Source organism: Dendropsophus ebraccatus, chromosome 6 (genome assembly GCF_027789765.1).
Source record: "Dendropsophus ebraccatus isolate aDenEbr1 chromosome 6, aDenEbr1.pat, whole genome shotgun sequence".
Taxonomy (NCBI): Eukaryota; Metazoa; Chordata; class Amphibia; order Anura; family Hylidae; genus Dendropsophus; species Dendropsophus ebraccatus.
In genome coordinates, this window is record NC_091459.1 from 27,165,049 (window position 1) to 27,309,227 (window position 144,179).

Sequence of the window (144,179 nt, forward strand, 5' to 3'; positions counted from 1 at the left end):
GCTTTGTGCCCTGTTCTCAGGATCATGATACTAATCCGTTATCCAGTGCTCCACACCCCGAAACAGCTGTTTGTGTATGGATACCTGGCCTTGGTTTATCCCTTGTCATTACATTGACTTATAGGGCCACTTAATATGGTGGTTTTGGTGGTTTCCTAACAGGAGCCACCCCTTGGCTGGGTCCTTCCCGGAGGGAAATCTGGCCAGTCCTGTGTTTTGAGACTCTTCAATAAAGCTCCATGAGCTCGTCTTTTGCATATTCATGTTTCCTAGGGGGCAATGCACCTAGGACTTGGGCGCTTTCACTAGCAGTGTTGTCGTTTGGCTGGTCTCCCTGAGTTCAGCAATCTGTTTCTCTTATCCTGTGGATAGAAGATAAGTGTTTTGAGCTAGAATACCCCTATAATGTCTTCAACTTTTCGCAATGTTCCTATTTCCAATATATGTTGTGTGGGCATGCTTTCTAACAACACTAACAGAAAAAAGTTTCTGTAGATATTAGCGGCTCAGTTACAAAGTGCAATGCTGTGAATGCAAATGTGTTTGGCAGAAAAGGATTGGTTGGCTACAATTGTGTTACATTGGTGTGATGCTATTTTTAGAATAATGTAGAATAATGACACAGTGATTAAGATTTCATCTCCAAGACTGACTTTCAGTAATCTTAAGTGGACCTAAATGCTATCACAATAAAACTCGAGTCAGTATCCCTACTGAATGTGGTTTACGCCAGACTCCTTCTCCTCTTGCTTCTTCTCCCCACATGCAGATTTAGTGTAGGTGTTTTTGACTTGTTAATGCCAGTTCTCAATCACAAACTCAAGTTTGTAGCGCAGTGTTTCAGGCAGACTGAATTGCAGATGGTGCTGGAGAAAGAAGTTTTGCAAGATTACTCAAGCAAGATGTGACAAAATCAGCAAGTAGCTGATGGCAGAGAACATAGAGAGTGACCAATAAAATAATAATAATGTATAATAAATAATAAAATAAAAATAATAACAACAACACTAATGACAATAATATTAAGATGATAATATAATAATAATAATGTATTAATAATAATAATAATAATAATAATAATAAACAATAATATAATAATAATAATAATGTACTGTATAATAAATAAAGTAATAATGTATAAAACATAATAATAATTAATAATAATAATATAATAATAATAACCATGTATAATAATAATTATTATTATTATTATTATTATTATTATTATTATTATTAGTAATAATAATAATAATAATAATAATAATAATAATATAATGATATATATGGGAAATAGCTTGTTCCCTGTCCCAATAAACCACTTATATGTTGCTTGAGGTTTATACCTTCTGCTTTATTGTTCACCGCTAGGAAAATTTTAATCATTTTCAATGAGATGTAATGCCATTGGTTTAGATGCTGTTGAAGATGGCTTATAGTGGGAGACCAATGAAGCAAGGACTACAGGACTGGAACCAACAACATGATTCTTCATGGGTAACTTACATACAGCACATGCTGTATTATAAGTTTTTTTGTTTTAAAGTAAATATGCCACCAGGTACATCGCTATGGGCTTTTAACATTAACCGACTGGCGCGGGGATGCCGGTGACACAGCTCATCTGAATTGCGCATGGTTCTGGGGTTTTTTCCAAGCACTGGCCGGGCATGAAGCACTGGGGACAGGCTCGCCGGCCCCCAGTGTGACATAAACCCCTCCCCTCTGTGACTTGGCTCCATCACAGAAGGAAGATCATCACACCGGGTGCTGGCGAGCCCTCCCCCAGTGTTTCATGCCTGGCTGGTGCTCGAGAGCAGACTGGCACCGTGCATGGGAACTGGACAGCAGTTCAAGAAAAGGGCTGCGCCACCCGCGTCCCTGAGCCAGCGCCGGTCTGTTAATATAAAAAGACCATAGCAATGTACCTGGTGGTACATTCGCTTTAAATTCAAAACAGCTATTTTTTTGACAGGGACAGCTTAGCAAGCTATTGTCTAGCAGTACACTAACATAACGCATGGTATTTCAGAGGCCAAACATCTAGTGCCAAATTCCCTTGAAATGATGTACCCAAAGGGAACCTTAGCAGATGACAATGCTTTCTGAACTAGATAAAGTATATGCTCATAGGGAATAAGGCTAGGGAGCAAGGTAATAGGCTTTCTACATTTCACATGTATAACCAAATATAACATATATCAAGCATAAATAATAGGAAGAAAGAAGAATCAACACTAGAGACCCTTCCTAATCATTAAAAAGTATAGCGGCAGATATTTGATACTTTTTGTAATTTTTTTTTATGTAGCTTTTGTCATTGATTGTCAGTGACAATTTTTCACATTTTAGGGGCTCACTGTGTGAGTCAAAAATATTTACACTGCCGACTGTATGATATAATATACCTGCATTGTACTCCATTGTGGAATAATGTTAATATTCCAAGTTCGTGAAGATATAAAATAGACAATTTTGGATAAACAAGTAAGCGGTGAGGGTTTCACAAGTATTTTTAGAGGGAAGATTCATAAATTTCAGGAACTTAATAGGGATTATGGATTAGAGAGAAAACATATTCTGCTCTATTAGTACATGCAGCATTTTAAGAGGTATTATTTTGGGTGAAACACATAAGGAGGCAGAAAGAAGCTGATCTAGATGGAAGAGAGACCTAGGGTTTTTGAACAAAGGAGGTATCCAGTTTCTTGAGTAGTCTTAGAGATGAGCGAGTATGGTCGTCCAAGCTTGGTTTTCGTTCCAGTATTAGGGTACTCGATGGTGCTCGTTACTCGGATGAGCATCTCGCGATACTTGAGACAATGGCACCTTCCTGCATGTTTGGCACCTTTTTTCAGCCAATCATAATGCAGGAGAGTCTTTAGGGGCTCGTAGCATCACGTGGGAACCCTACATGTCGATAGCAGCGATTGGCTGGCCAGACCAGATGACCTGGGCATATAAGTATCTGGGCCGGCGGAGCTTGCGCCAGACGCAGGCTGGAAGAGATTAGGGAGAGAGTTGCTGTCTGTCAGGGAGAGTGTTAGGCAGGGAATTAGTGTGCGGTTAGGCAGGAATCCTGATCTCTGTTTATAGTCTGTTCCTGGGTTTGGCTTCAAATCTTTGGCAGATAATCTGTCGTCAGATCTGTTGGTGGAATAGGGCCTTAAGGGCTTAACAATTTTTAAACATTTTTTTTTTTTTTTTTTGCTACTCTTGGCTGCTGGCTTGGACTTGTAGGGAAGTAGTCAATTTGTCCTGTTGCTGACATTCTCTTTATATAAAAAAAAATACAGTAACAGGTACATTACATCTCCAACTCGTAATTCATCCTGATTCTTGAATAAACCTGTAGTCTGTTTGGCATTCCTGCGTATATCTTGAGAACAGCTCCAGGTTGTTTTTATGCATGGGTTGTTTTTGCGCCATCCACTATGGTAAAAACTGACAAGTTATCTAAATTCTTTACGTGATCTTTTTAACAATAAAAACAAATGTGCCTAAAATTGCCCAATTCTGACCCCTTTAACTATGGGTTTAATTGAGGGCTTACTTTATACACTGGGATCTGTAATTTTTATTAGTATTATTTTTTCCTGTGACTTTTTGATGAATTTTGGGCGCTTGACTCCTAAGACCTTTCTATAACTCCCTAACTGCACCATGACATAACTGTACATGATAGGGTGGATAGGGGTTAATATATACTGTGCCACCCTTCAACTGTGATACACTAGGCCCCCTTTATGAGTTATAATGTACTCTGGCCCCTTAATCATATAATGCACTGATGTCCCCTTAAAGTTAAAATACATTGTTTCCTCTTAATGATATAATGCACAGATGCCCCCTAAATGTTATAATTCATAGTGCCCTCATTGTAAGATATAGTGCACTGTGACCCCTTAATGATATAATGCAGTGTGCCCCCTCTAATATGATAGAATGCACTGTGCCCCCTAAGTGAGTGCTATAAGGAGCGCTGAGTGGTGCTGAAGAGAGCCTGAGACTGCTTACACAGTAGACTCCCAGCACAAAACACAATGTCAGCAGTAAGTGACAGAGGAGCTCTGTTTGAGGGGCATGAGTGGCAGCCGCTCCATATGCAGAGCACTTCTGTCAGTTGACTAAAGCTGCTAACAGAGGTGCTGTGTAACAAGGCCTCCCTCCAGCCTTGGAACCAAGCCAGGTGCCCCTATGTCCCTACACAGTGGGAGACATGAACAGCAGCAGCAAATAAGCTACATTCGGCAAAGGGCAGGTGGAGAACTGTCCACTATTTGCTTCTCTCAGTGTAAGGGCCAGTTCACACAGAGGAATCAGCACTGAATACTCACTGAAAATTCTGCCTGAAAATATAATGCAGATCCAAATTCCATTGAGTTCAATTGAATTTGGGCCCTGTAGTTCACACAGTGGAATTTCCGCATGGCGGATCCGCTTTCCACCAGAAGAATTGACATGTCAATTCTTCTATCGGGTTCAGCTGGCAGAATCCCATTGAAATGAATCGAGCAGTGAGTTTCTGTTTTAAAATTTTTCGGCACTAAATTAGTGTGGATTCAGCGCAGATTCAGTGTGGAATGCTTGCGGAAATTCAGCACTGAATCCACGCAGAATTGGAAAAAAAGAAGGAATTTGATCAAATTTGCGCGGAATTCCACCAGAGGTTATTCCGGGAAGAACACTTTCCTTGCCGATTCCACTAGGAATTCTGTGGGAATTCTCCACTGAATTCGTGAGAACACTTTTTGCCCGGAACACTTTTCAGCGCTGTGAACTAGTCCTTACAGTAAGAATCTTCTTTATTGCCCATGGAAACCAATGAGAGCTCAGCTTTCATTTTACTAGGGTACATTCTTACTGTAAGGCTATGTTCATACAACAGCAAAAAAAGAGAAAGCACGACCATCTCGACCAATGAATGACCGTATATAGTAGAATTAAAAAAAAATAATAATTTGGTTTTATTCCAATAAATTATCTAATATAGTTACCATGGAAGGAATGTATACAAAAGGGTTAACTGTGTTCTTACTTTGCATGCTGTCTTAGTTTATAGACATCTTTCAAGAGTATTTTGTTGTCTCTCTCCTTAGTTACTTGTCTGCTGGATATTTCACTTCTTGGGAACTCATTGGGAAGTATCTATTGGATGGTTTATAACTTTAGACATACACTTGTAGGAGGTTGAGGATCCACATTCTTTACATACGACCACGTTAAGCTGTTCTGTGCCTGCTCGAATCTGAAAAGGGGAGGTGATGGTTCTTGGAAGGTTCAAGAAGGGGTGGAGAGAAAGTGTCTATAAACCTGGTACATGTAGCACAAGGGGAGTCCTAGGAAGACAAATGATTCATGGCTGCTCAGGTACATGTATAGAAGAAACTATTCTTCAACAGGATATGCATTGAAGATCCATCCAACAGAGGGTCTAGCCCCGGACAGGTATTATCTGTATTCATAGCTAAGTATATCTTGTTCTTGTTTATATTTTATCTTTTTCTTTGTATTTGTTTTATTTTTAATTAGTTATTATGTCTTGACATATTTATTAACACATCTTAGACTCCTGTAAAATAGGATGAGGTAGCAGGTCCTGCTACCAATTGCTCATCTCGGAAGCAGTAAGAAGAGAGAAGATTGGGGGAGGAGACACCTTACAACCCCTTCACCCCAGGCCAGTTGGTATATAACTTTTTAGCAAGTTTACAGTATTACCATAGTGAATCGCTTCATCAGCTTGGCAGTCGGCTTATCACCTGGCTGCCTTTGAACTCCGCGCCGGGTGCCTGGAAAAGATAGATCCAGTCCTGGAAACTGGGAGAAATTTCCCAGGACTAGACGCAGCTCTTCCAGGCAGAGGAGAGGAGTAGCATCGATTTTAAAGGCAGATGGTCGATAAGCCAACTGCTGGGCTAACGAAACGCTTCATTTTGATAATACTGTAAATTTGCTCATCTCTATTAAGTTTTACACAATGGTTCGAATACTCTCTAAATATTTCATCCTTCATCGTCACAGCAGACCTAGCGTCTCCCTTCAATTAGACCTTCCACTCATGCGGTAGACTAGACGCGGTCAATCCAAACATAAACTCTGACACACCAATCATGTTTCTTGAAATAAGTTTAATTACAGTAGAGTATAAATAAAAGATGGTATGGCAGTTTTACATTGGAATCAGTACAGAAATACACTTTCCTACAGAGTGAAAATACTTTAAAAGACATTTATACTAGTACTCATGTACATTGGTTGAAACAGGTTACCGAACAAAAGATATCGTAGCAGTTACACAGGGTGTTACCAGCTGAACAAACATCAAATTACACAATATTCTTCTCCAAAGAAGTTTTCATGTTTGAACCACAGACAATATTGAATAATCTCCATAAATATGAAGAGTGAAGAAAGCCGTTGCGGCACAGCCTTGCCTTTGTGACTGTGAATAAGACTGAGAACTGATATCGTTTCTTCACCCTCAGTCAACCCCACTCAATGTACTTACTGTAGCGGTGAAAAATAGAAGTTGGGCTATTTGATCTATTTCTATTGACTGTATAACAGGCTTTGTATTATGAGCATTTTAGCAGGCCTACAGGATACAACAATTCAGAAGACTGCAACAATGCTTATCTAGTCCAACCCCAAAACTGGAGATTTTTTTTTTTATATTGATTTTTTTTTTTCTCGGTCATATGTTTATCCTATTTACATACATTCAGTCTTGTTAGAGCAGATGACTTGTCCGTCCGCCTTAAATCATCCCAACAAGTTTATCAAAAGGCCAGTGTAAGAAAACATTTACAGCAATTGCAACAAGATAATCTCTGTATGATACAAATATACAATTCTTTTTTATTTTTCAAATATATATTTATACATTATATGATCATTTTGTATGGACACTCGACAGTCGAGAAGACGGGACAATAACTATTACACTTCACGGATAGATAAGAAGAGATGATAGCGAAGATGACAATGAAGATGATGTATGGATATAGTGAGATGTACTATATGAGGTGTACTCATTCTTACTCAGTTATATTCTTCTGCTACATTACCTTATCTTAGATGTAGCGAGTCACATGCTTATAACCATTGATATTGAGCAGATTTATAACTGATCGTGCCTATTTGAAGTTAACTCTTAGCCTATACCTCAGAACTGTTGTAGTATAGATTTGTTTGACAGAAAAAGTATTTTCATGTTAGTATTTGCACGTTATTTAGACTGTACAACTGATCGCGTTCCTATTGTTATATGACTGCAAAATCAGCTGACAAGCATCCAGTTAGTCTCTCTGCCATACTTGCGACAATTGTAAAACTGTTACTTTGTCACCAAAAGTTTTAATGGCAAGCCCAGAGTTGATACAGAGTACCATTGGGTGACACTCATCCTACCCGATCGTGCATCCCGACGTTCCCCTAGAAGAGTCGGTCTCCTTCTGTTCTTTAATATTTCAATCGTCTGCCACAATCCGCTGGTGTTTTATAGTGGAGGAGTGAGTTACAGCCAGTAACGCTCCCCTCTCCCGGTATAGCGCTTGACATACCCCTCGAAACATGTCAAAGGTAGTTTGACCTTTCCAGGTTTCCGTAGCAAACATTATGTCACCTTGGACTCTGAAAGTATTATACCGGGAGAGAGGAGCGTTACTGGCCGGAATGCACTCCTCCACTATAGAATACCAGCGGATTGTGGCAGACGATTGCAATACTAAAGAACAGAAGGAGACCACTCTACAAGAGATCTTCGGGATACATGATCATATATTATAAAATCCTGCAGCCGGGAAGGGGGGGATTGATTACAAGTACTAACTTACCTCTTCCTGTGCCCGTGGTGAGCAGCGGACTGGCCTCGGTACCCCTGCCAGATGTAATTTTCCCCAGCTGATGGGCTGGCCACTTGACCAATCAGTGACTGGAGCGGCGTCCTGCCCCAGTCACTGACTGGCTGAGCGGCCAGTCCATCGTGACGTGTCAGCTTCGGAGGTCCTGGAACTCGTCAGGGGTCGTACAGCCGGTCCTGCCACTCACCGTGGAAGAGGTAAGTTAGTACTTGTAATCAATCCCCCCCCCCCCCCCGGCTGCAGGATTTTATAATCCACTGGACTTCTCCTTTAATGCTAACAAATATCAACATTTGTCTTTTACTTTGGCAACCTTTAGCCTAGAAAAAAATGTAATACTCAATGTATAGTCCCTAGAAATGGGATTTATCCACAATGGCAATAATCTGCGTTTGCTTTTATTTCTATTTAAATGATGTCCTTTACCTATACTGCCGTACACTCAATAGGTTTTCCAAATGCTACTGTCTACTATGGGTTTGCTCCATGAATAGATTCTAGCCAAGTGTTCTAGCCCATCTGGTATTCCAAAGATATTTCCATGCTCTTCTAGAATCAGCTTTAGGATTGTCCGACATCAAACAATGAAAGAACTACACGGTGATACATACATGTAGGTTTAAATAACACCCACTTTTTGCAATATATCCTGCATAAATGAATTGTTTGTAATAATATATTTTATAATCTATCATCTATAAATGGGATAAATGATTTAAATGGAAAAGCTACATTTGGAATGTAAATCTTTTTTTTTTCTTTTTTTTTAAACAACCAAGATGGAATCTGGCACTTGCAACACCAAACACTATAGCCTAGCAAAAAGAAGGCATCAATATGTGAACGTTTGTGCCTAAACTATATGCTTATCATCCCTTATTATTATTTTTTTTTTTAAAAAAAAGCTTATACAAAAATCCTAGACCATCGGACTTACATGTTACGTGTCCATAACTTTAAAATTTGGCTAACTTGATTTTTTTAAGTGAAAATGAGCACACCTTCAGAAAATGTCACATCAAACATATCAATTTAACACTGAAATAGTTCAAACAGTCATAACTAAGGTGATAATATGTTGCATAAGGCCCAGTATATAAAACTAAAACCAACATTGGAAAAAAAATCTTAAAAAACACCATACAGAGTCCACACAGAACACCACAACTTTGAGTTAGGTACTTTAGCTGGCTTCTTAGTATAACACTAGCTTAGTCCCAAAACGATTTGGCATGGAAATGAATTATGAACAGATGTCAATATATTTCACACACTACAATTTGTCACATGATCAAGCACTAGGTAAAGTGCCAGACAGCCCCATTGTCCCATGAATTATTTAAATCTTATTTATATAAAACAACCTGTAAAAGTTTTTGTTGCATGTACAAGAAGACAGTTTCAAAAACAGCTCTATATGATGTACAACTAGCAGACACCTAAATATACTGTTTCAATGGACTTATGGGTAAAATTTTATTTTAGTTTTTAACTTGTGTGGGGTTTGTTTTATATCTTAACTAGTCTCGCATTTCTGATATGTATATCTCTAATTCAACCCAAAATCTCAACCTGGAGGGGATAAAATTCATAATGCGATTTTTAGATTATTATTTACTTGATGGGGAAAATGCTCAGAACGCATACTAAGCATCTAGAATTTATTTGTACAATCATGCCTGCAGTATTGTAGAAACTAAAGGTCAAAGAGCCTTGGTTTAGGGTACATGTGGCTTAATGAGTAGAAATGTTCAATACTTTCCAGTTTTAGTAAGCTTGATAAGTGTAATGCTTAAAGAGACTCTGTCAGTATTTTAAGGGTAGGATAAACTAGTGACAGAGAAGCTGAACTGAATGATGTATCACTTACATTGTTCTGTGCAGTTGATCCAGAGATATCCTCCTGAATAACATGGACAATAAGTAGTCCTCTCTATTATGTGCATGAGCCTAGTATTCCTGGATATTCATGAGAATCAGAAAACTCCGCCCACCAGCTGCTGATTGGCAGTACACAACTGTCAATCAGCTGCTGGAGGGCGGAGAGAGTGGTGTAGCAAGAATCCTATTCTCCCGCATATTAGGAGAAAGGCTGAACAGAATGATGTAAGTAATACACCGATCTCTTAAGCATTTCTGTCACTAGTTTATGCGGCCCTCATTTAAGGCAGTATATACCTAGTGACAGATTCCCTTTAATGTTGAGAATGTTGTGCGCATTAGCATTTCCATTTTACAGAAACAGGGAAGGTCAAATGTTTAAATAAAATGGCAAATAATTATAAGGAAATAATAACTGTGAAGGTAATTGAAAAAAAAAACACATACTGGGAAAATTAAGTCTAAAAAAAGTCTTCTCATTATCAGAGGATTTCTACTTATTGTTACGCTACAGATAGGGTTTTTTTTTCACTGTAAGTATTCTTTAGGGAGTCCCTCAAAGGGCAATGAATTGTTTAAAGAACAAAGCAGCACATGAATGTGTTCAGGCTAAAGACAACATTGGAGCTTGTTATATCTATGGGGGGCTGGTAAGTCCCACATTTAGGGCAGCTCAGCATTAATGTATAAAAGTCTTATCAGCAGGAATTAGTGCTGTTGAATGTGGAAACATGAAACATTTTTTTTAAGCTTTCAATTGTTTTTTTGTGTTTATTAACATAGTTGTGAGACATTTGTGTATCATGAATTCCTGTAATTGACATGGCTGTATGAAGGGTTGGGATGGAGTAGTAATATTATAATAAACATTTTATATTGTGTTAGGTTCATACACTGCATTTAATGAATCCCTAGGGAATACTCCTAGTGAGCCGAAAATAATAACTGACAGGTACAGAATAAGGCTATGCACACTTTTTATGAAACCTCCAGAAACAATAGCTGTTAACACAATGTATGGCCGAACTTTGCATTGTAGTGTAGTTATCCTTTTACAATTGACTTGTGGGCACCGTTGGGTGTGCAAGCAAGTCAATTGTAAAAGGATGTTACTGCAGCCAATACAGTGGTATGCCATCTGTCGGCCGGCAATATAGCATTGTCAGTTGCTATGCAATGGACATTGTTATACATTGTCTTAACATAGCCTAAGGCAGTCTGTTTAGTGTGATATGCCTAGGTAACCAGTATCTTATTATTATTATTATTATTATTATTATTATTATTATTAGTGGTTTAATACTGGACATTGTAACATTTTGAAAATACTGCAACAACTCTAAGGCTGAGCTCACACTACATATAACACCGGCTATTCTGTGACCCAGCTGGGTCACAGAATGGCCGTTGTTACTGAAGATCATTCCAGCCGGTACTGCAGTGCGGACGGATGGAATCCCTGCCGGAGACTATACTATGTATATACGCTCCGTCCGGGATTCCATTAATTTACATACAACATATGTTTTGCATAAATCACGGCCATTTTTGCAATTAGTGATGTACCTTATCGTTATTAAGGTCCAACTGTATGTTTTTAAGAGACATAAGAGAAAAGTCAATAAATCCAGGTCTGAGATCACTACGTAAATATATTACCTAAAAAAATACTCGGATCAGGGATTGAGGGTCATGTGACCAGGTTGTTTTTGGTTTTTAGTATTATTGTAGGTGAAATAAATGTAATAATTGGTCAAAACAATGAAACTCCGGTTCAATGTTTCCAAATGTAAAAAAATGTGCTTGGTGGGAAGAAATCCTATGCCCAAATATTATATTTCCAGATTGTGTGTTAGTGAAGACTTCAGAACAGATGGATTTAGGGGTAATGATTTCTGACAGCCTTAAAATGAGTCACCAGTGCAACCAGGCAGTAGGGAACGATAATTGTATGCTGGGCTGGAGCTAGAGGTATAACTAGTAGGAAGAGGGAGACCACATCTGGAATACTGTGCTCAGTTCTGGAGACCTCCCTTACAAAAAGATATAGATATAATACAAATAGTGGTGAAGTAGATAAACAACGGAAACTCACCAACGTAGAGTTCTACGTTAGTGAGTTGCCGTTGTTTATCTAGTTCACCACTATTTGCATTGGACTTTCACCTTCAGCAGCGAGCACCACCAGAGCGGTCAGGTGGCTTATGGGAAGCTGTGCTGTCGGAGTGCTGGGGATCGTAGTGCCTGCTCTTTCCTCTTTTGTCTATCAATAGATATAATACAATTGGCACAAAGATGGGCTACACAAATTGGGAAAATTTTAAGTTTAAGACTTAAACTAAAAGATCTTAATTTGTAAAGCCTGGAGGAAAGAAGGAAAGGAGAGAAACATGATCAAAATTTATAAATCTGGTTGAATAAGGTGAAGAGCTTTTAATAAGAAACTAAGCACAAGCACAAGGCGCCATAATCTGAGGTTAGGTAGAGGGGTGAAGATCAGAAGCAATGTTAGAAAATATTATTTAACTGAGAGTAACACATGCCAGGTGCTTGGCAGTGAAGGTAAAAGTGCCTGGGATAAACACATATAAGGAAATATACAGTATATGAGCAAATAATTCAAGGGAGGACTAAACAAATCATGTGGCTTTTTTTCTGTCATGAATTTTTTATTCTCCTACTTTACTACTTTTTTTCAGGAATTAAGACTGGGTTCACACTGCGTTTTTGCAATCAGTTTAAAGTATCCGTTTTATGGGGAAAAATGGATGCAAAAACAGATGCATTTGTGGGTCTCATTTTGGATCCATTTTCCACTCACTTCCATTATTTTTTAAGCCTACACATAAACAAGGTTTTTTCTTATTATTGGATCCACTAAATGGACTGCAAAAACACAGTGTGAACCAAGCCTTACTCAACTTCACCTTCAGTATAAATCCCAGACAGGTAAAGTGGTATTCCTGTTGATTACTCCCCCAGTTCATAGGGTGACAGGAGCTTATTCTTACTCTCCTACCATCATAAAGACATAAATCAAGTTTGTGAGGGGTTTATGTTTTGCTGTAAGTTTATACTGTTTTGGGAATATATATACCCTGGGGTGGGTGTTGTCACTATATAAAAAAAATGGGGAAAAAAACCATAATGGAATTTATATACACTGGGGTGGGTGTTGTCACTATAAAAAAGAAATGGGGAGAAAAAAAACATAATATTCGAGGACTTTCATTTTTTCCCTGTCATAGATAGTGTCAAGTTTATTAATGTTATATTTTTTATCAGATAACTAAATAAATTTGTTCATAATAAATATTTATTAATAAAAATAATTATTTTAGCATGTCCTACCATAGTGAAAAGTCACATGTGACCTAAGGAATAAGGAGAAGTTCAGTGGGGAACTAAAAAAATCATTAAGGGCAGGTAGTGGGAGGAGATATAAAAAAACAGTTATAGTCTCCTGTCTCGCGACATCCCGTTCCTGGACCCAGCCGGCAGTCTTCTGAGCTCCCAGCCAGCTACTTCAGGACTTGGCTGACAGATAACCCACTAAGTCAGTCAGTGATTGGGGCGGGACACCGCTGCAGTGACTAATTGGCTGAGCGGGCTAAATCCCACCCTATGGTGGCATGGAACCCGGGTCATGATGTACCCAGAATCGGGGAGAAAGTGACAGCCGGCGGGGTCCGGGAGCTCCGGTGCAGCACGGGCTCCAGGAGCAGTTATCATTGTGTGTTTATTTTCCCCCCACCCCCTGCCGGTAATGATTTTTTAGTTCCCCGATGGATTTCCTGCACTAGGGATACTGTGCAACTGCTATTACCTTTTTACAAAGATATAAAAATAGGTATTTTAACGTAGTGCTTGTGTAATTGAAACAACATACTGGATATTGTTATATTAAAGTACAACTAAAGAGTTCTATATTACTTACGAAAAATATATTTTGTTAGGATCCTCTAATCTTAACCATAGTTGAGGTTTATAATAAATGAACTGTATCTGGGTTATCCAATAAAATATTTTATCTTAGCTTTTTATTTTGGGAAATATTAATGTGCCATTTATTTTCCAAAAACAAAGCAAGAATAGTTGTTCAGGTGTTTCAATAACTAATACAGGAGAATTACAATGTCATTGTTAGCCATTTTAATACCATTAGAACTCAATTTTAGAAACTGAATTTATGTGCAAATAGTGCAACAAGAGCTATAAGTTATACTTAGTCATAGTAACGGTCATTTTTTTTAATACGATGACCTAGATCATTATTTACAAACAGACATGCACATTACACCGACTTATACGCACAAAAGTTGTGACAGTAGAATAAACCTACTAAAAAGTTGTTGATTTTTTTAATAGATTACATGGGATATCCTGTATATGTAGAACATATGGGATATCAGTAGTGTATATTACTGATGCTCACCTACTTCTACAAAAAGTATGTTAAATTCACAACAATACCATTGTACAATATGTTGCTTTACACAAACGGATTAGCCTTCATCGCCTTTGCCTGCAGGAGCCATCAATTTCCTCCCATAGAAACACAAGCCTCGATTCTTTTTGTTGTCAATGGGAAGTTACACAACCGTAAATAAGTTTTAAGCCCACTTATCTTTAGTTAAAGAGCATTTTCCTAATGCTCAAGGTCATATGGTATTCCATATTCCATAAAGAGCCCAAGTGCATACCAAGGTTACCATGTAAGTAAAGTAAACCCTATCCAGTTTTGCAATTATCAAACTAGAAGATTACCTCTAAATTCTTCAAATACTTCGGGTAAATTTTGCACAACCGTTTTGAGGTATTAAAAAAAAAAAAAAAAAAAAGTCTTCCAGTTTTCTTTTCTTTTCCTTTTGACAAGTACAATACATAAGTAAAGGTCTAGAAGGACAACACAGATATTTAAAGACTACAAAAAATGCTTTAAAAAAATGTAGATCTATATTTGAATTGTTCAGCTCACTTTTTTTTTTTTCAAAATAAATGAAACTATATAATTAAAAAATATTTTGTATAATAAAATTAGTGCTCTTTTTTTCTTCTTCTATAATATGGTAAGTAATTGGAAATGGCATTAGTGTTGTATTATACGATTCCCATTGTGTATACTTCCATTTTTGTGGATTGAAGACATACCACTTATTCTTCACTGTAATTTACCAGTGTTAAAGGGGCAAACTTTTCCCTATTTTTTTATTTTTTTTCCTATTATTTTGACTGACCTATACTGCTTCTGCAGTCGTATCTGTAGACACGGACATTGTCACTTTGGCAATCTTAACGGTGCTTTTAATGCAGCTTTCGGCTGCTCGGTGGACGTTAGTGTTGTTGGCATGTCTATTCTGACAGTCTGACTCCATGCTGTTATCAAGGGGTTGTGCAGTCCCTTCGCATGAAGGAAACATGCTACAGAATGCATTTCTCAAGTCTTTGCTTCGAAGGGCATAGATAATGGGATTCACAGTTGAATTAAGCAAGCAAAGCATGCTGCAGAAGGCAAACACCGTCTTTACCGTCTTGTTCATCTTCCCAAAAACATCATAAACCATAATAGCCAGAAGAGGACCCCAACAAATTATTAACACCACCAATATCAGGACCAGTGTCTTGGCTAACCTAATATCCATACGAGTCTGGTCCGGTCTAGTGATGTGCACCTTGCCATCTTCTGATGTGTGAACTATGATGCTTTTCTGAGTGCCCCGCTGCAGCATTCTCACAGCATGGTTGTGAGCTTTCCATAATATATACATATATGCATACACTATAAACAACAAGAGAACACTGGTTATACCGATCCAACACATTAAATAGGATTCGTCTATAAGGGGGAAAATATCTGAGCATACAGATTTTAGCAACTTGCAATTCCATCCAAACAGAGGAAGAACAGCTATGACTATAGCTATGGTCCACATCATACAGAACGCAATGACGGCCTTTGTCCTCGTAACTATTCGTTTATAAGACAGAGGCCTATGTATTGAGATGTACCTGTCTATAGCAGTAAGGAACAGACTGCCAACCGAAGCTGTAAAGGAAGCTGTGACGCCCCCTAGTTTGAACAGAAAAACGTTAGGACTGTCTATCCGATGAAAAACATGAAAATCAACAAAACTGTAGACAAAAATGACACTGCCTAGAAGATCAGCCACTGCCAAGCTGCCAATAAAATGATAGGAAGGTCTGCACCTTAGACTACGTGAGTGCAAGATGACACAAAGAACAAGCATATTCTCCAGAACAGTAAATGTACCCAAAGTTATAGAAAGAGCAGCAATGACTAGCTGTTGACTTGGGGTAAGAATCATGAAGCATTCCATGTCCATGAAGTTGTTCCCACACTGCATACTGTCTTCACCGTCTTTAAGAGAAGTAATTGTCTTGTTGAAAAAATCACTTCCGTTAAATGGATCCAGATGCGGAGTACTTTGACCATCAATTATTTTTTCCTGAAAGGAGGATAAAGCCATTTTCTGTGGGAAATAACCCAGTTTTGAAATATCACTCTTTGTGTCTTCATACTGAACTTCATTTGGTCCCATGTATAGAAGGTCAGTTGTAATTGTTCTGAATGTAGTGTCCGCCAGGCCATCCAACATAGACTTCATTACCTCAGACTTAAGTTAAAATTCTTCCAGAGGAAAGAGCGGAGTGGATGATCACCACCTGTAGGAAAACAACACGAAATGCTTTAGCAGGAATAGTATCTGTGGATAGTTAAGACGTTATTTCAGCAATAAATAAAATGATATTTGTGCTTAAGCTTAACTGTCATTGAAATGTAACGTTGCAGAAATCAATAAGTATCAATAGTACAAGCAATTTTAGGAAATTCTGTAATAGGTTTTATTAAGTAAAAGAGTTTCCTTCTGTTTTCTTAACCCCCCCCACCCCCTCATTTCAGAAGAAGCAGGATTCCTGTTTCCATTACGGTTTATGGAGGGAGAAGGGGGATGAGTGATCACGGAGACAGGAAAAGGCAGCCCCGCACAACACAACATCCTGCAATCTTATCTCACCAAGTTCCCAGACTAGCACTGAGATTTCTAACCTGTAAATCCAGCGTTTTATGTGCCCAAACAGTTTCCAAACTGCAGCGCTGCTTGTCTGCTCTTACTGCTCACTCATCTCCCTCAGCCCCTTCCCCCTTTATAATGAACTCAGCAATCCATCTTCACTTTGCTTCTCTGTAATGTAGAAGACTGTGCCTGATAATGAGCAGATAAAAATTGAGGGGGGGGGGGGGGGGAGGCTGCAAAACAGCTTTTTGAGTACAGAAAGCAGATTTTTTGCCCAATAAGGGTATGTTCACACTGAACAAATGTGGCGTAATTCCGCAGCAGCACAGCTCTCAACTGTGGAATCCCGCCTGCCTCAGAGTGACACTGCTTCTCTGTGAGAGGGCTTGCGCATCTCCGCTCTCAGCTTAAATTGACACGTCAATTCTTTGAGCGGAAGAAAGGACACTGGTTGACCTCAGGGAGATCAACCAAAACACTTCAGAGACCATCACATGTCTCAACATCAGTGTAATCTAGAACATTGCCCTCTGGGAAATCAAATATGCAAAAGAACACTGCAGAGACACCATCACGTGTCTCGACGTCAGTGAACTAGCCAGACCTTCTTCCGGGAAGGAACAACCAAGCCAAGAAGTGTCTCTAATTAAGGAAACCACCTAAGCAAGGTATCCATCCACAGACAGCTGTTTCGCCTGAGGGGGCAATACACTGACATTGAGACATGTGATGGTGTCTCTGCTGTGTTTTGGTTGATCTCCCTGAGGTCAACCAGAGTCCTTTTCATGAACTTACTAGTCATTGCTCCCACTAGCCAGAAAACCTACTCCACACTGATGAGGGGCAAAAACCCCGAAACAGCTGTCTGTGGATGGATACCTTACTTAGGTGGTTTCGTTAATTGGAGACACTTCTTGGCTTGGTTGTTCCTTCCCGGAGGAAGGTCTGGCTAGTTCACTGATGTCGAGACACGTGATGGTGTCTCGACAGTGTGGCAGTACACTGAGGCAGGCGGGATTCCACAGAATTCCGCCACATTTGCTCAGTGTGAACATACTCTAAAAGAGTTTCTTAAAATTGCTTATACAGTACTTTTGATTCCTTCAAAAATATTTTAAAAGAAAGTTACACTTTTAAGCAAATCTCTCTCTATACTACCCCATTAATGTGCAGCAGTGCTGAATAGAGAGAGTAACTGAGCAGACGGATTGCAGTTTTCTATGATTTGAGAGGGGCAGATTTAGGAATAGTGTTTTAAAGATTTCCGCTGTTTTTAAAACTCTGGTTTTCTGGAGAACATTATTGATGGCATATCCACATCAGCCTTCCTATAGCTGATCAGCAGGTGCCAATGCCTGGCACCCCTAGCAATCAACTGATTGGCACAGCTGTGGCTCCTGGATGTAAACCATGTAGAAGCAGGAAGCCAAAGCTCTGTACACGGTGTAGTAGTGGGACTGGGTTACTGCAGCACAGCTCATATTGAACTCAGTGGGAGCTGCACTGCCGTAACCCAGTTGCCTGCTGTACAATATACAGGGCAGACATTTCCACATTGCCTACAGTAATTTTCCACCAGTAAACCCCTATAAAATTAATAGAAGTTAAACAAAGTGTGTAGAGAAGCCAGTTTAATGGATTTAGGCTTCCTAACTACATCCAGCTGCTGCAAGCAGGCCTGAAGAGGAGTGGGCCCAGGGGTGGGACCTACATCTATATGACATTTATGCCATATTCTGTGGATATGCCATAACTAACCCAGATTACAATACTCCTTTAATTGGGAGCAAGTAGACATACTGAAGAGTGAAGAATTAATAGAAAAATAATACTGTAAGATTGTATAATATTTTAAGATACAAATATAAATTTGCTGAAACAAGATTTTCCTTTACCATCAAGACTTAAAGGAGACCTGTCACCCCTCGTGCCGGGAAAGAGCCCAGCCGACACCCCGGTGCAGACCCATATACTCACCGCATCCGAGAAGTCCCACTCCTGGACCCGCTCCTGCAGCCGAGATATCTCCGCCCAAAGCCGTACGCGCGCTCTCAGAGATGAGTCCAACACCCATAAAGAATGACGGCTCCAGTCATTCTCTATAGGCATCGGACTCATCTCTGGGAGCGCGCGCACGGCTTCAGATGGAGATATCTCGGCAGTGGGAGTGGGTCCAGGAGTGGAACTTCTCAGATGAGGTGAGTATATGGGTCTGCACCGGGGCGTCGGCTGGGCTCTGTCCCGGCACGGGGGGTGACAAGTTCCCTTTAATTGTAGTGAGAACCACGTATTTCTACTCTGTCCTGGTGCTAAACTACCTTATTGGGGGTTTCACATAGATACATAGATAGTCATCCATATCTAAAATTACAATAAGTAAAAAGCTACTCACTTATACATGCTCTGTTATAACTTAAGTGCCATGATCATATTACTGTTCATTGATTTTACTGACAGCGGTAAGATTATGTATTCTTGTCTAGTGTGTGAGAATAATGGTAGCTGTCATCAATACTGTAATAGAAATAGCAGACCAAATAAAGTAAATATCATAAATGTTTGATTGGAATGTTATATCCAGTACTGTGCAGGGGTCAGGTTACTGTTTTCCTGGAGTAATTTACTGCAAAATATCCAGTAAGTACAAGTCATTCCATTTTTTTGAATCATAGATTTATCATACATTTAGATAATAAAAAAGCACACTCTGCAATTCAAAATATTAAGGATTAATGTAAAATACATTTACTTTTTATTTTCCTGCACTCCAGCATTTTTTTAAAAATCAATCAATCCAACCCTCTGGAGTCTCTCTCTGTTTGAATTTCCTGCTGTTTGCAGGTCCCTAAAGCTCCAATTGGTAACTTCATTTTTTCTTTACTTCCTGGTTTGTGCTTTCCCATGATGCAGTTTGTCTCCCGTGATGTCCAACTGACTCTGTAAAACTGCTAGATGGCTTACATCTTGTTTAGCCAATCAAAGCTGAGCAACCTGTGTCATCTGACAAGGGGAGGCTAGATTAACAGGGCTTAGACCCGCCTCCCTCTTGATGATGTCATTGTCACAACATGGCTGCCACAGAGCAGCCTGGGGTCAACAGTCATTAGGTAAGAATGAGTTAACTTCACTTCCTGGTGGGGGATTGAGGGGGGGGGGAGATAAGTAAGGGGGGCAGATAGGTGATTAAAGGTGTTATATAACTTTGTAATGTGTTTCAGTCACTGGGAAAAAGCTTTTCGCTGAAGTACCCCTTTAATGCTACTAACCATTTACACCTTACAATTTTAAGCTTGTGAGCTACTGCTGTGTCTACCATCAAATAAGGTCAAACCTTAGCTGTCTCAGGAATTTCTAGGGGAGAGTTTTCAAAAATTTGTGAATAAATGATAAACCGGCAACATAAAAAGGTTTAAGTCGAAGGTAAAAAATAAATAAATAAATCAATAAAAATAATTGAAAAAATAAAAATAAAAATTGGGAGGACTATGATTTAAAAATCAGCCAACATTTTGTAAACTTGACTATATGAAAAGCATGAAAAGTCAAGCTCCATTCTTGCTTTGGATAGTGGAAAATTAACAGATATTTTTGTCAATCCTAGCACTAACAAATCAAAGATTTGGGTTAGACAGGCTGTGCAGCTGAATATAATCTAAGCTTGAACTGTGTGTGCTGTTTTTGAGCTGTTCTTGGAGCAATTTCCTAAATTTAATTTGGTCAGTATTTTTTTTTTAACTAAAATCTAGAGTGGATCCAAAAACACAAATGCAATTCTTTCCATTATGGTAGCTTCACACATAACAGAACAGCAGCGGATTTCACACTGTGAGTTTGCAGCAAAAAAACGCTGCGGATCCATGTAGTGTGAAGGTCTATGGGGTTACATATCTGCAGCAGAATTTTCATTCCCCTGCAGATATGTAAGCTGGTCCCTTTAACCTCCGCCGCCGTCGGCCCGGAGCATACATTACCTGCTCGGCGCTGGTGCTGTGTTTAAGGCTCCCTGCGCTCCCCATCAGCCAATCAGTGCTGCAGTGCACTGATTGGCTGACGGGGAATGAGGGGATCCGGGAGCTTCACACACAGCCGCGACGATGTATGGTAATGTATGCTCCGGGCCGGGGGTGGCGGGGGGTTAAAGGGGCCGGGTCACATACTGGCAGCAAAATGAAAATTCCACTGCGGGTATGTGACCCATTCAACTTCACACTACCAGGATCCGCAGCGGATTTCTCTATGACAGTTCCACCTCTAGTTTTGGTAAAAATTTTGACCAAAATCAAGGCTTAAATAAGGCTCAGAAAACTAAGTGTTAACATAGCCTAAAATTACACATCTGGGATGAGAAATAACGTTTTCTAAATTTTCTAAAATTCTGGGTTCAAATCTCAACAAGGATACTCTGGTTTCTCCCACACCCAAAACATACAGATTGGTGAATTAAGATTGTGAGCCCTAACGGGGACAGGGACCAACATTAAAAAAAAACTATGTAAAGTGCAGAATCAGTTCCTCCTCTATCCTGCTAAAAGTTAATTTCTAGAGATGAGCGAACCTCGAGCATGCTTGAGTTCATCCAAACCCGAGCGTTCGGCATTTGATAAGCGGGGGTTGCTGATTTGGATAAAGCTCTAAAGTTGTCCGGAAAGCATGGATACAGCCAATGACTATATCCATTTTTTCCACATAGCCTTAGGGCTTTATCCTACTTCAGCAGCCACCGCTAATCAAATGCCGAACACTCGGGTTCGGATGAACTTGAGCATGCTTGAGGTTTACTCATCTCTATTCATTTCCCTTTAACCCTTTCACAACCATGGGTCATTGATTCCTCAATGCCCAGGTCGTTTTTGGACACCAGCTTATGGGATCATAATGATCCCATAAGCTGATGTCTCTATGTCTGCCCCCTCTCCTCTGTCCCAGGGGCAGGGGAGAGATGGGAGGGGGCAGAGCGCATGGTCGCGCATCCTGCCTCCCCTCCCTTCTCTGCCGGCCTACGTAGCCAGGAAATTTCTAAGCCTGAGGCTTCCGGTTTCCATAGCTACCATCGGGGCTCTGCAATCACTTCACAGAGCCCCGATGGACACAACGGACAGAGAATTTTCCCTCTGTAGAGGGAGAATTCTCTGTCAGGAGCCCTATAGATGCTGCGGTCGTGCTGACCACAGTATCTATAGGGTTAACTCTCAGCAGCGGAGCGCTGCTCCGGTGCTGAGAGTTGCGGCGGGATCACTGATAGCCGGGACCCGCTGGGGATGACACAGGCATAGCTTCTATGCCTGTGTCATCCTACAGCATAAATTAACGTCGCTGCAGCATCAGGCATAGGCAGCAACGACGTTAATTTACGGTGCAGGGGTGGGAAGGGGTTAAAAAATAAAGCAGACCATAGCAACCATTTTTTTTTAGCCACTCCAGGAAAGGCATAGTTTTACATGCTAGTTTTTTAAATGGATTGCCTTTAATGTAATACATGAACAGACTGTGACTTCATAGAGCACAGGCTATTTTTTCTCGACAATCTGCATGCTATGCCAGCTTGTAATAAAAGTGTATGCCGCTTGAAAGGTTCAGCATCCTGTGTCCTATGAGATGCATAAAATATGTCTTGTTATCTGATATTCAGTAAGATTTGTACAAAGGCTATAAAATCCGATCTGCTTTGGAGGACTGTAGAGATTATATGTATGCATGACTAGAGTTTGCATACACACGGATTTGTAGGTTTATTCTTCAATATTCTCCATTGTATTTTGACCAAAGACTGACTATGCTTGTTCTTCAATACTCTCTACAGTGATCCTATCAAGATGCATAATGCTTGTCCCTTAGGATTTTTTCTAGTGTTCCAGAGTGTATACATAATAACATGTACTGTATATACTGTCTATACCTGTATCCAGATGCTGCATCCTTAAGCAGAAAATAAATATTGTACTTATTGTACGTTACTAATACACAACCATAGGTACCACGCAGTAGGACTCAGCAATTATTTAAGAGATTCAAAGTCTCTACCACTAAAATATTCATAAACTTTTATGCCGTCTTTGTCTATCCCATTAGCCCACAAACCATTCAAATATTGTTTTGCAGCAAAACCGCATTTTCATTACTATTTCAAGACAGAGGAAGATATGGTCATAGTAATAAAGATTCACTGCTAATGTGCGCACTGTAAATCCAGACGTTTTTATAACATGAGTTACATTTTCACCCTTGGTTTTTTATATTATAGATATACCGATGATACTGTTGTTATATAATATAGTCTTTAACCAGTCAGCCAAACTCTAAGAAGTGGCTGTATATCAGCGACTATATTGACAGCAGAACTGTAGGTGACAACTGGTACTCTGTAACCTTACTTCTTGCTGTCTTATTATAAAGCTTCATAAATACAGGTCTCTGCAGAGACTGCTCTTAATTTGTATCTGGAAGCTAGCCGGGTAAGATCCAATCCAGTTTTGATTTCCTTCTAAATTTAATGCAATGGCGTAAATGCTTGCATTCTTCTATCATTCTTACCGGCAACATGGCACAAAAGGTGACCCAATGTAATAGCATCATTGGCATTTAGCTAAAAGACAGCACTGCACAAGCGACGCTAAACACTGGCACTTGGCAGAGGATTGATAGCATCATTACTGATTGCATAAAATGGTGAACAGGATTTGGAGGGCCCAAAGAAACCGCCAGTAGAGGGAATCATTTGCTCCACTGACAAGCACAAGCAGCTTCCACAGTTTACTTGTCCACTGGGATTCATGGGGCCCCATTGCAAAACATAGTATGGGCCCCCAGTAGTGTCTAGGGAGCAGTGCATGCCTCCCACCCAGAGCCGCTTCTGCCATGAGGCAGAATGAGCATTTCTGTTAGGGCCACGGCGGCGTCCCGTGCTCCGGACCGCCGCCGCACCCTCTCTCCCACTTCTGCAGCAGCCGGTGTCCATATGCAGGGACCCGGCGCTGCTGTTGCTTCGGCCCCGGGAGGCGCCTCACCTCACCGCGCTCCTGCCCATCGCTGTGCCGGCCGGCGTGGACGTCCCCGCCTCCTAGGGCGCGCGCGCGCCGGCTGTCTCAGATTTAAAGGGGCAGTGCGCTCCTAATTGGCTTGAATGTTAATCACTCCCCTATAAGCTCCAGCCCTGTCCCCTTCCAGGTGTTGGAGCCTCTACATGCTTCCCATAGCGTTTGGCCCAGCTCCCTGTTGTTCCTGATTCCTGTCCGCTACCTGGTCCCTAGTCCTTGTTCCTGATTCCTGTCCGCTACCTGGTCCCTAGTCCTTGTTCCTGGTTCCTGCTCCTCTGTTACACTATTGCTCCTGTGTTCAGCCGGTCACCTGCGGTTACGCCTACAGACCTCTGCCTGCACCATCTCCTGCCTACTGCTCCTGCCACGCCTCGCCTGCCGTCACTAGCAACCAAGCCAGGGGTAGCGACCTGGGAGTCGCCTGCCGCAGCAAGTCCATCCGGCCTTGCGGCGGGCTCTGGTGAAAGCCAGCGGCCCCTTAGATCTGCTCCCTGGTGAGGTTAGTGCCAGGTTAGTGCTAGTGACGGTCCAGTGGATCCACTTCTCCAGGCGTTACAATTTCTCCTCAGGCGGCAGATTCTACGGTCCTGCAGGGGGCGGCAAAATGTTCCCCCTGCTGTCGTTTAAGTTAAGTTTCACTTTAAAAAAATGACAGCAGCCCTGCAGCCACTCACCTGTCCCGCTGCAGCCGTCCAGCCGCCCACACTCACCGCTGTCCCCCATGTCCCGCCGGGCTTCCGCGACGTCACCCAGCAGGTCTCATCCCCCTCCAGGCTGTGGTGAGTGCCCATGGTCGGCTGGGTCGCGCTGTGGAGATCACATTGCTGTAGTGGTTGGGGGTTGGTGGCATTCCGGGTGCGGGGGGGGGGGGGGCGGCTAGTGAGGGGACGAAAAACCCAGAATCGGCCGTGCTCCCACCTTCCCCTTAGCACCCGGGGGTGGGCAACGCAGGTTTTCAGAGCAGCTCTTACAGTATCCCACCACCTTCGGGATGGGAACAGTGCAGGTCTTCAGAGGGGCACCCTACCCCACTGCTGCGCTGTGAAAGCCGCTCTGAGCATCTGGGAAGGGTTTTCTGTGATCACTGTCCCCTTGCTTTGAGAGCCGCTCTGAAGACTTGCGTCTAGGCACTGTGGGCCTAGGGAATATTATGTGCACTATGTGGCAGTATTTAACGCTGCATAGTGTTATGTGTTTGTTGGTGACGCCCAAGCATCCATATGAACTGCCTAGTAAGGAGTAAGTATAAAAGTCTCTATGAGCCTGGTATAGTCTCTATGCACAAGGCTTTACCATGTGCATTAGTGACTTGTTACACATTACAACATACATTTCTTCCAAAAAGTAGTGATGGGCACCACCATGGGGTGCCACAGAAATAGCACATTTATAAGGCATTTGAGCTTATGCTTAAATACTGTAAAATATTTTTTCACTACTGTAAATGTATCCATATTCACCTACTATAGATGTTACCACTTAATATTTCCTGCATGAGGAGTACCTCTCTCCACCATCTATTTCATCCATTTTATGAAAAACATATATGATTGGGAAGGTCAAAAACACAATAAAATGATTATATTCTATTTCTATGTTTGCAGTGAATGAAATATCCTGAAGTATAAGCAATAAATGAGGGGGAGAGGGGTGTTCCTTACCACCAAATATTCTGGTTTATTTATTTATTTTGTATATCCTATACATCTTGTCTTAGAAATTTTAGGGATAGGTAATGTGATTGTTGGTGAAAATATTTGGATGGGAACTTACTGTAAAGATGACAAGCTGGTGACATGTACCTTATGTCAATGTGGTACTGATATAGACTACCTAGCAATATTTGACAGATGTGTCTTGTAAAGGGAAGTTACATGTTTTCACAAAAAGTAAACATGTATCAGCCATAAAATTAAAACCACGGTCCGGTTAAATGATTAACATTAATTATCTTCAGACAACCTTTCAATGGGGAAGGATATTTGAGGCTGCAGGTGAACAGAGATTGATGTATTGCAAGCAGAAAAAAATCCAAGTGCAAAGATCGGTCTAAGTGACTATGATAAAGGGGTAAAGTAGGTAGGGAAAGAGCAACTTCAAAACAGACAACCTTGTGGAGTGTTTCCGGTATGTACCTAGTCTAGAGATGAGCGAACCGGGTTCAGGTTCGAGTCGATCCGAACCCGAAAGTTATTTGATTAGCGGGGGCTGCAGAACTTGGATAAAGCTCTAAGGTTGTCTGGAAAACATGGATACAGCCAATGACTATATTCATGTTTTCCACATAGCCTTAGGGCTTTATCCAACTTCAGCAGCCACCGCTAATCAAATGCCAAAAGTTCGGGTTCGGATCGACTTGAGCATGCTCGAGGTTCGCTCATCTCTAATACCTACATAATGTGGTTCACTGTTTGTGTCCCAGTCCTGCCTACTGCTCCACCACACTCCCCATTCTATCCATGGCAGCAGGTGTCCACCACAGCCTCCCAGTTTGTGCTCCATACTTCAGACATGGTTGCAGTTCCCTCACTGGCATCTAGGATGCATGTGCACCTGACTTTATAGATTTAAAGGGCCAGTGTACTCTTCATTATTCTTCCTCCACTTACCCACTTTTTGCATGAGTGTTGTTGATTAGAGATGATCGAACAATGGGAATTTTCAAGTTGACTCCCGCTGCCTCCCCGTTCCGTGGGGAAGGTGGAGACAGCCCGAGTACCGCCTGGAAAACAGGGATACAGCCTAGGTAATAGGCTGTATCCCTGTTTTCCAGGCGGTACTCATGCCGAAGTTTCGAGTTTGTAAGAACCAGAAAATTCTCACTCTTCGATCATCTCTGTTGTTGATATGTTGCGTTCCTGTGTTGTTCCTGTATCTGCTATTCCATGTATCCTGACCCATGCCTGCTCCTCATATCACATTTGTTTGCCTGTAACATTTGCTTCTCCTATTGCTGGCACAAACTGTCTGGCCTGCATCCGAGCTGCCTGCCCTGATCCTCCACCTGGTTGACCATGCTGCTGCCTTATCCCTGGTACCATTCGGACTCTCCCGTTAATGACCTGGCTTGCTGACCACAAACAAACCTCCAGTATCTCCTGTGCTTTACATCGGCACTATCTGATTCAGAGGACCAGCAGCTAGCCATACCAGGACCCCGCTTGTGGAGCGACCTTCCTTTCTGTGAAAGGGATGCGTTCCTATATAGTCTCACAGTGCCCAACTATTCCTGACTTTATAAGCCACTCTCACACATACGCCAATATGGACCTGTGTTTGTGTTTTGATGCTTTCAGTTCAGGTCTCTAGATTTGTGATCCAAGTCAAGATTTACGTCTGTAAAACAGGTGAAAACACACATGAAAGTATAGGAACACATCATATTAACAAAGAGACTGGTAACATACTTGTCAGTTAGCCTGAGGTACCACTACTGATGCATTGTAACTATTGAGTTTACTGCAGTCCCCAGGATTACATTTAACTTAAAGGAGTATTCCACTCAAACATGTTGAGACTAACAATTCTTTCCATACTTGTTATTATCTATATAGTCCCCCCCCAGTTCTGAGCTGCTGCTTTCTGTTGAAGACACAAAAAAACTGTGTGTGAGCTTTTCTCTCCGTCTCCCCCTCCATTCTGAGACAGCTGGTGTAAATAAGTCCCTGGCAGGCTTTATCTGCAACTTTGTAGCTTATTTGTGATGCTGGGAGGGTAATCTGAGGTCAAGTTGCTGATGAACTCACTGTGACTAATCCCCCCGCCATTACAAAGTTGCAGATAGGGACTTGTTTATATCAGCTATCTTGGAAGGGAGGAGGGGGAGACAGAGAGAAAAGCTCATACACAGTTTTTTTGTGTCTTCAGTAGAAAGAAGCAGCTGAGAACTGGGGAAAGGAGACTTAATAGATAAGTATAAAAGGAATTGTTAGTCTAACCATGGGCATGTTTGAGTGGAATACCCCTTTAATGTATTGCTATGTAATGTAGTTCCAGCTCCATTGTTATAATGAGTTAGTCGCAAAAAGTCTCATTCATACACGTCTACAAGCAATAACAAAGGAATGCCGCAACACAGTCTACTGTAAGTAAAGAAGCTCCAGAAAGGTTATCTCATGGGTAATACAAAAAAGTAATTACATCCAGGTAATCTAAGTATAAGTAATTACATCTACAGTAAGGGCCCTATTTCACGGGACGATTATCATTCGCATAATCGTTAACGATAAACGATCCAAACGACCGCTATTGTGAAAGACCTGAAATTGTTCCCCCATTTACATGGAACGATAATCGTTACTTATGATCGTTCTTGTGGTCGTCTTGTCGTCGCTATTGCGTTTGTCACTACTGCGACTGACCGAATGACATCTTATTCAATGCAAACGATTTGCGTACGAGCAACAATAAAAATAGGTCAAGGTCTTATTAAACAATCAACGATTTCTCATTCGGTCGTTAATCGTTAACTGCTATTCAAACGAACTATTATCGTTTAGATTCGAACGATTTAACGATAATCTGAAAGATAATCGTCCCGTGGAATAGGGCCCTAACACATCAAAGATGTGGTTGAGCCTGATGAATCATATGTTATAGTTGACACTTTGAACTCCTTAACCACTGGCTTATTTTAGGTTTTAGAACTTTTCAAAATTTTCTAAATTGTTGCCATAACTTGTTTTTTGCAGGACAAAGTTTGCTTTTTAATGGTGACATTTTGAGATTCAATGTGACCAATTGATTAACTTTTATTAACTATTTTGAAATAACTAAAAAAAAAAAAGATTTTCTTTTTTTTTTTTTTAATTTGCTTATTACTATTCAGTAATGTAATAAAAAGAAAATAATAAAAATATAAAAACATAATGATAAATAAAAATGACTATGATTAAAGTGATACCAAATTAATATAGTTGTAATACTTTGGCAGATTAGAAACTATTTAAAAAAAAAAAAAAAAAAAACTGTTGCCACACTCCAAATCCATAGAATGTTCTTGTAGCCGGGATCAATTAGGGTGCCCCCCCCCCCCCCCCAATAATCAGCTCCGGTCAGAATGCAAGCAACTAGACAGCCATTGTGCAGGCATTACAGTATGTAGTCACTTATGTCACACAGTCTGCCCCGAGCCAAGAACAAGCTTTCTTCGGTGTGAGATGTCTCCTCTGGGTCCTTTGCATCTAGCCCGGCTGCAATAACTCATTGGTGGGAAAGTGATGACCACACTGTGACCCATGCGTTCTGCAGATAAAACTACATCCACTATGCTGCTCGCACACTCTCTGCAGCATATGTAATGTGGCCCTGTGGTTACGTCACATATGAGTGGTGGGTGGGAAGGCCATAGTTCTGCTGCAGTGAAGACAGGCCAGCAGCAGCACACACCGCAGGCACTTTACGCAGCAACCGTGTCATGTGAGGGTAATATCCTAAGAAGCTCTGCAACACCAGGTTTACCATATGTGCCATTCAGACAGCCCTGAAATCCTGGGTAGTGGTAGGACATGCAACCAAAGCGCTTCCTGTCTCAGGCCCAGCTGCCACTACATTAACCCAGAAGTAGTGGCGGCTGGGAATGACATAAAATTCTAAAGTGCTTTGGAATATGTGCACGCTATATAATTACAAAATATTAATATTACTGCTAAGGGACAGTCGTTGTCACCAATTTTTGGGGAATGGGAGCAGTTCAAAGGCCAGCAATTGTCAAATGCTTCCATTCAAAACCAGGGCTGTTGGTTGTGAAGGAGGATACGTCTACTTTATCTCCAGGGTTTGGGGATGAAAGCTGAACACTTCCCTCGTATGGTGTGGAGATGGTTGTTGATGATGTTGATGATGATGGTGTTGCTGGTTCTGTCATATTCTCCCCTTGTAGGTAACAGGTAGACCTGTCACTTGGGTGTGGGAGGGAGAGGCAGAGAAAGCTGAAGCGGAAGAGAAGGCAGAGAGAATCTTAGATGTTTCCTGGTTACTCAGGTGTCTGAACTCAAATTTGTGCTTTGCATTCATATGCCTGGTCATGCCGGTGGTCCTCAGATTAGATACGACCCTAGGGCTGTCAGGAAAACATGGATACAGCCTATGGCAGTATCCATGTTGTCCAGGACTTCCTGGGGTTGCATCCAACTTCTTCAGGCAGCGGGAGCCAAATGCTGACCGTATGTTCGCTCATCACTATTAGTTACAGTACTCACTGCTTACCGCCCACAACACTTGGATTATTCGACGGCACTAAATTCCTAACTCTGCCAACACTCGGATTAATTGGCCACAGCACCGCATGCATAACTCTGGCAACATTCTGGGAAGTATTGTGAACAGCAGAGAGCTAAACACTATTTTCAAGCTGCTAGTAACATCAAAAGGGCAATTAGTGACCTTCCCCCGCCAACAGGACTTTGTCCATCCCAATACACAGTACTTTCCCTGCCCTATTTTTTGCAGGGCAATTGTCATGTTGTTACCCCCATTACCCCACATGGATAATACAAAAAAGTAATTTCACCTGGGTTATGTAAAATAATGACATCTTTTCCCAAGAAACCAGATTATTGCCATCCTGTTGTTTCAATATGAATTGTGTAAAAAAGTCACACACCTCTTTTGTTTTTTTGCTATATGTATTTTAAAAATTGAAAATAAAGATTTAAAATAATAATAACAATAATAATAATAATAATAATAATCCTAAAGGAAAAGTACAGTGAAATAAAATTATTTTAAAATTGTCAGAAAGTTATACAAAAGAAAAATTAAATTAAATTAAAAAAAAATAATGACATCTGCGGTAACATATCAAAGATATTGTTGGACCTGATGAACCATATGTTATAGTTGACACTTTTAACTCTTTAGCCACTGGCTTATTTTAGGTTTTAGTACTTTTTGTTGTTTTTTTAATTATTGTCTTCTAAGCGCCATAACTTTTTTTATGGCTTTTGTTTTTTGCAGGACAAACTTTGCTTTTTAATGACGACATTTTGAGATGCAATGTAACTAGTTGATTAACTTTTATTTACCATTTTGGAATGATAACGGAAAAAAATATATTTTTTTTAATTTGCTTTTTACTATTCAGTGTGCAGTAAAAAAAATTATATAATAAAAATAAAATAAAAAAATTGTCTTCGAATTTTTAACTTTTTGAAGTTTGGTCCTTTGGTCCGCTCATCACTACTCATAAATCAATGTCAATGGAAAACTAAAAGTTATGGTTCTTGAGGACGACAATGAGAAAAATTAAGAAATTTGCTTGGCCTAAATTGGGCTGGTCCCTACGAGGTTAAAACATAAAAAAGTGCCTTTTAGTGCTACAATGGGGAACATTTACTAAGGAGTCTAATGTGTGCAACTATTCTAATGGGGATTGGTGTATATTTTGTTCCAATATCTTGTGATAAAATGTAGCACTACCATAGTGAACGAATCTAAGTAAAAAGTCGCAAAAAATGCACAAGCATATTCACCTGGTACTGGCCAGATGTAGGCCTGCACCTGTTTTCTGCAACTTTTTACAATAAACTTTTTAAAATAATAAATTAGGTGCTAATCCCGGATTATGTGATCTTTTAGGTGAATACTGAAAACAGGCAGAATAAAAAAAAAGTTGCATCTAAAAAATATTCACCCATCGATTACTGGTTTGTAAATAGAACTTGGCCAAAAATGGGTGAAAAATCCAATTAGTTACCTAAAAATAGGCGCAAAGCCCTTGATAAATGTCCCCCATTGTCTCTTTAACTCTGCCACCTCAAGCACCCGCTCTCTGAGACCAAGTAACAAATACGGTCCTGGCCACTTGACACCTCCACCCTTGCAAAAACAACATTAATATGTAAAACTAAACACTCTGGAATAATAACCATTCAAAAGCATCTGTTTACACACTTGTCCGATTTTAACATTAAAATGGCCATAATTTGATACGATGCATGTTATTCAAAAGCTAAAACACTTATTTGTGCATCAAAAAGCTTAAATACCTCCAAGGTGGATCTAATCATAAAAATCACCATTGCAAGACTCATGAATCTTAAAAAAGGGCAAGTATCCCCGGGAGGGCTGTAAGGATTTTACAGCTTTCATAGCAGATTTGAAAAATCCTTTGAGGGAGGTTCTTGTATTTCCAGTGTAAGCATAAGCCTACCAGACGGCCTCAATAATCTAATAAGCCTATGTTTTTCTTCTTCTGATGTATTCCGTATATCATGCACTCTACATATTAGGCTGGGGAGGAATACTGGTTTGTTAGCAATGTACTTGAAGTCGATGCATGTCGTAGCTGGGCGTTTGTACAAACCTTGAACCCAGCTTATGTAAAACTCTTCTAATTAACTGTCAATGTGCCTAGTGTGATTATTAGGATTTTTTTAATTAATGCGGTATGCTTAGAATCCCTTTAAGGTTTTAGTTGCATGAATTGGGTGGAAATATAAAACCGATGTTTCTAAACTGTATACGGCCATAAAGTTTCAAGCCATTAAAATTAACTGAAAAAAAATTATTTGTAAAAAAAAAAATGACATTGACAATATTCATGGCCTAATTATTTGACCGTTCTCGTTGTAATATCTCATGGCAGTCATTTGGTCCTCTAGTTCTAATCGCTGCTGCTCCTTCTGATTATAAGCTTCCTGTCATCAGAGGTTTAGAGAACACAGGCACGCAACCATTTCACATGTAAGGGAGGGGGCACCACCCTTGCAACCACTCATATTCAATTTCTGCTAAATTTTAATGTTATGTTGAGTGAAACTCTACAATTGAAAATATGTTACGGTGCCTTACGGCCAGTTCAGATGGAGAAAAAGCGGTGGAATTCCACGGTGGAACTCTCCGCCATAGAATCCCACCTGTCTCAGTGTGACACTGTCTTTCTATGGGAGGGCTTGCGTGCCTCGGCTCTCTGCGACTCTCCTCTTAAAGAATTGACATGTCAATTCTTTGAGCTGAGAGAGACGGAAGCAGAGGCACGCAAGCCCTCCCATAGAGAAACAGTGTCACACTGAGGCAGGTGGGATTCTATGGCGGAGAGTTCCGCTTCTTTTGCTCTGTGTGAACTGGCCCTTGGAGGTATGTTGCAATGTTTTGAAACTGTATTGTGTTCTTGCTGTTAAACTTACGGAGTTCAAGCACCCCCTAGAACATAGAGTAAGATCTGATGAACGATTGTTTCAATAGTATTGTCATTCCTGTGTTTGTTGATGACACCAGGAATAGTGTTCTTAGATTTCATGTTTAAAGGGAATCTGTCAGCACAATTTCATGCTCCGAGTTCAAGTGCAGCATGCATGTCTCCTCCCCCCCCCCACCCACCCCTTCTCTGCCTTGACTAATTGACATACATCTTGCTAAAAGATGAGTCTTGTATATCAAACATGTAAGGCAGAAAGGGGTGGGGGGAAGTGGAGGCATGCATGCTGCAGCTCAGCAACACCTCCTTGACACTTGATCTCTGAGCATGAAATAGAGATGACAGATTTTCTTTAAAGAGAAGGTATCAGAGAAAAACATTATAAGAAGTTCAAATAATTCCTTTATTTCAGGTGAGTCCCTGAAATAAAATGAGATCTGCTGTTAAACTATGCAAATGCCAAGACCTAGGAAATCACTAAGGATCATGCAGGTGGAACTAAGAGCATGCGGGTGGACCATCGTAAAGACTTGGGATTGACTAGATCTAAAAGAAGAGTAGAGACACCACTGTTATGAAAGGCATATGGAAGGTGGAGCCCCTGTAACATTTTTTTTTTTTACTTTAAAGGGGTTATCTGGCTAGCAAAAACAATACAGTAGCAAGTATAAAAAAAACAATAAAAAAGTTATGCTCATATCGGGGATGACAGCTGGCTTAGCCAATCACTGGCCGCTGCACTGTCCCCTCTAAGTCAGTGATTGGTTGAGCGGGCTGTCAACCCCCCTCCCCCTCAGACAAGTCCAAGCGGAGGCAGGATAGGAGGGACACCAGGGAAGTGTGGAGAGGTAAGCATAGCTTTGTTATTGTTTTATTGTTTTAAATACTTGCAACTATATATATATATATATATATATATATATATATATATACACTACTGTTCAAAAGTTTGGGGTCACCCAAACAATTTTGTGTTTTCCATGAAAAGTCACACTTATTCCCCACCATACGTTGTGAAATGAATAGAAAATAGAGTCAAGACATTGACAAGGTTAGAAATAATGATTTGTATTTGAAATAACATTGTTTTTACATCAAACTTTGCTTTCGTCAAAGAATCCTCCTTTTGCAGCAATTACAGCATTGCACACCTTTGGCATTCTAGCTATTAATCTGTTGAGGTAAGCTGGAGAAATTACACCCCACGCTTCTAGAAGCAGCTCTCACAAGTTGGATTGGTTGGATGGGCACTTCTGGCGTACCATACGGTCAAGCTGCTCCCACAATAGCTCAATGGGGTTCAGATCTGGTGAATGTGCTGGCCACTCCATTACTAATAGAATACCAGTTGCCTGCTTCTGCTGTAAATAGTTCATGCACAATTTGGAGGTGTGTTTAGGGTCATTGTCCTGTTGTAGGATGAAATTGGCTCCAATCAAGCGCTGTCCACTGGGTATGGCATGGCGTTGCAAAACTGAGTGATAGCCTTCCTTATTCAGAATATCTTTTACCCTGTACAAATCTCCCACCTTACCAGCACCAAAGCAACCCCAGACCATCATATTAGCTCCACCATGCTTAATAGATGGCGTCAGGCATTCTTCCAGCATCTTTTCATTTGTTCTGATCCAAACACCTCAAACTTGGATTCATCCGTCCACAACACTTTTTTCCAGTCTTCCTCTGTCCAATGTCTGTGTTCTTTTGCCCATCTTAATCTTTTTCTTTTATTGGCTAGTCTCAGATATGGCTTTTTCTTTGCCACTCTGCCCTGAAGCCCAAAATCCCGCAGCCGCCTCTTCACTGTAGATGTTGACACTGGTGTTTTGCGGGTACTATTTAATGAAGATGCCAGTTGGGGACCTGTGAGGTGTCTGTTTCTCAAACTAGAGACTCTAATGTGCTTATCTTCTTGCTTAATTGTGCAACGCGGCCTCCCACTTCTTTTTCTACTCTGGTTAGAGCCTGTTTGTGCTGTCCTCTGAAGGGAGTAGTACACACCGTTGTAGGAAATCTTCAATTTCTTAGCAATTTCTCGCATGGAATAGCCTTCATTTCTAAGAACAAGAATAGACTGTCGAGTTTCAGATGAAAGTTCTCTTTTTCTGGCCATTTTGAGAGTTTAATTGACCCCACAAATGTGATGCTCCAGAAACACAATCTGCTCAAAGGAAGGTCAGTTTTGTAGCTTCTGTAACGAGCTATACTGTTTTCAGATGTGTGAACATGATTGCACAAGGGTTTTCTAATCATCAATTAGCCTTCTGAGCCAATGAGCAAACACATTATACCATTAGAACACTGGAGTGATAGTTGCTGGAAATGGGCCTCTATACACCTATGTAGATATTGCACCAAAAACCAGACATTTGCAGCTAGAATAGTCATTTACCACATTAGCAATGTATAGAGTGTATTTGTTTAAAGTTAGGACTAGTTGAAAGTTATCTTCATTGAAAAGTACAGTGCTTTTCCTTCAAAAATAAGGTCATTTCAATGTGACCCCAAACTTTTGAACGGTAGTGTGTATGTGTGTATATATATATATATATATATATATATATATATATATATATATGTGTGTGTGTGTGTTTCCCTTGCCGGATAAACCCTTTAAGTGACACCTATCTTTCAACCATATATGCCCAGTGTTAGAGCAACCTGTTAGAAGGAACACCTAATGTATTATAGCTCCACCCTATATAATCCTATACTGCACTGCTGTGAGACACAATATACTTCCAAATAAGCCCTTGAATTTATCCATAATACAGCATGCCAAGACTTTTGACATATTCCAGGGGGACGTGTAAAATCAGATACACGCAGTTACAGTGTGGATCCACAGAATTTCATTGGCCACTCCTGCCTCCTCGCAACCTATTTTTTCCAAGCATAAAGTCATTTCAATTTTGCTTCTTTACAGGAACATGCATCACATATTAATAAAACATTATCACTTACATTTCCCACCCAAGAGAAAAGAGAATCACACTGAAACTGTCCAAACTGAAATACTGTACAGGTTCCCTACCATGGCTGCCCATTAGATTACTGCTACTAAAACACTGAGAAGAACCGTGCCAGTAGAATTGACAGCAGAGAAATATTATGCATATTCCATTAGATTTTTTTTTTTAAGCATAGGATTCTGAAACAAGAGAGGTAACAAAACACAATAACAGGAAGATGCCAGCTTTAGGCTATGAATAGTCTGCATAATCCTATCCTTCCCTTGTGGTTCAGCTGGTTGCTATGTTTTGCACAGGAGAAATATAAGATGCGCTATTAAGGCCTGGAATTTTGAATGACATAGAGAAGGATGACTAGAAAAAATATGCATAGATATAATCGTAGAAATACGGCATCAAAAAGCCTAAAGACCCTAGATAAAAGAGAGTGAATTTCATAGAGATGCTATTTATACGGTCATCAGGTTTGTAGCTGACTAGATGACTCTAATAATTAGACGCACAGATGCAGGGGTGGATTTGGCAGCTTTGTGTATAGTAGGCATAGATTATAAGGTGTCACTGTTATAACTTTCAAAACCTAAATCAACCGTAGATGTGAGATAAAACATGTTTGCTATTTACATTCATTATTAATATTTTTTTTAAGTTATCATGGAAAAGACGGCACTTCCTATGTTTAGACTATTGTTTTTTCAAAGAGTAAACATAGGAAGTCCTGTGTTTCCCAAGTCATCTGCACTTTCACAGAAAAGGCAGTCATGTGATTCACAGACACATTGGGGGGGGATTTATCAACTCATACTTACTCGTACGCTGGTCTTAAATTAGGCCCCGCCCCCTTCCCCCCGCCTGAATCCTTTTAAAGGAGCACGCCTCTTAGTGAATCCGGCCGGGCGCAGAAACCTTTACCCAGCGTACAAAATCTACACCTGCTTCCAGCAGGTGTACATTTGCATCATGACTTATGCCTTAAAGGACAACTCCGGCGAAAAATTTTTTTGGCTTATTTAACACACATTACAAAGTTATATAACTTTGTAATGTGGTTAAATACCCGATCTGGCCCCCTTCCCCCACTTTCCGACCCCCGACCCCCCACCCCGGAAGTTAAAGAATGTATACATTACCTATTACGGTCGTCACGGTCCTCTTCTCTGGTGTCGGGTGACGTCAGAGCTGGGGGGCGGTCAGGGTCTTCTTCCTCTTGGGCGTCTTCATTGAGAGTGAATGGGAGAGAAAAGGCTGCTGGTGCACATGCGCACCAGCAGCCTTTTCATTGGCTGGAGCGCATCACATGGCTTCCAGCTTGCTCAGCCCTGATTGGCTGAGCTTGCTGGAAGCCATGTGATGCGCTCCAGCCAATGAAAAGGCTGCCGGTGCGCAAGCGCTCTGGCAGCCTTTTCTCTCTCATGGACCCGGAAGCAAGAGACATCGCTGGATGGCGGAGGCAGGTGGCGGTGAGGCGGACGGCGGGCGAATGGAGTGGCGATCGTCACCGGAGGGATGGTGAGTATGGTGTCTGTGTGTGTCTGTGTTTTTTTTTTGGGGGGGGTCCCGCCGGAGTTGTCCTTTAAATCATGATAAATGCGGCGCAAGAGGCGGCCATGCCCTCTCCCCCACCGTCCATCCATCAGGTGAGCAGGCGATACGGCAGGCATACCCCAGGGAGAAGGGGCCAATCTGTACCTTCTGCCTCACATACGCCCCTGCCGAAAGTTTCATAAGTGTCCCCCATTGAGATATGGTTTTTTCAACCAGCACAAGACTAAAAAGCTGCCTTCTGGAGACTGGACCTGGATTTCTGGTAAGTATAATCATATAAAAAAAAAATAATAATGAATGTTAATTACAAACTTGCTTTATTACACATCTACTGTTGACTGTGTAGACTTTGAAAGTTATAACAACCATGACACTAAGATCTTATGACCAGAGTTCTTTCTGTCTTTTATTACCTCAACATTAAATTTTTCAGATAGAATTATAGTTGTAAAATGCAAGAGAATTTTAACTGGCATTTCATTGCTGGGCAGGTGCCTATGTGAGTCATACATAATGGACCTCATGACATGAAGCCTACATGTACCGGCACTCGCTTCCATTCCACCTTTTCTCTTTATTTAGCAATACATCTATCTTTTGTTTGGCTAAATAAAGAGAAAAAGTGCATTGGAAGCGAGTGCCGCATTGTATTCTCTTTTGCTGAATTTACATGGACTCTATTCACAGGTGAGCCAGATCCTGCAATTACGAGATGGTGGGGAGATAGTGCCGTTGCTTCACAGAACTATTTGTTTGCACTACATTTACCGGCCTGTAACCCCCACCATCAATATTACATGTCATCTGGAGACAACCTGAATACATGTCTTTATTAATTTAAAGGGAACCTGTCAGCTGTAATTCCAATTCGAAAATGCTGACACTGTTGGGTTGCTGTTAGGTAACATGTCTCCTTGACCTAACAGCTATCTAACATTGTCAGCAGTTTGGAGCGGGAATTACAGCTGACAGATTTCCTTTAAATTATTCTGCTGGTCTACAGTTTGGGTTTAGGGATGCCGGCTGTGGTGTAAGCTAATTTAGCTTTGTGGTCTGGGGTCTAAATTTATTTGTGTTGTGTGGAAGTATGGCTGCTATGTGACTTGGCTATACCTCTATAATGGAGATAAAGGCCATCAGGTTGGGTCCAAAACCTGAAAACAAAACCTGGTGGTCAGAGTTGGTGGGAGAAAAGAGAAGCTTTGACTTCAACTTAATTTTATTGCAGCCTAGAGCTGATTAGGCTCATTATGAACCATCTGAGAAAACTCTCAGGGCTTATTCTCACGTCCCGTATTCTACAAAAGCTACAGACGGGGAAGCCCACAACAGGGCTTCCCCCGTCCGTAGCTTCCTTAGAATATGGGACGTGGGAATAGGCCCTTAAAAAAAAGTTCAACTTTTAAGGCTAGTGACTCCCTGGATGAGAGGACCCAGGGAACCTAAGCCTATAAAAAGCAAGAGTAAGTCTCATGAGACACATATGAAATTTATGGTGTTGAGCACTAGGCTTAAACAATTAGATAAGTCATTATCAGATAAACAGGTTTTATTTACAATTGGATGGAAGATAAATCTGGCCAAGGGACTGCTGTGATGGTCTAAAGTTTTGGTTGTGCCAGTTATCTCAAACTTCGGACATGGCAATCACCAAGAGTGAACGACCCACAAGATAGCCGTAGAAGCTGGAGTTGGCTGCCGAAGTAAGTGGCCAACGAAATATGAGCAGGAAACTCTGCAATCATTAGAAGTTGTCATGACGGTCTGGGCCAGATGGAGAGAAAAAGAAGGAAAGGATCTTTGTATTCCCCATTAGTTATACATTTTGAAAGCCCTTCACTTCGAACTGTGTTATGATGACTCTCTTTTATTTTAGAAGAAACATGCCCAACGCCTCACCAATATCAATATCTCCTGGGGGCAGAAACAAACCTGAGGACATATCCCAAATCCTTGAAAAGTGTCAAACGTAACATACAGTTCGCTGTGTTCAAACAAGTTCCAGTGTTTTATTGCAGGTGATGACTCAGGGTGAAAGGTAATAGGAAACCTCCAGCTGGGTCTGTCAAACGCCTCTAGTGTCTTTCCTCTCATAGACCTTACATCTTTTCAATTCAAAAGCACTTCTGTACTTTCAACACAACCACGCTAAACCATACTGCCACTTAAAATTGTAGTCTTTACAAATCCAAAGCTCAAATACACATATAAATTAAACATGTCTGATTTTAAAATAAAAAAACTAAACAACATCTACCTACTGTTGCCACCCAATGATAAAAAAAATAAAGAAATAAAATAATAATAATAATAATAATAATAATAATAATAATAATAAAAAATTATACACAATCGTCCCACCAGATTATACACAAAAACTATACGGCTTAGATTTAAAAACCACTTTTTCACAAAAAATGTCATACTTTTTTGTGTAAAAGAATGCAGCAGTAAAGACAACCACAACCACCAGATATAAATATCATGTAAGTATTCAAATGGTCCCAGTAAGCATATCGTTAACAGTCCAATCTGAACAGGTTGTATATCCACATGGCCTCCTTTACTAGGAAAGCACAATTGTGCGGCCAACATCCAACCTGAATCCCCACCAAATTATATGATATGCTTACCCATATTAGTGGAGTGGCGCCCGTAACCCGATTTCGCGTGCATTTGCTCTATCAAGGGGCGTCAATAGTCCCACCAGACAGTATGTTTCTATTTCCTGTGTCTTTACAACACACCTCTTCAACACCTATAAAGCTATCTATAACACTACCATTTGAAAACCCACAGCAACATATTATACACAAAACAAAATATGGGCATACTCTTCCATTTAGAATGGTATAATTTATTAATAAATATCATTAACCCCTTCCCGCATGAGGGTGTAACTGTATGCCTTCGCGTGGGTGGGGGCTCTGAACCGCAGCGGTCCTGGGACTGTGGCTATTAGCGGGCATGATCCGATCGCCATGCCCACTAATAAAGTCTTCAGATGCAGCTGTCAAAGTTGACAGCTGCATCTGAAGACTTACTGCAGCCGTTCCCTGGTTGTCTAGTGGGGATATCGCCCTCCCGTGGCGTTGTCATGGAAGAGCGATCCCCGTGTCTGGTACCAGCCGGGGTTTGCACCGTAATGGCGCTGATCCCGGCTTGGCATTCTATTGCTTTTGGCTGCAGCAGCCAAAAGCAATAAAACACTGATCTTATCAACCTATGTAGTATATCTATACTGCATAGATATCTATGAGAGATCAGTGTGCTTATACTAGAAGTCCCCAAGGAAGAATAACCCTAACTCCAGGGGGGCTTCTAGTATATGTGTAAAAAAAATATATATATATTATTAATAAGGAATCCCCTCCCCTAATAAAAGTTTGAATCACCCCCCTTTTCCCATTTTATAAATAAAAATAAATAAATAAAAATGTTTGCTATCGCCGCGTGCGTAATCACACAAAATATTAATTTATCACATTCCTGATCTCGCACGGTAAACGGCGTAAGCGCAAAAGAATCCCAAAGTGCAAAATTGCGCATTTTTTGTCACATCAAATCCAGAAAAATTGTAATAAAAAGCGATCAAAAAGTCACATATATGCAATCAAGGTACCAATAGAAAGAACACATCATGGCGCAAAAAATGACACCTGACACAGCCCCATAGACAAAAGGATAAAAGCGCTATAAGCCTGGGAATAGAGCAATTTTTAAGGAACATATATTTGCTAACAATGGTTAGAATTTTTTCATCAAGTCATCAAATAAAATAAAAATTATACACAGAATATACACTCCAGCCGGGATCTCTCATGGCGCCGTAGAAAACTGACATGAAAGTTTTCTGCGGCCGCTATTTAGTGAATAGCGGCCGCAGCAAACCTTGTCAGTGCACGCTATGGAGCGAGTGTGCTGTGGGGAGTTCTGATGCGGGCGCGCAATGCGCCTGCATCAGATCTCTGCGGCTGCAAAGATCATCCGTCCAGTACTGCAGTACCGGCCGGGATGATCTTTGATCCGGCTGGGTCATGGAAAGGCCGGTCTCTTATGATGTGTGAACATAGCCTTGAAGTGCTTTGTTAGCTCGGCAGGCAGCTTATCAGCCTGCTGCCTTTCCAATCCGAGCCACTCCTTATCGCTCCGCTCCAGATGCCAGGAAAAGTTTCTCACGATTGGACCCAGCTTTTCCAGACACATGGAGCGAAGTGGCATGAAGCGGCACAGAGTTCAAAGGCAGCAGGCTGATAAGCCGACTGCCGAGTAACAAAGCGCTTTGCTGCATTAGATTTGGATCATGATTTACATCTACAAGCCATCAGGCGAGCAGGGCATATGGCAGGCATACGCCAGGGTAAAGGGACAAATCTGCGCCTTTTCCCTGACTTACGCCCCGGTCGTAACGTTCATAAATGTCTCTTTTATTTAACTTTATTTAGTGCATGATATTATAGCCATGTTTGAAAACGGGATCACATGGTTGTCGAGTGATATCATATATTTTTTTTTTGTCTTTTTGACACTTCTGTTTATCATTATGTGGCTGTAACTTTTTAATCATATTTATTATTACATAATATCATTTTAAATAGAAGAGTATGTCCATATTTTGCTTTGTGTACAGCAGTGCTTCTCAAACTGTGAGGCGGGCCTCACCAGTGAGGCGCCCCCTAGTTGTTGGTGAGGCCCAGCTGGGGAGACAGTTTTTACAAAGTAACTATAATTTGTACAATCCTTTTGCTGTTTGCAAAAATCACCATTTTAGCAACAAAAATAATTTACTTTGTACTTAATTTATTAGTGTACAGAGCTTAGGAGACGGGTGAAAGGTAGCCCTAGCATTATTTTCAGCTTTTAAATGGACTTTCACCACAGATAGTGAGGCCCAGGCACCCTCTTGGTCAGTCTGGTGAGGCCCAGGCATTGCCTCAGTCTTTTGGGTGAGGCTCCAGTAGAAAAAGTTTGTGAAGCACTGGTGTACAGTATACTTTAATTCAGATAAGCTAAGCTGCTATAGGCACTTCCCTATAGTCAATGAAGAAATAAATTACTCGAAGTATATTGTGAATCACTATAATTAGAGATAATCAAAGCAAATCCAGCTAATCAAAATTCGCTGTGAATCGGGCTGTCAATTTGCTTTGTTTTGCTAAGCGAACTCCTGCCAATTTAAGGAAATTTGCAGAAAAACAAAATGGTGGCTGCACATGCTGTCTGGAGAGTCACTGGGCAGGAGAAAGAGATAAACCATAATTCCAAGCACCCGTCAGCTCCTCTCCCGGGGTTTGTTAAGAAGGTGGCCAGTCGGCTGTGTGTGGAGGAGGGAGCAGGATGACAGCAGGCAGTTAGAGCAGAGCAGGGAGAGACTAACAGAGTGATATAGGGACAGAGAGGAGATGACACATGTTTCGGCAACAGCCTTTATCCTTTACAGTGACACAAACTTATATTTTAAAACAAGGATGCTCCTGTTTATTTATTTATTAAAGAAAAAAATGTGCCTACACATTTAGGCACAAATAATATTAATCCTGCCCGCCTGAGCTCTAACTAAACACCAGCAGTTCCTAGCTATACAAGTGGCTTGCTACCAGTCACCCTATAACATAATGCTACCTGGATGGTACAGTTAAAAGTTCAAATAAAGTCTTCAAGTGTGATTGTCATTTAAATTTTTTTTTGCCGAAATCAATAGTACCAGCAATTTAAGAAACTCTAATAGGTTTTATTAGACAAAAAGCATCTTTCTGTACTCAAAAAGTCAATCAAAGCCCATTTAAGTGCAAAATGATGTTCTGTTGGAGATACAGTATGCAAAAAAAAAAAAAAAAAACTTTCAACTTTCCATAGCCTAATGCTATGTTCCACACAGTATTTTTGCTCAGTATTTTGCAACTAAACTTTTAATTTAGCGCCCTCCTGTATCTTTAAACACAACCTCTGTACATAGAGGATAATCATCCAGTTACAAACATTTTTTTTAGTAAACTGCAAAAGCAAATATGGTTAGGGAAGAAAAAACTAAAATTGGTATCTGGAAGTAGTTTATTTTTGGAGTAATTTACATTCTGCATGACAGAAATGTGTTGCCTGTGCACCTTGTTTACTTTTTCCACTCATTTTATTAATTTTCTTTTTTTATACTACATGTATTTCTTTATTTGTGTTTACTTAACTATGGGGGTACATTTTCTATGTGTTTCCTGTGTCCCATTAAATCACTGTTGCCATGACATGGTGACGGGCCTTAAAAGGGATATCCAGAAAGTAGTAAAGGTCCTACCTTGCCTGTTCTCCGGCGCACCACCTCCCCCCTCTATCCGTTTGTGCTGATAATTTTTACGGCCAATGAACAATAGCTGCCCCATGTTACTGATGTCGCAGCAACGTCAGTAACTTCAGAGAGCTATTGGACATCGGGTATGGGCGTGGTTTCTCCCGCATGCAATGCCCACAGCACCTGTATCTTGGTCCCAACCCCCTCTCATCTTCCGAAGCTACTTGCATGAACGGGCAGACAGTGAAGTGGAGTGGAGCGCCGGAGAGCAGAAAAGGTAGGACAAGGGAAGTCCTGTGATGTAATTACTGAGGTCACAGGCTCCCCTAAGAACTACCTGAATATGGAAGCATTTGGGAACAAAGAGCTTGCTTAAAGGGAAAAGAGTCTTACCTGCTGATTGCTCTGTAATGCGCACAGAGTGCTAAAGATGAAGGCAAGTCTCTTACCTTTATCATCAGTGCTGTTCCCATGCAGCTTGTAGCAAAATCCTGGATCCGGTTATGCCATGTGGAGCACTGGGTGGTGGAGCTACCGCCCCCTGGGCACTGATCCAGCCCGCCCGACAAACCCGCTTCACTGATTAACATTAAAATAGATGGGCTGGTTAGGGGGTGGATCGGCACTTTAGGGGTGGGAGCTCTGCCACCAGTGCTCCAAACATCCTTAACAGAAGCAGAATTACACTAGAAACTGCCCAGGAACAGTGCCGAGGATGAAGGTAAGAGACATACATTCATCCGCAGTGCCCTATTCACAAAAGGGAGCTATTAGCAGATCAGATTCATCTAACCTGCTGATAGTTTCCCTTTAATATAATTGCTGTGCTTGTGGGCTTTCAGTGACAGGGAACTCATTTTTTCAGTTCCTGTCACAGTACAGGATCAGATTGTCAGTATGACAGCCTGATCATGCCAATGGTTTTGTGTGCAGAAGCGTGCAGAGCTGTCAAATTCAATCATCTTAATTAACAAGCTGTAGGCGCAAAGGCCAGCTCTTCAGTCCAACAATTAATGTGGTACAATCGGCATGAGGTTAAACAATGGTTTCTAGATCTTTCTGTTAAAGTGTTGCTTAGCTTATGTGGGTGTCAAATTTATATTTTGTGGTTCCTCAAACATGGCCCATGTAACCTTCAGAGGGCCACACATCACATGTAGTCAGAGTAGGGTCAGGTTGTAAGAACATAGATACGTAATGTGCGACTGTTTTACACAACTGTATTTTCGGGTGGAGTTTATTCATATATCTTTCTTGAAGTAAATTAATAGATAAGAAAAAAACACATATATAGCAAATAATTAGGTGAAATGTTTGTTGCCTCACTTTGGGTCCTAAAAATACATATAATCATTATTTATTTTATATGGGGGAAAAAAACAATACCAAGAACAGGTACTGTAATTAAAATTAGACCCATCTTTTGGATTAGCGGAAGCTTGGTGGGTAAAATCAAAAGGATTGACCACTAAAAAGACAATGGGGATTTTCTGTTTCCAGTTTTTACCAAAAACTTCTCATAAGTGCCCTGTATCACATATACCAGGGGGGAGGCAAACCCTGACATGTGGCACCATACGCCTAAATTCTGATGCAAATTTCTGGTACATATTAAGCCAACCAGTAGGTGCTATAAAGTTAAACAAAAGTAACTAAAGAATTACCTTATTTTTATTAACCAGATTTACCCACATTTTATTAAGAAATATTAAATAAAATGACAAAACAAAAATCAAATAATAAAAATCAAATTTATCATAAAAAATATCCCTGTATAGTGCACAAAAAAGTAAAATTACACATTTGGCATTGCTACTAGACATGAGCGAATTTACAATATTAACAAAATGAAACGCTTTGTTAAATGACTGCCGCTCCTCCTGGGTGCTGGGAAAAGCTGGATCCAATCCTGGGAATCTTCTCCGAGTTTCTCAGGACTGGATCAAGCTTTTTCCAGCACCCTGGAAAGAGCAGCACGGAGCAGCAGACAGTTAAATGGAAGCAGACTGATGAGTGGATTTCAGAGATAACCAAGCGCTTCGCTTCTGAAAAATCACTCAACTCTGTCACATTAAACTTTGTAAGAAAAAATCCCCAAAACACTGGTAGAATTGCTGTTTTGCTGTTGGACTCATTGAACTTATATTATTAAAAAAAATAATAATAATTTGAACGTAATGGCTGCAGAAATATGTCAGTGCTCAATATTTTTCTATAAAAAAATTCTATTGTTCAAAAGTAGAAAAAAACTAAAAAAAATAAATAAATAAACTATACATGTCCTATACATTTACATATATATGGTATTGAATTAAAATTTTCAACCAGGAGAATTTTGGTACAACGGTTTTTATACTATACAATAAAATAAATAAATGACTATTTTTCTTAATTCACATGTATGATGGGTGTGGTTTATCATAGCCCTGTATTAAGGACATAGAATTTTTTTAATCAATAAAAAACAAAATTGGATGGTAAAAAAAAACAGACACATATTTCCTGCAGTTCACTTCTAGTGATGAGCGAGTACTAAAATGCTCGGGCGCTCGTTACTCGAGACGAATATGTCCCGATACTCGGGTGCTCATTTCGAGTAAAAAACCCCATTGAAGTCAATGGGAAACTTGAGCATTTTTGCAGGGGACCCAAGTTTGGTAGAGGGAAGGTCGTGTGAAAACCTGTCAACCTCAGAAAATGATGGAAACACCATGGAAATGGACGGGAAACAGCAGGAGCAGCATGTATGGATGCCTCTGAGGCTGCCTAATCGCACCATTATGTCTAATTCTGGGCAACAGCTGTGGGATACAATCTGTTGGTGGCTGCACCTATACACACTCTGTGACACCCCCTTTACACTGAACAAGCAGTAGTGAACTTAGATATGCCTTGAATAAAAAATACAGAAATCAGGAAATATAGTAAAGGGCCCACTAGTTTTTAGGGGGCTGTGGGATACAATCTGTTGGTGGCTGCACCTATACACACTCTGTGACACCCCCTTTACACTGTGGAAGCAGTAGTGAACTTAGAGCCTTGTGTATGAAATACAGAAATCAGAAAATAAATAAAGAAATTGTGTTAGCTGCACTGCAAGTCCCAGCCAGCAGTTTGTAGTAATACAATTTAAAAACCATAAAAACCAACTGAAAAAACTATGAATGCAAGACCAATAAATATATAAATACTTTATTTTTTATTGTTATTAGAATATCAGAAAAAAATTATTAAAAATACATAACAGGGGGGCTGGAGCTAATACAAATCCCCATAAAGACGGTGGATTAACTAGGTTCTTATACATAAGATATGGTATCACAAAATAGATAACAGTAGAAAAGGGGGAACCTATATATACACATATATACTGGGCACTGAGTTGGTACTACATACAAGAAATAAATATAACTCACAGTGAGCACATAGAAAAAAATAATATACCATCCACATATAGTAAATATTACCCATACGTGTCCTTAGTATACGAGTCCACCTCACCATACACCCGACGCGCGTTTCGCGTGTTGCTTTATCGAGGGTGATGTCCCAAGTACTGAGCCCAAACCTTATAAACCCCATGTAGCCAATCAAGCACATGCCCATCATGTGTATCACATGAGATAATCAGTAATGTCGGAAAACCGGAAATGATGTCTCTCGGTCACATGATCTTGTTTCGTCACATGATAGGCAGACGTTCATATATCTATGTTATTCCTATATGTAAATTCATTATACCCCTGTCTAACTTCCCCCTTCACCCATCATATTGCTATCCTATTCCTCTCGTTTGCAAATAACACTGAATACCTTAGTTGCTGCATCCGTGGACCGCATCGTAAGACCGGAAATGATGCGCGACACGTGACCGCGTCACATGACCGCGTCATTCCCGGAAACCCGGCGCCGGAACTGCCACTCAACGAGCGTCATCCGGGGCGAGGTTGTATGTGCGGCCATGTGACATCCCGCAGGTCACCTGACCAGCCTGGAGTCACATGACCGCACACAATGTAAACATGGCCCTATGTCAAATGGAGATTACCCGTTTGCGGTCTTAATTTTACATCATGTGTGCACTACCGGAAAAAGACAACATATATATCCACAATAAAAAATAGATGGAAAGAATAGATAATGGACGCAGTAATGTTATATCGGCATATGTGAAGTGGTTAAAGTGGCAGTGCCAGAAAAAAGGTGCAACTCGTGCTGAAATGTGAACATTAGTGCAAAACCGTGCCGTGCCTGAGAAAGTGCCAAACCATACTTACCTAATCGATTACATAAATGAAAGCAAAATAAATAAATATAATAAAAATGCACATGCAATTAATTATATTAATAAGGGCAAAACAAATATATGTGCTAAGTAAAAATACACATACAATTAATTACATGTCTAGTAAAGTGCATCATTGTAAATATAAGTACTATAAATAATGTAATATATATCTATAAAAATATATAACCATACAAATAAATAAAATATACATAGATATATATATAATAAATAAAAAAATAAAAAATAAAAAGTATATATATATAAATTAATTACATATTTGGTAAAGTGCATCATTTGTTATTATAAATGTATATCCATAAAAAATGTGTAAACATGTAAATATATGAAATGTAGGTGACGGAGAAGATTAGTGACAAAAAATAAAGATGAATAATGGAAATAAAAGTAAATGATGAGTGAAAATTGAATGAATTGTGTAAGAAAATATATGTGAAAAGTGTCATCACTTAGTGAGCTATATCCAAATAATATGTGTATAACATGATTAATTAAATATAGGTGCCCTAATAAATAAAGCGTGTAAATATGTGAATGAATGTGTGAGTGACATGATCAGATATAAGTGCCCAAATAAAGTAAATGTGAGTATGTGAATCGTTGATGTGTCCACTAATAATATCCCAAGGATATATATATATGCGCTATATGAGGTAGTACACCTTCTGCGACTAGAGAAAATGCATCTTGCATGATCATTGACATTAAAATTGAAATTAAGATGAGATGCATCCAAGTGGTGTAGTTAGTATGTATTCGTTAAAAAATAATATTTGATTATAGATGTAGTAAGTTATACGTATGTAATAGGTTATGCGTATTTGTTGTAATATATCCCTCCATATATATATGAAGAAAAAGTGTAGCATGGGAGTCATGTAAAGCGATGCAAGTGAAAAATAATATAATAGATATATATTCATAGTATTAAAATTGAATGCATGTATTTTTAATAATTTTTTTCTGATATTCTAATAACAATAAAAAATAAAGTATTTATATATTTATTGGTCTTGCATTCATAGTTTTTTCAGTTGGTTTTTATGTTGGACAGTTTTGGGTGCGCATAGACCGCACTATTCGGGCCTTATATAGGATTACTGACTTTTCTGTGTCTATTTCACAGTTTCTTTGGTGCTCACTGTGAGTTATATTTATTTCTTGTATGTAGTACCAACCCAGTGCCCAGTATATATGTGCATATATAGGTTCCCCCTTTTCTACTGTTATCTATTTTGTGATACCATATCTTATGTATAAGAACCTAGTTAATCCACCGTCTTTATGGGGATTTGTATTAGCTCCAGCCCCCCTGTTATGTATTTTTAATAATTTTTTTCTGACATTCTAATAACAATAAAAAATAAAGTATTTATATATTTATTGGTCTTGCATTCATAGTTTTTTCAGTTGGTTTTTATGTTGGACAGTTTTGGGTGCGCATAGACCGCACTATTCGGGCCTTATATAGAATTTAAAAACCATTTGAAGCCCTTACATGGGCTGTTTGGTTGTTTCACTAGTATTCCCTGCCTACTGGAACGCTAATTCCCTCCCTAAAGCTCTCCCTGACCAGCAGCAGCTCTGCCTCCAATCTCTTCCAGCATGCATGTGAGCCGAGCCTCGGCGGCCGTGATTTTTATATGGCAGGGTCATCTGATCTGGCCAACCAATCGCTGCTTTTGACATGTATGGGTCCCACGTGATTGCAGGATGTACCAAAGAGTGTCCTGCATGTTTATTGGCTGAGAAAAAGCGCAGAAACTTACAGGAAACGGATTACGAGATTTTCTCGAGTATCGCGCGATGCTCGTCTGAGTAACGGGTACCCTAATACTCGATCGAGTACCAAGCTCGGACGATCATGTTCAGTCATCACTATTCACTTCCTATTAAGGTGGTTCATCTCTCTTCTGATGGCTGCATTTTGGCCCCTATATGATACCATATGGCTTTATGGATATAAGATATTGTCCTACGACATAGGAAGGATCAGCTACTAATCCAGTTGCCTTTGTTCATTTTCTAGCTAGCACCTGTTATTTAAATAAATGGAGTGGAATCTAACCTTAGATGGATGAAGAACATTATGTAATCTGCAGGATTCACGCGTCGGTAAATCAATTCCGGCAGATAGGAGAGGTAATTAACTAAGATCAATCTAATGCACTATTTTGTGATGTTCCGAATTAAAAACAACATGAAACAATCCTCCGGACATACCAGCGAGAGTTTGACAAGATGGTGGCACTCCTCTATCGATGAATTATTGCCATATATCCATGTACTTTAATACTTTTTACCATTATCATGATTATTATCTTCTCATTTAGAAATGTATTTTTAGGCCCCACCACTCGAGGCATAACGTTCTCTGCGTGTATGCTGCTGTCATTATTTTCTCAACTGGGTGTCTCATTAGGTTAGCTGGGATACATCCAGATATTGTGATTAGAGTATCCTGTAACTAAAATACAATCAAACCATATTTTCAGGAATAACATAATTTCTTCTGTGTTCTACACTGGGATTTGTAGCACAGAGAATACTTTTCTCCACTTCATTTTTATACAAATAAAACCAAGTATAACAAAAACACTTGAAAAACATTTTGCATTAGTCCCCAAAAATTCTATGACTACAGTATGTGCCAAAACATGGGTGAAAAATCATTTCTAATTTCTTCTAAAATATTTGCACTATGGCTGGAAAAATGGATGCATTTGTGTGCATCAGATTTGATCCGTTTTTCCATTGAGTTTATAGGGGAAAAAAATACAAAATGCATGTTTTCTTAAGGTACAGAAAAATGTAGTCAACCAAATTTTTGTGTACGTTAAAAAAGGATGCATTTTGATCTTTGAAGTTTAAGGCTATGTTCACATACAGTATTTTTGCTCATTATTTTGGTCAGTATTTTTTAACCCAAAACCAAGAGTGGATTGGAAACATAGAAAGGCTATGTTCACACGCTGTTGAAATTGAGTGGATGGCTGCCATTTAATGGCAAATAATGTTGTTTTAAAATAACTGTAATTATGTCTCATTAAATAATGGCCATCCACTAAATTTCAACAGTGTGTGAACATAGCCTTTCTGTTTTTTCAATCCACTGCAAAATACTGACCAAAATACTGAGCAAAAATACTGTGTGTGAACATAGCCTAAAAAGGAGGATCCCGATGAGGGACATACTCATGAAACTGCTCTCAAAAACTTGGACAAATAAGGGGTCCGCCACCACAGAACCAAATCGATCTGGATTTTTGCAGATTTAGACCTCCAGTATAGAGTTTATTTGAGTTTTCTCCTTCCCCTCCATACTAAACTCGTCATCATTCATTTTAAGAAAGCCTGCTAAAAGTTAATGCAGGTTCACACACAATAATAAATTACTAGTAGCATTGGGCTATTTTTTTGTTCGAGTCTTGGAGACCCTACTGTGTATTTTCTATCATATTTATTATTGTGCTCATGTTCCCAAGTAATTGCGCATGTTTTTTTGCGCAGTGCAACTAATTAATAAAGCTACATCACACACTGAACATCCGACTCCCAACAGGGACTCGGCTTATGAAGGAAGAAAGAGACGTGTTTCTTTTGTGGTAAATAGCGGGGAATGCAACAGAAGAAAATTTTATTTAATAGAAAAAATTATAATTTACATGTATAATTATAGTACAAAATAATGTCAAGGCCAATATATCGGTGAAATAATGTTAAAAAGATGTCATGTGTTGTTCACACAAAAGAAAGCATTAAAAAAATAAAGTACACAATAGACAATATAAAAATAAAAGACAAAACAGAAAATAAAAAAAGTTTACAGAAAATAACCCATGTTAAAAAATGCAGCATATACCATACATTTTCCCTAAAAAATCTGGCCCTTTTAGGCTAATTTTTCCTCAGTTTGTTCTAAAAAACCTTAAAACCAACACTTTTAAAAATTTTACAAATTTCTTTGTAAAGAGTCAGAGAGAGAAATGGAAATTCTAAATGTTATATTTCTCTTCAATCCTTAATTCACACTTTACACTGACCAGTTCTGCCCTATAATGTTCTCCATATGTGCCTGCTTCTATGGTTATGCCATAGGTTATAATGGAGAAGGATCTCCCTTTTTGTACGGCCAATGTATGGAAGACATTATAGCAACTAGTCTTTATTTGCTCAAGGATGGGGGCGGGGTCCTTGACTTTATGTGTTACATTAGTGCAGTGATAGCGGAATTTACTAAGAGTGTAGCCAAAGTACAGTATTATCAATTACAATTTGGCAAATTTATTTTTTAGACCAAGGCCCCTCAAATTTTGCATATTTTCGGTAAAATCTATCCTGCTCTAAGTGGGTGTTGATTTGTGTCTAAATTATGCCAAATTCTGAAATAAGGTATGGCTGCTCATCCATAGAATATCCCCATTACACACCTAGCACCTTTTTAGTTGTTTTTATAAAATAATGTGAGGGGTTAAAAACAGCAACAGTTGTGAATTTGTATGTCACTGTGAAGCCAAAAACTTTTATACTCCTGAAAACTGTCACAAAAAGGGATCGATGCAACTTCTAAAATGTATAAAATTATGAAATTCTCTTGCCTAAAAAAAAGCTTTGTAGAGTTTAAGAAAACTCTATACAGTAAAGGAACATGAGTTGTTTTCCCATTGAATATCAGGTGCATACAGTAATGTTACTTTAGCCGAGGATACTTCTAAATCCCCACAATATGCTTCTGAATGTCAATGAATGTCTGGCGCACAGATTTATTAGGCTACAATTCTCCCATTGAATCTGATCCTTTCATCCTACTGAATTCTCAGATTTATGCCTCTACCCTACATTTCAGCAAGACTCCACGTGGGACATAAAACTTACAATATCTTTATCTGACACATACCGCTAATAAATGACATGCTGAGGCCATTTAACCCCCTAAATGACACAACCAATAGTGGGGAACATTGTATATGGGAAAAAAATGCCAAAATTGTATTTGGTCAAATCACAGGTAACATTAAAATTCACTTCATAAAAACAACTGCTTAATTTTAAACCACACCTGAACTGGAGACAAGACTGGGGCAAAATTGACAATTTTTTTGTAGTGCTGGATAACCCCTTTAACCTCTTAAGGACGAAGCCAATTTTCTTTTTTTTCCTCCTTGTGTTTAAAAGGCCATAGCACTTGCATTTTTTTCACCTAGAAACCCACATGAGTCCTTATTTTTTGCGTCACTAATTGTATTTTACAATGGCAGACTTAATTTTTGCATAAAATATGCAACGAAACCAGAAAAAAATTATATGCGTTGTGAAATTGAAAAAAAAAACACAATTCTTTTTCTTTGCGGGGGTTTTGTTTTCACGACGTTTGTCTGATGGAAAAACTGACATGTTATACATGTTTCTTAAGGCGGTACGATTAAAACGATATGCAACTTGCATAACTTTTATATTATTTGATGGCTTTTAAAAAAATAGAACCTTCTCCAGAAAAAAACGTTCTTTAAAATTGATCTATTCCCATGCTTATAACGCTTTTATCCTTTGGTCTATGGGGCTGATTGAGGTGTCATTTTTTGCACCATGATGTGTTCTTTATATCGATACCTTGATTGCGTATATACGATCGCTTTTTATTACAATGTTTCTGGATTTGATGTGACCAAAAATGCGCAATTTTTTAACTTTGGCGGGTCTTTACGCTTACGCCGTTTACCGTGCAAGATCAGGAATGTGATAAATTCATAGTTTGCGCGATTATGCACGCGGTGATACCAAACATGTTTATTTATTTATTTTTATTTATAAAATAAGAAAAGTGGGGTGATTAAGGGTGTGTTTTTTTTTTTTTTATTAATGAAAACATTTTTTTTCCACTTATAAATTAATTAGAAGCCCCTCTCGGACTTTTGCAATAGAATACCGAGCCCGGATCAGCATCATTGAAATGCTGATGCCCGGCTCGGTAAGACCAAGGGATCTCCCCTCTGCGATCACATCGCAGGGGGGGATCCTGCCACTAGACACCAGGGAAAGCTGCAAATAACACTGTTAGATGCAGCTGTCATGTTTGACAGCTGCATCTAATGGTGTTAATTAGCGGGAGCGGCGATCGGCCCACTCTGGCTAATAGCTGCTGTAGATAGCAGTCGGGATCGCGGTAGTTCAGAGCAGGGTCGCGGCGCGCCCCCCCTCTGACTTCCTTTTGCAGACATATGCCGTACGAGTACAGCATATGTTCTTAAGAGGTTAAAGCCCTCAGAACTTCAGAGACCTGGGACTGTCTCTGAAAATAAAAGCATTTTTCTACTTTATGGAGGCACAAATGAATATCTGAAAGGTACCATTTGTCTCCTTGCCATTACAGCTATCTAACAGTGTCTGCAATTTGGAACATCAATTGCAACTGACAGATTCACTTTAACCATATAGTACCCTTCCCATCCAGTTTAGCATCAACAGTTATTTGGCCGTCATTTAATGGCAAATGGACTTTTTTTAAACAATGGTAGTTGTTTTGAAATAACGGTAAATATCTGCTATTAAATTACGACCATCCCTCCAATTCCAACAGTGCATGAACATAGCCTTTCTGTGTTTTCAATTCACTCATGGTGTTGGTTACAAAATACTGACCATACTACTGTTTAATCTCACTTTAAAGTGTCACTGTCTTTTTTGTAGTTGTTGCAAAAATCAACAGTAAGGCTATGTTCACACGGCGTGAGGGAACGGCCGGTCTCTGCCCGGATCATCGTGGCCGGTACTTAAGTACCAGCCGGATGATCTGTCTGGCCGCAGAGCTCTGACATCAGAGCTTCCCCCAGCACACTATGGAGCGAGCAGCCAGAGCCGCTTGCTTCATAGTGTGAACTGACAGGGTTTCCTACGGCCGCAATTCATTGAATTGCGGCCACAGAAAACTGACATGTCAGTTATTTGAGGGGCTGCACAGGATCCCGGCCGGAGCGTATACGATGTTTATACGCTCCGGCCAGGATCCCATTGAAACTAAGGCATTGTTCCACCCCGCAAGTTTTACATAGTGTGAAGATAGCCTAAAGGTGATTTTAACAAACGTTGTAATTGGGTTTATTAGGGTAAATATGCCATTATCTGCATTAAAAAAGACTTTCCCCAGGTCCCCCCCCCCTCCTCTCTCTCATTCACTGTTCATAATCAGGAAATCATGACTCTTTTACATCAGTCGAGCCCTGTCTGTTCTAGGGGAGGGGGGAGGAGGGAGGAGGGAGATTAGTCGGCAGCAGAGAGTAGAGAACAAAGGATTACACAGCGGGACCTGTGTGAAAGCCTGTATTCAGAGATCAGAGAGGTCAGTGCTGACTTCAGAGGAGATAACCTGGTGATGTAGCTGTAAATTAACTCTTTGTTGTCCTGTTTTGGTGCCTCGTCTTCCTCCACCCCTCTTAGGACAGTGACACTTTAAGTTGCCATTAAGTATACAATTGCGTTTGAAAAAAAAAGTGACTGTACCTATTTTAATGAGAAATCATGTGTAGAAATTTCTACTATGTAGAGACATAAAAAATATCTAGTCGCACAAATCTCACCTTTCTGACTTTTTCTGCCCCAGGAGCTTAAAACATCTGAAATACAGCTAATGTTCAATAGACTGAACACCAATAATTGTCTGTATCCTGCTAGCAAGAAGACTGACTAGATTGCACTGGACATCGTTCCTGACATCTTTAATTAGACACGCTACAGACAAACTACTCCATGGAAAGATAATTACCAAATGTTACAGCCAGAATAATCTGTAAACTAAACCGCTTTTATGTTAAAGACATAGTAAGATGAAAACAAAAAGGCTGTGTCAGGATATATGGGACCAGTAAGACAAAGGACAGGTGCAGTCCTAACACTGGCACCCGCCCCGCTGTCCCTGCCTACTTGCTACAACAGCCCTTAAAGGACAAGTGCCATGAAAAACTTTTTCCCAGTAATTGAAGCACATTACAAAGTAATATAACTGTGTAATATGCTTTAATCACCTATCTGCCTCCCTTCCCTGTCTTTTCCCCCCTCCACCCCCTCCACCAGGAAGTGTCCTAACTCACACAGACCTAATGACTGCCGTCACCGTCACCAGGCAGCTCCTTCTTGTGAGGATGAGTCATCAGCAGGAGGGCTGCTCTAGGTCCTGTTACAGCAGCCCCCCCCCCTCCCCAGTCCAAGTGATGGCTTGAAGTTGTTCAGCCAATGGGAGCTGAGCAAGCCTGTCACCTGACAAGGCAGGGGAGGGGGAGGCTAGTTTAAAAGGAGAAGGAGCTGAGAGAAGAGCTTGGTGATGGTGACGACAGTAATCAGGTCTGTGTGAGTTAGGACACTTCCTGGTGGGGGGTGGAGGGTGGAAAAGACAGGGAAGGGAGGCAGATAGATGATTAAAGCACATTACAGAGTTATATAACTTTGTAATGTGCTTCAATTACTGGAAAAAAGTTTTTCATGGCACTTGTCCTTTAACCCTTTAAGGACATGGCCCATTTTCGTTTTTACGTTTTCGGTTTTTCCTCCTTGTGCATAAAAGGTCATAGCACTTGCATTTTTCCACCTAGAAACCCACATGAGCCCTTATTTTTTGCGTCACTAATTGTACTTTGCAATTACAGGCTGAATTTTTGCATAAAGTACACTGCGAAACCAGAAAAAAATTCAAAGTGTGGTGAAATTGAAAAAAAAAACGCATTTCTTTTATTTGGGGGAAATGTGTTTTTACGCCATTCGCCCTGGGGTAAAACTGACTTGTTATGCATGTTCCTCAAGTTGTTACGATTAAAACGATATATAACATGTATAACTTATATTGTATCTGATGGCCTGTAAAAAATTCAAACCGTTGTTAACCAATATAGGTTCCTTAAAATCGCTCCATTCCCAGGCTTATAGCGCTTTTATCCTTTGGTCTATGGGGCTGTGCGAGGTGTCATTTTTTGCGCCATGATGTGATCTTTCTATCGGTACCTTGATTGCCCATATACGTCTTTTTGATCGCTTTTTATTACATTTTTTCTGGATTTGATGCGACCAAAAATGCGCAATTTTGCACTTTGGGATTTTTTTGCGCTGACGCCGTTTACCGTGCGAGATCAGGAATGTGATTAATTAATAGTTCGGGCGATTACGCACCCGGCGATACCAAACATGTTTATTTATTTATTTGTTTACTTTTATTTAAAACCTGGGAAAAGGGGGGTGATTCAGACTTTTATTAGGGGAGGGGGCTTTTTACTATAAACAACACTTTATTTATTTTTTTTTACACATATACTAGAAGCCCCCCTAGGGGACTTCTAGTATATACACTTGGATCTCTCATTGAGATCTCTGCAGCATAGATATGCTGCAGAGATCCATGAGATCGGCACTCGTTTGCTTTCGGCTGCTGCAGCCTAAAACGAACGAGTGCCGAGCCGAGGACGGCGCCATCTTGGACGCGTCCCCGGCCGGCATCAGTAACGGAGATCGCTCCTCCGGGACAAGGTGCCGGAGGAGCGATCTCCCCCACTAGACACCAGGGAAACGTTGCCTCCGGTAATCGGAGGCAGCTGTCAACTTTGACAGCTGCCTCCGATTAGCTAATTAGCGGGCACGGCGATCCGACCGTGCCCGCTAATAGCAGCGGTCCCAGGCTACTCGCGGCACCCGGGATCGCGGCACTTCAAAGGGGGCCGCCGCGCGGCCCCGCTTTGAAGTGCAAGTGAGGACATATGACGTACCGGTACGTCATATGTCCTTAAGAGGTTAATGGCAGTGGACAACTGGTCGGCAGTCCCTATCCTATATAGTGTGAACACATAACAAGGACAAGACAAACAAAACACAATTAATTCAAGTCAGAGGTCCCAGCAAATATATTATGGGTGTAAGCAACAACGCACAAAGCATTGTAACTTAATGTAAGTACTTTTCATGACGCATGATAAGAGTGCAGTAAAGTGATGAGCGAAGTTCGCAAAATTTGGGGCAAACTCGTTAAGATTCGCAAATCGAATGCAAGTGAATTTCAATAAAACATATTCCAGTCCCCCTTCAAGTACCCTTTTACCTCCCCTTGTGTAGCACTCTTTGTATCCCCTGAGTTTAAGTGGCACCAATATAAGTGGCAATTTAATTTCGATTTCAATTCATTTCATTTGAATTTTAACGCAGACATAGAGTGACCCAGCGCGAGCTGCAGTCTGGTAACTCAACTGGTAATTCAACTGGCGGGCCATCAACGTTAACAGCCTTCAGGAACGACTATGGGGTCATGATAGTGGTGAACCCAACAGACTTGGAGAAAGGTTCCAGCTCCCAGTTAGACCCAGTGGTCAGGCGAATACTAGCCACGCTGGTATTGTGGAAAAGATCCTTCAAAGTTCACGCTCCATGGCAGTCAGTAGTCAATCCCTGAGCCCACACTCGTCAGAAGAGTCCTCACATAGCAGTGCCAACACCAATTCGTGGCAAGAGCAGGACATCAGCAGCAAGTCGTCTTTCAAGTACCATCAGCAAGAGAGCTTCTGTAAAGCCTAGTGCTCCCCCCAGAGTGTAAGCCGCTCTACCCTGAAGGTTTCAAGGGATGTCAGTACAGTCAGCGACTGGAAGGTAGCATTGAGACTCCACTGCAGTCAGTGTTAGTGACGTCAAAGACCATGCAGCCATCAGAAGCATCTGTGATCATAAAGTGGGTCGGGTTTGGGTTCAAATACAGGTACTACATCTATGTGTCAGCACATGAAACGCCACAACCTCATTGCCTGGAAGAACTTGGACTCCCACACCATATCTTCCCCTTAAACAACAGGTGAAGTTACCATCACGCAGCCCCATCTTTGCAAGTTAGGATAACACAAATTGTCATGAGACAACAATCTCATATTCGCTAGGCTAAGTTATAGACAAAAGGCTTAACAAACTATTAGAGATGAGCGAGTAGTGAAATATTCGACATCCGAGAATTCGAATCGAATAGGCAACGAGATTCGACTATTTGAACGAATATTCGATCCCATTATAGTCTATGGGAAAAAAATTCTCAGCACTTGAAAATCCAAATTCGACCACTTGGAGGTCACCAAGTCCCACATAAAACCTCCCTAAACGATGCCAACACCTCTGGAATTACACTGTGACATCAGGGGGAGCATGCCTGGGTGCACCCAACACCCCAATATCGCAGTACAATGCCATTCACCGCAGTTGCGAATGAAATATTTGCGAAGGATTTACGAAGGTTTACGGCAATGTTCACACATTTCTTTCGTATTTCTTGCGCAGCATTACTAGGCTTTTACTAGGCTACTGGAACAATAGCTACACATGCCTTTTACTGGGCAACTGGCACAATAGGTATCACTGGCCTTTTACTGGGCAACTGGCACAATAGGTATCACTTGCCTTTTACTGGGCAACTGGCACAATAGGTATCACTTGACTTTTATTGGACAACTGGCACAATAGGTATCACTTGACTTTTATTGGACAACTGGCACAATTGGTATCACTTGCCTTTTACTGGGCAACCGGCACAATAGTTATCAGCTGCCTTTTACTGGGCAACTGGCATAATAGGTATCACGTGCCTTTTACTGGGCAACTGGCACAATAGGTATCACGTGCCTTTTACTGGGCAACTGGCACAATATGTATAACGATTACATGCCCTTAGTGGGCTAAACCAGGGACACTATAAGTATCCCCTGGAATGAATACAGCTGCTGATGCTGCTGTTGCTGTTATATCATCTATGTCTTAGCTCTGAGAAGTGCTTTGGACTCAGAGATTACTTTTTTGCTGGATATTCTCCCTGAAAAGGATTTTGGGGTACTGTAGTAAGCCTGCCTAACCAAAACACTACTAAAACCTATCTCTCCCTGCTCCAAGATCTCTCCCTGGCTAGGTTGAAAGCGCATCTGCGGTCGAGAGGCGGAAGTCAATTATTAAATATTCGAGGTCATGTGGTTCAGCCATCCAATAAGGGTAGATGCCGTTTTTGTGCTGTGTGCGTACTCCCAGGGTCCCTCACGGCCTCCCTGCATGGTTATTGGATTAAAAAAAGCGCCAAGTACGATGGTAGGGCTTTCGAATGTTTCCCGCGTATTCGTCACACTACTCGATTGAATTCGAATCTTTTGAATACAGCAATATTCGAACTTGATCGAATCGTATTCGCTCATCTCTACAAACTATATACACAATATTATATACAGTACTATATACAACACACTACAATATACCACCAATAACTAATATAACTAACTAAAACTCCTTCTGTATAGATTCCTCTGCTCCTTTCCAGGACTGAGGGATCTCCTAAAAATGGTGTGGAAACTTTGTACCCACTTCAGCCACTCATACACGGCACGTAACACCCTCTGCCAGATCTAACACAATCGTGGACTGTAACAACATCAGCTGATCTGCATTGTGCCAACGCAGAGTAACTTATCCCTTCACATGTTGGATCGGCTGTACCAACAGAGATCGCCATATTCATGCAGAACTGTAATTTCCAGGTCACCCATTGGCAGATGATGTCTGCTGATTTGTGGTACCATTTGAGGTAGATACTCTTTTGGTCAGCCGCAACAATTACGGTATAAATTACATCATCCCCCTGCCTCAAGTCATGAAGAATGCATTGAGAAACATCATACGGTATACCATGTGAACCTGAGCCCAGAGAGGTGTACTAAATGGACCCACACAAACATACAAACTCTTAACACAAGGACCCCAATGCAACAATTCCAGCATAAATGACATAACCCCCCCTGCCTTACATCATTGGATTGGTAAAAGCATTTTAAAGTTATTCATACATAAAGTGACACGTCATATTTGAAAACTTTGACATTGTCATAAACACCAAAACTGGCTATGTCCCCTATGGTTTAAACCATTTTCAACGCAGGCATATATTATCCACACCAGCTCAATGCCTCCACAAAGTGCACTATGCAACCCATAACCCAAAAATAGTATTATTCAGGCACTAATCCCCATGACTATGTTCCTCAAACAGGACATTTCCTTTCTTGTTACAATAGCCATGGGGTTTTTAGTCAGTGACACTTGTATCAAGGAATAGTAGCATTGATGCGCCATTTTTATGCACACGCATGGTGACTGGCTGATAAAAGGGTACTTATTATTTGAGTTTTTAATGACTCTCATGGTTTCTTGAATGGTATAAAACTACAGAGATGATTCGTCCTGGGGTATATATGTCAGAGGCCTCTAACTGTGATAGAACAACCTTCTTAAGCTACTACCAGCAGCAATTTGTTGGTGAAAGGCAGATTACCTTGCGTGATTCAGTGTGCATTCACACTTGAATGGTTGAGATAAATCAATTAAGAGGGAGCCAAACAAGTGGTATAATACCCAACCAGTAGCCATTGACTTGGTATAATGTCCAGCCAGCACCTATTGACTTGGTATAATGCCCAGCCAGCACCCATTGACTTGGTCTAAAGCCCAGTGTAATGCACAAAAGCAGCACCCAGTAACTTGTGATACTGGATACAGGCTTCTTTGTTGCCACAGAAAACCACCCACAATTTACTCAGAATCTACTCACAATCCACCCTCCTATGCTCTCCTCTTCTCTCTGTATTTCACTCCCTGCTCTGCACTAACTGACTGCTGCGATCCTGCTTTTCACTACACATACAGCTGAATGGCTGCTCCAGGAAGGGAATCACCTTATATAGGTGAGGGGAGGTGCTGACATCACAGTGGGGCTTGCTGGTGATTGGATGGGGGGCAAGGGGCGCAAGGGATTATGGATAATACCTTGCTCCCGGCAAAAGACAATACTGTAAGAAAACATGTGCGGTTGCCATCTTGGCGGACATGTTTAGCAAATTTTGTTAAGAATGAGCTGTAAATTCACAGAACGAAATTGACTATATTCTAAGCGAATGTAAACACATAACAGAATTAAATAATTAAAGAGGAAGTCCCACGAATGGTAAAAACAAAAAGGCAGGTGGGGGGTAGGTGAGAAGAAAATAAACTCACTCGTCCCTGTGCCTCTTTTGTGCCGCTCAAGGGTCCCAGTCATTGCCGCCACTTGTCATCTTCTGCAGGAAACTGGGTATATCATGTATCTGGCTCCTGCAGCAGAAATTGCCCACTCAGCCAGTCAGTGAATGGGATGGTGTCCTACCCCAGTCACTGATTGGCTGGGCAGGCAATTACTCAGCCAGGGTCATGATGTTGCAGCTAGCGGAGCTGCAGGACCCCAGCTGATGTTACCAGGACCTGGGCACAGTGCTATAGAGACACAGTGATGGGCGACTTCACTTGTTTATTTTCTCACCGGCCCCGCCTGCCGTTTTTACAGTTCGTGTGACTTCTCCTTTAAAATAAATAATGTACAAGGACTCCTGTCTTTGGAGGCTCCGCTACTATATGATTCAGCTGAAGCAAATCACAAGAACTAATCCAATTTTTTTGAAAATCCAGAATGAATTTGATTTGTTCCAAATCCTTTCTTATATCTCTTTTAGCTACAATACCAGAGATAATGCTGGAAGTAGTAAGGAGTTGGATCAGCTCACCTGGAACTGGCAGACAATAGGTTCCCTGTATGTTGGAGGGGGATGGGTGGGTGCACGGATCCCAAACACGGCCGAGCGTGGATTCACAGAAGAAACAGGGGAAAAAAGGAAGGGTGTACAATCCGGCACTCCAAGGCATTCGGGGAAGATAGGCTAATAAAACATAACTTTTAATCTATACTGTTAAAATAACGTTTTAAAACCAACGCGTTTCGCGCCATGGCGCTTAATCATGGTTGTAAAAGCAAGTGAACTATGCTGTCTTTATAAAGGTTGCAGCGACCAATCATGAGTGCCAACGTGGCGAACTCATGTGGGGAATAATGATTCTGAATTCGCACGTCATTACGTGGTGAGTCATATGACTAGTCATGTTATCTGGACACCACGTTTAGTTTAAATCACATGATTGATCATGTTACTTGGACACCATATTTGGTCAGCAAATTATGGGACTGATCATATTAGCTAGACGCAAAGTCTGAATGCAATTAGGTATAGTAATATAGTAAGTCGTTTTTGTGATTCAATCCATATGGCATTCTGGTGTTTAGGCGAAATATATATTCGGCTTCTTTGTATAGAAGCTTTTTCTTCCAATCACCTCCCCTTCTGGGGTTAGGAACTTTTTTTATGCCGTAACATATGAAACTGGCTGTATTGCCGCTATGTGTTTGTAAAAAATGTTTAGAGGCACCGGAGGCGTTAAGTCCAAGTCCACTCTTGATGCTCAATAGGTGTTCTCCTATGCGTTTTTTTAAAGGTCTAGTGGTGCAGCCTACGTACTTCAAGTTGCATAGGGTGCACTCTATTATGTAGACAAGATGGTGGCTGTTGCAATTGATGAAATCTCGCACCATGTAATTTGCATTGTTGGAACTATCAGTAAAATTTCTCTTGGTTTCCAAAAATTTGCAAGTTTGGCATCTATTCACACCACATTTAAAGTTACCTGTTATTTTATTACTTCTAGTTGTATATTCTGTGGTGTACATACTGGGGGATAGTAAATCTTTCAAGGAGTGGCCCCTCCGGGCCACGCATCGGTGTCCTCCTTCCAGGATTTCTGCCAAGGTGTCATCCTGTCTTAGTAAAGGTAAGTTTTTATTTAAAATAGCCACAATTTTTTCATATTCCATGCTGTATTGTGTAGAAAAAGTTACAGGTGCATTTGTGGTGGTGGGATGGGTATGATTTCTAGGTTTTTTTGTTAACAGATCATTTCTGTTTCTGTTTTTGATTATATTTTTTGCTCTTGTTATAGTGCTTTGTTTATAACCCCTTTGTTTTAGACGTTCGTTGGCTTGATTGCATTGTATATTAAAATCCCGTTCTTCTGAGCATGCGCGTTTGATTCTAGTTAGTTCACCCACCGGGATGGATTTTAGAGTGTGTGCTGGGTGACTGCTTGTTGCATGCAGTATAGTATTCCCAGCAGTGCTCTTCCGATATAGGGATGTTTGTACTAATTTCCCAGATGTTGGTGCTTTTAATAATATGTCCAAAAAGGATATCTCTGTTGTTTCTAAATTGGCTGTGAAGCGGAGCTTGTAGGGGTTGTTGTTTATGTATTCTACAAAGGATTTCATGGCTTGTTGTCCTCCCGTCCACACCATCAGAATATCGTCAATAAAACGACCATACCATTTGATGTGTTGGCAAAAGATATTCTGAGGGGAGAAAATGAACATTTCTTCCCACCAAGCAACATACAAGCCTGCGAGTGTGGGTGAGAATTTCGCCCCCATTGGGGCTCCTTGTATTTGTAGAAAATATTCCCCATTGAAGGAAAAGAAATTATGTTTCAATAGGAATAATGTGACTTCTATTATGTACTCGCGTAACTCATGGCTATAGTTGCTGTATTTGTAAAGATGGTGGGCAAGTGCAGTTATAGCTTGATCGTGTGGAATGGAAGGATATAGGGATATAACGTCACAACTGAGCCACATGTTCTCTTTATTCCATGTGAAATTTTGAAAAGCCCTGAGGACTGTACAGCTGTCCTGTAAATACCCAGGTACTCTTTTGACCAAATTTTGCAACAGTTCATGCACCCATTCGCAAACCTTTTCATTTAGCGAGCCAACACCCGAAATAATTGGGCGTAATGGGGGTGGGTTTTCTCCTTTATGGATTTTGGGTAGTCCATATAGTATGGGGATAGTGGGGTGTTCAGGGATAAGATCTTTCATGCGTTTTTCATCTATTATCCCCAAAATAACACCTTCCTGTACTAAACTCACTAATTTGGCTCTGAAAGTGGTGGTGGGGTTGGATGGTAACTTTCTATAAGTAGTGGTATCGTTTAATATGTTATAAGCCATTTTACAGTACATTTCTTTATCCATCACCACAATCTTGCCCCCTTTATCCGCCATTCTCAAAATGATGTTTTTATTGGTCTGTAGGGATTTTATGGCTTGTTGTTCTTTGGAGTTAATGTTAGACTTTGGGGGAGAGGTCTCCAATTCCTCCTTCAACTTCTTGAGATCCCTTTCCATGCAATTCTGAAAATGATCCAGTGCTTCCACTCGTGATTTTACAGGATAATATCCTGGGTTGGAATGTTTGATAGGAACGCTATGGATTGAAGTTGTATCCTCAATCTGTCCCTCAAACTCCAGGTCTATGAGATGTTGTAAATTGGTTTGTTCCTGAAATAAGAGATCTGTAAAATTGTTAGTTTGTGCATTTAGTTCTCCAAGAGGGTTTGTTGGAGTATCCGTAAGGGTATTAAAAAAATGGCGTCGGACAGTCAGTAGTCGTGCGAATCGGTTTATGTCGACCAAAGTTCCAAACAAATCAAAATGTGTCGTGGGTACAAAAGTAAGACCCTTAGATAGGATCTTGATTTCATCTTCAGTTAAGATGGTTTTGGAGAGATTCACCACGTTAAATGATTTTATGTCTGAGGCTTCATTCAGACTGTCACCGTTTTGTATTGTGATGTTCCCTTGGGTAACATTTGTGTGAACAGTGCTTAAGATTGATGATTCCTGCGGTTCTTGCGTGCGGGGTATCTCCCTTGTGAAGGAATTATGTTGTCTTGACTTATGTTTCCTCCCCGCACGCCTGATGCGTTTTTTGTAGGTGGATTATGTCCCACATCATTGTTTATGTTCCAATTGGTTCGTCTGGGTTGTGTAGTACCACCTCTGGATCCCTGTCCTCCTGAGTTCGGGTTCCATGTACGGTTTATTGTGTAATCATTTGTTTGATTAGGTCTTGTGTCATTTCTTGACTCCTGTGCTCCTGTATTTGGATTCCATATGTGATTGTTAGTGTGACCATTGGGTTGTCGGGATCGTGCACCCCCCCTGGGATTATGTTGGTAATGTCTCCTTGATGAATCCTGTCTTGGTGGTGAATCCTGACTAATGTCTGATGTGGTTTCAAAGTCCGATGTATCCACTGTATCCCGTTCAATTGAGGAGAAACTGACATGACCCGGGGTTCGTTGGGCGCCTCCCTTTTTCAAAATGGAGCGGGGTCTATGTGACCTGAATTTCTTCCATGTATATACCTGGTTGAGTGTATAGTCCGTGTTGTCCCTTTGGAACTTAGTTTTTTTGACTTCTAATATTTGGTTTTCTAAATCTTGCATTTTTGTTTTAAGTTTATTATTCAGTTCCTCGTATTCAGCTAGGGAAGAGAATGGTTGTAAGGCTTGTTTAGTTTCTTCAAGTTGTATTTTTAATTCGGCTAATTTTATTCCTTCATGTTTTATTATAATTTTTATTAGGCGAATAGAACAATCGGTGATGGCTTCTTCCCATTCAAAGAGAAACTCTTCAGAGAATGACGTGGTGGGGTTTTTGTATATGCGTAATCCCCTGGGGATCATATTTTTCTCCAGGTAAGTGTTTAAGGTGTTGTAATCCCACCACAATCTGAGTTCTTGGGATTGTAATTTCTCCCATTTATCGAATAGGTTTATGCATTCTGGATTATCATTTTTTATAATCTCAAAGACTTGGGTGAGTTTACGTCTACGTTCAGCAACTGCATCCATATTTTGTGTAGTGCTGGCTGCATCTAAGTTTGTAGCGGATGTTGTTGCTGTTGATAATATGTCAGTCATTTCGCGTGTAGATGGGTTATTTAATTCAACAAAATTATTTTCATATATATGTAACCAAGTTCATCATTTGTCTGTCCACAAATCTTTTTTCATATATATAAAGTCCCACAAGAGAGAGCACAATGTACGGTTCAATACCTGATTAATACGTTGCTGTGGTGCTCGTGACTCACCACGTAATGACGTGCGAATTCAGAATCATTATTCCCCACATGAGTTCGCCACGTTGGCACTCATGATTGGTCGCTGCAACCTTTATAAAGACAGCATAGTTCACTTGCTTTTACAACCATGATTAAGCGCCATGGCGCGAAACGCGTTGGTTTTAAAACGTTATTTTAACAGTATAGATTAAAAGTTATGTTTTATTAGCCTATCTTCCCCGAATGCCTTGGAGTGCCGGATTGTACACCCTTCCTTTTTTCCCCTGTTTCTTCTGTGAATACCAGAGATAGCCCACAAAGAAGAATGGAAGTCACACCAAGATAAAAGTCAAATCTCTCAATTTTATCATGAGGATATGCCATAACATTCTCCTACAATTCTTGGAAAATGAAGATGCAGAGGAGCAGCACTAATGGTCCTTTTACACAGAGTGATAATCGTTCAAAAATTTGCAATAACGATCGATACTTAATGATTACCTGCGCATGTAAATGTAGCCACCGATCAAACGATGAGCGATAAATCGTTAATGGCGGTCTTTCAACAAGTTTTAAAATTGTTGCTGCTCGTTTGCTGATATTTCACAGATTGCTTCGTCTAAACAGTCCTTCCAAGTAGGGATGGTCCAAACCGAGTTCGGTTCGGGTTCGTACGAACCTGAACCCTCGGTAATGATTCCCGCTGTCTGCCCGCTCCGTGGAGCAGGCGGATCCAGCGGGAGGACCGCCTAGAAAACTGGGATACAACCATAGCTATAGGTTGTATCCCAGTTTTCCAGGCGTTACTCCCGCTGAATCCGCCCGCTCCACGGAGCGGCCAGACAGTGGGAATCTGCTGCCGAGCGTTCGAGTTCATACGAACCTGAACCTCGGCAGGTTCGGACCATCCCTACTTCCAAGCATAAAAGATCAATATAACCATCTCCCAACAATCGAAATAACAAGATTTTTACACAATTTCTTTGTCTAAAACTCAATCACTTAAAAAGCTAAATCATTGCTTCACTTTCGCTAAACAATTGTTTAAGGAATTTATCGGTAGGTGTAAAGGACCTTTACATAATCCCATAGCCCCAATATTTTTAGGACTGCGTGGGTAAGACCCCTATTGTTCAGTAAGTGGTTGTAAACCTGAAATATGTCATCTTGGCAGCCAGTGATTGGAGTTCATCCAGTAGTAGAGAAGGAGCTGGTACCACAGTGCATGGCATGGTCAATCAGATGTCGCAGTCATAGGTGGTGCAACATCAAGACAAATGCAAATATCTTCCAATGTAAAAATGATAAAGAGAGCACTCACCAAATAAATGACTTTGGATGCTTTATTACAGGGTGTGATGGTACAAAGCAGCAGGTGCATTCCACAAATACAAGCGACGACTGTTTCACACTAACCGCGTATCTTCAGAATGTGAGCCGGAAGATGCGTGGTTAGCGCGAAATGGACATCTCTTGTCTTTTGGAACCCTGTAATAAAGCATCCAAAGTCATTTATTTATTGAGTGCTGTATTCATCATTTCTACACTGGAAGAGTGATTGGAGTATATTTCCTATATCAGGATATGTGTTTGCTGCAAAAGAGTGGTGGAAAAGTGAGGAATGTTGGGAAATTAAAAGGTAACTATATATATATATATATATATATACATATATATATATATATATATATATATATATATATATATATATACACATGTTTACACACACACACATATATATATATATATATATATATATACATACATGTTTCTGAGCTTGGCATTGTATTGTGTTTATTGCCATAAACAGCAGCTTTCAGTCTGCTGACATATCTGCTGAATTTTGGTGGAGCACTTCAAATCCCCTCTAGCTTTGTGCTAAGTATGTGTATTATGAGAATTATCCATCTGCTAAAGGACACTACATAAAGGGATTGCTGCTAAAGCTTTTTCTTAATATATTTGTGTAGATTCAGCAAGTAGCTCCTAACACTTTCATAGTTCGCTAGATGTGACCACTCTGCCTTAGAACTGGATATATCATATATAATGAATTTTTCTATCAACCAATATATCAAATGTGGATGATAAAACATGTTTACAGAAAGAATATGATACAGCTACAACATCTTTATGAATAGAAATAAAAGTTACACCACCTTAATATCAGAAAGGAACTTCCATGTTGATTGATCAGTTTCAAGGTTATCCAAATACGTGAATTTTAATCTAGGAACAAAAAGAATTAAACTGTTTAGAATAATAGACAGAATTCATATGTAAATACAAACAATCACATATAATAGTAAAATCACTGGCCAATGAAGTGAATAACATAATATCAAGGGATGAGATGTAGGTGGCAATCTGAGCGACTTTGTTAGGTGAGAAAGGCTAGTGTTTCCAAAACAGTAGGTGGGTTCTTTCATATATGCCCAAAGGTGGTCCAAGGAAGGACAACCGGTGAGGCAGTAACAGGGTCATGGGCACCCAAGGTTTACTGACCCTGAGGATTAGTAAGGGGGGAAGGCCAGGTAGTTCGTTAGGTCAGACACAGAAGAGCTTCCGTAGCACAGATTGCTGAAAAGGTTACTGCTGTTATGATGTACAGGTGTCAGAACACCAGAAAACTGGTTTAAGGACCCATGCTACTGCCTACAATGTGCAAGTTCACATCACAACTGGGTCATATACTGTAGCAATGGAAGAAGTTAGCCTGGTTGGATGAATTACATCAAGGCTGCATGTTCCTTGATCCCTAGGGAAGATATAATATCCGGATATGCCGTATAAAAAAGACAGGAATACAAAGGTTTCATCACTCCTGAATAGCAATGCTTGTGTATCAACGATAGGCAAAGCAGAAAATTCCTGGCACTAACCAAAATAGCTTGCTCTTTAAACTTTATTTCAACATATATGGAGGTGCACAACAACAGACATCACACGTTTTGGCATATCCGCCTTTTCCAATTGCCAGCTGAGAAAGGCAGATATGCTGAAACATGCCCTGTCTGTTGTTGTGCACCTCCATATATGTTGGAATAAAGTTTAAAGAAGCAAGCTATTTCGGTGAGTGCCGGGAATTTTTGCATTATGTATAAAGAAGAAAAGCCTGCAAAGCCAGTCTAAGACTCTGGACAATGTTCTACTGCGAATTCTGTGCTCTTAGGATTCATTTGGATGTTGTTTTGGTATATACTATCTATCTAAACATGATTGAAGACCAAGTATACAAAATGGTAATGTTGTCTTTCAGCAGGGCAATTTTAAAGGGGTTATCCAGCGCTACAGAAACATGGCCACTTTCTTCCAGAGACAGCCCCACTCTTGTCTCCAGCTTGGGTGGGGCTTTGCTGCTCAGTTCCATTGAAGTAAATGGAGCTTAATTGCAAACCGCACCTGAACTGTAGACAAGAGTCGTGTTGTCTCTGAAAGAAAGTGCCCATGTTTTTGTAGCACTGGATAACCCCTTCAATTTTAACTATTATACGTTAGTATGCAGTCTTACTAACCATGGTCTATTAGAAAAAAATTATGCAAAGTGTCTCTCTGCCAAAGGAAAATAACCTGCTCCACAGGGCCACCTACTGGAGGTAAATTTTAATCAATGTTCGACCACCAAAGGGCCTCCAGAAGGGGGCTACCTCCAAAAGGGGGCATTGTACAGTAAGTTAGGTAATCCAATGGAATCAGGCATGCTTTTTGGGACTTTTCATAGATTATTGTATTCTATAAAAAATAATTTGCTCCACTCAAAATCTTAATGTCTCCAATTATATATTTAGAAATTATTACAAAGCTTCTATCCAGACAGATGGAAGATAGTAAATAACCGTATTATGCATTTAATTGTTTTTCTAGAAGTTTTAAGTGCTCCACATATTATATGCTCTTTCCTTTACTCAATACAGTGCATATAAAAACCACTAGTCACCAATCTATCAGGCAATATTCTCATCACAAGCTGTTCATTGTCTCTGACTCTGTTGCTCCCTTCATAAAATTAAACATAGCCAAAATTATACAGAGGAATTAAGAGCTGTTATTGATATTGTCCTCATTGTACATGGACTGTAAATATGTTACAGCAGTTGTCCTTCCACAAACATGTTGGAGAAACTGATGGCCACTTGTCCCAAGGAAGCAGAAGGACTGAAAACTATCCAACAACCTTTGGAAGTGACTTTCTCGCACTAAGTCGTAAAGTTAATATTCAGGAGTCGTAATAACCAATAAAAAGATTAGAGCCATTAAAAGGGTTATCCCAGGAGTAATACTGTGTGTATTTTAATACTATGAATGAAAATAAAATTTAATCTACAGCAATTGATTGTTAATTGTTCTGGTGGATCCAAAAGTTCCTTTGCTGAGAGAGAACAGGTCTACAGTATGTGCAGTGCTAGTTCTCTTTCTTTTTACATATACATGCTTAAAGAAATGGATGAAGGAAGTATACGAAGCACAAGTAATAAATAATAAAGATAAAATGGTGGTGGGAATGGGGGGTTTAGGAAAATTAGATCCTGTAACACTATGTATCATTAAAATCCCTGGAGCTGTGTGTGAGGGACTACTTTCTATGCAAGTCAGTAGAGGGAGACAGAAGAAATGAGCTTTCTGGTCACATGGTCACAATGGGGCTCGTCTACAGAAAGTGAAGAGACCAGAGCTGCAGAGAGACAATAAATAGGCAAAAAAAAAGTTAAAATCATACCAGAAACAGCTCTTTGCACAAGGCTAGTGTTAGAATAGTGGTGTGTATCATACATGGCTTTATTTTTTTCCCATTTCATGGAGTAATTTCTTTACTAGTAAAATTTTCTGATAACTTACTAAGAGCACAGAATGAGAAATATGGAGATGGGACAAAGGTTTATGACTGTCACTTTTAGATTTAGTGATGGATTACGAATACCTTGGTTTAAGAGAGTTTTGGAAGTCAAGCTAACTATTTGAAAAAAAATGTAACTCAGTAAACAAGCAACATTTCTTAATACAAGCCAGTGCTTGTATTGTGCTACCTGTGCTACCACAGTGCTACCTGATTAACTCTGCCGGTGAGCAAACGTCTTACGGCTCTCCTCCGCTGCCCCTCCATGCCATCACTGCTTCCTTTGACCCCTGAAGTAATCTCTTCACCAATGGCTACTCTGGACAGCCTGCACTTGTACCAACTGGTACCAACTTTGCAGCCACCTGTGGAGTTGTGTGAGGAGGGAGAGTTAAATGAATAACCCCTTCTTTCCTGATACAATGTTTTGTTTTTGTTTTTTGGGTTGAGGAACTAATCATCTGCGTTTCAGTTATTTCTTATGGTAAAATTTGCTTTGATATACAAGTGATTTTGAATACAAGCACGTCCCTGAAACCAATTATGCTCGTAATCCAGGGTTTCACTGTACTAATAACTGTTAATAATTGTTAAAGGTGAACTAACAGCAGGATAGAAGACCCTAAGCTGCTATTTTGTTTTCAAAGAGCACAGGATGCTGAGAATGAAGGTCATTTTCTTACCTTCATCTTCTTGCCGTTTTTATTAAATCTTTAGTTTAATTAATAATTTGTATAAATTAGGCAGGGTGGTGCCCTGGGGACTGGGGGAAACGACCATCCGTCCCTTTTCATGAATATTCATCTGATGCTCTGCATTGATGAGCCCCGGAGTGAGGTCACTGCAGACCGATGCCTCAATATTTATTAGGAAGGATGGACAGGGCGAAGAGGTGAATTGAGAGTGTAAGCCCCACCTGCAATGCATCAAACTGCCTAATCTACATATTTATAAAACTGATCATTTAAGGTAAACGATGCTGAGGATAAAAGTAAGAAAACCACCTTTACTCTTAGTGCTCTATCCATTCAGGGCACCCATTCTAACCTGCTTTTAAGATTAAGAGCATGGGGGGGGGCATGGGGAGCTGTGAGAGGGGCTGTTCATAGGGGATAGTATTGGTCTGCTGCCGCCGCTCCTGTCCCGTGGGATCATTGTCTTCCAACATGTTGTGCTTGTCGGCTGATCATTGCCTTTTAACTTTACCTATTACACCAAGCAATAACCATAATGGCCGATAATCACCCAAATACGGTCCATAATCGCATCGGTGTAATAGGGTCTCTAGTTAGCATTCTTTATCTAGGTTGTGCCTTTTTCCTTAGGCTGGGTTCACACTACTTAAGACACTGGCCGTTTTGTGACCCGGCCGTGTCACAGAACAGTGTCAGTAAAGTTTATCTGGCTGGTACTGCAGTACTGGCAGGGTAAACTTCTTTTCTGGTAAATTGGGATGCGGGGGCATCCGTGTGCGCCCACATCCCAATTCACCATAGCACACAATGGAGAGTGCGGCCGGAGCAAAACACTACATTGTGTGAACTGTCAGTTCTGTGCGGCCACTCGTCAACGAATAACGGACGCAAAAAACTGACATGTAATTTTCTGCTGCGGCCCCATAAGGATCCCGGCTGAAGCGTATACAATGTGTACTGTATATGCTCTGGCCGGGAGCCCATTAATTTTCAATTGAAAATATTTTTTTAATTAATCAGGGCCGTTGTTGCAATTTGCAACAACGGCCGTGATTAATTAAAAAAATATGTTGTGTGAATATAGCCGGGTTAACTGTAAGCCGAAAGCAGGAGCGTAGCCTACTGAAAGTACAGAAAGTATAACTAAAAGCTGTAGGAGTCTCCTGTTTCCAATAAATCATTTTGCCCTTGTGCATATATAATATCACAGTTGTGCTAGACACTCCATTATGCCCCTTCATGCTCAATAGAAGTCAAGTCAGGTAGAATTGCTTTGTCAGTGTTATCATTTATTTGACGCTTCCTAAAGAGATTGTGAACATGATAAAACGGAGACAAGGTCTGGCATCTGCAGTTTACAGAACCGAGATAAGACTGCAATAAAATACAATTGTTTTAACAGTGAAACGGGAGCTGAATGATGCCGACTGTGTGTAGCAGCAGAATGTATATGATATATTTGTAGCAATACTTTTGTTACCTCTGGTGCATTCTAAAATAGCATAGAGTTATGTTAAGAGTGGTAGTTGGGATTTCTTTCATATGGGGTAAAGAATAAAGGCTATATTACGCGAAACGTCCATGTCGGCCGATCACCAGCCAGATGATTCCAGAGGATGTACAATTATAGAGATGAGCAAACCGGGCTGAGATTCTGGTTTGTACAAACCCTAACCATCAGCATTCGAATCCCACTGTCTTCCCATTCTTTGGGGAAGATGGAGTACCACTTGAAAAACAGGGATCCAGGCAGCCCCTTCCGCTGCCTGGCTCCCACAGGCTTCAGTTATACTCCTGCTGCTCCCCGCTCACTGTATGTGGGTGTATTAAAACAGGCAGGGAGCAATGATCAAGGGGGAACCGATCGCTGAGCCAATAGGTCATCAATTGCTTTCCCCTCAATGTCGTGTCATGTAATAAGGCCTTAATTCTGTAGGCCTCATTCAAAATATTCTAGCTATGGCAGAATCACCCTAGCATCCAGCAGCCAGGATATACTATAGACCATGCCAGTAATCCTTAGCTACGACCCTGCATATTATACCATAATACCGAGGTATTAAATAGGTATTACTGATTGTTTATAAACTGAATTATTTACCAAAGGTATGCCGTGATCAGTACCAAACTGATTCAGGTACAGGGGTCCAATAACAATGCAGTAACCCCTTAACTACCATGGGCGTAAATGTACGCCCTGATGTTGTTAAGGACGTTCAGAGGGGGGCAGTGCGACGACCCCGCTCTGAACTGCCGTGATCCTGGTTGCTATCTGCATCTGCTATCGGCAATTAGCGGGCATGGTCCGATCGCCGTGCCCACTAATTAACCATTTAAATGCAGCTGTCAAAATTGATATACAGTTAATAAAGGGTCAATACAGCATTCAATAATGTAGAATATTCTCAGTAACAAACTTTATGTCTGAGAAGCCTGTAGGGGCGTTTTTTGACACCTTATACTTCATCCACCAAATAGTCCATTTTTTGGTGCATTCTCGTGGCCCATTCCCTCTGACAGCACAGTAAGTGTCTAATAATTCACATAACTACACTTAATTTACATATGAAACATTTTCTCTTTAGGAGCCATATTCTATGCTATACAGTGCCAAAAGTATATCTGGTCCTGATCAACACGCTAGACCCCTACTTGCTGTATCGCTGGCTGTCTATGTCTTCTATCACTCTCTCCTACTGATCATAGTTATTATCTGCCCCCAAACCATTCTGGGTCCCATGTTTCAGAGCAGATATAATATTGTTCTTCTTCACAACCATTTTTCTCTCTTTATGGTAAAAACTAAAGCGCGGCCTGTTTGTTGCTATGGGCAGTTGTGAGACATGAAGCCCTATGTGTTGAAAAGTCCTTATATCATAGAACCATTCACCCAAACCTAACATGCTATTTATATCTGCCATATGTGGTTGCTATTACAAGTCCTCGTGTAGCATTGTATCAGGAGGTTAATTTTTCACTTGTTTTCATAGATCCCTCGTGAACTTCATAGTTCCATCACTGACAATGCTCTTTATCCCTTCCAGTTGCAACTAAATGAAAGCGATGATTCAAAGAATAAGTGGTGAAATGTAAAGTAAAAACAAATCAAATTATCCCACATTTGTAAAAGGAATGGAAGGCGAGATCGATGTACCATTTTCTTCAAACTCTTAAGATATTATATGAGGTTAAGAAATCTAATTCAAAGACCCTGTGCTCATTATTGACAATGACAGCCATAATAAACCACAAACCATTAGATATTGAGACAGGAAATGGATTGTAGCTGTGATAATATAGAGTAGCCGGCAGAATGTGCAGATAAGGCTTATAGGATGACGGCAATCTTTCAGTTACTATACTGATATAAGGAATGAATTATTATCCTCGATAAGGGTCTGTTTACACTGAGTAAAACTGGCGGAATTCCAAGGACTCCGCTCGGAATCCCGCCTGCCTCACTTTTTTTGCAGACCTCCACTCTCCGCTCAAAGAATTGACATGTCAATTCTTTGAGCGTAGGCACGCGAGGCAGGCAGGAGTGTCCTTGCTCCCTAAAGTATTCCATAAATGGATTCAATCAGTACATTTGGATATCCATCACAGTAAGCCCGCCGAACGGCCGCCACACTTGACTATATACACTGAACTACTACTCCCATCACCTGCTCATAGTATGAGCAGGTGATGGGAGTAGTAGCTGGGTTATGCCTATGACATGCCTGCTTCTGCTGATTCCACCGGGCACAGGGGCTCATCACACAGGAGCCATCATGCCCCCTCCGCTCCCCCCTCCTCCTTCTTCCACTATCCCACGGCTACTTCCACTTCCTACTATCCCACGGCTGACTGCCCGCTTGGCCGCCGCACTCCCCCCACACATACCGGCTCCCGGTGCTTCCCGGTGTCCCCTGCTGGCACCTGTGGGAGAGGACGGTCAGTGCAGACACCAGGGAGAGCGGCAGCCAGGCGGGCAGTCAGCCGTGGGATAGTGGGAAGTGGAAGTAGCCGTGGGATAGTGGAAGAAGGAGCAGGGGGAAGCGGAGGGGGCATGATGGCTCCTGTGTGATGAGCGGCTCCCCCTGCTCCCGGCGGCATCAGCAGAAGCAGGCATGTCATAGGCATAACCCAGCTACTACTCCCATCACCTGCTCATACTATGAGCAGGTGATGGGAGTAGTAGTTCAGTGTATATAGTCAAGTGCGGTGGCGGCGGTTTGGCGGGCTTACTGTGATGGATATCCATATGTAGTAATTGAACTCATTTATGGGATACTTTTATGGAATACTAATTCCATAGATGGATTAATTCAATAAAGCACACTGGACACTACATTACATTCCATTACTATGCATAGACATCCATAGAAACAATAAAGTCCTATAGACTTCTACAAATAGAGCGCCCCCTGCTGGACACTCCATAGGAATTACACCCTTCATCGTTACGTCACTGTTTCTGAGAGAATTCTAACACTCCATGATCTACTAAATTAAGGGAAATAGCTCTATATGTGCATTTCCCATAATTAATGTACACTAGGAATTACTTTCCATAAGTAATAACATATCAAAAAATAATTTTGGCTGGACTTCTCCTTTAAAGCAGTGCTTCTCAAACTATTTCTACTGGAGCCTCACCCAACAGACCAAGGCAATGCCTGGGCCTCACCAGACTGACCAAGAGGATGCTGGGCCTCACCATCTGTGGTGAAAGTCAATTTAAAAGCTGAAAATAATGCTAGGACTACCTTTCAACTGTCTCCCAAGCTGTAGATAATAATAAAGCAAGTATGAAATACATTATTAATGTTGCTAAAATGGAGATTTTGGAGGACTGTGCAGATCATAGTTACTTTTGTGAAAACTGGCTCCCCAGCTGGGCCTCACCAACAACTAGGGGGCGCCTCATTGGTGAGGCCCGCCTCACAGTTTGAGAAGCACTGCTTTAAAGGGAATCTGTCACTTGGTTTATTCCACCTCAAATAGGGCAGCATAAACTAGTGACAGAAATGCTGAACAGATCGGTGTTTTACTTACATCATTCTGTTTAGCCGTTCTCCTAATATGCAGGAGAATAGGATTGTTGCCATACTCCCCCTCCCGCTCCCCCATCTGCTGATTGACAGTTGTCTGCCTATACACACCATGGATAGATAACAGCCAATCAGCGGCTGGTGGGCGGAATTTTCTGCTTTATTTGAATAATGAGGACTGCTGGGCTCATGCACATAATAGAGGGAACTACTTGTTGTCCATGTTATTCAGTAGGTTATCTCTAGATCAGCTGCACAGAACAATGTAAGTGATACATCATTCTGTTCAGCTGTTAATGCTACTCTGAAATACAACAGCATAAACCTACTAACAGAGTCTCTTTAATTGATTTCCAGACACACAGTCAATGGGCTGTTTGGAAATAAATGTCCCTGCAGCTGTCAGAGCTATGACGGCCACAGGAACATGGAAAAAACAGCTAGTGTTTGGCCAGCATAAAAACTGCTGTTGCTAAGCAACAGCCATTGTTATACTGTGTGTGAACATAGCCTTAAGAACCTTGTGAACATATCCTTATTGCTCCATGGAACCTTTGAGTGGTAAGGAGCTGTAATACAATGGCCACAATCTGTGGCTTATAAGACCATACTTAACATGTCTCCAGTTTCATACGGTAGCCCAAAAAAATGTTTCTACTTTTAGATTTTTTAAGCATTCAACAGAAAAAATGGTTTCACGTTCCAATAAAAGACGTATTACAAAACTATTCTCCCCTATATGCACTGCAACTAGTGAAAAAAAATTCCCTATAGTGGAATTACACAAGGGCACCACATGGCAGCTCACTTAGTGACTACAGGTCCATGATACAGACCAACAGAGACTAATGTGCCTCTGTATAGCCTTTAAGGGAATATGTCAGCTGTAATTTCCAAGTTATGAACTGCTGACACTGTTAGATGCTGTTAGGTCAAGGAGACACATATGTGGGGGAGATTTAATAAACATGGTGTAAAGTGAAACTGGCTCAGTTGCCCCTAGCAACCAATAAGATTCCACCTTTCATTTTGCAAAGAGTCTTTGAGGAATGAAAGGTGGAATCTGATTGGTTGCTAGGGGCAACTGAGCCAGTTTCACTTTACACCATGTTTGATAAATCTCCCCCATGGATAGAGTTTCCGTAACATAAAAATATGCTTTTAGGGTATAAACCCACACACCATATAATGAGCGTATTTACTGCTGCGATACGCAGCAAATACGCAGCAAAAACGCAGCAGTTTATATCTAAATAACTGAACACAGCATCAAATCTGTACCAACAAATCTGCTGCGTATTTTCTGCGTATTTGTTGTGTATCTGCTGTTTATACAGTGTGTGGGTTTGTACCCTTATTCTCAAAGTGATACTATCCCCCCCTTTCTGGACTTATCTACTAAATTCTGCCGTTTTCATACCTTAGTTTATAATAGTTTTCTTGGTGCTTGGTCCAGTGAAAAATGCTTTTTATAATTGGTGGTTTGTGCCACCTGGGTGGGGCTTCACGGCCGCAGCACCACTTCACTCCACCCACAACTGTGCAGTCAAAGTGGTGCTGCGGCCGCAAAGCCCCAACCAAGTGGCTAAATCCACCAATGATAAAAAGCCTTTTTCACAGGAACAAGCACCAAGAATCTATTATAAAGTAAGATATAAAAACGGCAGAATTTAGGCTTTACAGCTGTGTAGAGAAGTCCTCATCCAGAAAGGGGGGGACAGTAGTATCACTTTAAGTACAAAGGATTTCCAAAGCTTCTATAGTGCTGAGGGATGAGCAGGCCATTCTATGCCTCTTTGTCGGTCACCTGGAGCCAGGCCCTTACTGTCAATTATACATGGACCCTATCCACAGAATAAGCGACTGATTGCAAGATTCTGACCTCTAGGACCCTCCTGAAACTGTGAGAATGGGGACCGACTTTCTCTGCTAAGTGGAGCGGTAGGTCGGCATGCTCTGTTCATTGTCTTTAATGTCTTCGGCTACCTCTCTGGTTCCATTACAAAAGCATGCTGTTTCACTGATTTAGGGTATGTGCACACTGCGGATTCTGAGTGGAGAACTTCAAGTGGATTCCTCCGCACACCACCACGCACCCCTACTTAAACTTCCATCCGTCCTATAGGCTCAATACTATGCTCAGGCAGATTCCACTGTCTGCACAAATAATTGACGCCCGCTTGAGGTTCTCCACTCAGAAATCCATAGTGTGCACATACCCTTATTCAGTGGGAAGATAAGGGTCCTTGTTCTCACAATTGTGGGGGTCCCAGAGATCAGACCCCCATGATCAGTGTCATACCCCCTATCCTCTATATAAGGAATATAGTTTTCATTGTGGAAATGTCACTTTAACTTACTGAGAAACTGTAGTTCGGGAATTACCACAGTGCTGACTATTCGGAGAAGTTGATGTACTGTTTCACATGATCAATACTGTAACTACAATTTAATTTTACACTAAACAGAGCAGGGAGAGAAAGAAAAAACGAGAGTTCAATGCAGTACTTTTCTCCTCCCCAATTACACTGTAAGTCTCTTTATATTTTCCTAATGCTAAAACAGATATTTGGAGAAAAGTAATTCAGCTATTAGTTCAACGATTTCCTTTCAGAATAAGAAGATCAGCTCTCCTCCCAAGTTAACACATTACATAATTACAAATCTTGTAAATGTAAGGATAGATTACACAATTTATGGTTTTATCACCTTTTTTTTTTGTTCTGCTATAGAAAAAAGCATGAGCAGCTTGAAATTATATTAGATGTTTCCAAGAGAAAACCAATTTCTAAGCCTTTTCTGCTTTGACAACTCAACTGAAGATCATGTTAGAGTTATCCTCAGTATATCTACGTATGTATTGTATTGTATATGTAATGTATTGGTTATTTATGCTGTATTATTCATTGTTATATGGGGGGGAAGGGTAGCACAATACAATTCGTAGGCTATGTTCACATCTCCTTTGTGGCTTTCAACACAACACAATGCCTTATCTGTCACACTAGACCTAAAGGACCCTGGCAATGGATGCCATTGGGTTACTGTATTTTGGGGTCTAGTAGGGTTCTGTAATTTCATTGAGAGGAGTAGCACGTACATGCAGCACTTTTCTTCCCATCAAGTATGTTGGCGTCTGCAATGAGCCTCTGAAGCACATATCAACATATACCAGTTTGTATGCACATTTAGGCTATGTTCACACAACGTATCTTTTGTATTAATCACGGCCGCTGTTGCAAATTGCAATAACAGCCGTGATTAAGACAAAAAATAGATTGCCATAGAAGTCAGAGGGAATCCTGGCCGGAGTGTATACACATAGTATACGCTCCGGCCGGGATTCCAACCGGTCGCACGGAAAACTGACATGTCAGTTTTGTGCGGCCGCTATTCATTGAATAGCAACCACACAGATATGTCAGTTGATATGTCACAATAGAGAGTGCGGCTGTGGCTGCACTCTCCATTATGTGCTATGGTGAATTACAGCACAAATGAAGTTCATCCGGCCGGTACTGCCTCTCACATTGCTTCAATGGGTTTCTTACGCGCTTCAGCTCTCCACTCAAAGAATGAACTTGCTCAATCTTTGAGTGGAGAGCCGAGGTGCACAAGAAATCCCATTGAAGCAATGTGGCACAGACTCCGCTTGAAATTTCTGCCTCTTTAGCTCTGTGTGCAAGGGCCCTGAATGTTTTTTTGTTGAGCTGATTGCAGAAATAGTTTAAGGGTGCCTTTAAACGTTCCGACTCGCAGCTTATTTTCCGCAGAAAATCCGCATTGTACAAATAAACGCACATAATACGCTGCTGTGGGAATACATGCCATTGAGTTGCATAGTAATCATTATCGCAGTGGATTTCATTGCAATAAACTCGCAGCGTGAAATCTGCTGCGAGTCAGTACATGTGAAGGCACCATTAGGATTTCCCAATGTGAATCTCTGACATATACATCTTAAGGATACTACTGTACAGTTGCATCCATTGACAACAGTGGTGTAGCATAGGGGGCGGTTATTCTTAAGAGCACAAGACATTGCTCCCCTAAGAATGCAAAATGAGTGGCGATGACTACAGGGCACACATCACAACTCTCTATTGTACAGGAGCAATGTTACTGAATTGTCTTGTGTAATAGAAGGCAATGATCAGCCGACATGAACAATGTCGACTAATCGTTGCTGTTATTTGTCTTTCAACTATGTTGAAAGACAAACGACTAATATAGCAGCGATCTGCTGCTGTCACTCCGTGGAACAGGAGCGGCGGCAGCAGACCGCTGCTATCCGCTATGGGCTGCCCCGACGATTAAGCGATCACCCAGACAGTTCCCCCTCGCTTGTAATAGCGTCGGCAGCGAGCAGGGAATAAGGAGAAAGCAAGCACTGACCACGCTCGTTTGCTCCTCTTAGTCGCCTCATGTAAAAGGTGCTTTAGTGCTGGAGCGGAGATGGATGAGACTTTTTTATTATTTTTTAGGAACCAACTATACTTTTAAGGAGCCTACATCAGTGGAAAGGGAGAAACTGGGAGCATCTACTTAATTGGGAGAAGGAAAGTTTACTACCTACTAGGTGCATCTACTTAACTGACGTGAACTACCTACTGGGGGCATCTACCTAATTGGGAGGGAATACCTACCTACTGAGGGGATATACTTAATTGGAAGGGGTTAAATACCTACTGGGGGCATCTACCTAAGTGGATAATTGTGAGGGATTGCCTACCTACTGGGGGGGCTTTACTAAACAGGATATTCCCATCTGAGCTTGCTATCCCCTATCCATATAACTCTACAGATCCTAATTAGAGGAAGAACACTTCTAGACTTAGCTTGTGATTCCCTAGACCAGACAGATAATCAAAAGTAGAACTACTTAGTTAATAGTAACCACAACAAACTAAGTTGTCAAATAACAGAAATGGGGCTATAAAAATTTCAGGAAGGCCATTTTTCACCACTCAAGCAATGAGCTTAATTGTAAAAACTAAAATTAACAGATTAACTTAAAACTGTCCTATCCTAATTTATGACAGTGTATCATATTTATAATATTCTTTATTACTGTTAGTTGGTTAACCTAAACCATAATTCTGGCACATTTTTGGCACATGTCGTTGCATCTTATATCATGCCTATTTTAAGCAATACCACGCAATTCAATGGACACCGGGGAAGAATGAGTAAAATGTTTCTAAAACTCATCATAATTGTAGCACAATAGTAAATCTGCCCCAGTGTGTTTTAGTACATACGTTCTTTGGTTGCATTATTTATTAGCTTTTTTTCTTTTTTTTCTTTTACATGTTGTGATTCATTGATCATCGGATTTGTGGATTACTGGATATGAGTAATGTGAAAAGACACAAAAAAATGGAACACAAATGCACAACACACAATAACAAATGTTTTGTTTATGGGTAAAAAATGCCTCATGCTGGGCAAAATAAAAAAATAAAAAACAACATACATAGAGATTGCTGTACGTTTGAATTCCCTATTGACTTTCAAACATGGCTGCAGCGTTTGGGTTTTTTTTAACAACAAAAAAAATACTTTTTTTCTAGGCATTTTCTTCCTAGTGTTTTTGGTAAAACTCCTTTTTAAAAAATATTTCCTAAATAGTTCTTATAAATGATACCACATAGGAATAAGCATATTAGAAGCAGGTGACAAACATTTGGTTAGTTAATACTATTAACAGTGGTTTCAGAAATAATATTTTTCTGTTTTTTCCTGGCATTTTTTACAGCTCTTTTAAGTATTGTACTTTTATAAAAGAAAAACAGCTGCATTATGCTTCCTTACTACCAAGATTCACCATTAGTGTGTCCTTCACATTTAACAGCTTGCTTTTCAAATATGTGAGAAATACAGAAGGTATGCGGTAACTGTGTGCATAAGATGACATGGACCCTTGGACAAAATTAAATGCTAACCTGGTTCTCTTGCCACTTGCTGTGAAATAGCATTTCCTATTTACATTAGGTGTGTTATTCAATTCTGTGGAATATAATTGTAATAGTCTGTTTACTTTTGCTGGTACTAGCACATGCCATCAATTTCATAGTGTCTGTGCTGGGTATTGCAGCTGCAGCCTATTTAAACAGTAGCCTGATGGGGTGCCTAGAGTTCAAACCCTGCCACTCTAATATTGATGGCGTATGCTCGGAATAACACATCAATTTTTATACCCCAGATAACTCCTTTCAAGGGTAATTGACAGCAAGGATATGGATAACCTCTAATGTGTCGCCACAGTAATAGTAACCCATTTTCCCCAAAGAGAGTAACAGTAACCTTTGTGCCCCCCAGAAAGTAAGAACGTCCTCTTTGGTCCCTAGGCAGTCATAGCTCTCTCCTTTGTGCCCCAGACAATAGTGCCCTCCTTTGTGCCCCCCAAAAATAATAGCGCTCTCCTTTGTGCCCCAGACAATAATAGTGCCCTCCTTTGTGCTCCCAGACAGTAATACTGTCCTCTTATGTGTCCCCAGACAGTAATAGTGCCCTTCTTTCTGCCCCCAGACAGTAATAGTGCCCTCCTTTGTGCCCCCAGATAGTATTAGTGCCCTCGTTTGTGCCCCCAGACAGTAATACTGCCCTCCTTTGTGCCCCCAAACAGTAATAGTGCCCTTTTTTGTTCCCCTAGACAGTAAAAGTGCTCTCATTTGTTCCTCTTAAACAGTACAGTGTCCACCACTGTGCCACAAGACAATGATAATGCCCACCTTTATGCCCACCACAAATTAATGATGCCTCTTTTGTATCCTCAGACAGAAATAGTGCCTTCCTTCCAGAGGGTAAAAAATGCCTCCTTTGTGTCCCCAAACAGTAACAATACTTTCTTTTGTGGCCCCCACAAGTTCTCTCCTTTGCGGTATCTGTTGGCGCTATACAAATAAATTTATTATTATTATTGTGCCCCCTTTGTATATAGACGAGGAACTGCTGATAAGTCTTTGGCTTTGTGTTCTTTTTTTTGTTTCTATGGTAAGGAATGTTACATCACATAAAAGCCTTATGTGTCTAATAGATATTTTCAAAATTTTTGTATGTAGCTTGTGGTGACAGTGATCTAGGCACGCAGGACAACAAGTCTACGGTGATATTCACAGCAAATGAGAGCAGAGGAATGATAATTTTTTTGTTTCTGCAAGGAAAGTACATGAAGGATATTCATGGTGATATGTCGCAGAGATTTGGGGACCAATGCCCTTCATATTCTACAGTTAGGAGCTGGGTTGCCAAATTTAAAATGGGCTGCTTCAGCACCGATGATGAACAACGTTCTGGACGACCGAGAGTGATTATCCATAAACATTTGAACATGAAGAAGCTATCTGCAAAGTGGGTCACCCAAATTTTTGACAACAGAAAAGTGAAAACTTCCTAGTCCATTTGTCAGTGTTTTCAGACTGATAAGAACTTCCTGGATCAACTGGTCACTATGGATGAGACCTGGATTTATTTGTATGACTTTAAATCCAAGAAGCAACGATCAGCCGACATGGTTCATGGTATATTTTTAATTTGAACAACATAGAAGATTGTCTGCAGAAAAAGACCACTAGGTCCATCTAGTCTGCCCTTTTAGTAATTATTTTCTTATTATCTTAGGATAGATATATGTGTATCCCAGGCAGGGATTCAGTTATTGTAGATTTATCAACAGCATCTACTACTCTTGCAGTAACATAATATTTTCTCACGTTGCTTCTGATCTATCCCCCAACTAATCTAAGTCTAACCTTAGACTATGTCCTCTTGTTCTTGAGTTTAGTTTTTTATGAAAAACACTTCCCTCCTAAACCTTATTTAGTCCTTTAACATATTTAGGCTATGTTCACACTGCGTATGAATCCGTCCGTAGTGCGAACCGCGAATATACGCACGTAGTTTTGAGGTTGATGCGTTTGCTTGAAAGTATACGATATACGCCCGCACAATGCACACTACGTATGAGCTTATGGCCGGATCGTATACGGCGCCATAAAAAATTAACAAGACCATTGTTTGAGGACGGAAATGTTGAAACTCACGGCCGTGGATTTCCATGTGGTCCCGTACGAAGTACTTATTTCAGCCAAATTGAACTTGATTTTTCAATCCAAATCCAGGGTTTGTGTGGTTTACGGGGCTGGGCGAAGATTTCCAAGTAAATGACCTGCCTCAGATCGCTTCAAAACAAGCTAGGGAAGCATAACTGTACTACGGGTGTATGTTCGCGGTGCGTACGCATCCGGCCACATGTCGATTTTCCGCACGCCCGTAGTTTCAGCCGCACATGTACGGCAGCGTAAGACCTGCGTACGGATTCGTACACAGTGTGAACATAGCCTTAAAAGTTTCGATTATGTCCCCCCTTTTCTCTTCTTTTCTCTAGTCAATACAGATCCAAATCCTTAAAGCGTAACTGTCATGTTTTTTTTTATTGCAGAAATCAGTAGTATAAGCGATTTTAAGAAACTCATCAGCCAAGGTTTCATCAGCCAAAAAAGCCTCCTTCTGTACTCAAGAAGCAATCTTCCAGCCTCCCCCCCTGACTTCTTATCTGTGCATTATCAGGCAAACACGTCTACATTACAAAGAAGCCAGTGAAGACGGGCGGGATTTATCAAACTGGTGTAAAGTTTGCCCCTAACAACCAATCAGAACCCACTTTTCATTCCTCACAGATTCTTTGAAAAAGAAAAGGTGTAACCTGATTGGTTGCTAGGGGCAACTAAGACAAATCTACTTTACACCAATTTGCTAAATCCCCCCCATGTGTCTAAATAAGTAAGAAGAGCAGACAGATCCTTTCTAAAATGTAAGTATTCTGTAATGATAATGTTGGTCCCACAGGACTGGTGCCTAGCGAATGAGCTACCAATATTGAAAAAGTTGTCGAATATTGAGCACAGAAAGTACTATATGACTCATTTAAGAAATGCAATATAGTTTCCCTTAAACCAGAATCCTGAAAGGGGAACATGATATTTTTGTTCCTTGATGTGTCGGGAGGTACTTGGATAGCACACGTCTTTGTAGCTTAGAGACGTCTATAGCGCATCAGTATCATATCTGATTTAACAATACTGGTGCCTGAGATGCTTCATGAACAAGCGATGAATTGTTTGGTCAACTACATTCCTTCCAGTAATAGAGCAGGAAAGGACGGAATGGATGTAAACATAAAAATATCAAAGGTCAATAGAGATCTCTTCCAAGATTTATTTATACACAGGATTGCATATATACACAAGGGATCACCCTCCATATCTATAGGAAATAATGACTGTAATACTTTTTTTTTAACACCAACACAGAAGGGATTCTTTACTCTAAGAGCACAGAGGCAATGTGGAGGCGGGCCCACACGCCCCCCATTGTGACAAAACCCCTCCCCTCTGTGACAGAACATCACACAGGAGACATGTGGGCCCGCCTCCAGTGTTTCAGGTCGGGTCGGTGACCAGGAATAGACTGGTGCCATTCCCAATGTAAAGTTCTTTAAGCGATGTACTGTACCTGCTGTTACATTCGCTTTAAGGGGAAAAAATGTTCACACATGTAAGGAAATCGGCCTCTTTCTCGTGTTGCTTTTAGTCTTTTTCTGGATTAATACTGCAGGATAAAAAGCAAAATCTAATGGACAAATTTCTTTCTTCAGCCTTTTAAATAACCTATTTTTACACCTGTTTTTTTTAAACCATGACCAGGTGGAACGCACTTTTTCTAAAGAGAACACTTTCTGATCATTGCAGATTGCTATGGAAACAGTGTGACCATGCAATCTCTGCCACAAAATGTTGTGATGGTTAATTCACTGAACGAGTTCAAGAAGGATGAATTCATACTATCACAAGGTATGGCTACTAGAATTTTTGAAATCAGGCTCTTTTCTGGAGATTTTTTTCTGGCTACCATGTCTGAAGTCAAGAAAGACATTTTTTTCTAATAGGGATTTAGACATTAGCATCAGGTTTTTGCTTTCCTTTGGAGAAATATAAAAGGATTGTAGGTTGGATTTACTGGATATCAAAAATTTGCATACCAAGCAAATGTGGACTTTGTACCACTATAAAGTTGTGGTTAAAGTACCAAATAATACCTCTATACAAGGGACAAATATCATCATGTATATTATCATTGTATACACCCTTGTCCTCACCTTCACTGCTCACAAAACGTCAGTGTGAGTGTAACTGTCTTGTGTGGGCGGCAGGGTCAGCAGTGCAGAAGCAGCACTGTACTGTAGGTCCTTCTAATGCCTCTCCTCTGGGGATCCTGCAATATCTTGCATGAGACGAGATACTCATCTCACCTCATAGCAGATGTGACCCTTTTTTTAACCTTTTGAATCCTCAAGAACACTCTATGTGTTTATAGCTTCTATGCAGACCTTGGCATCTCCAGTCAACAGTAACCTAGAACAACCAAACTCTGTGCAGTCTGATCCTACAATCAAATTACCATCAGGCATCTACAGTACTTCTTTCTCATATCTTCCTCCGGAAGGAATTGTTCTCCCTGTAATGAGGCAATAAGCTTCTGGCTCATTTTGCCTTCCTCTGGATCGACGCAGTAGGGTTTCTGTAGGATAAACTTGATGGACTCTTGTCTTTTTCAACCTTATTAACTATGTTACTATATACAAGAGGTCAAACAGATCGAAGGGAGTTTGACTACGGATTTAGACTAAACATAATATATTTATATAGTGCTACCATGGAGATACATACTGTAGATATGTATGGGAGCTATATGCAAAAGAAAAAATAGTATAGTTTTCTCTGGTATATAAATCTGCCCTTGCTGTAATGGAAATCAACTCCCCAAGTATTGATTTCCTGGTGCACTTGAGCTTAATACAAGAGCTTATTTGAACAGCTTGATATGTAGTCTAACTTAGGATAGAGCAATTGTCAGACTATGTAATGAAAAGAGGATTTCAGGTGACCATTAGACAATGAAAATATTTACAATTATATACTGTAGCTTTATCCAGTGAAGCAGAGCTAAAGAGACCAGCAGAAGGCGGATCTCTTATATATTCTTACTGCTCTTCTTCTTCTTGAGGTAGAATATTCCACTTCTCAATATTGACCATTGTCACAGCTGCACCTGTGCTCTGGGCTGCCTGCGCACCTGCACCCACTCCCCCGACTCTAAGATTACTGCGGACGCCGGAGCCCACGTGCTGGAGAATGGCACCACCTCCTGTGTCTGTTATCATGAGTGTACTGTATGCTAGATATCTAGAAACATTACAGAGGCATTCAATGTGATTGGCTATATTATGGAGGTTCGGTCTGTCGCTGACAATCTCTTAGGGTGCTAGCTGTCAGGTGCACACATGGGGGAACATTTATGAAAAGAACTACGCCGGTCTTAAATTAGGCACCATCCTCAATTGCCCCATGGGGTTCACTAAGAGGCGTATGCCTCTTAGTGGATCCAGCCTGACCTGGATTTAAATATCTCCAAAGTTACTCTGTTTTGTTAATTTGCGTCCCTAAAAATTAAACAAAAAACATAACCTCATTCCGCAAAAAATAAGCCTCTGCACAGTTCTGTCAGTAAAAAAAAAAATTAGACTGCACAAAGAACTGCCAAAAAAACAATTGTCAAAATGTCACGTTCCCAAAATTGGTATCAATAAACATTAACCTAAACCGACTCTGTACCCACAATCGGCCAACCCCAAACCACTTGTACTGTCAGATAGCTGCTTTTAATTCAAGATTTGTCCTGGGGTCCGTTTGGCAGGTTATGCAGTTATTGTGCTAAAAAACAACTTTTATACTTGCAGCCCTGTGTCAAACTGGCGTGGCCTAGAGTGTCTGTGCATTAGGCTGGTACAACCTCTCTGTCCCTCCTCCCCGCCCTCTTCATCATTAGCAATGCTTCAGGCAGGTATTCTCCTATTCATCAGCTGTGTGAGCACAGCACATGGACTGGATCGTTAAGGCACCTGTGCAGTGTTCACTGCAGAGGAATAGAAAAAAATCCTGCCAGTGGCATTCCTAATGATGAAGAGGGCGGGGAGGAGGGACGGAGGGGTGGTGCAAGGTTAGGGTACAGATACTCTAGGCCACAGCAGTTTGACACAGGGCTGCAAGTTTAAAAGTAGTTTTTTAGGACAATAACTGCATCACCTGCCAAACAGACCCCAGGATAGATCTTGGATTAAAAGGAGCTATCTGAAGGTACAAGTGGTTTGGGGGTAGGGGGACAGATTGTGGGTACAGAGTCGCTTTAAGCCACAAAATAGCTCCATCAATGCAAAATATGGTGACAAACTTTTTTTTAATTTTTTTTTATTTTAACGGTAAATATAACTTTGTAAAACTTGATGAGATCCACACTGATCACTAAAGCAAAGCATAAGCACTGCTGTCCCCAATCCTTTTCATTGTGTCCTGTTAGCTGAATGGCACGGGTGGTGAACAGGCTTAGAGTCACTAATAGGGCTTTTCTAAAGCCAAGATACCCAATATATAAACTGGGGGGTATAGTTTTCAAAATAGGGTCACTTCTGGGGTGTTCTTCTGTTTTGGACCCAAAAGGGAACTGCAAACCTAAAATGGTGCCTGTGAAATATCCTAAGAAAAAAGAGACCCCAAAATCCACTATGTGCTGCTTCCATGGGGAAGGTGGAGATAGCCCGAGCCCCACCTGAAAACATAAATACAGCCTGGGCCATAGGTTGTATTCCTGTTTTCCAGGCGGGACTTGGGCTGTCTCCACCTTCCCCATGGAACGGGAAGATTGCGGGAGTCAAATACCGATGGTTCGAGTTCGTACGAACCTGAACATCAGCGCTGTTCGATCATCTCTACTCATAACCACTTCAAAACTGACCTGATCCCTACAAAACTTTTATTTGGAAAAATTGCTGCTAAACTAATGACCTTATAACGTCCTACAAATGTGACTATCTTTCATACAAGCAGAGGCATTCAAATTTAGAAAAATGCAATTTTTAAAAGAAATAATTACATATATTTTTGTGTTTATCACAGATAAATGTTAAGTGTATCAACTAATCTCAGAATTACTTGGATAAGTAAAAGCATTCCAAAGTTATGACGACATAAAGAGAAAAGTCAGACTTGCAAAACATGCCTTTGTCAGATTTTGGTAAAAAAAATAAAAAATAATAATAAAATTCCATAAAGATGTAGAAATATGTTATTAAAGTAGAAGTCCGGCGATTTCTAAAATCTGTCCGCATTACTGCGGATGGAGCGCGGCGCGCCGGCGTCACTGGTCTCCAGGGCAACGGTTCGCTCCTCCCGGCTCCTTCAGACATACATACGTCACTTCCGGGTCTCGCCACGTGGCTACGGCATTCCCGCCTGACGTCACTGCGAGCGGCCGAGGTCTCTCCCGGCTTAGACAGCGCAGCAGATACATGTGAAAATCCGGTCTGGAGCACACAGTGAGGACATTGGAGGACACATTGGCTCCCACTCTAAGGTACCACTGTCTACAAAGTATTTCACTACTATTGCATTGTTGTTACACACATGTACGGCTCTGGACTATGCCACCAGGTTTTAGCTGTACAGGCACCAGCTAGGCCGCTCCCCCTTATTTCTCTCATTGGTGGAGGGGCACACTACACTGTATATTTTAATCAGATGTCACTAGGGTTCTGTATACTTGACAAAGACCTCAGCAGAGGTCGAAACGTCGTATCTATGTGACTTGGACACCAATAAAGATTTGGAAACTTTACCGTGGATGCTGTTGGACTCTCTTGCATGATCTGTCTAAAACCCACCCGGGGTACGTGGGTGATCCAACGTGCATCCAACTAAGAATTACTGAAGGCATCGAAAGGGACGATTGGTGCTGCAGGACCCACTTATATTGTACTGCATTCTAAAATCTGTCCGTCTGCAGGTAGAGGAGGGGAATTGATTACAAGTAAAAACTTACCTCTCCTCGTCCCAACAGTGAGTGGCAGGACTGGCCTCAGGACCCCTGCCCAGCTCTGGGATCTCCGGGGTGCCCACACTGATGGACTGGCCGCTCAGTCAGTCAATCATTAACAGGGACGGGACGCTGCTCAACTTACTGATTGGCTGAGCAACCATTCCATTAGCCGGGACAGGCCTTTTCCCCCAAGTCGAGATGTCATCTCAACTCGGGGGGGAAATGCCTTCCGGAGGGGGTCCCAAGTCCGGTCTTGCCGCTTACCGTAGGCATGGAGAGAGGTAAATTAGAAATTCTTCTCACTGAACTTCTTTTACTTGCCCTCACTTAAATAGTTAAAGCCTCTCACTTCCATGAAGAAGTACACTAGTCGAATACACTGTTACGGTTATATTACTGTCATGAATGCAACTTTGGCCATAATCTTCCATTTATTCTGTGTTTTGTTTGCCTTTGTTTTTGCCAGTCTGAACTGTGGCTTTTTCCTTCTGGTCTGCTAATTGTTTTCCCTGCCCCACCCGTGTCTGTTCTTCTAAGTTTCCTCTGGTCATGTAACAGTTAACTTGCCTTGCCTCAGTGATTGACAGCTGGTCCCTCCTATCACCTTCTGTACTTGGTTCCTGGTCTCCTATTTAAGTTAGCTGTTTCTGCCTGTGCCTCGCCAGTTATTGTCTCTGCCTGCTTGTGGTTCTGTTTCTTGGCTTCTCCTGACTCCTGCTTAGTATCTTTGACCTCTCTTGCTTGCCGCCTGCCCCTGACCTTATTGCCTGTTTTCTGACTACGCTTTTGGATCTGATTTTGTACTTTTGCTACCAGACTGTTGTGACCCGGATTGCTGACCATTCTTATTGTGTTTGTTCGTTTTGTCTTGTCTATTGTTTCACGTATCCAGGCCAGGGATCGCCGCCAAGTTGTCCGCTGCCATTTTAGGGCAGATTGCGGCAATTAGGTAGGGACAGTGGGCGGGGCTGAGCTCAGGGCTCACTGTCTCTGTGTGTTTGGTGTGACTGGTCCTGACAATTACACTGGACGATTTTTCGTCGTTTAACGATAAACGATCTCAAACGACCGCTATGGTGAAGATCATAAATCGATCACCCTATTACACAGTACGATGATGGTTACTTACAGTCGTTCCTGCGCTTGTCCTTTCCTGGCTGATAGACCAGGGAACGACCGAACGATATGTTATTACACTGAACGATGTTCGAACGATGTGTGAAGATCAAGGATGAAAATAGATCCAGATTCTATCAATAAACGATTTCTTGTTGGTCGTTTGATGGTTGCCTATTACACGAAACAATTATCGTTTAAATCCAAACGCTCTAATGATAATTGTCTTGTGTTATACGGCCCTTCCACTCATCAACATCACATGCCACATGCCTACTGGGAGCTAATAATATAAACTCCTCCTCTTAGAGATTTCATTGTTTTCAGTGTAGGCCACAGCCTGACAGTATGTTTTAGGGCCAGTTCACATGGAGTAAGACTGACAGAATTCTGTGGCGGAACTCTCTGCCGTGGAATCTTGCCAGCCTCTGTGTCATACAGGCAGTCTATGGGAGGCTCATGTGCCTACTCTCTCCGTGCCTCTACACTCTGAAGAATTGACATGTCAATTCTTCCTCGCGATAAGAGGAGGCGCGATCCCTCACAAAGACTGCCTGTATGCCGCCACGGAATTCCGTCAGTTTTACTCAGTGTGAACTGGCCCTAAAAGTGCCTTGAGCTAAATAATAGGGCTTCTATGGGTCTTGAAAGGTTCTCTTATTTACAATCGGAGCAGCAGTATTTCTGGCATAACTGTGATTATTACTTCAAGTCATATAGTTACAAATGTCATCAGCCATTTCTTACACTATAAAAAAAATATATGTGATCGTCAAGACAGTGTCACTGCCTTCATATGTAATTTCATAACCATGAGCCAGTAAAGTAAACGATAAGATATTCCATATATAAGCAAAACAATCAGAATTGACATAATGGACCATGAAGCCAATATCTACAAGACATGGACTGGAAAATACATGTAATCATAGATTTGTAACTAATAAACACATTTTGGCACTTCATGCGTACATACAGGATATTTTTAGTGTCATTTTTATATCAGTAGTCTGAGTATGTGCCAAGTGTTGTCGTAGTGAATAACTAATAGCAAGAGAAGAGGTGTGAAGGGGAAAACCAAATGAATATACATATATAATTAACAGATATAATAAAATGCAGAAACATAGCAAAAGTCTATATGCACATATAAGACAAGGTGTAGTACTGTACCATATGGGTGCCATTAAACTAACTACCCTACTTTATGCATCGTGATAACCGTAAAACATTAGCAGTCTTTTTAACATAATTAAAGGGGTACAAATAAAGATATACAGTGGTACCTTGGTTTAAGAGTAACTTGGTTTAAGAGCGTTTTGGTTTAAGAGCTCACAGTTTTTCAAAATTGTGACTTGGTTTAAGAGTATTGCTTTGGTTTAAGAGCTCCCTGTACTGGGTGGGAGAGAAAGTTGAAAGGGACATGGTCTGCCTAGCGGGGTCTACAGCACTGTACTCCGACCCAGGAAGTCTCCCTCACCTTCCAAATCAAAGCAGATCAACTTCAGGCTAGGGCTTGCATCAGGGGACAGGACTGTGGAGGTAATCTCTCCATAGCTGTAACCCCTCTCTCCCCGGACAGAAAGTTCTGCATGTATGTGCCCACATCTGCCCTGCTCATTCCTTCATGCTCCCTGCAGGCTCTGTCAGCCCTTGTGTTTCCCATCCTCTCCATTACTGTACAGTAACTTATAATATCACATATTCTGCTGTTTCTGAATGTTTGTTTCATCTGTTTTACATGTTATTCAGAATAATAAATAATTATTTTTGGGGTGTGGAACCAATTGTCTGCATATCAGTGATTTCTTATGGGTAAATTTGCTTTGGTTTAAGAGTGGATTTGGATTACAAGCACGGTCCTGGAACGAATTATGCTCGTAATCCAAGGCACCACTGTATTACTTTATAATATATATATATATATATATATATATATATATATATATATATATATGTCATGTGTCTGGCAGAGTAGTAAGGGGCAACATGGCCCCTCTGCTGCCACCACTGTTTGTGTCAGGTACTGCAAGGTGTCCTGCAAGGATCCTTTCAGGGATCTCCTGCTCTGTTGCTAAGCAAGATTCTGCCCCTATTTTCTTTATATTTTTATATACAGTACATGAGGGGAGGAGACGCTGCTAGACACGATCGTAGTGTCCGGCAGCCTTTGCAGAGGAAGCGCTGGTTGCTGTCATTGCTTGCTTGTGTATTGTATATAAAAATATACAGTACACAGGGGGGCAGCATAGGACTGCTTGGCAGCACTAGAACATAGGATATCAGGAGCCCTGCAGTATCCAACACCAGCAGTGGTGGCAGCAGAGAGGTCATGTCGCCCCTTACTGCTTCCAAAACTATCCTTTTTTTCATTTTTTTTATAAAGTTATATTACAAAGTAATATAACTTTATTAACCCCTTAAGGACAGAGCCTGAAATGGCCTTAAGGACAGAGACAAATTTTATGAATATGACCTGTGTCACTTTATTCATTAATAACTTCAGGATGCTTTTACCTATCCGGCTGTTTCTGAGATTGTTTTCTTGTGACATATGGTACTTTACATTTCTCGTAAATTGGAGTCGATACTTATAACGAATCTTTATGAAAAAACCCCAAATAACGTGAAAAATTGTGAAAAAATGCATTTTTCCAACTTTGAAACTTTTCTGCTTATACAGAAAATGGTTATGCCACATAAATTATATATTAAATAGCATAAGCAACATGTCTACTTTATGTTGGAAGCATTTATTAAACTATCTTTCATTTTTCTTAGACAATAGAAAGCTTAAAACATTAGCAGCAATTTTCCAAATTTTCAGTAAAATTTCAAAATCAGATATTTTTAGGGACCTGGTTAGGTTTAAAGTATTTGAGGGGACTGTATGTTAGAAAGCCCCACAAAGCACCCCATTTAAGAAACTGCACCCCTAAAACTCTGCAAAAGCACAACCAGAAAGTTTTTTTTAACCCTTTAGGGGAGTCACAGAAATAAAAGCTAAGTGTGTAAGAAATTTAAAAAAATTTGAATTTCTGTGCAGAGATTTTATTGTAATCCAATATTTTTCATAATGATAAACCTATTAGCAGAGAAATGCACCCCAATAATTATTGCCCCGTTTCTGCAGTTTATAGAAATACCCCATATGTGGCCCTATTGCACTATTTGAAGCAACTACAAGCATCAGATACAAAGGAGCGCCTAGTGAATTTCAACGCCTCCGTTATATTTGGTCATTTTTGACTGTACCACTTCAGGTTGGCAGAGGCTCTGGGGTGCCAAAACCTAAAAATCCCCCCTAAAGGGACACCATTTAGAAAACTACACCCCTCAAGGAATGTAACAAGGGGTGCGGTGAGCATCTGGACCCCACAGGTGCTTCACAGATTTTCAGAACAATGTGGCAAAAAAAAGAAAAATTAAAATTTTTACACTAAAACAGTGTTCTAGCCTTCATTTTACATTTTACAAGGGGATAAAAGAAAAATAAAGAACACCAAACGTGTAGCGCAGTTTCTCCCGAGTACAGAAATACCCCACATGTGGACATAAAGTGCCAAGCGGGCGCAGCACGAGCCTCCAAAGGGAAGGAGCGCCAATTGACCTTTGGAAGCTGAATTTCACTAAAATGGATTTCGAGGGCCATGTCGCATTTACAAAGCCCTCGTGCTGCCAAAAAACTGGAAACCCCCCACAAGTGACCCCATTCTGGAAACTACACCCCTCAAGAAATCTAACAAGGGATGCAGTGAGCATATGGATCCCACTGGTGACGGGCACAAATGTGGAACAATGTGACGTAAAAGTGAAAACTTTCATTTTTTTACTTTTACGTCATCAAGGGGTCCATATCCTCACTGCACACCTTGTTAGATTCCCTGAGGGGTGTAGTTTTCAGAATGGGGTCACTTGTGGGGGATTTTTACTGTCTTGGCATCACGAGGGTTCTATAAATGCGACATGACGTTCATCATCCATTCTGGCCAAATCCAGCCTCCAAAATCCAAATGACGCTCCTTCCCTTCGGAGGCTTGCCCTGCGCCCACATGGCGCTTTATGTCCACTTGTGGGGTGTTTACGGACTCGGGGAAAATTGCTCTACACATTTTGTGTGTTTTTTTCTCTTTTAACCCCTTCTAAAAATGAAAAATTTAAGGCTAAACCAACATTATAGTGTAAAAAATTTAATATTTAATTTTCACTCCACATTGTTCCACATTTGTGCCCGTCACCAGTGGGGTCCATATGCTCACTACACCCCTTGTTACATTTCCTGAGGGGTGTAGTTTCCATAATGTGGAGGTCACTTGTGGGGGGTTTCAACTGTCTTGGCAACACAGAGGCCTTTCAAATGCAACAATAACCTCAAACTCCATTCCAGCCAAATCCAACCTCCAAAAGCCAAATAGCGCTCCTTCCCTTTGGAGGTTTACCCTGCATGGTGCTTTATGGCCACATGTGGGGTATTTGCTCTACACATTTTGTGTTTTTTTTATCTTTTAACCTCTTATGAAAATGAAAAAATCAAGACAAGATCAATGATTTAGTGTAAAAATTAAACATTTTTTTACACTAAATGTTGGTCTAGCCTTGATTTTTTCCATTTCCACAAGGGGTTCAAAAGAAAATGAACATAAAACGTGTAGGGTAATTTCCCCTGAGTACATAAATACCCTACATGTGGATATAATGTGCCATATGGGCACAGGGCAAGCCACAAAAATGACAGAGCGCCATTTAGAGGCTGGAATGGAGGACGGAGGCCATGTCGCAATTACAAAGCTCCTGTGCTGCCAGGACAGTAGAACCCCCCCCCACAAGTGACCCCATTCTGGAAACTACACCCCACAAGGAATCTAACAAGGGGTGCAGTGAGCATATGGACCCCACTGGTGATGGGTACATATGTAGAACATGTGCCGTGAAAATAAAAAATATATTTTTTTTCATTTTCACGGCACAAATGTGTCCGTCACCAGGGGCCCATATCCCCGCTGCACCCCTTGTTAGATTCCTTATGGGGTGTAGTTTCCAGAATGTGGTCACTTGTGGGGGGTTTCTACTGTCCTGTCAGAACAGAGGCTTTGTAATTGCATCATGGCAAGTCTCTAATGGGAATGGCAGCCATACCTATTTAGTTGGGGAAAAGGGACAATTTTTAATTTATTTGTGGGTATTAGGCCAATTATTAGTTTATAGGGTTCAAATTCAACCTGTGTTGATCCAAAGGAAGGCAAAAAACCCTTGTGAGGCAGAAGACAGTAGCCTCATAACTGGAAAAAAATTCCTTCCCGACTCCAAAATGGCGATCAGAATAATCCCCGGATCAAGGTGACCCCTGAAATAGGAATAAGGGACAGAATTTAGAGAATGTAGAACTCCAATGACGTGTGGTATCCCTTGAAGCGATCCAGTATGTAGAGGCCGGGGTGATCAGGACAGATGTCACACTGGGAAATGGTGTCCTTCCTGATCCCCCTGTTACGCCACACTTTGCACTTCTTCTGGGGTTTCCTGTTTTCCAGTGTGGGAGACGTCATCTGGAAAATGTTGCCCTGGTGCGATACGGGGTCCTTCATATCCAGAAGCGCTGGGTCCGCTCCATGGCTGCTAAACATTAGGGCTTTATTACTGCTTCAGATATTTTCGGATTGTGCCGCAAGCTACAGTAGCTCGGGCAGCGAGGGACCGGAAGAGGGGGTGCTGGTATAAAAGTTATCCCCGTACAGGTGGTGACCTTTATCCAGCAGTGGGAAGATCAGTTCCCAAACTATCTTCTCACTAACTCAAGGATGGGGGGGGGCATCTGGGGGCTGGATTCGGGTGTCCCTTCCTTCATACACTGTAAGGCTGCGTTCACACTACGTATATTTCAGTGAGTATTGCAACCAAAACCAGGAGTGGATTAAAAACACAGAAAGGATCTGTTCACACGATGGTGAAATTGAGTGGATGGCCGCCATATAAAAGTAAATAACTGCGATTATTTCAACATAACAGCTGTTGTTCTAAAATAACAGCAAATATTTGCCATTAAATGGCGGCCATCCACTCAATTTCAACATTGTGTGAACAGATCCTTTTTGTGTTTTTAATCCACTCCTTGTTTTGGTTGCAATACTGACTGAAATATACTGACTGAAATATACATATACTGACTAAAATATACGTAGTGTGAACGCAGCCTTAGGGTACGTGCACACTGTGGAATGGCGAAGGATAACCCTTTGTGCATTCCGCAGCTGGCACCCGCTGGCGGACTGATGCGGGCGCACGTCAAGTCAAAGACTCCATCTTATGCACGAGCGGATTACGCTGACGGACGACGGAATCCGCCCAAGCATAGAATGGAGTCTATGACATGGGCGGAGACGCACGCGCCCGCAAGGTCCGCCAGCGGGTGCCAGCTGCGGAATGCACAAAGGGTTATCCTTCGCTAATCCGCAGTGTGCACGTACCCTAAATCTGTGTACCCTGAGGTACTCTCACAGAGTTTGTAGAATTCCACGCCATACCGTCATCTCTTATTGGGAAGGTACTGGCAGAAAAGACGTGTCTGGGGGGCAGCGCACGCTACGCTACCCCCAGACACGTCACTGGATGATGAGGATGATGAGGATGAATGGAGGAAAGAAGGATCCCCACATTCATCCTCACTGGCTGTTTCGGTGTCGGAGGCAATAATAATGTATGCGTCCGACGCCGAAAACACCCTGGGGGCCATCTATATATGGGGATTAGTATATGGGGTATGTAAATGGTACTGGTGTAGTGTAAAACTTTATTTCATGTAGTGTAGTGTTTTTTACATTTTTTTTGACAGTAAGAAAAAATATACCTACGCCAAGAAAGGAGTTTCTGATAAATGCCGCACTTATGTGCGGCACTTATGAGCAGACAGTGGCAGTAGGATATAGGGGGGAAAAACGCCCCTACACCAAAAAGGAGGAGTTGCTGATCAGCGGCGCACTTATGTGTGATGCTGATCAGCTCACAGCGGCGTTAGGGTGCATAAAAAGAAAAAAAAAATTGAAAGACAATTTACACTGATCAGCCACTAGGGGGCAGAAGAGTGAAGCTGCCGAAGCCCGCCGAAGCCCGAAGAGCCGAAGATTTCCGAAGTTAGACGACGGGGACCCGACGGAACCCGGAAGTAACTCGACGCAGAGAAGAGGACGTGCGGACCGCCGATCTTAGCTCCGGACGCCGGGATCAAGTGAGTATAGTGCACTACACTACACACACACACCTGTTCTGCGCCCCTCTGCTACCTAGCTGAGGGGTGCAGAACCCGGGGACTCTGTTTTTTAACTCGTTGATTGCCGTGATAGGCCAGCCGGTACTGGCCGGCCTATAACAGCGATCGTGGGGGTGGCATCTGCGCCATCTTTTGGGGGCTCACTAATTGCAATTAGTGCTGTTTCGGACAGCATCAAATCGCCATTACTTTCCGGGTCACCGGGTCACCGATGACCCGGAAAGCTGTTTTCAGCTGCTATCGGCTGATTTGTATTGATCAGCCTATAGCAGCGATCGTCAGCACGGGAGGGGTTAATCACCCCCTGTGCCGACGAGCAGAGATGGCTTGCTATACATTATAGCAGGCCATCTTCCCCAATCACTGTGTGTGTATGCACAGCGATCGGGGAAACATCGGGCGTAAATGTACATCCGTTTGTGTTAAAGCCCACCCTGCGGGGGCGTACATTCATGCCTGATGTCGTTAAGGGGTTAAAGCAATGTGTTAGCCAAAAAAAAAAAATCTTATACAGTCTCCAGTGTACCCCTTTAATTTCTAATGCCAATGGCATATTTATAGACAATAATTATAAATATTGCAAATTTATTGCAGTCAGAAGGGTATTCCTATGCCAAAGTGTTATAATGATTGGTAAGGGTCCAACATAATTATGTGGTCAGACCCCCACTAATCGGCTTCTTGACATAGGAATATCCTCCTAAACATAAAAAATTATGCTTGTTAAAGGGGTTATCCATTGCTACAAAAACATGGCCACTTTTGCACCACTCTTGTCTCCAGTTCAGGTGTGGTTTGCAATTAAGCTCCATTTACTTCAATAGAACCCCACCCAATCTATAGACAAGAGAGGGGGAAAAGTTGCCATGTTTTTGTAGCGCTGGATAACCCTTTTAAAGTCAGACTTGCATGTTTTTAATGGTAAATAAAGCTGCAACTATATTCTATCCTGGGTCTCTGACTATGCTGTATTTCCTTGCCCTGGATGTTTGTCAGTCTGATGCGGCATTGCAGCTGCTCACGTGAGGAGTGGAGGGTCCTTAGTGCCAGCTCCCCGTCTACAGTTCAGAAAAAATATCTGATATTCAAATATCAGTTCACAGGTCGTTTAAAATCTTCAACTTTGATGGAAAAATATTTTCAGAAAAAAAAATATTATTGTACACTGCCATCAGACGTTAATACAATTACTGATGCTTTTCTATTTACCACATGAGGACATTGGAAATGGCAGCGATGACCTTAAAATGGAAAAAGTACAATAGAGTTCCTGATAATGGAAACAATGTGATAAGGACCAGGATGGATTATAATACACTATGCTAATGGCTCGATTAAATGGCTGATTGGTATGGAAGGCAGCAGTTAACTGAGAACACATGCCACTTATAAAACCACAGATCCATAAAGAACATGTCCCCTATAAATCACTCAACTCTTTAGCATACATCTCCAATGTGAGAAACAGTCAGGAAAGATACATGTTAACCAGCGCTGAATCCATTATTAACCTGCCCAATTACTGTTCTCCAAACTATCTATCTAATTATCTATCTATCTCATATCTATCTATTTATCTGATAATCTATGTATCTATCATCTATCTCTCTGTCTGTCTGTCTATCTATTATCTATCTATTATCTATCTATCGTCTAGCTATTTCTCTATCTATTATCTATGTATCATCTATTATCTTTCTATCTACAGTATATCCTATGTATTATCTATCCATCTATCTATCTGTCTATCTATCTATCTTTCTACAGTATCTATCTATCTATCTATCTATCTATCTATCTATCTATCTATCTATCGATCTCCTATCTATCAATAAATCATCTATTATCTATCTATCTCCTATCTATCATCTATCTATCTATCTATCTATCTATCTATCTATCTATCTATTTATCTATCTCCTATCTCCTATCTATCTATCTCTTTAACTAAAACTCAAGAAACATAAGACATTTGGTTTAATATTTATTTGAATATTTAAGTAGAACCCTGAAACCAAATGGCTGTTTCTATTGTTTTCCAATGATTCAATGATTCAGCCCCAGGGTTTATGTCTGCATGATAAACCATATATGCAAATGTACATAGGGGGCAGCCAATGTTTGCTTCCTTGATGTGAAGCACTGTAATTCTTGAACAGTAACACAATCCCTTATTTCCTGCATGTAAGCTGTAGGTGTTTATATTACTATGACTACTAAACATGCAGCAGATAACACCTACAGAACATATATATGTTTGTTTTATTTTTCTCTTTTTATCTATCATTTATCTATCAATCTATTATCTAACTATCTCATATCTATCTATCTATCTATCTATCTATCTATCTCCTATTTATCCATATATCTATTATCTATCTATCTATCTATCTATCTTTCTATCTATTTATCATCTATTTATTATCTATCTTCTATCTATCTATCTATCTATCTATTTCTTATCTACCTATCATCTATCTATATCCTATAAATGTATGTATGATGTATGAATCTATCTTTCTATCTATCTTTCTCATCTATATATCTATCTTCCATCATCTATCTATCTATCTATCTATCTATCTATTAACTATCTATTTATTATCTATCTATCTATCTATCTATCTATCTATCTATCTATTTATCTTCTATCTATCTATCTATTTATCTTCTATCTATCTATCTATCTATCTATCTATCTATTAACTATCTATTTATTATCTATCTATCTATCTATCTATCTATCTATTTATCTTCTATCTATCTATCTATCTATCTATCCATCTATTCATCTATATCGTATGTATGTATGTATGAATCTATCTCATCTATTACTATCTATTTATCTATCTATCTATCTATCTATATCTTATGTGTGTATGTATGTATGAATCTATCTATCTATCTCATCTATTACTATCTATCTATCTATCTATCATCTATCTATATCTTATGTATGTATGTATGTATGTATGAATCTATCTATCATCTGTTTATCTGAAACATAACATTTTGTCTTACACATTTGTCATGTTTGTCGTTTCAGGCTCTGTAGTTAACATCATCATTATATTACTGGTCCATAACCTCTGCCATCATGACATCCTCATCGCTCACAACAAACAATGGAGCAAAACTGGTAACTATAAACAGAAAATATTGATAATTAAAAATTCATGTCATCCTCATTATTGTATTTCTTCTAACAGCAAGATAATAGCTCACACCCACTATCTGCATTTTTCCCTCTTCCCGTGGGCATTATCATGGCCCAATCCCAAAGGACTATTACAGCTTCTTCTTCTTCTGGCAGTTTCAAAACAACATGTAAAATTACTGTGATCAAGAAATGTTGCAATAAATTAACAACCTATGGCTGAAAGGCAAGATGTATACTACTATAGTATACCTATATTATACTACTATACCTATATTATACGACTATGTTATACCTATATTATACTACTATACTATACCTATATTATACTACTATATTATACCTATATTATACTAATAAAGTATACCTATATTATACTACTATGTTATACCTATATTATACTACTATGTTATACCTACTGTAAATTATACTACTATGTTATACCTATATTATACTACTATATTATACCTATATTATACTACTATATTATACAACTATATTATACTACTATAGTATACCTATATTATACTACTATACTATACCTATATTATACTACTATGTTATAAGTATATTATACAACTATATTATACCTATATTATACTTTATACAACTATATTATACCTCTATGCCACTGTAGGTTTCATAAGCTACTCTATATAGAGAAGTTTCTTACTGCTGTAATTACCTTGTAGAACTAATGAGGTGAGGCCTTCTCACCTTGTGCCTCCGCGTCTAAGAACATATTGGTTAATAATATCCACAATGTTTGTCATTATATATGGACTGCGCCTTTGTACTTTCCATTAGCGGTACACTATGAAATGTGTCATGGCTATAAATGAAAAGGAAAAATAATAATAAATTACAATGAATCCTCATAGATTATTTTCTGCCGATAACATGAAAGTAGCCAAGGATTGGAGCTGAAGGCGGAATGTAAACAGATGTAGCGGAGTTCAATTTGTCATTTGGTTTAGAAAATTGTTGTATCACATTGTTTTATATTTATGCAAAAGAACTCTCCAGAGACACCATCATGTGTCTCAATGTCAGTGAACTAGCCAGACCTTCCTCCGGGAAGGAACAACCAAGCCAAGGAATGTCTCCAGTCAAGGAAACCACCCAAGCAAGGTATCCATCCACAGACAGCTGTTTTGGGGTATTTGCCCCTCATCAGTAAGGAGTAGGATTCTGGCTAGTGGGAGTAATGCCTAGTAATTGTTTTATATTTATTCATTTAATACTTGGCACAAATTAGATTTGGTAGTCCAAAGACATGCCAAATATATACCACATGGGTAAGTTTTGAGCATCTTCCTAGACTTGTTATCTAACGTTACGGCACCAAAATCTTGGTTCACATTATGACATTTCAAGACACACCCCATCGGTGCAAGGACACTCCTACTTGTCAAAGTAGGAAACTAAAAACAGGATTCTTTTTGGAGCAGTTGCTTCCCAAAATTTGCACCAAATTATGCCCATTTTATAACAAGGTCCAGGCTTAAACATATTGGAAAATTGGCGGCCCCAATATGTTGTCTGTGGTTTTACATAGAGCTGTTGGTAAACTCAATGCATTATCATAAACTCTCCCAAGTGATTGTTCCTGCCATCTTTTTGATGTTATCCTGTAGCTTCTATTAGAAGGTAGATAGTGGTGATACCTTGATACCTGTAGGGTAGCAGCTTTGCTACTTCAGACATATAGATAGATAGATAGATAGATAGATAGATAGATAGATAGATAGATAGATAGACACTGAAGAGTATCATGAAAATATGTGTTGTGATGATAGATATTTTCCATTTTAAGTCGAAATGACTAGATTGTTCCCACCGAACATTTGCCAGCCCATGTAGGTTTTAAGGGGAAGCCTACAGTCTTGTATCTATTCCAACTATCACCAATAACTAAATAGGTCAATTTGTTTATTGCTTACTGTGAGACGGCTTCAGGAGCCAGGAAGATTTTCTGGAAAAATAATGCATAAGCTCTTCCTAGTTAACACTTTGTCGGATATAATATATAGGTTCAAATACGGAATACATCTTCTTTAGAAACCAGGTAATGGTTGATAAACTGGTGTGGGCTACAGATACAAACAATTTAACAGTTTCAGCAAGGATTTAGCTTGGTAAAGGGAGAGTCTCATATTTTGAAACATATAACGTTTATTTATACGTAATACTGACACCCCTCAATGGCTAATCGATAGGGTCAATATTGGTCAATATTGATTTGGCTCCCAGTAGTATTATTGTATGACGGTGGTTAGGCAAGTTTGAAAACACCAAATATCTCCCAAGAGAATATCTCCCAAGTCACATTAAAAAACCAACATATATAGAAATATAATTCTGCGGGCTGGTCATGGTGGAGTAAATGTATACCTCTGTGACCAAGACTTACATAACAAGTGTAACATTTGAAAAAATCTATAACAGTAAACCATATTAAGTGAGAAAAGCAGTACGTAAAAAAAAAAAAAAACAACAACTATCTCCTCCCCAACATTTGTCGAAAAGTAAATGATAAAGCGCCTCTTGCTGATCTGCATGTAACTAGATCACACCAGCTGCATCACTTCTTTCCATGTTATGTAAAACACTAATTATCACATTAACCAAACACAGACAACAAAAATATACTCTGCTCAAGATGATCCACAAATCACTGGATAAGTACTGTACACCATCCGTACAGCAATGGTAAGAAAGAACAGATTTATAGTACAGAACACCATGTGCTGCAAAACACAACAAGGTGGTGGTGGTGATGGGGTGTAAATTATTCAGTCCATCCTGTATTCAGCTCGGAGGAGGCATAGCAGCAGTGCAGCCTATGACCAGTACTAGTCATACATGGTACCATAAACACCAACATAAAAATAAATACACCTACATACATGAAGACTGTATCAGATTGAGGAGAAAATCCTCCTTCAGTCTCATCAGCTGCCAATAAATATCCTGTAACCTAAAATACCATAACTTAATAACATTATCATTAGTGATCCCATGGTACCACTATGCCATTAGCCTAATAAGATAAGATAATCATTTACATGGCAAACAGTTGTTGATCATGATGAAGCAAGTTGTTACGCCATTTTTTTTTTCTAAGGAAGCATTTACCCAGAGAATACCAAGTTAACCGAAAAGAGACAATATTTTATTCCATATAAATTGTACGTTGTATAAAATCAACGTCTGAGTGCTTTATGGAGTAACAATATGGATCTTTCCCAAAATGAAAACTTTATAATGCAGCGTTTCCAACGTCAATGTAATCTGCATGCTACGTGTAACTAATAAGAAAGGTTCCATTTTATTAAAAAAAAAAAAAAATCCATGTTTTTGCTTCAGTATTTTAGAGCCGAGCTTTATAGTAATATGTCTACATAGTTATAACCCTATATATTATGGAGTTCTGAAAAGCCAACAAATCAGGTCAGCCTAGCTGGATGCAATAGACTGCTATAGATATCTATGAATCATGGCAATTTCTTAGTGAGTCAGTGAGGCAAGCTCCCAGAGTACTCATAAATACTGAAATATTTTGGGAAAAAACTGTAGAATTTTTTGTTTCCTGTATAAAAGGTTCTAAATCTACAGCCCCAACCATCCTAAAAACCCAGCCCTACATCCCTGATCAAAAACCTTTCTGTCAATTCTAGAGGTGTGAATAGGATGAACTCCGCAGACTTCACAGTAGAAGCAAGACTCCTTCTTCCTGAAACCTCCCATTCACCAGTTACCAACAGATGCCCAATCGCAGACATTTCAGCTAAAAATCTACAATATTCCAATCTGGCAGGAGGAAAAGATGCCAAACTCTTGTGAACGTGCGGCTAGGACTGCGCCGAGCTCATTGGGATCTGTGCATATAAAGTATTCATCATCCCATAGTAAATGTGACAAGAAGGTGTCCTCACATATGACAATAACATTTGTACTCCTGAAGTGTGTGCCTCTGGTCTCTGCTGTTCTCTCTCTCTTGTGCTGTCCTTGACTCTTGATGTGCCATGTTAATAATGCATGATATCTTGGAGAACCCTGTGTGTCTTTTTCTGCAAATGAAGCCGGTATCTACAGATTCTAGGGTAGATAGCACAAAAAAAGAACAATATCTATGTTTATCATAAATAACTGTCTATTTGTAAACATTGGGGCTAGAATGACATAACAAACCTTACTAATTTTTTTGTATAAAATAAATATTTACATCTATTCATCTAAATAAGTAAACAACCATTTCCAGATAGAAGGAATGTAATGGAATATGTATTTATCTAATATTAATCTAATCTTTTCTGCTGTTTCTGCTGCTTGTGTCCTGGTTGTTGTTGTTGTTGTTGTTGTTGTTGTTGTTGCTTATTTATTCATCCATCTGAACAGAATTTCACTAAAACATGTTAAAAGTTTCTACTCTGTATCATCTATATATGATAAAAAATGGTGGCTGAAAAACCCTTCCCCATACAGGATTTAGCATACATACATAGATCTAGGTGGTGTACATGGATGAAGGCATCAGTCAGGCAGCTCTTACCCCTGTTCACATGTCACAGTCAGACACCTCTCTCCATGTACAAGGCTCCTGGATGTTGCTTGAGGCTCCAGCTCTGGCTCTGAGGAACTTGCAGACCGGACTCCTGTCCACAAATGTTTTTTTTTGCTGCTGAACTGCTGCCCCCAAGAGGGAGAACTGGAAGCAGAGTCGCACAGTACAGTCAGTGCCCCCAGGGGCTTAGGGGAGAACAAAGTGACTGGGAGTCCTAGTTATACAAACACCTCGATGGGTGAAAGGCAAGAAGAGATACCCACAGCTATGGGGAGGAGGGGAGGAGGCGTCGTTATCCACTTCATAGAGATCTATCTCCCTGCAGCTTGTTCAGTCCAGATCCCCAGCACTAAGATATTGGGCTTGTCTGGCACCTCCTGGCATTCCTGTTCTGCCACACTGACACTTGTCCTTGTGCTTGCCTGCTGTTTGCTTGCAGCTGACTTGCTCCTCTTGGCTTCTTCTCCCTCCTCTTCTTCCTCTTCTCCCTCTTCACTCGCAGCTCTGCTCGTCTGATTTGTGTTTTTTCCTCTTGGTCCCAGTGCTCTCAGGTCCCATTTATCAAGCTGCTCTTCATCACGTGTTAATCTGCTTCAGTCCTGGCACCAGCACAGACTCCTCTGATGGAAAGGGATGGCTCCTCTCTAGTCATATACACAGTATACAACAGTAACACACCCATCCCCAATGCAGCCTCCAATAATCAGCCACCACATTTGGAAGTTGTTAGTTCCTTCCTAATGCAGATGAAAGCCTATGAAGAGGAGTAATCTTCACACTGAGCCCTAATAGTACAATGAGGTATTCATATCACAAATGACCAATGTATAAAGAGCATATTATATCCTCCCATCCCCTTCCATGTGCCTATACATTCTTCTGTGCACTCATCTCAATTTATGCCTCCCTAGGTCACAATCCACCAGTGTTATCATCACTCCCACACATCCCTAGCTGTGATCTACAAGTGCATCCTATAGTGATTACTGTCACCATACAGCATCCCCTCCCCCCAATTCTCTTCACACAGGAGGCAATGGAACTTTTTACAGAGATACACACAGTAGCTCCCAAGAGCCCCCTGCAATATCAGCTGCATTACACACAGCAGTCTCAGAGTCCGACATAGCAGCCACCTGTGTCTTTGGGTTTGGGGGAAGGCAATCACTAGTCTACTTTATATATGTATATTTCTCAAGGCTGTATCTTACATGGGCTACACAGAGAATGTTTTTCCGTGCGCTTTTTTCCAAGAAATACATTTCAGGGCAAAATAAATGTATAGAACGTATTGTGTTTCTGAAACCTTGAACTGGGTTGGATAGTATAGATGTATGGTGGTAAAAGTGCTTGTTATTTATATATGTTGCAGTAAAATGATAGAATCCAAGGATTTGATCAAATCAGTGACGATTTGATCAAAACCTGGGGAATGAAACGAACACGCCGTTCCATCATTTTCCTAGGGATTTGATCAAATCACTGACCCCTTTCAGGGAAATGACGGAATGAACGATCGAGGAGTCGTCCGGCTCTATGTTTGGCGGTGGAGGCGGATGAGGGAGCAGAGCCGCACACCTCCCGGCAGGTATATGGCGGTGGGGGCAGACGGGAACTCCCAGCAGGCACGGCGGCGGAGGCGGACGGGGGAGCAGAGCGGCACACCTCCCCAGCAGGCATATGGCATTGGGGCAGATGGGGAGCAAAGCGGACCAGTCGGGGGAGCAGGAGGCATGTTGCAGGGTGGGGTGGACAGGACTGGAGGCGGATGGGGAGCAGAGCGGCACACCTCCCCGCAGGCATATGGCTGTGGGGGCATACGGGGAGCAGGAGGCATGGGGGAGCAGGAGGCGTGTAGCAGGAGAAATGAGCGCAAAGGGGAAGAGAGAGTTGGCGGAGGCAGATGGGGAGCAGAGTGGACAGGCTGTTGGAGCAGGAGGCGTGTAGCAGGAGAAATGAGCGGACTGCAGAGCACAGAGGCGGTGGAGGTGGACAGGGAGCTGAGCGGACAGGCTGGTGGGAGCAGAGAGGTGATACAGTAAGCGAATTCTATGTCGTAGGGGGAAATAATAGAGTTCATTCTATAATTTCCCTGAAAGGGGTCAGTGATTTGATCAATTCCCTAGGTCAGTGATGGCTAACCTTGACACTCCAGCTGTTGCAAAACTACAATTCCCATCATGCCTGAACAACCAAAGATATGGCTTTGGCTGCCCAAGCATCATTGGAATTGTAGTTTTGCAACAGCTGGAGTGTCAAGGTTAGCCATCACTACCCTAGGTAAATAATGGAACGGCGCGGTCATTTCATCATTTCCCGGGATTTGATCAAATCTCTGATTCTATCATTTCACTGCAACATATATACTTCTGAGCAGGGACAGATTTAACCTCTTCATGCTGCAGTCCTAGTTCCTGACCTATTCTTTTCAGGATTGACACAAGTATCATTGGTCTTGATGGTCACCTAGTTTTTTAGAAGAAGAAGAAAAAAAAATATTGAAATATAATATATAATATAATGATCTAGTAAATGAACACCTCTGGTTGCAGTAGTCAGTAGCATTCAAATTAACATCTACAATTAGATATGTCGGTTTCCGTTAAATCTTACAGGGAACGTGCCATAAGAAAATCATCAATAGCAGAAGAGCCCCGATGACGTCCTTGTACTTTCAGTATGGGGGGGGGGGGGGGGGGGCTGCCAATCAATGGTAATGGCTTCACAACATAGACAAAGGTCATACCTAGTGTACTCTTCGATGGAAGTCATCTCCAGATTAAAGGTTCCTAAGTTCCATGTGGCTGCTGTGAAGTATATCACTGAATGCTGTTGGCAGCAGCCCTGCCAAATTGAGAGTCCATAATCATAGAATAACAAATCTACACACAAAAATTACACACATTACACAAAAAAAGAAAATGTACATATCCCAGTAACTGTTTTTACTTAATAAAACAAAAAATAAATAAATAAAGTTCATATATTTTTGTACCCACATGAAAAATGTTATGTATGGCCAGCTGGGCTATAGTACTATATATAGGAATTACATTAGTTTGAGGCCTGTGGCAGAACCATGGGCACCTTCCTGATGGCTACAACACTCTTTGTTAATGGGGGGGGGAAAGCCATTGACCCTATAGTGGTGTTAAGTGCAAATAAATTATGACAAACTTTTAAGCTTGAACCATAATTCATAACTTTGCAACCATAACTGTGCAAGGCAATACCAGATAAAGTCTCTTGTATAAAGAAGAAAATAGAAGCTTCAACAAATTTAGCTTTTATGTGTAAGAGGTAATAATCCCCTTAATAGCTTTAGATGAATACAGGTTTAGAGAGTCTTTGGGGAAGATTAAGACTAGGTTCACTTCTGAAGCACTTGGAGTGTTACTCCGAAGATAGAGTCCAGATATGGATTTATTCTACTGTAAGAGGTCTTCATGGGATGGCTCACCATGTTGAATAGCAGGGCATACTATAGCAGGGAATACAGCAAAAAGGTTCATGGTGTGGAAGTCATGTAGCTCTGGCTCTGGCTACAGGCCCACTAGAAGTCCGCTAGATGCAGGAGGTCAATTGTTTCTTTGTTTTCCCTCCTGAAGATACTCTTTCTGCCTGAGGTAGAATACAATTTTTTTGGTAAATGCCCCTGTAGTGAGGACTGGATACAACTAGTAGGCAGTGGCGTAGTTACTATAATGGCACAAAGCTGCTATTGGGCCCAGGCAGTAAGGGGGCTGCCATAATGGTAAGCCACTCGCAGAGCCCCCTCCCAATCACAGCAGCATCACCACCCTGGGAAGTGACAACAACCCCCCTGATCCCACCGGGGGCAGGGATGGGGGCTGTCATGGGGGTTCCATCCGTGAACCCCATACTCACCTGGCCGGCGGAGCCCTCCTGCATTTTTTTTTTTTGCCTTGCCAGAAGACGAGTGACGTCACTCGCCGGGGACCTGTCAGAGCGACTGAATGCCGGGCCAAGTGAGAAGTGAATATGAGGTTCAGGGATATCACACTGCCAACAGCACCCCCAGGACAGATAGGGGGGGGGGGGGTGCACCAGATTAATGGGGCCCCATACAGTTTTTTGCTAAGGAATCTTGCTAAAAAATCATTTGTGTCGTTGATCAAATCTTTTGAGCTGAACTCAAAATCAGTGTTAAACATTTGCTGTCATTCCACATTTTAAGTATCCACCAGAGGCGGCAGCAGAGAGAATACTAATCATATACCTCAGTGAATACACATTTTAAGCACTACAAAGTGAATGTGAGACATGTTAGACATCTTTAGCCTCACAGTACCCGTACAGGATTATATTGATGAGGTGAATCTACCTCCACATGACGTCCTATTTTCCCCCAGCAGAAGGTACATTGGGTAACAAGATACTGCGTATTTCCCGCTAAAGCATACTTCAACTTTTTTTTTTTTTTTTTTAAATGATCATGTTTTCTTATATTTAAGTTTCAGAGCGATACAAGATTATTTCAGGTTACTAACTCATAGTAACATAGTTAGTGAGGTTGAAAGAAGATGAGAGTCCATCAGGTTCAACCTAGATAAACCCTACTGTGTTGATCCAGAGGAAGGCAAAAACCCCTATGAGGCAGATGACAATTGCCCCATCACAAGGAGAATATTCCTTCCTGATTCCAAATGGCAATAAGAATAATCCATGGTGCACAGCAAATCTTATCAATTTAAGGTGATGAAAAAAGAACTGGGTTATTTGCCAGCACTGCTTATACAGGTACTTCTTTTCCTTGCTTGTATGGCCATTTACAGGAAAGCACCTACACCTCACTGCTATGCTATGACGTAGCGCTGGAGCTGCTGTACTGCTGAACTTTGGCTTTGGGACATGCTTAGGAGCAGAGTCTAAAGGCCCTATTCCACGGAACGATTATCGTTCGTATTCGGCCGATATCGGCCGCTACGGACGATAATCGTCCCGTGGAATAGAGTGCAACGATCAGCCGACATCGTTCATGTCGGCTGATCGTTGCAGTCGCTTGTTTTTCAACATGTTGAAAAACAAGCGACTGATATAGCAGCGATCTGCTGCCGTTGCTCCATTGAATAGGAGCATCGGCAGCAGACGCTGCTATATCCTATGGGCTGCCCGGACGATCTAGCGATCACCCGGGCAGCCCCCCCGCAGCTCCCCACCGCCCCCTCCCGCACTCACCCGCTCGCTGCAGCCACGCTGAATAGCGGCGGCAGCGAGCGGGGAACGAGCAAACGAGCGCTGAGAGCGACCTGTGTAATAGGCCCATAAGTATCTTTGAGGTTTTCACCCTTCACCCCCAAACCACGATGTGGAGACTGGACGTCTGCTGCTAGATGTTACCAGGCCTCTTACCAAGTGTGGTTCCAGTGTGGGTGGTAGCTAGCCCAGAAGACCAGTTGGTGCCGGTGCATGGTACCAGGGGATCAGGCAAGAAAGCATAGTCAGCAGGCTGGGAAAGAGCTGAAGAGTCGATATCATACACAGGGATCAGGCAGAGGCAGAGTCAAGACCAGTCAAGAGGGTTGATACAAGTGGAAAAGGTTCTAGGTCAGCGTTCCGCATGAGAAGAGTCAATATGGTACACAGGAGGCAAGAAGAAGTGAAGTCAAAAGAGACAGACACAGATCATACATGGATAACAGGATTAGATTCAGCTCACCTATAACATTGACATTATCTGTTAGACACAGTATGTTGGGAGGATACAACTTATATAGGAGATGCCAAGTGTAGATACTTGGGGAAGATTTAGGAAAGTACATGCTGACCTTTTTATTAAAGGAAAAGTTATTAAAGGAGAAGTGAAGCCTTGATGCAGTAGTAAGTGCAGGGCAAAAAGCACTTTCTAAGCATTTCCCGTAATAAGTGTATATTGGTGATTTGTATAACTTTTGGGGGGCAATACAATACTTTAATAAAAATTTTCACCGGACTTCACCTTTAACTAGAATTTGCTTTAAACATTATTATTGCTTTTTAAAATATAAACCCTACATTGCATCCAGTACCAGCTAATGATGAAACAATGGAGAAGGTCCAAACCGTGTTAAACTGATATCTCATCATTAAACCGATATCTATTCAGCAGATTCCTATTCTGTGGAACAGGGAGGAACAGCGCACCTTTCTCATTTGTCACTCATGTGCAATGACCGAGCCAGATGGAGAACCTCTCCGCCAGACTAATGGGAAGTTCACATCTCACAGTGGAAGAGTCTCCATCCAGCAGCCACATCATAGAGAAGGTGAAGGGTAATGATCTAGTACTTTAATGTCGACAACAGCCCAATTATTGGTGAAATTATTCCATCTTAACGTGCCTAAGGGTTTAACTCAGCATAAGTGTCTAAAACTAATAAACACATTTTTATCAAGTTTATTAACAGTGGTATAACATATTTTGTGGTATCCATAATACATAGATTCTATTTTTAAAAAAATAATTTTTTTATTTTATTTTTTACAAGATACTGCTCTGTGAAATAGTACATTTCAATCCTGTAATAAATGTATTCCACTTCATTTTAGCAGTAAAACACGAACCCCGCCAAAAATCACCCAAGTGGAAGCCAAGATGATACTTTCTTTGCCTCAGCTGTATGCACCGAGAGATCTGACGCATACAGCAAAAACAGCAAATAGACACTTATGTAGTGTGAAAATATTACATATCTTTAATATGGATATGTTTCAGATAAATTTCTTTAGTATGTCTGTATTACATCTGTACAGTAAATACTAATGGACATCTTTAACCAAATTTCTAATAAAGCAGAAATAAAGTATTGAAATGAGATAAATACACACTGTACCCTATAGTCACCACAGCGGCCAATGGACGTCTAAGGTCTCATTTTGTTACTAACGCTATTGTTTTTTCTTTTTGTTTCATTTTAGCCCTATTCTTGGGTACTTTTCTGCAGCCATTGATTCTAACATTTTTCTTGGCTTTGTTTTTATTGCTCAGAAAAGAGGCATTGGTCTAATATAGAGACAAGCATGCTCGAGTCCATCCGAACCTTCAGCATTTGATTAGCGGTGGCTGCTGAAGTTGGATAAAGCCCTAAGGCTATGTGGAAAACATGGATATAGTCATTGGCTGTATCAATGTTTTCCAGACAACCTTAGAGCTTTATCCAAGTTCAGCAGCCACCGCTAATCAAATACCGATCGTTCGGGTTCGGATGGACTCGAACCCGAACCCGGTTCGCTCATCTCTAGTCTAATAAATAAAACAGCATTTTCTAATACCCTTTTTGTTATCAAATAGATTTTTTTCTGCTGGATATTTTTAGGATTCATACAAGAATATTTTGTGATATTGACATCGACACAAAGAATTCAACTTTATTGCGCAATATTTTAAAGCTCATCACCTGTGGCTTATGATGAAGTAGGCGACAGGACATAAAAACATGTGGTGATATTAATTCAGAAAATCAGACACCATTTCACGCAAAAGATTAAATTACCCCCTTACACTTGGCTCTGCAGCCCATATTTACTAAGCAGCTTATGTCAGGTCTTGGCTTAAACTGTGACACAAAAAGCGATGGTGTGGAACAATTATGCAAAAGAAAAAAAATCAGATTTTTCTCATCACAGTGTTGTACTTCTTCTTCAGGCAGAGGTAGTTTAAGTGAACTTTATTATAAAGAATACAAAAATGGCACAAATTTTTCCAAAAAGGTTGGGTTTTCTGTCAGCTAGAAGTGCACAGTGTAATAAATTTATTGCAAATCGGGCCAACTATCATCTTTACTAAGATTGGCACAAGGCATGCTGGTCTATATCATTAACCTTGGTCTTTTCTATTCAGACCACTCTGGCCCTTACCTGGTATTACCCTCCCCAAGTGCGGGAAAGGAAGATGCCACATGCACCACAGAAATATAGTATTGGGGCCAGTGTTCCCAGCCACGAAAAGCCCTTGTAATTGTCTCACCTCCGGATGAAATGTCTCAAGCCCCTGAGTACTTCTTTAAACCTAGTGCTCTCTCACATGCTATATAGTATGTCATGAGAGCTATCCCAAGATATATATCTTTTGGATTATAGGGAACCTATCTAAGGTGTACAGCATAGTACCTTAGGATGCCTTTACACAGACAGATTTATCTGACAGATGTTTGAAGCCAAAGCCAGGAACAGACTATAAGCAGAGATCAGGTAATAAAGGAAAAACTGAGATTTCTCCTCTTTTCATCTCCATTCCTGGCTTTGGCTTCAAAAATCTGTCAGATAAATCTGTCTGTGTGAATGCACCCCTTAAAGGGGTACTCCAGCATGGGGGCAATTTTTAGCTCTAGCCGGGGAGGAGGTGGCTGAAAGAAAAGACGTCCACTCACCTCCCGGGTTCCAGCGGCGGCTCCCGCATCGCGGCGCTCGGGATCCCGCCTCCTTCACTCAGTGGCTGAGCGGGCACGTCTCGGGCCTGCGCCAGACACCCGGAATCGGCTGGGAACCGGGTACCGGAGCGCCGCGATGCGGGAGCCGCCGCTAGAACCAGGGAGGTGAGTGGACGTCTTTTCTTTCAGCCACCTCCTCCCCGGCCAGAGCTAAAAATAGCCCCCACGCTGGAGTACCCCTTTAAGGTACCATGCTGTGTACCCGGTGACCCTGTTATCAGTGCTGTAATCATTTAAATTGCCCTTCTGGTTCTCTTATCATGTTACAACCATCAGCCCTGAATCTCTACAGCACCAGCTGTTATCAGAGGATGTACTACAACTCCCAGTATATCCTGAGGGCTGCAGACTGCAAATAAATGCTGGGAGTTGTAGTATTTGCAGCTGTTGTACTTTGAGGATTCTTGGTCTATTGTATACTGGATAAAACTGGATAACTGGATAAAAAATATACCATACGGGCAATACCAACGTATAAGAAAAAATTGTACTTTGGATACTGATTACCAGGAACAATCAAAAATTTTATATGATCGTTTCACCAACAAAGGCTATCCCAAACGATTACTATCCAATGCTTACAGTAAAAATAAATGTACCACACAAAAAAAGATTTTAGATAAGATGACTAATAACCACAAACATGAAACTACTTCTGAAGATCTCAATAAATATGGCATTTCTATGGTTACAGAATATAATTGTGGTACACAGGAAATTAAAAGGGTCTTAACGAAACATTGGGGTATTATTCTCAGTGATCCTATTCTAAAATCAATTCTTCCCAAACAACCTAATGTTATTTTCCGTAGAACTAAAACATTACGTAGCCATCTAGCACCTAGCAAACTCCGTAAAATTACTTCAGATATGGAAAATAGTAATAATACAAACAAAAATAATAATACAAAAACTAGATCTGTGGGCACCGTACGCTGCAATGTAGCGAGGTGCTTATGCTGCAATTGGATAACAGAGACCCCAGCATCAACATTTACCTCTATAGTCACCAATGAGATATTTTTTGTCCGTGAAATGTATTCTTGTTCATCACAGTATGTTATTTATCTCCTAGAATGCCCATGTCACCTGCAGTATGTGGGACGCACCATTCAGACGGTGCGGTGCCGCATGAACAAGCATCGAGCTAATATTAAAAATTCATTTTTATTGCATAGTGTCTCTCGACACTTTTTTCTTAAGCATAATTCTGACCCTAGTAGTTTGAGACTCACTATTAGGAGAGAATGTTCCCAATAGATACAAGCAGCTCACTAATAGGGAATCATACTGGATTTTTAAACTTTGCTCTTTGTCACCAGATGGCTTAAATGAGACACTAGAAAATACGAAGGTATAATTTTTTAACTTTATATACTTATTTTTAAATATATATATATAAATATATAAAAGGAAAGAAAAGAAAGGGAAGGGAAAAGAAGGAAAGAGAAAAGGGAAGGAGAAGGAAAAGGGAAGGGGGAAAAGGAAGAAGAGAGAAGGAAAAGAAAAAAAAAAAAAAAAAAGGAAAAAAATAAATTTTTTTTTTTTTTTTTTATACATTTTCTACACATATTATTATTTTTATTTATATACATATTCGTTTTATATACTCTTCTTATATATTATTGTATTTTAATGCAATGTAGTATATAGCCATATGCCTTTCTTTATTGGTGTTACAGGTGTCTGTGTTGATTGAAGTGGGAGGGTCTGAGTCCTCCTCCCCTTTTAATGTCATCTTGGTTTGTGATATATAGTGCTGTTCTGTTTTATCAGTATCATGACTCTTGAGAAAGGAACCGGTGCGGTTCCGAAACGCGTTGAGTCTCCACAATAAAATACATATTTTTATTACTCACTGTGCCTCGATCTCAAGTTGGACCTGCGCCCCATAATCCGTGTAGTCTGGAGTTGGAGGTTGTTTGCATCATTGTTTCCTGTTGGATATCGGGAGTGGCTGCGGTCCTTGATATATACGCTGCAGAGTGTTGTGCCTCCCTTTGCACAACCACATCAGGTGAGGGTTGCCGTGCACCCCTATCCCTTTTTCACCTTGCCCTTCTGATCCTCGCCATGGAGTGCTGTCACCCTTTGTTTTTTCTATTGTATACTGGAGGCTTTGTGGGAGATCAGAATACATAGTCCTGTGGGGGCTGAGTGTGTGGATGTAACTCCAGAACAGAACTAATAGGGGATAGAAAAATATACAGTTACTGACCAAATTCAATACACCAGTATATAAGAAACATATATTATCACTGTGACCACAACATTACTACCTTATACTAACTAATACCACCATACCATAACTGAAATCCAGTATACCAAGACTAATAATACCAGTATAAAAGAAACAAATATCACAACCCATTCACCACCACCATTACTAAATAACATCCACTGTACAAATACACCATGGCCACTACCCTTGGCATACGGTGACTGGATAATACCACTATACTGTCACCAAATAACAGCCACTATATAAAGACCAATTTTCTTCCAGAACAGTGACAATAGAACACAGGTGTCAAACTCCGTCCCTACAGCTGTTACAAAACTACAAATCCCAGCATGCCTGGACAGCTAAAGCATGACGGGAATTGTAGTTTTGCAACACCTGGAGGGACGGAGTTTGACACCCCTGATACAAAGGTAGATCCCAGCTGTATAAAGGTTCTGCAGACCTTATAAGTTATTATAGTGCAGTTACATTCAGTGACTCACAGTAGGCTTCTTCTCTGCATGAAGAGACGTCCACTTTTCCTTTTCTTCTCCATCCGGCTCCGGCCATCATGAAGGCTTCTCTGGCCATGACTCATCTCCACGGGATCTGTCAGACAGACATTTTAGGCTTCTTGCTCCAGCAACATCCTCATCTATACATCCCTCCATATAGAATAGCCCCCCCTGCTGTACATTCCCCCATATAGAATAGCCCCCCCCTGCTTCCCCCTATATAGAATAGCCCCCCTGTGTATTCCCCCCATACAGAATAGGCCCCCTGTGCATCCCCCCATATAGAATAGCCCGCCCTGTGCATCCCCCATATAGAATAGACCCTCTGTGCATCCCCCCATATCGAATAGACCCCCTGTGCATTCTCCTATATAGAATAGCCCCCCTGTGCATCCTCCCATATAGAATAGCCCCCCGTGCATCCCCCCCATTTAAAATAGGCCCCCTGTGCATCCTCCTTCATAGAATAGACCCCATGCATCCCCCTTATCGAATAGCCCCCCGTGCAGCCCCCATATAGAAAAGCCCCCCTGTGCATCCCCCCTTATAGAATAGCCCCCCCTTGCATCCCCCATATAGAATAGCACCCCCCGTGCATCCCTTTTATAGAATAGCTCCCCCCGTGCATCCCCCCATAAAGAATAGCCCCCCTGCATCCCCCCATATAGAATAGCCCCCCTGTGTATCCTCCCATATAGAATAGCACCCCTGCATCCCCCTATATAGAATAGCCCACCCATGCATCCCCCCATAAAGAATAGTCCCCTTCTGTGCATCCCCACATATAGAATAGCCCCCCTGCATCCCCCTTATATAGAATAGCCCCCCTGTGCATCCCCCTTATAGAATAGCCCCCCCCTGCATCCCCCATATAGAGTAGCTCCCCCTTTGCATCCCCCATAAAGAATAGCCCCCCCCCCCGCATCCCCCCATATAGAATAGCCCCCCTGTGTATCCTCCCATATAGAATAGCCCCCCTGCAACCCCCCATATACAATAGCCCCCTCTGTGCATCCCCCCATAAAGAATAGCCCCCAGTGCATCCCCCATATAGAATAGCCCCCCTGCATCCCCCATATAGAATAGCCCCCTGTGCATCCCCCTATATAGAATATTCCCCCTGTGCATCCCCCCATATAGAATAGCCCCCCTGTGCATCCCCCTTATAGAATAGCTCCCCCTGTGCATCCCCCTTATAGAATAGCCCCCCTGCATCCCCCATATAGAATAGCCCCCTCTTTGCATCCCCCATATAGAATAGCCCCCCCATGCATCCCCCTTATAGAATAGCTCCCCCTGTGCATCCTCCCATATAGAAGAGCCCCCATGCATCCCCCATATAGAATAGCCCCCCAGTGTATCCCCCCATATAGAATAGCCCCCCTGCATCCCCCCATATAGAATAGCCCCCTCTTTGCATCCCCCTTATAGAATAGCCCCCCATGCATCCCCCTTATAGAATAGCTCCCCCTGTGCATCCTCCCATATAGAAGAGCCCCCATGCATCCCCCATATAGAATAGCCCCCAGTGTATCCCCCCATATAGAATAGCCCCCTGCATCCCCCCATATAGAATAGCCCCCTCTTTGCATCCCCCATATAGAATAGCCCCCCCATGCATCCCCCTTATAGAATAGCTCCCCCTGTGCATCCTCCCATATAGAAGAGCCCCCATGCATCCCCCATATAGAATAGCCCCCCAGTGTATCCCCCCACATAGAATAGCCCCCCTGCATCCCCCATATAGAATAGCCCCCTGCACCCCCCATATAGAATAGCCCCCCTGTGCATCCCCCTATATAGAATACCCCCCCTGTGCATCCCCCCTTATAAAATATCCCCCTGTGCATCCCCCATATAGAATAGCCCCCCTGTGCAACCCCCTTATAGAATAGCCCCCCTGAATCCCCCATATAGAATAGCCCCCCCCCTGCATCCCCATATAGAATAGCTCCCCCTGTGCATCCCCCCATAAAGAATAGCCCCCCCGCATCCCCCCATATAGAATAGCCCCCCTGTGTATCCTCCCATATAGAATAGCCCCCCTGCAACCCCCCATATAGAATAGCCCCCTCTCTGCATCCCCCCATAAAGAATAGCCCCCAGTGCATCCCCCATATAGAATAGCCCCCCTGCATCCCCCATACAGAATAGCCCCCCTGTGCATCCCCCTATATAGAATATTCCTTCTGTGCATCCCCCATATAGAATAGCCCCCCTGTGCATCCCCCTTATAGAATAGCCCCCCTGCATCCCTCATATAGAATAACCCCCTCTTTGCATCCCCCATATAGAATAGCCCCCCCATGCATCCCCCTTATAGAATAGCTCCCCCTGTGCATCCTCCCATATAGAAGAGCCCCCATGCATCCCCCATATAGAATAGCCCCCCAGTGTATCCCCCATATAGAATAGCCCCCCTGCATCCCCCCATATAGAAAACCCCACTCTTTGCATCCCCCATATAGAATAGCCCCCCAGTTTATCCCCCACATAGAATAGCCCCCCTGCATCTCCCATATAGTATAGCCCCCCTGTGCATCCTCCCTTATAGAATATCCCCCCTGTGCATCCTCCATATAGAAAAGCCCCCCGCGCATCCCCCTTATAGAATAGCCCCCCCCCTGCATCCCCCATATAGAATAGCTCCCCTGCACCCCCCCATATAGAATAGCCCCCCTGTGCATCCCCCTATATAGAATATCCCCCCTGTGCATCCCCCATATAGAATAGCCCCCCCTCTGCATCCCCCTTATAGAATAGCCCCCCTTGCATCCCCCATATAGAATAGTCCCCATGAATCCCTCCTTATAGAATAGCCCCCCTGTGCAACCCCAATATAGAATAGCCCCCTCTGTGCCTCCCCCCATATAGAATAGCCCCCTTGTGCCTCCCCCCATATAGAATAGCCCCCCTGTGCATCCCCCCATATAGAATAGCCCCTCCTGTGCATCCCCCTATATAGAATATCCCCCCTGCATCCTCCCATATAAAATAGCCCCTCCGTGCATCCTCCCATATAGAATATCCCGCCCTGTGCATCCCCCTTATAGAATAGCCCCCCTGTGCATCCCCCATATAGAATATTCCGCCCCTGCATCCCCCATATAGAATAGTCCCCATGAATCCCCCCTTATAGAATATCCCCCCTGTGCATCCCCCTTATAGAATAGCCCCCCCTGTGCATCCCCCCATATAGAATATTCCCCCTCTGCATCCCCCCCTTATAGAATAGCCCTCCCTGTGCATCCCAACTCAGTAACCCCCCCCCCCCCTTCCCACCCCCGCCGCATTAAAAAAAAAAATCACCTCTCCTCGGGACGGATCTTCAGTCTGCAGCAGCTTCTCCCTGCTGCTGCAGAGCGGTGCCTCTCCTCACTCTCCTCTCAGGTCCTCAGCGGCGCATCAGGGAAGTGACGTCACCGCTGGGGACCTGATGTAGTTTCCTGCAGACGTGCCTGCACGTGGCACGTCTGCGGCTCCTGGGGGGATCAGGCGGCCCGGAAGAGACTGAGGGAATAGCGCGGCTGCCGGCCGCGCTATTCTCTCAGTGTCAACCACCGCAGCAAGTCGGCTGTGGGTCGAGGCCCACTCATTGGTGGGGAAGACCGGCCCGGGGGGCATATGCCCCCCTGCCCCCCGGCCCAGCCCACCCCTGCATTCAGGCTATGTTCTCACTACGTAGAAATGATGGCTGTCTTTCCAGTCATGGTAAAAATTTGGTTATGATGGCCACAAATAATTTTTATGATCATTCCGGAAAGACTGCCATCATTTTTACATTCTGGGAACATAGTCTCAACATATGAACCGGGAAATTCTGCTGACAACATACAGTATTTCAAATGTATGTTTAGGCTATGTTCCCACAATGTATTTTCTTGGCCATTTTACGGGCACCTTTTAGGATGGCCATCATTTGGTGCCAAATTATGGACATATTATGTAATCAATTGCAATGAGAGCATAGCTATAGACTTCTATGGATGACTGGACATAACGCGTTCTCTTGGCATACTGTAAGACACAAAGGCATCCCGCAAAAAGGCACAGAGCCTAGTAATTGGATACACAAATACAGTATGGTCACTCAGCTCCTCTAACTCCTCTTCATAAATGGAAGGCTGGAAGTTATACTTGGAATAAGAAGAAAATGCAATCTAGCACTTAAAGGGGTTATCTGACATTGCACAGCATTCAATATATTGCTGCTATCATATAGAAAGCAATAAAGAGCCTATACTTACTTGTCCATGCTCCTCCAGTGTCCTGCTGCGATGTTGTCAGTGTTCCCCCCTGACTACAGCAACTCCACTTCTGAGATGAACTCAGGAGTGACAGCCTGCTCGCCCAATTACTGGCCATGGTGCTGTCCCATCTCAATCACTGATTGGCTGAGCAGGCTGTCACTTCTCAGATGAGTTCTTCTCAGAAGTGGAGTTACTGCAGTCAGCGGGGGACACTGGCAACAATTAACACACACACAACAGTTAACCAGGGGAAAGTTGAAAGGTAAGTATAGGTTCTTAATAGTTTTCTATATGATAGCAATGTATTAAAAGTTGTGCAACACCAGATAACCCCTTTAAGGTAAGGTAAAACACTTTAGTCCTTTGTTGAACTGTGCACGCAAAGTCACATGATAGACCAGCTGACATGTTTAAGCCTGAGCAGCCTTGTTCATATTTCAGAATTTTTAGAAATTTCAAGAACTTTTACCTGGATTACCTAAGTGCTGGATTGAGTTTTTTTTTTTTTTTACAAATTGTATGGCATACTGTAAAATACATTTAGGTGAATATTAGGCGATTTCTCAAAGAATATATCTAATGTGCCCTGTAAGCACAGAGTGGACAAAGTCATCATTAACATAGTATAAAAGAAATAAAGAAGTGTAAATGTTATGCATCAGCTAGAAAAGATCCCAAACTAGTTTCATGGCTTTATAGCGTTAGACTTTCCACAATTTTTTTGTAGCTGTCCAAGGCTGCAATCACCTAAAAAATGTTTTTGTTTTTTGTTTTTTTAATTTATGCTCTAAAGTGTCATAGAGGTGTGGCCTGGTCACTGAGATGTCTTGGTCAAACCTCTATGACACTTCTCAGCAGCAATTAAAGGCATTTTTAAGCGACTGTAAACTAAAACAATCTTTTATTTTGAATGACATGGATCCTGCATTTTATTGTGTTTAACTCAAAATTCACTGTATAAATAATAAATGCAACATTTTGCAATATACTTTGACTTTCAATACATCTACATTTATTAGATATGTGGTTACTGCGAGTGAATGAGAACATTCCTGTTTACAGTCAGAGGCAGCAAACAGCAGGAAGCTAGTCTTGGTCTCAGCTGAGAAGTAGATACAATCGTATCTAATCTAGGCAAATCTCTGTGAGCTAAACAGCATGGACCTCAGACTGATCCGCTTTAGCAAATAGAAACATTTGTGTCCTCAAGTCACAAAGCATTTGATGTTAATTTCAGGTGCCCATTTACTTGAATAATAATAGTAATAATAATAATAATAATATTGTTGAATTTTTTTTTCTTTATAGTTTTTAGTCTTTCCTAGGGTCTTTTAAAATGTGCCTGGTGCCTGGGTTGGGCCAAAAATATCTTTTAATCTGCAGAACTGTGTCAAACTTGTGTGGTCTAAAGTGTTTGTGCCCCAGGTCTGCAACACCGCTCCTTCCTTCCTCCCTCCCTACCCTCCTCCTTATTAGAAACACCCCCAGGCAGGATTTCTCCTCTTTATCACTTGTCTACACAGTGCACCTGTTCTGTAGCAACAGGTGCATTTTAGATGAGCGATAAATAGAAATCCTGCCTGGGGGTGTTCCTAATCATAAGGAGGATAGGGAAAAGGGAAGGAGAGACGTTGCAGACCTGGGGCACAGACACTCTAGACTCCACCAGTATGACACAGTGCTGTAGATCATTTTTTGCTTTAACCAAGGGACCAGGCATATTTTAAAAGACATGACCTGTAAGGATTTTCTCTTATTAAACAGAAAGACAAACATTATTATTCTTTTTTTTTTTTTTTTTAAGTTATTATGGAAAACACAGGACTTTCTGTTTAGACTCTTGGGGGAAAAAAATCACACAGGACCCAGTCTCCTGCACACAGAGAAGGCAGTCATTTGATTGATGGACGCATAGATCCGTGACTCTCTGTACTGGCCAGGACTTCTGCCTTTTTTTTATTTTCAACCAGCACAAGATTAAAAATCTGCCTTAGGGTAAATTAACACGAGCGGATCCGCCAGGAGTCTCACGCACAAAAACGGCAGCTAATCCGCAATACACATATTATTATTATTATTATTAATACGTGTATTGCGGATTAGCTGCGGATTTCGTGCGTGAGACTTCCGGCGGATCCGCCCGTGTGAATTTACCCTTAAGGAGACTGGACCTGGATTTCAGGTAAGTACAGCTTTGTTTTACAGCATTATAACTAAAACAATAATGAATGTAAATTGCAAACTTGCTTTATATCACATCTACTGTTGTTTTAGATTTTGAAAGTTATAACGACGGTGACACTTTATGTGTTTTTTTTTCCCAATATTAATTTTCTTGCTTGGGTATTGTTGTAATGGGGTACTGACTCACAGAATACATGTCATTTTTACTGTGAAGTGCACTGTATAAAAATGATGAAATGTTTTATTTCTTCGCCGTATATTTTGTGGTAAAATGGTGTCATTACAAAGTAAAAATGGTCCCGCACAAAATAAGCTATTATATGGTCCTGTAAAAGGAGAATTGAAAGTGTTATGGCTTGTAAAAAGCAGTCATGGGCTATGTACAAACAATGTTTTTCAATATCATTTTTTTCAGTTATTAAAATAACAGCCATTGTTTGGCATACCTTAGCGGCTGTCATTACAATGACGGCCATTGGTGCATTATTCAAATTTAGGTTTAATGATGGACGCTTATAACACCCTTTTGGGGGTCGCTATTAAAAAGGTACCTTATATTAATGTGAAAAGACTGTGGAATTGCAGCCAGAAAAAGAATTGATGTGTGAACAACTAGAAATAAGGTCCGCCAATAAATGTCATGAACAGTAATTTAACACCCTATGTGAACAATGGACGTTATTCTATGCATTGTGTGAACAACGGCCATTGTTTGCATTACCTTTTTATGGGAATCGTTGACATAGTAAAAAAAATGGCTGTTATTTTAAATACATGTGGCGGTTTTTGTATCTACCACTGTTCTTTAGAGAGAGAGAGAGAGAGAGAGAGAGAGAGAGAAAGAGAGAGAAAGAGAGATTGCATCCATTCCTTAGAAATCTACACTGATTGGCTATGTTCACACAATGTCAAAAATAGAAAAAAGGCAGCCGATTTTGATATTTAAATCAACGTCCGTTTTTGCTGCAATTTAGTTGACTGCATCTGCAATGCATTGAACACAATGGAAAGACAGACGTCCAATGCGCACAAAGTATTGAATAACAGACGTTTTTACCGCAGACGTCAAAATAATGAACAGGATCATTATTTTTGGACATCTTTTGCAAACAGTTGACGTTTTTTATTAGTTAATCACACACAGTTTTGTCTTTTTCCACCGTTCTTTCTCTGTTTTTACTATTAAATTAAATGGACTTTTCAATTAAGCCGCATCCAAAGGACAATTAGTAACCAAAGTAGAATAATGTACAAACAGCCGTCATTGTACTAAGAGGAGGCTAGGCAGATAAATTACGTCCGTTATTTTAGACTCAAAATAACGGACATAATTTAAAACAGAGCTGAAAAAACTTTGTGTGAACATAGCCTTTAAAGCGACTCTGTACCCACAATCTGACCCGCCGCCCCCAAACTGCTTGTACCTATCCTGGGGTCCAAGATCTGTCCTGGGGTCATGGTGATGCAGTTATTGTCCTAAAAAGTGACTTTTAAACTGGCAGCCCTGTGCCCAACGGCCGGGGCTTAGATTGTGCATGCATTAGGCTGGCACACCCTCTCTGTCCCTCCCCCCCGCCCTCCTCATCATTAGGAATGCTCCAGGCAGATTGTCTCCTATTCCTCAGCTGTGTGAATACTGAACATGGGCTGGATCGTTAGGGCACCTGTGCAATGTTCAGACAGGAGAAAATGTTCCAGTGGCATTCCTAATGATGAAGAGGGCAGGGAGGAGGGGCAGAGGGGTGGTGCAAAGTTAGGGCACAGATACTCTAAGCCCCGGCTGTTGGGCACAGGGCTGCATGTTTAAAAGTTATTTTTTAGGACAATAATTGCATCACCTGCCGAAAGGACCCCAGGACAGATCTTGGATTAAAAGCAGCTATCCGAAGGTATAAGTGGCTTGGGGGGGTCACATTGTGGGTACAGAGTCACTTTAACTTTAAAAACCTTTCTCTAACTTAACTGTGAAAAAAATTAAGAAAATGGGATGTGGTCTTCCAGGATATGTTGTTTGCATGGCATTTATCAAGTGAGTAAAAAGAAAGCACAGTGTTTTGATGGAAATTTTCAACTGCATATAAAAAAAATAAAAATGATAAAATGAAAAGATGTCAAACAGGGATTTGCAAATGCAGTAAGATTATAAAGAGGTATTTACCTTATGATAAATTAAGGGCAAATATTGATAGCTACCCTTTCAAAAATGTGGCATTATTATTAAATGTGCCCACAGAGCACAATACCGAGGGTTTATTATACCAGCTGTTTGTAATCAAAGCCAACACAGAAAACCATAAAGTCAATTTACAGTGTTAATAATATCTATTAAAAATATCTGAATGATGTGTAATCATTTCTGGTGCATGGTTTGAATATAATATGTCCTTTTATAACACTTTAGCATTTTTTAGGACCTTTGGTGAAAGATGAATAACTTGATATTACAAAAATCTTTTTATATCATCTCTTGCAACACTCACAAAGTCCTGTATTATACACCCATACTCTGAGCAGTGCTTAAAGAGGATGAACCGCCCATAATCTGACCCACGGATAGAATGGCGCCGTCACAGGGAAGTCGGTGCAACGGTCTGTTTTTTGAACCGCGGCCTGGGTCCTGTGTACGGCATTGTTCTATCCATGGGTTCCAGGCCGGAGCTGAAGCACAGGAGGCGGGCTGGCCCGCCCCCAGTGGGAGGGAACCCCCACCCCTCTATGACGCGGCTCCATTGATTCTAATAAAGCTGCATCATAAAGGGGAGGGAATTCCTCCCACTGGGGGTGGGCCAGCTCGCCTCCTGTGCTTCAGTCCTGTCCCGGAACCCGTATATAGAAAGGCTCCGCGGCACCGACTTCCCCGTGATGGCGATGTTCTATCTTTGGGTCAGATAAAAGAGGATGTACCTGATGGTACATCCTCTTTAGGGGGCTGCTTTCTTCCAGAAACAGCACCACTCTTGTCTCCAGTTAAGGTGGGGTTTTGAAACTCGGTTCCATTAAAGCGACTTTGTACCCACAATCTGCACCCCTCCCCCCCCCTTGTACCGATGGATAGCTACTTTTAATCCAAGATCTGTCCTGGGTCCGTTCGGCAGGTGATGCAGTTATTGTCCTAAAAAACAACTTGTCAAATTGGTGTAGCCTTGTGTACCCGCACCACCTTTCCGTCCCTCCTCATCATTAGGAATACCCCTCGGTAGGATCTCTTCTAATCATCACTTGTCTGAACAGTGGACATGTGCCTTAACGATCCAGCACATGAGCAGTGTTTAGACAAGTGATGATTAGGAGAAATTCATAATGATGAAGAAGGAGATGATGAGGAGAGATGGAGAGGTGTCGCAGGCCTAGGGCACGGACACTCTTGGCCACACCAATTTGACACAGCTCTTGCAAGTTTAAAAGTTGTTTTTTAGGACAATACCTGCATCACCTCCCAAACAAACCCCAGGATAAATCTTGGATTAAAAAAAGCTATCCGACGGTAGAAGTGGTTGGGGGGAGGGGATGGAATTTTGGATACAGAGTCAATTTAAAGAGAATGGAACCCAGTGATAAAACCACACCCAAACTGGAGACAAGAGCCATTCTGTTTCTAGAAGAACACTTTTCTAATCCTGAATAACCCCTTTATTTGCTGAGCCTATTACACAGCTCGTATCGGATGGCCACGGCTGCATGAACAATGACTGGATAGTTTGTGCAGTTCATTCTTCTGTTGTTTGTCAGTTGCACATTCTCAATTACACATGCGATGTGCAGCCAAAAAAAAGATGATATTTACACTTACAAAATCCCACAATCAGTTGATGAATGAGCGTTTCATCTCATTGCAACTCATTCAGCCATATGTTAATGCTGAAAAATAACTTGCTGTAGTACATTATGTGATTGTAATAGGCAATAGTGCAATACGCAATAGTGAATCAGTGGGTTACTTGATGTTGGCCCATTGATGTTGGAGCCAGATGAAGGTTTGCCATAGCCCAAGTGGCTCAGCATAGGATTGCAGATAGTATGTGGGCAGTCACACACTATGTAACTAGTGGCAGTAATGAACAGCTCTTGGCAGCAGAATTGACGTATAAGCATCTAGTGGCACATTTGTAGAGACTACTATAAAGAGCCACTATAGACAGGCCATTTCTGCCATGAGGCGAAATGAGTTTATTGCTCAGGCGGCAGCTTCGAAGGGCAGCAGATTTTATAGAGTGGCCATAAATGATACTGTCTGCTACACACCACTGAATTCATTGACCCAATGACCTGAAAATTAGAGCTGGGCACAGAGACAGAATGTAAGGAGATCAGGACTGCAAACACTTTGCAGGTATTGCTATATGCGTCAGACATCACTACACTACAAGTGATCACTACCCCTTTATATGGAGCATAATGGTAGTATGATCATGAATAAGATCACCAGTAGTCACAATGCATTGACTCTTGTATATGTCAATATGTATATGCTTTTATCTGCTGGTATTCTATGGCAAAATGTGTATATCTGGAATACATATGAGTGTGTCTATAAACGTGGGGACTGTACATATGAGTGCATCTTTGCAAACAATGATTGTACAGGTGTGTGTATTCCTGCATGTGGTGACTGTGTATAGAGTATCTGTGGGTAAATCTAATAAAGCTACATTCACATATCTGCAAGTGCTGTCCGCAATCGAGGATGTGCAGTTGTGTACAGCACTTCATAGTGGTCAGCAATTCACAGAGCACTACATTATAGACAGTGACCCGTGCCGCGATTGTGGAACCACAATAGACACTTAGAAATTCATTGGCTTTAAATTTGTTTGTAATTGAGGACAAATTTTGCAAATATGAGAATGGGGCCTAAGGGATATTTGTGGGTGCAAAGGGGAGTGATAAAATAGGCTTCTCTCTTATAATTCATGCATATATATATATATATATATATATATATATATATATATATATAAAAAAAATCTTCTTTCTCAGGAGCTGAGGTGGGGGGCCTAGTTATAAATGTTTGATTTCTTTAAAGAAGCAGTTCACAAAAAATTTGAATTGGCCCCCCTGCTAGGCACTGGGATGTATACTCACTGCAGGTGATCGGTGTCCCGCGATGCGGCACCGTTCAAATCCAGCGCGTGCTCAATTCATCCTCTGCGCTGACTCCCCTTCTGTGTCCTGTGACTGATCGCCAGAAGTCATGCGCCTCCATAGAGAATGCATTGAAGCACATGACTTATGGCGTTCAATCACAGGAGATTGAAGAGGAGTCACAGCAGAGGCGGGCGTGAGCACGCGCCAGATTTGACCGGCGCCACGGGACCAGAACAAAGCCGCACCGTGAGACACGGACTACCTGCAGTGAGTATACAGACCAGTGCCTAGCGGGGGGGGGCAATAATTATTTTTTGTGAACTGCTTCTTTAACAGGCAAGTAATGATATATCAGCATCGTGGATCATGTCATCCAGATGCGAACAGGTACGTTTTGCTCTCCACACTCACCAGCATGTTAAGGGTTAATCTACCACCAATGGAGGCTTCTCAGTTCCCGATAGATACAGCAAGGGCCCAGCTGCACCTTATTCTAGGCCGGCCATAAAAAGAACGCAGCCTAGAATAAGGAACTTAATGACCACTGTGAAAAGACATTTCGGCAGTTTAAAGGGGTTATTTGGCGCTGGCACATTTTTTACATCTTGCTGCTATATAAGAAAACATCACAAACATTATATTCTTACCTCTCTGTGTTTTCCCGATGTCCTGACGTCCTGGCGTCTGTGTTGTCCCCCTCTGTCTGTAGCTGAAATTACTTGCAAAACCAGCTCTTCTCAGGAGTGAAAGCCCACTCAGCCAATCACTGACTGAGACAGGACAGCACTGTGGCCTGTGATTGGCTGAGCGGGCTGTCACTCCAGAGACAAACTTGTCTCTGAATTATCGGTGGCTACAGGCAGAGGGTGGGGCATCAGAGACAACGCATCGGGACACCGTGTAAACATGGAGAGGTAAGTATATAATGTTTGTTATGTTTTCTAATATGGCAGCAAGATGTAAAAAATGTGCTGGTACCATATAATCTCTTAAAGCCATCATGCCCTAATGGTCTTACTTTTACTGTTGATTTACTTAAAAAAAAAAAACAAAGAAAAAAAAAACAGCATTTAAAACAGGATTCAGTAACTATTACCGAAATAAAGGAATAACCATAAATCAGTTCCAGGATAATTTGTTTTATGCTAGGTTCAGGTTATTTGGAAAAGCAGCCCTATTTTCCAATGCAACCATGCCTAAGGACAACTATATCAGATCATCCATACATCCGCTCTGGATTTCCAGACATATGTGAACCTGAAAATGGCTACCTGTTTTGTTCTTTGCATATTTACTATAGCTAATCTGGAGTATAGATTGCATTCATCACTATTTCATTTGTTATAACACATGCTGTTTGTCTTACATCATGCTGCAATATCCTTGGCTTTGTTTGTATAGATGTTTCCATGACTATGTGATGTCATTATTGTGTGCCTGTGTCTTTATAACCGGCATTGTCCTGTCAATGTGTTTTGTCCTACTGTATACATTTGACAAAGACACCGGAGACAGCTAAAACACACCATGTAATGCATCAATGAAACTTTCTTGAGTGCCAGTCTGCATACTTACCTACTGACGTGGAATAGCTTTTCTTGATATGTGCAGCTACAGGACTGCTTGCTCTCCTGTGGTTTAATCTATGGACCTGGAGGAGGGTTTGAACATGGAGTTAATAATTGCATGACCTACTTTTACTCCTTTGTGGTTGGCTTAAATGTGTATATAAAGAATTATGTATGTAACAAAAAAAAACTCTAACCTAACTGATAGCACATAAAACACATTTGATTACCAGTGGCTACAGAAGTTGCAGCCCTAGGGAGTCCTGGAAAACATGGCTACAGCCTATGAGGGAGATTTATCAAACATGGTGTAAAGTGACACTGGCTCAGTTGCCCCTAGCAACCAATCAGATTCCACCTTTCATTTTCCAAAGAGTCTGTGAGAAATGAAAGGTGGAATCTGATTGGTTGCTAGGGGCAACTGAGCCAGTTTCACTTTACACCATGTTTGATAAATCTCCCCTTATGTGGCTGTATCCATGTTTTCCAAGCAGCCTTCTGCAGCCCCCGGTAATCAAATGCTCCATGACGTGTTAGTAGGTTCACCTAGTACACCTCTACTGGATCCACAACAGTGTGAACAGGTGATGACGTGGATGACGGATAATGCCTCCAGCAATTTGTCCATCACTATTGTCTTCTGCACTGTCCAGCGTCCCTGGCCAAGGCTCTGGAGGTGTCAGTCCTCCATTTTATTTTCCTTGCTCCCAGCATGGATATTGTCTTTGAGTTCCTGGCCTTCACTGCAGGCATTTAAAAAAATAAAATAACATTAAATTCAAATTTCAAATTGAATTTAAAATTTAGTTTAAATGATCAACTATACACTGTTTTGCCAGAGCCGCCGCACTTGCCCTCTCATAGACACTCATTAAGGCTATGTTCACACTGCGTATGAGTCCGGCCGCACTTCGTATGCCGCAGTACATGTGCGGCTGAAACTACGGGTGTGGGAAAAATAGACATGCGGCCGGATGCGTACGAACCGCGAACATATGCCCGTATAAAGTTATGCTTCCCTAGCTTGTTTCGAAGCAATCTGAAACAGGTCATTTACTTGGAAATCTTCGCCCAGCCCAATAAAACTCACAGAACCTTTTGGATCGAAAAATCAAGTTCAATTTGGCTGAAATAAGTACTTCGTACGGGACCGCATGGAAATCCACGGCCGTGAGTTGGAACATTTCCGTCCTCAAACAATGGTCTTGTTCATTTTTCACGGCTCCGCATACGATCCGGCCGTAAACTCATACGTAGTGTGCATTGTGCGGGCGTATATTGTAAAGTGTCCTCATTTAAATTCCAGGGCCTCCTAAGACTACTGTATTGTTATTTATCACCACTATCTCAACCAGTTTTTCTGAGGGTCACGCCAGGCTCTTGCCAACTTTGGATCCATGACAATTGTCCATCATGCTTGGCATGAATATTGTCTTTGAGTTCCTGGTTCTCTGCAGGCATATATAATATTATTTTTTTTATTCAAATTCAATTAGTTTTAATGTCAGTTTAATATTCAAATTTGATTTCAATTTCAAATTAATTTTTTTCCGAATGTTTATTTATTAAAATTTTTCCATTTTACAAGACAATAAAAAGTACAAAGGAAAACAGGAAGGATTTTGTGGACCCAATTACAAATACAGCTTAAGGCTATGTTCACACTACGTATCTTTCCGGCCGTAGTGCGAACCGCGAATATACGCAGGTAGTTTTGAGGTTGATGCGTTCGCTTGAAAGTATACGATATACGGCCGCACAATGCACACTACGTATGAGCTTACGGCAGGATCGTATACAACGCCGTGAAAAATGAACAAGACCATTGTTTGAGGATGGAAATGTTGCAACTCACAGCCGTGGATTTCCATGCGGTCCCGTACGGAGTACTTATTTCAGCCAAATTGAACGGGATTTTTAGATCCAAAAGGTTCTGTGAGTTTTATTGGGCTGGGCGAAGATTTCCAAGTAAATGACCTGCCTCAGATCGCTTCGAAACAAGCTAGGGAAGCATAACTGTACTATGGGCGTATGTTCGCGGTTCGCCCGCATGTTCGCAATCCGGCCGCATGTCTATTTTTCCCATGGCCGTACCTTCAGCCGCACATGTACGGCTGCGTACGAAATGCGGCCCGGACTCATATGTAGTGTGAACATAGCCTAAAACTGCGTACAAATATAGCACACATAATGTAGGGGGGGGGGGCCTAGATGAAAAGAAAAAAAAAGGGGGTGGGAAGGGAAAGGAAAAAAGGGGTAGGGAGGTCCTGTGTCTCACATTAAAGAATTAGATACAAGAGAATAATACACAAGCATGTATCATATAATATGAAACAATCTATTCAGGATTGATAACGTTTCAGTAGAGCAGTCCAAGGATCCCACACTTTCAAGTAGGCATTGTGTTAAAAGTTCTGCCAACTGATGATTTATTCCAGCCTCCGGGTATCAATCCAATGAGATATTGAGGGGGAGGGGGGGGTCGTTGGACCTCCAATGGGGCGGGATAAGCATTTTAGCTACAGCTATCAAGTGGTTGATAACGGAGCGTTTATTCGAACAAAGAGAGGGGGTTGGTGCCCATAAGAGAACATATTCAGGAGAAAGTCGGGAATTGGAATTGGGTAGTTTGGAGATCCAGAGGGACACCTGCTCCCAGAAGGGACGAATGGCACTACAAAACCACCAAATATGGAACAATGAGCCTCTTTATCCACCGCATCTCCAGCATGTGTCATTTGGTATGAGTCCATGGTCAATCAAAAAGGCAGGGTTTCTGTACCACCTAGCAAACAACTTATAGGATGCCTCTTGTACTCATACACATGTGGAGAATCTGTGAGAATGAGTCGCCATAAATTTCACCTGTTCTTCTGAGAAGACCATCTGGAGCTCCTTCTCCCAGGCTAAAATGCTACGTGGTTTACTTTCATTGTTCGTAGACGTAAGATGGTGGTATAGTTTGGAGATGGCCGGTTTAGGGGGGCCCGGAGGAGTGCTACTGTTTCTAGCCAGTTTGGCCTAGGGGGTGTTGATGAGTTAGTGTAGGTATTACAAATATAAATTATTTGTTGGGATTGAGAATCGTTAGTTGGCAGTAAGGATGTGAGATTGGGTAAGAGCTGTTGTTTAAACAGGTCTTTAAGTCTCCTTTTCCTGAGGCTTATCCATAATGGAGAAATTTCTTTGGGCCTTGTCAAATTTAATTTGAAACTCAATTTTAAATTTAATTTAAATTGTAAAATTTGCAAGACTGCAACACTTTCCCTCTCATAGATACGTGTTAAGGGATTAAAAGTATGTTCATTCAAATTCCATTGCATCGTAGGAATACTGTATTTACCGTCCAAGAATTTTTCTGAGTGTCACCACCAGACTCTCTTGTACAATTATCAGGAGGGTCAGCATCAAAGTCACAGGCAAAATTTCCTGTTTCACTGTTGGATAGGGATCTTGTTGCTGTTTTACCAGGGTCACGGTATATTTCAAATTTAATTTCAAATTCGATTTAAATTATGAAATATGCCCTGGTTTGCAAGAGCTGCCACACTTGCCCTTTCATAGATACTCGCATCGAGAGCGGAGCCATGCTAGCCCTCCCTTAGAGAATCAGTGTCCACTGAGGCAGGCGGGATCCCGCTGCGAAACTCTCCGGAATTCCGCCACATTTGGTAAGTGTGAACATACCCTTAGATGTGAAATGTCCAGAATATAAGCTTAAAGCGACTCTGTGTCTGACCCCCCCCCCCCCACATACACACACACAAACCACTTGTACCTTCAGATAGCTGCTTTTAATCCAAGATCTATCCTGGGGTCTGTTCAGCAGGAGATGCAGTTATTGTCCTAAAAAACAACTTTTAAACTTGCAGCCCTATGTCAAATTGCCGTGGCCTAGAGCACCCATTTCTTAGGATTGCGACATCCCTGGGTCCCTCCTCCCCGCCCTCCTCATCACTATGAATGCCCCTAGAACAATTTTTCCTATTCATCACCTGTGTGAACACTGCACATGAGCTGGATCATTAAGGCACCTGTGCAATGTTCACACAAGTGTTGAATGGGGAAAATCCTGCCTGGGGACATTTCTAGTGGTGATGAGGGAAGGAGGGACTGTACAATCCTAGGGCATAGACACACTAGGCCACGCCAAATTGACGCAGGACTGCAAGTTTAAAAGTTGTTTTTTAGGACAATAACTGCATCACCTACCCCAGGACAGATATTGGATTAAAAGCAGCTATGCGAAGGTACAAGTGGTGTGGGGGGTCAGTTTGTGGGTTCAGAGTCGCTTTAAGAATAGTTCTGAGGACTCCTTATATGGAAAGTGGGGGACAATATCACTTTAACTTGACATGGCCTTCAAGTTATCTAATGTTGAGATAGGAGTGCCCCTTTAGGGTACATTCACACGTACAGAATCTGCAGATTTGATGTCATTTGATGTTTTATGCTGAAAATATCAATGTAACTAAATAATGAAGCACAGCACAAAATCTGCTGCAGATTCTGTACATGTGAATAGACTATTGGGGGTTAAAGAAGAATCAAACATAAGATTCCCCAGGGTACACGTTAAATATAAAACAGTATCTATGCAGTGTGCAGACTTTCTTACTTTCTTACTGTCAAGAGAAGTGAATTTTTTGCCAAGTACGGTTACTTACTGCGAGAGTATGCAGTGCCAATACAGCAGAATACAGATGTACGGATTTGGTAATAAAACAAATGTGGAGCACTGATCTCTAGGGTAACATTATTTCCCAGATGGAAGTCTTTTTATGTCTCATCAATCACTGAGTGCTGGTTTTGTTCCAACCTAACACATTTAGCCAATAATTTTAGTTTACCTGAATTTTAAGTTGACATCTCTCTTTTGCCATGTTCATCCTGTCTTCTGAGTTTTTCACTGCTGAATAAATTCCTTTTATCCTTCTGCTTGGATTCTGTTTCATTATTTAATCATTAAGATTCACAGATTTATTTCATGGATCAAGACAATTTCTGGATATTTGCGTACACAAGTGACTATGTTACTGAAGATAATAAAAAAAAGAAGAAGAAATTATTCAGTGGATTATGATCTCTCCATTGCATGTATGTCTTCCCATCTGTTATAATGTCTGTCTGTATTATGTATGTATAATGCATTCATAAGGTCTACAGACCCTTTCCCTTTTTTCACATATTAAAATAAGGGGTCATTCACACGTCCGTAGAATTCCGTTGGTACATGGACGGTTTTCTGCAGACTGGACCTAGAAGCTCCCAGTATCATGATTAAGGGAGAAGTCCAGCGAGGGGACTTTAAAAAAACAAAAAAAACAAGCAGGGGCCGGGGGGAACATAAAAAACAATCTTTACTCACCTCTCCTTGTGCCTCTTTAGAGCAGGATAGCCGCTTCAGGAGCCCTGCTGGGTCTCGGGAACTTCTCTCAGCCAACATTAGACCCGGTTGATTGACTGCCCGCTCAGCCAATCAGTGACTGGGGTGGGACACCTCAGGAGTCAGTGATTGGCTGTGCGAGCAATCCAGGCATTTTCCACCTCATCGTGACATCATCACTAAGGGCCCTACTACACAGGGCTGCAAGGACATCTCTAACGATTTTCGCGAAGCCCTTGCTAAACGATCGGGGCTTGTAATAGGCCCAGTAAACGAGTGCCAATCTAGCAGACCGGCACTTAATTACAATATTGGTCGGACCTTCATCGGCCCGTGCTATAGTACCCTAAGGCTATGTTCACACTACGTATGAGACCGGCCGTTCCATGACCTCTGCGTGCGCCCCCATCAGAGCTTACCATAACCCACAGTGAAGCGAGCGGACGGAGCCGCTCGCTTCACTGTGTGAACTGACAGGTCTTTCTGAGGCCGGAATTCACTGAATTCCAGCTGCAGAAAACTGACATGTCAGTTTTTTCCGGCGGTGTATGGGATCCCGGCCAGAGCATATACGATGTGTGTACGCTCCGGCCGGGATTCCATTGCAAATAAGGCACTGTTCCACACCGCAAAACTACGGCCGTAGTTTTACGTTGTGTGTACATAGCCTAAGTATACAAAGTTGAGCCTTGCAGTATGCTCAAACAATGGTTTATGACCCCATATAAGGTACCCCCTGCACACTATATGGAGCAAGCGGCCGGAGCTGCTCCCTTCATAGTGTGAACTGACATGTCAGTTATTTGCGGGGCTGCACGGGATCCCATTGAAAGTAAGCCATTGTTCCACCGCGCAAAAACTGAGGCCATCGGCAACAACGGCCATAGTTTTACGTAGTGTGAACATAGCCTTAAACCAAGGCAAATTTTCCCCTAAAAAAATTATTGAAATGCAGACAATTGGTTCCACACCCCAAAAATAATGATTTATTATTCTACATAACATGTAAAATAAATGAAACAAACATTCAGAAACAGCAGAATACGTGATATTATAAGTTACTGTACAGTAATGCAGAGTATGGGAAACAAAAGGGCTGACAGAGACTGCAGAAAGCAGGAAGGAATGAGCAGGGCAGATGTGGGCACAGTATAGCAGCACTTTCTGTCCGGGGAGAGAGAGGTTACAGCTATGGAGAGATTACCTCCACCGTTCTGTCCCCTGATGCAAGCCCCAGCCTTAAGTGGATCTGCTATGATTTGGAAGGTGAGGGAGACTTCCTGGGTCAGAGTACAGTGCTGTATACCATGCTATGCAGGCCATCCCCTTCCCCCACTCGCGTTCCCACCCAGTACAGGGAGCTCTTAAACCAAAGGAATTCTCTTAAACCAAAACACTCTTAAACCAAGTTACTCTTAAACTAAGGTACCACTGTATTTAAAAATTCTAAATAATTGGTGAAAAGGTTGTGTTTGTGATATTAATCCCTTGGCGTCCGTAATCTGTATATATACACGTTCCTACTGCACATACCCCGTCCAGTAGGAATGTACATATACGTTCCTGACACTGACGGGGCTTTCTGATGTGAGCGGGACCGCTGCAGTGAGAGCGATACCGCTCACATCAGTGTCCAGGGCCGGAGATAATGAGAGTCAGCTGCGATCCCACAGCTAAGTCTCATTAACCCCTAAACGTTGCAATCTACAGTAACCGCTGCGTTTAAGGTGCTCAGTGACAGATCAAGCATCATTAAACATCAACCATGTGCCGACAGGCGGGGGTTAGCTCCTTACCTCCATCCTGTTGGTTCGGCGATCCATGTATAGACCCTATGTGATTATTTAATAATGGTGGTAGAGTTTTTGCTTACCAATAATTTTTTTTCTTTTGGAGATCGTTTCTTTCTACAGATCAATGGTTGCCCGATGGGAGCGTGCTTCTCGCCTTCACTTGCCAACATATTCATGGCTTATTGGGAGGAGGTAGTCTTGTTCAGTTTCTGCAATCCGTACAGGGATTTTATTCTCTGGTACGGCAGATTTATAGATGATCTCCTCTTGGTTTGGCGTGGAGGCGAGAAGCATGCTCTAGAATTTGTTAAATATATTAACGGCAATACTCTAAATCTAAAATTTACGCACCAATTTGATCTGGAGTCCATTGCATTTTTGGACTTAAAATTGTGTCTGAACAATGGTCAGATTACTACTTGCTTGTACAGAAAACCCACATCGGGGAATGGAGTACTACAGGCAAGTAGTAGTCATCCTAACCATGTCACTAGAAACCTGCCGGTGGGAGAGTTCATCAGAACTCGCAGAAATTGCTCCGTAGATGCCTGCTATGAGGAAGCAGCCAGGGAACTCACCGTCAGGCTCAAAATAAGGGGCTACAGCGCTCCTATCATTGAGAGAGCACGACGGATAGCTGAGTCACATGATAGATCATACCATCTAGAAAATAGAGGGACACGTAGAACTGATACTAATAACACTAATAAGGATGTGGGTGGTGTCCGGAGATCTAGTGACAAACAACTTACATTCTCTGTCTATAGTCCCTAGTTCAGAGAAATAAGTAACATCATTAATAAATATGTCCCCATGTTAATCCAGGATCGGAAATGCGAAAAGATACTCACATCAGGTGTGAGATGTGTCGCAAGAAGGGGGAAAACTCTAGGCAATATGTTGTCCCCAAGCTATGTAAACATCTTTAATACTCCTAAAAGTAGTACAAATTGGTTAGCTACAACAGGTTTTCACAAATGTGGAGGACCTAGATGCCCCCTTTGTAAATTTACAACTAGGAAACAGCTCTCAGTAACATCTTGTAGCACCGGACATTCTTTCAACATAAAATCTTTTATTAATTGTGCTACAACCTATGTTATCTATGTGGGAGAATGTACAATTTGTAAGCTGAAATATGTTGGATCGACCAAAAGGATGCTAAAAACACGCTTTAGTGACACATAGCTGACATTTGTGCACACAGTGGGGTAAATACTGGTAAATCAGTATCAGGATTATCCAGGCACTTTAGTGAATGCCACGGAGGGGATATAACGGGTCTCTCTATGTGTGCCCTGGAAAGGGTGAATAAACCATTACGAGGGGGAGATTGGGTACAGATCCTGAGAAAAAGGGGAGGCTTATTGGATCTTGTATCTAGACACCCGATATCCCAAGGGTTTGAATCGGAAATCTGATTTATATTATATATATTGAATGTATTATTCTGATAGTATCCGGTTCTTGTTTTCCCGTTTACCCTCTGTAAGTAAGTCATGTGATCTCCATTGCTGACAGGTGATGCCTGAGAGGCGGGTCCAGGCTTGGAGATGTGCATCTTACCTATAAAAGTCTTTCATTATATAGTTGTAATTGCCATGATTAAAAGGGAGAACCTCGCAACGCGTCGGCGCTGATGTTTTTATTCATTTGATTTTATTCATTGTTATTTTAAGATGCACGTCTAATAAAGAAATACACATTTTTTTACGGAGCTGAGAGCCACCATTTTCTTCATTGAAGATCCATGTATAGAGTCTGCTCTCAGGCAGGCTCTATACATAGATCACCGATAACACTGATCTATGCTATGCTATGGCATAGCATAGATCAGCATATGCAATCTAATGATTGCATATTTTACAGTAAATAAAAGTGTTAAAAAAAGTGTAATAAAAAAGTTTTTTAAAGTATAAAAAAAAAACCTTATAAACCCCCTCCTAATAAAAGTCTAAAATACCCTCTTGCCCATTATAAAAATATAAATATACATAAATAAATAAACATATTAAATATCTTAGGTTGCAGAACTGTCGGATCTAATAAAATATAACATTATTGTTCTCGCACGGTGAATGGCGTAAACGGAAACAAAAAAAAAAACGCACTAGGATTGCTGATTTTATTAAACTATATATCACAAAAAAATTAATTAAGAGCAATCAAAATTTTTCTGTTACACCAATATGATATTAATAAAAACTAGAAATCATGGCGCAAAAAATGTCACCCCAACCAGCCCTGTAGGTGGAAAAATAAAAGCGCTATGGCTCTTAGAAGGCGGGGAGGAACATTGCATTAATTTGACCCAGACTTTTGTGCATCAAAGAGTTCTGTCTTGAAGGGGTTAAGGAAACACGTTAAACTTGAAGAAAACTTTAATATTTAGAAAATTGCTATATATTATCTGAATATAACATATGTTAAATGTGACATGTATGATGTATGATTAGAACCATACTAAAAGATAAGGAGAAAAAGAAATGAGAGGCATTAGATTAACAAACTGCAACGTCCTGAGAAATATGGGAATAAATTAAAAGAAAAGGCAAGGAAATTCTAAAAAAAAAAAAATAGTGATCTAGAAAAAAAAAAATTGGTGTGACTTGGGGACAGGAATACAAGGGTCAAATTAAGTATTGTTGACACTGATCTGTAACGAAAGGAACATTAGATAAACTGTTTTATAAATTAAATAATGTCATTAAGGAAGTGGATAATAGAATAAGGAAATGCTGGAAAATTATATATGGATTAAAAGGATTGTGGAAATGGTATACAATGTAGATGAAAGACTAGGGGAATGAAGATATAAAATACATTGACAACTTAGAATCGATTCATAAATAGTTAATAAAACTGTATGGAATAAAAAGAAATTATTGCACAATGGGTTTATAAACCAGGCACAAAGTATAACCTAAACACAAATCAAATAAAACAGTGAGTCCATGGGTATACAGGCTCATTAATCAACCGTACAAAGCCTGATTGAACTAATATAACAATATTGTGGTCCACCCAGTATATTAGTGTGATAACCATTACTGTACGTAAATATGTATGTGTTTCAGTTATAGAGTGCCTGTCATTAGAAAACAAACATTCACATGTCACAGAGACATGTCAAAAGTTTTGATCCATCAGGGTCTGAGTGTTCAGACTGGGACCGATCAGAAGACCGAGTCCGGAGACATCCGTGCTGCAATGTGTTCATTTCCCTGCTTTGTGTCCATCATGGACAGTCCCATAGACTTACATTATGCAGCCATCCAAGTTACATAATACGGAGCAGGGAGAGAACGCGCTTCACACTGACTTCTTCTGGCTCGTTCGGGTCTAAACACTTAGATCCCAAGTGTTTAGATCAAACTTTTACTTGCAGGTACTCTATAGTCATCTATAAAAACTGGAAGCAGAGTAACAATTTGATATATAATTTAGCAGAAATTATTACAATGATCTGTTACTCTTTTTTTTTCTGATTTAAGGGTACAGTATGCGGGGTTAGTGTATTCCCCTTCCCCCCTCCCCCCCAAGATATATAACTGGGAATATCAAGCCAGGAAGCTTCTTGTGATGTCCTGCAATGAATATAATTAAGCATCATTTAATGGACATGATAGATAAAAAAAATTTTGGATTACACAAAAAACTTGTCCTTGTCCTTGTGATCCTTGATAGTGTCAGGCAAGATGTGGAGGCTTTTATTCCTCCTCCATCCTTTGTTACATCATTGTGAGATAAATATATTGGGTGGCCAACTGGGAGGGCCTGGGTAGGTGGCACAGAGCCCACATGAGCTCAAAATCGCACCCACTCACTGATTTGGTGGTCTGGTCTATGATATAATCTTTGACTGTTTTACACTGCTCATATAGTTAGTATGCTCATACAGTGAGTTAGAACGTCACATCAAGTGGTGCAATGGCAGAACGTTCTATCAGTGTAAGTTCTGGAGAGCGTTCTTAGCCATATAAAAATGACAGAAATGAGCATGTACAAACACTTGACAGAGAAGAAAATGACAATTACAGCTCAGATTAAATTTCATGTATAATTAGAAATGCATATTGCATACATTCTCGCTTGGATGAAGAATAAAGTATAATGGCGCTATATAAATTCTTAACATAGAAAAGTACTATTTGGTGGCATTTAACAATTTCGTGGAAAATAATAAGTTTACATAATCTGCAACGAAGTGTGGATTCTGTTGCCCAGGCTCATCAGTTGTAAGACAGCAGGGCAGTGCTTCAATGGAGTGTCCATTAAGGAGGATGCTAAGGAGGTGAACACCTATTGCCAGAACCAGAACCTATTACCTAGTGGCCGCCTTAAGGGGGGAGAAGGAGTAGGAGGAGCGATAGATAATCATGATGGTTATGATACTAGCAATAATTTTATACCTCTTGTGGATGCAGCCTGGCTATTTAATGACAAGAAGAAAAAGGATGGTCATGCTCACAATGCTGGTCTGTAGAGTTGATTGAGCACTGAAATGCTTTAGTGCTCCTTATTCAAGTCAAACATTTTTCAATGCTCAGTGGCAGTCTGGCCTCCTAGGGGGTTAGGTTGACCCCCTGGAGACCAGACTGTGCTGTATTGGGGGGCAGGTAGGTTTCCTGCCTCAGCTGCTGATTGTCAGCCTTTCATCAAGCTTTTTGTTACCCAAGCATCCGAGCAGCACAAGGTACATGGTGAGGCATTGAGCTTGATCGAACACCCCAATGCTGGGCCAAGCATGCTCGCTCATCTCTACTGGCTAGTTCAAATTTTCTATGTGAAGAAGTCATGAATAGAGATGAGCGAACCGGGTTCGGATTTGAGTCCATCCAAACCCAAACGATCTGCATTTGATTAGCGGGGGCTGCTGAACTTGGATAAAGCTCTATGGTTGTCTGGAAAACATGGATACAGCCAATGACTATATCCATGTTTTCCACATAGCCTTAGGGTACTATTACACCAAGCAATTTTCTCGACGACTAACGATTAACTATAAACGATCTTATACGACCGCAAAGGCAAATGACGCGAAATCGTTTGCCCAATTACATGGAACGATGATCGTTATTTATGATCGTTCTTGCGGTAGTTTAGATAGGTCCGGATCCTATTAAACGGTCAATGATTTCTCGTTGGTCGTTTAATTGTTGCCTGCTATTACATGAAACGATTATTGTTTAAATCTGAACGATTTAACGATTTTTCGAACGATAATCGCTCCGTGTAATACCAGCCTTAGGGCTTTATCCAAGGTCAGCAGCCACCGCTAA

At 41.2% G+C, this 144,179-nt stretch overlaps 1 protein-coding gene across 3 annotated transcripts; it reads right to left on the reverse strand.

The window, feature by feature from the left end:
* Positions 1-14,772: 14,772 nt before the first annotated feature.
* On the reverse strand, positions 14,773-117,950 carry CNR1 (cannabinoid receptor 1). 3 transcript variants are annotated; one of them, XM_069973559.1, is made up of 3 exons: positions 117,752-117,950; positions 69,022-69,091; positions 14,773-16,427 (listed from the first exon to the last, which is right to left on the reverse strand). In XM_069973559.1, exon 3 carries the CDS (start codon positions 16,367-16,369, stop codon positions 14,981-14,983), a length of 1,389 nt encoding a protein of 462 aa, XP_069829660.1. In that variant the 5' UTR covers positions 16,370-16,427; positions 69,022-69,091; positions 117,752-117,950; the 3' UTR covers positions 14,773-14,980. The 3 variants fall into 3 exon arrangements, with proteins under 3 accessions (XP_069829660.1, XP_069829658.1, XP_069829661.1); XM_069973557.1 differs by lacking the exon at positions 117,752-117,950 and adding an exon at positions 107,452-108,065; XM_069973560.1 differs by lacking the exon at positions 117,752-117,950 and adding an exon at positions 103,614-103,720.
* Positions 117,951-144,179: the final 26,229 nt, after the last annotated feature.

Coding starts and splice junctions, on each gene's coding strand:
- CNR1 (XM_069973559.1), bottom strand. CDS start 16,369: ATGAAGTCTATGTTGGATGGCCTGGCGGACACTACATTCAGAACAATT.